The sequence below is a fragment of the Gymnoscopelus microlampas genome, assembly GCF_963454915.1.
Source record: "Gymnoscopelus microlampas genome assembly, chromosome: 15".
Taxonomy (NCBI): Eukaryota; Metazoa; Chordata; class Actinopteri; order Myctophiformes; family Myctophidae; genus Gymnoscopelus; species Gymnoscopelus microlampas.
The window spans coordinates 15,208,566-15,352,744 of record NC_139952.1 but is presented as its reverse complement, the minus strand read 5'-3'; the positions used below and the strand labels follow the sequence as shown (position 1 = coordinate 15,352,744).

The window sequence follows — 144,179 nt, the reverse complement described above, 5'->3', positions numbered from 1 at the left end:
GGCAGTGTGAAATAATATAATAATAATAATAATATGTACATACGGGCATGGAAATATCTACACATGTATCATCTCCTTTTCCCCCTTTATCTTTGGATTAACTCGTTTTTATCAGTCACCATTCTGTTAGCATCCTCGTTTAATTCGGTGCTTTCTCTCTTTTTTGCTATTTTAATGTGTGAATTTCTATGCAACACTTAGTAATTTTTCAAAAAGTGCAATATAAAGTTTTTATTATTTACATGCAATAGCTTACACACACATAAGAAAACAAACAAAATAAATACAAATAGGCACTTATTTAAACACACCTTTTCGCATCGGAAAGGTGTAAACATCCTCTCTCCATTTCCCTTCTCTGTCAGGCAGGAGATTTGTGTGATGCGATAAAAATATTTATGTGGTGCATGGAAGTTATTTGTAATGGGAAAAAATGGCATATTATTGGTCATGCATGATGCCTTGATTTATCCACTGCACATAGTAAAATCCTGAGTGTTAACTTATATTTCCACTTCCATGGTTTTTATACTTAGTTTTTTATACTCTGAATGTGTACAAACGTAACCAAATGGACACTTACGGGTCCATTTGGCACATTTATACAGTCTCATAGTTAAAACTAGATAAAGTGCTCCTCGGAGCACAGGTCTCCGCCAGGTCAGATACGTTATTGTGGCCTCCTGGTGGCGCTATAATAGGCCAATGTGAAAAAGGTGCCATTTATTCTTAGGTCGTTCACGGCAATCGGACACTGCATTCATGATTTGAAGCATTTTGTTCCAAAAATGTGTTTTGCTAAATTAGACCTGCTGGTGGCGCTATAACAGGCCAATGTGAAAAGGGTGGCATTTCTTCCTCGGCCTAGTGGGAATGTGCGTGTGAAATTTCACGGAAATCGCACGCTGCGTTCATGGTTTGAGGCAGTTTGTTCAAAACGGACCAATCCTGCAAACTTTGGATGGCAACCTTAACCAATAAGGATGGAATATGGGAAATCGGACAGATCAGGGTTGATCACATGACTATAGAGATACTGTGTACCGATTTACATGACGTTTGGTTAAAAACTGTAGGAATAATGTGAAAAAATGGGTTTTGCACAAATCGGCCTCCTGGTGGCGCTATAACAGGCCCATGTGAAAAATTTGAGGCAGAGGTTCTGAATTGGCATCCAGGGAGTGTGTGTGCACAGTTTCGCAGCGACCGGGCCAACGGTGCCGGAGATTTGGTGGTAACACACGGACACACGGACGGACGGACACACGGACGGACACACGGACGGAGGGTAAAACATACTCTCTCGCCATGCCTTACGGCCTGGCGGAGACAATAACTAATTTTACAAATGCCACAAGTCTATATGCCTGATTTATGCTTTGTCGTACGATGGTGTTACGTGTCAGAATTAGCAGATCTACAAGCTTGTGAGCTTGTAGATCAGCAATTGACACGCTAGCGTGGTGTAGAGGCTGCACCATCATACAATGAAGTTTAAATCAGGCTTCAGTCCCCCTCTATCCATTCCCCTCCCTCTCTGACAGACACCCTCCCTTCCTCTCTGTCCCTCCCTCCCTCTGACCAGGATAGATTCACTCAGTGGACGAATTACAGCCGTGTATCTATTAGTGCCGTCCAGGTGCTCTGGCCTATTGAGCGATCAGCACTAAAAAGATCTGCGAAACACGCTTTCCGTGTCAGCCCCATAGATTTAGACAAAACCCCTTTATGAATAAAAAAACAGTACAAAGAAAATGACTGTATAATTTAGATTTTACACCATGCAGACCAGGACTGCAGTCATTACATTTTTTGCAGGAGTCTTTTTTTTTACACTCTACTGTACGGTAAAATCCTCCTGTTAAAGGTGCTGTAAGTGATTTGATTTGGTTACGAGAACAAGCTTTTTGTTAAAGAGTTAACGTTCTATATTTTTATATGAAACACTGCTATAGAGTGATTGTTCAGTGACAGGGGTCTCCCTGTCTCTTTAGTCACCAATTTCAACCATTCAGGAGAGAAAACCCATTTATCAGCTTCAATTTTATAGTGTTCCAATCTCATTTTGTCTGCTCAGTGTTGTGTATCATCACTTCCAACTTCACTTGTTTATCCTCCTGTATCCTGTATGGGAAATTAGTTTAGAACTTAAAACTCCTCCTTTACTCGGCTGGGAATGTTTACATGAAACAAAAGGCAAAAACAGTCTCTTGTTTTGTTTTAGTGAAGTTTCATAAAACCTCAACTTTCTCTTGCCACCAACACTCGCGTGAGGGAATAGTTTTTCCCACACGCATCGATCAATAATTTACAACGCTTCATCTTCAGAGACATGTGCATGGGTCCTCTGAAGGCTGTGTGCATGATTACATCTGTGAGAACCAATTTTACCAAAACACACATAACAGACTGCCTTGACCTACATCAAAACAGGTACACATTATAACTAATCTATCTCCCTCACTGACACACACACACACATGTCACACACGGCACAAGAATACATTTATAACTTGTATAACTTCCTTTCTACTTTTCAAAGACGCACACATATACCCAGACACTAAGACATGCTCAAATACAGCAGGGGTTCTGGTCCTTCATTACTCAGTAATGAGTTCAGACCACCTCAGTAACCGCAGAGCTATTTTGAGGGCAGAATGTTCCTTGAATCATCTGCCAGCGAGCCAATCTGTCCCCCTGCTCATCACACTCTCTCTCCGTTCTAATCATCACTTTCCCTCCCTCCGCTCATCACTCCATCTTACATACTTTCCAGAGTGGAAAAGTCTGGTGATGGTCAGCGCATGGCAGTTTCAGAGAGAGTGAGAGCCCCCCCCCCCCCCTTTCTCACGACAACGATGACAAGGGGGCCATCTGAGTGTGTGTGTGTGTGTGTACGTGTGTGTGTGTGTGTGTGTGTGTGTGTGTGTGTGTGTGTGTGTGTGTGTGTGTGTGTGTGTGTGTGTGTGTGTGTGTGTGTGTGTGTGTGTGTGTGTGTGTGTGTGTGTGTGTGTGTGTGTGTGTGTGTGTGACAGAGACAGAGACAGAAACAGAGACAGAGACAGAGATAGAGACAGAGACAGAGACAAAGCATGGTGTGGCCAGATTATTCCAGGTCACAGTTGTTTGATGCTGTGCAGTCAAAGGGCCCCATCTATAGGTCAGCCACCAAACTACATGTTACCTCAAGGGGTCAAAAATGTCAAAGAGGAACTAATACATTATTCAGAATGATAGCTGCAAACATTGTAGGGAATTTACATCTTAAGCAGGTTGGGCTGCACGTCTGCCAAGAAGGAATCAGGGTTTTGTTGTTGTTGCCCTGTGCAACCTGCCAGGAAACCTTTACATAGACCTGAAGCATGAATCTACATAGCGGAATTTCAATATCACCTTCTCCAGGCTGGATATTACATTATATTATTGTACTGCTCTATACTGAATACTGGTCAAATCTAATGTATGAAAACATACTGTATGTCATAGTTCATGGTAAATAATAAAAATGGTCTGGGCTGTTGGGGATGTTGTGTCTACCAGTGAGTGCATTAGCATTGGTAATGGTTGATAATGGGTGAAAACGTAACAAAATGTAGAAAACTTGGAATGGTCTCTAAACTTGCACTGTACATACAAACACACAACCAACACAGACATTCCTAACTTCTTCATCCATTTATGACAGTAGGAACATTACAATGAATTATTACCACTTCAATCAGATACGGCTATGCCAAAGTGATGACTTATTGTAGTTGTCCATTAAGTGGCAGAGCTCTTTGTGTATCTGAAGTGATTGCTACCATCATAAGTAACGTCACCCCACTCCCAGAGCTGTTCTTGAAAATCCTTCTATCGACCAATTATACTCTGTCCTAAGAGAGTAAATGACTAACTCCAGTGAGCCATACGCTTGATTGACCTACATTCTCAATGATCATTTTAGTAATAAACACAATCTCAACTTCCAGGACTAAAGCTCGCGAAGAGTTCAGTATAAAATAGAATAAAATAAGGTATTTCTACAATTTGAAAAATCTGAAACTTAACCTGAAACCTAATCTAATACTCAATCTGAAAACAAATCTGAATGACATGATTGATAGGCCAATATCAAAACAAACCGTGGGACTCGATTGATCATAGTCAACGTAAGGGCTTGGTTGACAAAAATGCAACATACTTTGCAAGTTGCAACTGAATCCTGATGAAGGTCTATGGACCGGAAAATATAGTCTTTCAAATAAAGTTTGTTGCAAGTACAGTAAGACGACAGTGTGTGCGGGAGTCCTCTTCTTCTCAAGCATAGAGATATTGAATGAATACATTTAGAAAATGCTGATTACTTTAAAAATCAATCATCACTCATCAGGTTGCAGTTAGAGTAAAGAGGCTTTGACATGCTCTAGTATATTCAGGAGTGAAGCTCACAAATCTTGTCATGCAACTACTTCACAAACAACTTTTGGCCTGAGAATGACTGGCATTGCCTGCCTCCCCAGCCTTTGCAGTTTCCCCGAACCGACTGTAAATTGCTCTTTTTCATGGCTACCTATCAGTAAGCCATTAGACTCCCAGACAGATGGGGGGGGGGGGGGCTGACATAGACAGAGGGAGGGAGCGAGACATACAGAGAGACTAACAAAGAGCAAGAGGAAAGATTGTAATGAACGAAAGACAGAGAGAGATTTTGGAAGTGAGATGAGAGAAAGAGAAGAACAGAGAGAGGGAGATGGTATAGCTTTTAGAAAGAGAGAGATAAATACAGTGTGTCGCTGGACATCTGCCTGCAGGTTTTTTTTACGTGGTTTGAATAGGATGCAACTACTACAATCATGTCAGAGCACAATGTCTAAGATATAGCTACAGGGTGACTTCACTGCCTGATCTAAAGAGGCACTGGAGGGCAACAACACGAAAGAGAATGAGAGAGAATGAAAAACAACAATGGGGCCTTCAGAAGACAGGGACAAAAGAGCTTTCCCCCTGCTGCTCCGTTCTTGAGACACGACTAATAAATCACCTACATGCCATCAATCACCAGGCATCAAGTGCGCGAGACACGCGATCGATCCAGATGCCTTCGCACCTTGGGAAAAACATGAAATAGACAGCGAGACATGGTCCCTTTCACCTACATACGCAGACACATGTGTGTGGAGGGGCACACACACACACACACACACACACACACACACACACACACACACGCACACACACACACACACACACACACACACATACACACACAGGATGGAGAGAGAGAGAAAGAACTAGAAAATGTGCTCCTCGGAGCATAAGTCTCCGCCAGGTCAGGTAGGTTATTGTGGCCTCCTGGTGGTGCTATAATAGGCCAATGTGAAAAGGGTGCCATTTCTTCTTAGGCCTTTCAATCAGACACTGCATTCATGATTTTTGTTCCAAAAATGTGTTTTGCTAAATCAGACCTGCTGGTGGCGCTATAACAGGCCAATGTGAAAAGAGGGGCATTTCTTCCTCTGCCTAGTGGGAATCTGCGTGCAAAATTTCACGGAAATTGCACACTGCGTTCATGTTTTGAGGCATTTTGTTCAAAACTGACCAATCCTGCAAACTTTGGAAGCCACTGTTAGCCAATTAGGATGGAATATGAAATATCGGACAGATCCATCATAATCACATGACTATGGAGATACTGTGTACCGATTTGCGTGATTTTTGGACAGAATCTGAAGGAATAATATCCAAAAATGTGTTTTACATAAGTCAGCCTCCTGGTGGCGCTGTAAACAGCAGATGTGAAAAATGCAGGGCAGATGTTTTTCCTTGGCCTCTAGGGAGTATGCGTGCAAAGTTTCACGCAGATCGGTGCAGTTATAGTTAAAAATGCAAATCGGCCTGTTATAGCGCCACCATGAGGCTGATTTTAACATTTTCAAGTGGCATTTCTTCCTCAGTCTAGTGGGAATGTGTGTGTGCAATTTTACAGAAATTGCAAGCTGGGTTCATGATTTGAGGCATTTTGTTACAAAGGGACCAATCCTGCAAACTTTGCGAGCCAACCTTAGCCAAGCAGGATGGAATATGGAAAATCAGACAGAACCGTATTGATCACATGACTATAGAGATACTGTGTACAGATTTTCGTGATTTTTGGATAAAATCTGTCGGAGTAATATAGAAACAATGGTTTTGCACAAATCGGCCTCCTGGTGGCGCTATGACAGGCCTGTGTGAAAAATGTGGGGCAGAGGTTCTGAATTGGCATCCAGGGAGTGTGTGTGCACGCAGCGACCGGGCCAACAGTGCCGGAGATTAGCTGCTAACGGACGGACAGGACACACACACGGACGGACGGACGGACGGACAGGGGGCAAAACATACTCTCTCGCCATGCCTTTCGGCCTGGCGGAGACAATAATAGAGTGAGAGAGAGTGAAAGAGAGAGTGAAAAAGAGATAGAGAGAGAGTGAGAGGAACGTGGCAGTAACACCCTAGCAACCACCTCTTCACCAAAGTGCCATGTTGGAGGCCACATCATCATCGCCACCCGGTTGGTTACTTGAGTTAAAGTACTGGAGTACTTGCTTTTAAAAATACTAAAGTGTTTTTATTCACCAATAGTGTTTTGAATTTGTTGATGACATGTATTATTGAGTTATTTTTATGCTATGTTGATGAATTGAATACATACAGTAGGACCACAATGGAAACAAGTCCCCAGCCTTAATGTCTGACTGTACCACGTGCTTTTACATTTTTGACTAATACAGTATTCAATCAATCAATAATTTCTCATTCTCAACATATTGCTGTATTGTTTTCACAGCGCATTTACAGAACCTCATAACTCTGCAACCACCTAGTAAATGCACTGACTTGCTTGTAGAACCAATATGCTACATAAAAAGGAAGTTGCCTGGATTTCAAGAACATGATCCAAAAACAAGCCTCAAAAACAGTACTGTGAGTAAACCTCCTAAAATAGTTGTTGGCAAGAGTATTATTCCACACTGTCAGCAATCTGCTTTTTGGTTGGTGTCACATTTCTCAAGTATACAGTATGTGATTACTGTAAAATATGTCATTTGTAAACATCAGTGACAGCTTCTTGGTACACACTAATATAAAAATGTCTCTGTACACCATGGAACTACTTTTTTTTGTCTCTCAACTCAGTAGGCACACATTTCACCATGCAAAGTCACAAACATGTACACACCAAACATGATAACTCATCCACAAACATGCACCAACATACAGACTCACATAAGTTTTGGACGTCATACAAGACGTCCAAAACGTTGCTAGGAAAAATCCCCAAGGATTGCATCCGAATGTTTTCTTCCTTTTTTCAATATCATTGTTAAATTGGTCCTCCCTATTAATGTAATGACTTCTGCAATTAGACAATTCTTCTGACATCAGAATGATCCCGTACTAGGGGTTCTGCTGTGTTCTGTTTGCCTTGGCCAGCCCAAAAAGGAACAATTAAGGCACTTCTGAGGGTTGGCAGCTTTTGCTGTAGTTTGTGTGCCCATGCCATGTGTGTGGGCATCGTTAGTGAATGAACATAATGTTTGTATTTTTATCTAAGCCTGTGTGTGCGTGTGTGTGTGCGTGCGCGTGTGCGTGTGCGTGTGCGTGTGTGTGTGTGTGTGTGTGTGTGTGTGTGTGTGTGTGTGTGTGTGCGTGCGTGCGTGCGTGTCTGCATGTGAGAGAGAGAGGGAGAGAAAGGTAGAGTGATACTTCCTATGTCTGTTATATCAACTCCGTTTTTCTTTTCTGTGTGAGTTCTGATATATCACTGCCTTCTTACACGCTAAACATTTTCTGGTGTCTCACTAGATTCACAACCAATTACCATCTCAATCACGAGACATACTGTAGGCTCAACACATGTGATTCAAACCAGCCTAATGGAAGCACAGTTATAGCTCACACATGTACTGTATATTAAGTATATTGGCCAGAGGTAAAATAGACAAACAGCATCTACTTTGGAACTAGATAGAACTGGAGGAAGTTATGAAGGTACAACCCAGAAGGGCGTGTAAGAGAGAGCGACAGGAAAATGAGGTGTGTGTGTGCTCCCTCAATTTACTGCCCAGCCTTGAGAACATTCAGTCATGCTACAAAGTCAAATCCAAACTGATTTATGGTGTATTTCAGCGGACGGAAAATTATGGCCACTGCTTAGCATGCACTGGTTGCAGGTCTACAGCATACCACACACACACACACACACACTAACACACACACACACACACACACACACACACACACACACACACACACACACACACACACACACACACACACACACACACACACACACACACACACACACACACACACACACACACACACACACACACACACACACACACATACGTCTTCCAATCTGTACTTTGCACTCTTTGTGAGGTTCTGTCTTTCATCCTAACCCTAACCCAAACAGCAGTCTCCCCATCTCACACTTAAAGATAACACAATGGAAAGAGGTTGAGAATACTTTCTCAGCCACACATCTGTTAAGAAAAATCTATGTTATGTTTGTTGTTGGCATTAAGGGCTCATCTGCTGTAGCCTGGCTAACATGCCTCCATTGTACAGTTAGCTCGACCCCCTAGGCGTGGGCAGGTTCTGTTCATTGTGCATTATTCGCTTAACCACAGAGCGTGGCTTGATTGGTTTTCATATTTGAAACAGCCCTCGTCTGCCATTCAATTAGCTACTGTACACTCCCGCAGGAGATACTAAGAAAACAAACAGGAGGCTCATAACACTGGTTTTGAGCTTGACTGTGATTTATTTTTATTACCTCACTTTACCGCTGCACCTTTATAAACACATATGAATCTGCTGCTATTTTTAACCTTATGTACATACCTGCTACTATATATGCCATATGAGATTCAAAATGGGGATATCCAATACAACATCAAAGAAGGCTTCACTAGAGTCAGTCTTAATACAAGACAATGCTTTAGCTAAGCTACATTTGTTGTCTTCTTCATGTTGGGCCTGCCTATAGTGGTGGCAACTGACAAGCCAGAATACAAGCCCTCTTCCTTCAGTTGTCCCTACCCACCATGCAGCTCCTCTGTGGATGTGAGGCTGGTGTTCCTCTTCAACTGGTCTACGTAGGTCAGCCTTCTTCTCCCCCCCGAGGCACTGAATGTCAATATGAGGAAAACCAAGGTGCTTGCATATTACCACCTACCCCACGCACTATCCACACCAGAAGCTCAAGACCATGACTGACTTCTAATATCTCCGTTCCTACGTCAACTCCAGTGAGAAGGACAACAGATGGGCCGGAAGGGGATTGGTGTGGTTAGCGCTCCACCACATAAAGAAAGTGTGAACAACAGACTCAAAAGGTCACTCAAAAGGACTGATTCAACGATCGATTCAGTCCTACTCTAAAGAAGTCACTAGAGTGCTCTTATATATTTGCTATGCTGCTCCGAAATGTGAGTCATGCTGTAGGCTGGTCCATATTTTATTACTTCATTTTGAACTCTATACCTGACTGCTTCTCTGACTGGATAATAAAGATTTATATGAATGGTGTCCTCTGACCACGTTGTCTGTTTATTCCCCTCTCTTAATCAAACCCTTCTCTCTCTCTCTACCCCCTGCATGCATCCCATGGCTGCAGTTGAATGATGACAAGTGAACTCTCCAAGGACAGATAGCTTGTTACAGACAGACCAGTGCATTCACACTGGGAGGAGACGAAGCGGTTGCGGGGGGAGGGATGAAGTGGGGAGGCTTACAAGAGGCATGAACCCAATCACATGCAGCACTGCTTCTCTTTGTCCTCCTCCTACTTCTTCCTCCTGTTTGTATTTCTCATGTTGTTTCCACCCCTTCTTACTCTGTATCCTTCATTCCTTTCCTTGCTCCTCTCCTCTCTCTTAAAAATACTGCTGACTTTTATGGGTTTTTTAAGAGGTATCCCCTTTCCTCCTTTCATTCCTCCCCTGTTTCCCACTCTTCCTCTGAGCCACCTTGAGTACGAGCACAGCCTTTTTTTAGAGTCTCCTCCTTAGAGCATCGTCACCAGGGAGGGCTCCGGGAGGTGAAGACAACCTCCAGGTAGAGATGGGTAAAGAGAGCGAACTACAAAGCGGAGGAGAAGGAGCCAGAGCTTCAGTGGAGCCACATCCCACAATGTCACTCCATCTGAGGTCCCTCCATGGAGCCGGGGTGTTTTGGATGTGGTGGGACGCCCCACGGACAGAGAGAGAGGGACAGGCAGCACTCTGATTAATGATACAGAAGCCAAGGTATTCATCACTGGCCCACATAAGGCTGTTGGTTGGGTGTGCTGCCTCAGGATAATTTCTTGCTATACTGCCCATTATTATTCCTTAACAATCAGTTCCCAGTATTATTAATCACATTTTTGAATCTGAATTAATCATATTAGATGAAATTACATTGAAAATGTATTCACAATCACCTGGTAAAAAAAATGCAGAAATGTCTTCCGCTGATGAATCAACAGCTGAGGTTGAAAAAAGGGAAGGGGAACAGAGGAAGCACAGAGGTGCAGAAAGATGCACATTTAGACAAAGAAGTACTAAGAAATCAGATAAGCAACAAGGGGTCCTTGTCTTATTACTTTTTGTTTTTATATGAGGATTCTCCAGATGTGTTACACTTCCCAGAAGAACAAGACACGCAACCTACACCCAATCTGCAGCTAAGTTTTGACAGGCTGACAGGTGCCATACCAGCCCATAGGATTCACTAGTGCAGCAACAAAGATCGTCGTCCGGCTTCCCTCCCCCAAACACGACCAATTGTGTGTTAGTTATAGACCTCGGCGTGCGTGTGTGCGTGCGTGCGACAGTGAACACAAGGATCCGCGATGCGATTCCCAACGCTGCAGTCGTCACTACCTGTAGGCAGTGTCTGCTCGCTGGTGTCTGACTCACTCTCTTGGCCTCTTCCGCAAGACGCTGGTCAGGACACTGGTTAAGAGGGCAGCACTCATTTCCTCGACCGACTACATCCCACTTCTGGCACCCATGTAATGGGCGATGGATTTCTTACTCTTTTTATTGTAACAAAATCGCCACCCGTGTCTCCAACCAACTCAATTAAAAGCTCAGAAGGGGAGTTGTATTAGGACTGTAATTATCCCTCTCACTCAAGGTGACTTCCAAAACAACACATAAAATAAACTGCAACTGAACATAACCCAAGGACAATAAACACTTAAATCCGCACACACCCCTACGCATTCTCAAAGCAAACAACTTTTGTAACACAGGCATGCTGGGAAGTCCCTCATCCTTCCAGCGCATACCCTAAAACACTACAATATGGACATAGAAGTCGGATAGGATGTCCTGTACAAGCGGAACTCCATTATGCTTATATATGGGCGTATCGGTCCGAAGGACAACCGCCTATCCGACCGACTCAATGATGGGCACCGCACTCCCTCGGGTCGTTGATGATGTGCTTTGAAGTCGGTCGGTCGGTCGGACGGTTCCCTAGATACGTGAACTAGTCGTACACACAAGCGGACAAACAGACAGATTTCACGCATTTATATTAGGAAATAGGAATGTTATAATTATTATTATTATAGATTACCTACAGCAATGCTATAAAAACAGGTCCTAATCTATAAGCATCTACAATAGTATGATGCCTTTAATGGTAGAAACATGAACTCATTATGTAATCCATGAGCTGTTAGGGAATGTAAATTAATGTAAATGGGGTTTATTTTAACTTACAAGTGGAATTCATTGAGTCTGACCAACTGCCTGATTAAGCCTACAAGATACAACACTACTTTGATGTCAGACACACACACACACACACACACACACACACACACACACACACACACACACACACACACACACACACACACACACACACACACACACACACACACACACACACACACACACACACACACACACACACACACATACTCTTTCTTAGGCCTGATTGAGAGCAGACCTACTGTATGCATCTCACAAAGGGGTTCATGGCTGATCAAGATGGAAATCTATTGGAGTAAAGGGTTCAAAAATCCACACACCCACTGTCAAACATAGTCAATAATAAAATACAGAAATGCAAATGACCACCGTTTCAAATCGGACAGAGGTCAAAGTCACAGTATCAAGTCAAAGTTTGTTTAGCCCTATGCTTAGCCTATACATAGCATATGGATGGTGCAAATGTGGCATCTCTCTTGCAATTGTGTCACAACTGACAACATTCAATACTTAGTTATGTCAGTATTCACATAATGTATACTGTAAAGTAACACACTCCAAATAGCGTAATACAAATGTAATTTATTTAATTACGGTTCTGGATGTTTGAAAAGGTCACTCGACACCATGCCACAGTAAAGCAAAAAGAGAACCATGCATCTGAGTGATTTGAAGCAAAAGTGTATTAAAGTGGAATCATGTCATGCATCAATTATAATATTTACTCTGTTGCATTTCATAGTCATCCAAAGTATAAATATAAATATGGAAAGTGTTTATAAACAGAAAACAATTATAGATCTCCGCCATGCTGGATTGCCTACCCATTTTTTTTTTCAAATGGAGTGTTTTTTCTTGCTTGGCCTACTGGGACTCGGGAGTGTGCGTGCGGTGCCTTCACAGACACGCAAACAAATGGACAAACAAACAAACAGACATACAGGGGCGAAGACATAATCTCTGGCCTTCGGCAGTCCTGCCTGGCGGGGATAATAATAATAAGTAAAAAGAATATGAGGCTAGAATTTCATACAGCAAGAAAAGGGACGGAGGCAGTTGAGAAGCTGATTTGGCAGTGTGTAATGGTTGAGATAAAGTGGCGACAATAAGTGATTTTTACTATTGCCATTTCCTATGACCTCTCACACATTTAACGTGGCGTACTGCCATAATAGAAAGCCTTTTAAGACCTACGCAAGAGGACCAGCAAAGGAGAAATGGATTTAAAAGAGATTCCACCAGTTCATATATCAGTCGTTCTTTCCTTATGCTTTAATTCTGCCCATTATGTTCAATCGGCCGCTTTAATAATGAAATAGGTGGTTTTCCTTTTGTTGCTAATCTATCTTATTTGCTATGCAGCTACTTAAGGCCATTTCACCAGAGCTCATATTAGAATACTGGGCCCAGTGGGCATTAATATTGGATGAAATGGGAATATCATAAAACGAGCTCCCTCGCCGGAGGCAAACGACTCTCATTGCCTTTCTCTTGCGCTCTGCGGCAATATATATGAAGGAATATTAATTACTGTCAAAGCGTTATGGTTATTATTAGGCCTTGTCATTATACAGACTCCAGGGCACTACGTGGTGGGATGCTAAACAGGTAGAAGACACTTATGGAATGGAAGAAAACGAAGAGGAATTAAGAGCAGAGAAAGAGAAAACAAAAACAAGCCTAGCTTGTAGATCTGCTATTTTCAAAATCATTTTAATGGTTGTTGTTGCTTTTTTTGTGGTTAAGTGCATGGTTCAATGAGTGAGTGGTTAACTGCTTGCTAGTCCACGTCAGTCATTTTCCCAGTCACTCTATCCAACACTCGCTCGCTCTCTACATTCACTGGCACAGAGGATCAGGGGGCTTTAGTTGATAAATACCTTGGACCAAGGGCTCACCAGCCACTGATTCGCAGCACTTTACCGTGTCACTTTGTGGCCGAGGCCTCATTAAAAAAGCATTAGCCTCCCCTTGGTCCCATGATGGAGGCCATGTCTGGCTCAGCGGCCGCCGCGGGGATCTATTTAAAAGTGGTGTCAGGCATGGACAAGGAAGGGGTGGGCGGGTGGAGGGTGAGAGGAGCGAGCGATTGAGTGAGATAAGAAAGTGTGAAAGGAAAAGAACGTGGGTATGTCAGCCAAAGGTAAAAACGGAAAGATCCGGTCTCATGAGAGAGAGAGAGAGAGAGAGAGAGAGAGAGAGAGAGAGAGACCTGGCCACGTCACACAAAAGACAAAGTTAGATAGGGGAGTGTGTGTGTGTGTGTGTGTGTGTGTGTGTGTGTGTGTGTGTGTGTGTGTGTGTGTGTGTGTGTGTCGGGGGGAGGTGGGGGGTCATAGGATGTGAGGAACAGGCAGAGATAACCAGCTCCAGTTGAGCGGTCATGTCTGTTCCCTCATGGTTTGAGGTGCTATCAGACTTTAATTGATACCCAGCAATTAAAGCCGCACTGCCAACCCTGAGGGGGGGTCAGGAGAGGTGGAGTCAGGGGGAGCGCTGGGGGGGGGGTTGGTGTCAAGGGGTGGCGTTAGGGAGCATAAAAACACCAGAGTAAGCGCTTACTGCAGATCATTAGTAAGTTAGTCTGTAGAAAAGTTGGGGGTGAGATGAGGTGGTTATGGAGGAAGACTGCGTAGACTTGAGCGTAATGTTGTTTTTTGTAAAAAAAATGATATTTTTGAACAAAACAAATGTTTGAAATTAACATTTATTTCGTGAACTTTTAGAGAAACATTATTTGGATGTTTAGTTCTTCAGCAGCTTTTGGAATACACTGGAGACTGTTACAGACAGTACTGGTCCAGCTATGCAAGGTCTTCAGTGAGCACCTGCTTCTGTGAATTGAAATATATATGGTGCTTGGGTTGCTGGACTGATGACAGATTAAATAATAATAATGTTGGGTAAGTCGAATGCAATGTTGAATGAAAAGCCCACAAGCCAAGCAGTTGCCTCCTGGTCTGCTGTATGGAGGGTGACTAATCTACTGCTGTAAATATCATTTATATTCATATTCATATTCATAGCGATTCGATTATAGGTTATTCTTTCGATCAACTGAATAATCCAGTAGTGTAGGTTTTTTTGCAGGGGGAGTTTTTTGACCTTGTGGAGCATCCTTTACATAAATGCGACTGGCCGAATATGTGTGGGGGGGGGCTTATGAATTCAAGAACAGCTCAACACAACCACGCAAATTATAACCGGGTCTATTCCCTTTACACCACTCCCTGTCCTAGCCAACATAACAGCCCTCAACATATCCAGCGAGTCACCTCCTCAAAGGATGTTTTAAAATGTCAAAGTCAAGACTTCCCCCACCTACCAATGGAGAGGGGCAAACAATGAAACACATCATTGAAGCTTGCCCTCTCCAAAGACTAAAAGGAGGATTAGTCACCCTCCTTGCAGCAGACCAGGTCTGCTTGGCTCGACGACTTAGCATTTGCAAAATTAGAATTAGCAGTGTTGCCAGATTGGATTGACAATGTGTAGCCCAGCCACAGTCTAAAAAACGCTCAATCTACCAAACAACAGCTCAAAATGTATACTGCCATAAAATCGATTCACTATGACTTTTGTGACGACCACAAGTAAAGTAGGACGCAATTGGTAAGCAAGGAACTTATCTCTCCCTGTCTCATACACACACACACACACACACACACACACACACACACACACACACACACACACACACACACACACACACACACACACACAGTCTGCAGGCACACTGATAGATGCAGAAAAGCATCCCGAGCGCCGCACAGTGGCTGCTCACTGCTCCTAATGATTAAAGGATAATTACATCTTACATTACATCAAAATATCTCTTAAATTAGTAGATGAGCTGACATTAAATAACACGCAACACACAAAAATAGACAATAAACACATAAGTGTGGTTATCATGGTAGAAAGGTTCTGGGGAAAAGTAACGTTGCTGTCTCAGTGTCTCTCTCTCTCTTCACATACGCACGCACGCACGCACGCACGCACGCACGCACGCAGGACAGGTGGTCTTAGCAGCTGTGTGTTTGTTTATGTGGGGTCATCCCTATGTTCCCCGGGTTCTATGTTCCCCCACTAAGGTTAGGGTTAGGGTTAGGTTTAGGTTTTATGTATGTCTGTGTACAGGTAGGCTAATGAACACACATAACTGAAGGAAATATGTCTTCGATATACCGTATGAGCTGACATAAAATAATTGTTTAGACAATACTCAAAATGGCCATGTAAACCTTACCTTTACGTAGAATTTCTACTTGAAAACATCTTTCTTGAACTGACTCTGGCTAATAAATCAATGACTCAAATCTCCCCAACACCTGACTGGGAGGTGTTATAAGTTGCACATGACTAACGATTTCTGGTCAAGCAATCAATAAGGCTTGTGCTTTTTTGAGTGGCATTTCACACAGCCCAAGGAGCTTGTTCACTGATAAAGTCAGTGGTTTCATCCAGATAGAGGGAATAAGGGGAATTTGTGGCAGTGGGGCATAGTCTAGTGAGAGGGGGAAAGCAGGGGTGGCTCTGTGCTAACTCTCAGGTGCACCTGCAGCAAGTCAGGTAATTAAGTCAAGGTAATTTAAGGGCAGAGGGGTGGTTAAGTGACCTAATCGTGTTGCACTTTCCGTTGCAGTAAGACTGGGTCCTGACACCAGTGTATTGATTGCACACATCTAGGAGCAAGAGAAAATTATATTGGCCATGTCTGTCTTATTGTCACTCAGTGACAGAGTTAATCATTTTCAGTTTTGGTGGACCCTCTGTTTATTTTACAGCAATATAGCTACTTTTCAGCCATCCTCCTCCTAGTACTCCTCATTCAGGGCTTTGTGACAAGGTCGTCACAGATCTATATTAGGCTATTCTAACTTGAGTGCTAACTTGAGTGTTGGAATGTAGCTATCAGTCCAACCTGCTCGAATCTGGCTAGAGAGAGAGAGAGAGAGCATGTCTAATAGATTCTGCATATGAGATAGAGATGGCCTTTTGCACAGTACTCAATGTGCAGGATTGCTTATAACTTCAGAGAAACCGATGCTCCCGATAAACAATAAACAATTATGAAAGGGAATACTACACAGCACATTACTTTGAAACATCAATCTGCAGACTTTAGAACAGCAAAACAACAGAAAGGTAAACCATAATATAAGCACATCTCTACAGCTAACATTACAGAAATTAGTTGACTTAAAGAGGCAGAAACTGCTAGGTGTACAGTCACATAATTAGAAACCAAGAGGCCATAAAGCAGGGCTTTAATTTGTAAACTATGGATCTGCAACCAAAATGGGGCACAAGCCTGTTTCCCATGAGGTCCCTGCGTGACAACAACAGTGACATGTTTTAATGAGCCCTGGGTCCCGCAGCAACAACAAATTCAATCATCAAGCTCTCTCACTATAAATTTAAAGACTGAACAAAAAAAAGTTTAAGATCCCCTGGCACATATTAGTCTTGTTTTGGTGAAATCTGTCTTTAATTTATTGCTTCTAAACTTTGGACGGTAAAAAGAACAGAATGGGAGCTTGAACCATCTGGAGGAAGTTGCTGAAATAGCCTGACGGTAATGAGATGGTGAGAGCACCTAGATTTTGCTGACGTCCATAGAACTCCCCTAACCAATTAATAATAAAATTCCCCCTATATCCCTTCTTTGTCTCATCTCCCCTCTTTCTTTTTTTCAGATGAAACTGTAGTTAATTTTTGCTCTGAGGCCGTCGGGTTCCCATGAGGGAGAAACTACGCCCGGACAAAAGGTTAGAGAGAGTTGAAAGGCCATGAACCCCAACCTTATTCATTCACTACTGATTTATTACCCATGTTTGCATACGCCAAAACAGCCAAGGGATGTACAGTATGTGGAGAATTGGGAAAGGTGAAAAATACCATGACATTAGGATCAGCTTTGTGGTTTGTTTATCTTGTGTGTTCAAGCTGTCTGTCTATCCACCCGTCTGTCTGTCTGTCTGTCTGTCTGTCTGTCTGTCTGTCTGTCTGTCTGTCTGTGGACTGTAGGAGTCCCTATATGCCCGACATCAGCACTAAGAAAAAATATATTGCCTACATATAGTTATAGTGTTTCATCAGCTGAAGGATTGACGAGCAGAAAGGATGGGAGAGTTGAATCATTCTGACACAGGGTCAGTGAATGTGGTGTGTGTGTGTGTGTGTGTGTGTGTGTGTGTGTGTGTGTGTGTGTGTGTGTGTGTGTGTGTGTGTGTGTGTGTGTGTGTGTGTGTGTGTGTGTGTGTGTGTGTGTGTGTGTGTGTGTGTGTGTGTGTGTGTGGTTCATTTAGTATGGGCATTTGTAAGGACACACAGGAATGGCCGAAAGGGGTTATGACACAAGGGTTGAGAAGAGGTCATACAGTACAGTGAACGGTAGGTTTGACAAATGGATAGTGAACCAGGTTAGGTCGAAGGTCACCTGCACCGGGCAGTGTAACCTCCGACCAGCTCTTGGTCAGATTTATGACCTTCCACTCTCAATTGCTTTATAGAAATAGACTGAAGATGGATTTGAACAGTGCAGAGGTGACCGGTGCCATCTGGAAGTCAATCAAGGGCTGCAGAACCTATAGGGCCGGTGTGGCCCTAGTCCTACCGGAATTTAAATTGTTTTTGTATTTCATTTTCTTTTCTTAGTTTGCCTGCAAATATCATTAATATAACCTATTAGTAATCATGTGTCATAAGCCACTTAAACCTTAAACTTAAACTAGGTCCTCAATTATGACATAATCGTGTCGCATTGTGACACGTTGTGAGCTTGTAGATCGGCTATATTCACCAAATGTTCACCCCCCAGAATAGGGACGCTAGGGTTCAAGTGGTTAAATCAAGTAGTAGCCAAAAGATTATGTCTAAACACACACACGCCTAGCCCAATCGGAATGCATCTCCCCCCTCCCTCCCCCCTTCTGTATACATTAACGTTAAGGTCATCATCAAGTTAATTCAGTGTTTGCAAACATGAAACGTAATGTTGCTATCAATAGCAAAAGCTGTGGCAGAACTGGCCATGGGGAGTCATGAGGAATGCCGTTTTAATCAGATGGACATTGGAGTGGCCAGTGACTTGTAAAATCTGCTGCTTGGCGGTGCAAAGGAAGAGCCTGTTGCTTTACCTCGAAAAACCATGGAGACCAACTGAATGCATGTGAATTTGATTCCTATCGCTTACACACACAACTCACTATGTTTCCTGGCATGTGATGCATCGTGGATGACATAAAAAAACTCCTTCTAGCGGCCGGGGCAAAGACTGCTTCATATCTCTACTGTACTTCACCGTGCCGGTGCCAACGACCACTGCAGAGACGTCTGTTTCATCCCTGCGCCAGATCAAGAACTATCTGCGATCCAGAATGACCCAGTAGAGGTTAAACTACCTGATGTATGGCTACTGCCACAAAGAAAACCTGGCACAGATGGACATTACATCAATTGTAGCAGTTTGCTCAAAGCAATGGGGCTTTCTTTGGAAACTTTTAAGTGGTGTGCCAATAGTGCACATATTTTTATGTATGTATTGTTCTTTGTGAAGGAAAGGGAAATTGTTGGACATGCCCCATGGGGCGATTGATGGGTCCTGTGGAAAGTGTGTGTGGGATTCAAGAGGGAGACAGAAATGAAAGTGATGCTGTACTATATGTTCTACTGTATGTTGGTCTGTGATTAATTGTCTCGATAAAGTTATACAAATTATTATCAACTCCCATGGTCTTAACAATACAAATACAGATACACATTATAAAATTACCTGGACTAAAAGAGCTGTAATCATAACCCAAACAATAGATAAAACAGAAAAAGGAAGGCGATTATTATTACCAACAAACAAAAATCTTGTCCCTAAAACTTCACATCCCGTTATGTGCAGCCTGGCTTCAACGATATATAGTGGCTGCTGATTAGAGACGTACCTGACTATGTAGCCTGATGGGGATTGATAGCTTCACTAGCATCATTCTGTGTCACTGTAGGGGTGGTCTGGAAGGAGGAATCCATGTGTATTGATGGTACACACAAGAACACCTGAGAGAAAGAAAGAGAAGACAGTCCTAGATAAGTGAGGTGACACAATGAACACACAGTGAAAAATAGCTGCTTCACAGTCAAAACCTCAGTGCAGTTTAAATTGATTCATCACACTGATAGCATTTATGTGATTTACTGAACAAACTCAACTTTCTCTGATGTTAACAGACCAATCATGTTCATTTTTAACAAGACTAAAGATGGAAAAGAGACTTGGCTTCTGTGATTTCTGGAGCCCCAAGCATGTCCACAGCTACGATTACACAAATTACACACTCATTAATTCAACTTACAGCATGTGTCCATTTTATATAAGTATTAACTAAATTGATTGACAGGGGTAATCTTTTCTATTTTAAAAACACTTAAACCGCACAATTAGTTTTTTGGAGAAAAGAATGGTGCCGCATTGAAAATAAAAAAATAAGATCCATCTGCTGCTTGTCAACATTGATTTGTTTCCTTATTTTCTAGAATCTAAGCTCATAATCCACTCCCTACCCATCTTTACAAACAGGGCACTAACAATGGTTATTTTTGTAGCCAGAACTGCAATCGGGGATAAGGCATCCATTATCCCCCCACTCTGCAAATACCTTCATGTGGCTCCCTTTCCCACTCCTCACTTTCCCTCCGTCACCCCCCTTTCTCTCTCTCTCTCTCTCTCTCTCTCTCTCTCTCTCTCTCTCTCTCTCTCTCTCTCTCTCTCTCTCTCTCTCTCTCTCTCTCTCTCTCTCTCTCTCTCTCTCTCTCTCTCTCTCTCTCTCTCTCTCTCTCTCTCTCTCTCTCTGCCCCCCACACCCCCAACCATCCTGTAAAGCCTATAAATCACATGGTGATAGATTGGCTCCAGTGGGAATGTCTCACCCCAAGGCTCGGAGCAAGGGTAGTTCACCACATACGCCTCCTTCTTTGTTCTGAAACCAAGCCACTGCGGGATATTTACATGAAGGGCAGATTCTAGTCATTGTGGCCTGAAGCAGTGGAACTGAGACGTATATTTGTGAAAATATTCCAAGGACAGAAAATAAAAAGGCGACAATAACAGACATTTTCATGGGAACAAATTGCAGGTTATTGTCGGATTAAAGACTTCTGGTGTAACTGAACAACAGCAATTGTTCCTATTTATAAAGTGGCTTTGTGAGTGTGTTGCAATCCGACTGACAAGTCAAATTGTGTGTTTGATTCATAGCAACAACGAGACCTGAAAAACTAAAGACCTAAATGTTTGAGGAGGAAATACTACTGTACAAGCCGAGACATTCATTCAACACTTGCGCTTAACTCCTGTTTCACACGGATAAATTGGACACTTAGATTCAAATGACCTTCATCCCAATACATTGCCTTGTCAGGCTCTCATACCAGTGAGCCACCATGGAGAGCTCATGAAAAAGACGTGCTGTGAGGAGCATCTCGCCATCCATCACACCTCACAGGCAACACAGAGGTGGTTGTCACTTGATTCTAAAATCTAGATGCTTGTTTATTTATCTTTCCCCAAGAATGCCAAACCCACTAAGGTCACCCCACATCATTCCCATTTGAATAAAGCTCTCATTTGCCCCAAGTTACTCGACTTGGGTCCTTAGCTCCAGGCGTATTTCAGGGCAAAGTTAAATATTTATGCAATACACAGCCAGGGTTCACAGTCAAAACAGCAGGCGTATGACATTAAACAGTCTTTGTGATGACTCAGTTGTAACACCTTAAAGTTAATGGCTAGACACAGGTAGCTATAAACTATGAGCCATTCCAGTAAGTAAACTATATGTACTGCTACATTTCCCTGCAATGCTAGTTCTTACATGTTGGTTGAATCATCAAGTCATTTATTTTTCATATTCTTTTCTGTCAGTGAAAGTTTTAAAAATCAATGTGGCATCAAAAAGGCACGAAAAAATCCATATCTGCATGTGGTGTTCATGTTTGTTTCACTTAAGTTGTAGTCACATCTCTGTGTGCACATAACAACTATTGTTTTGTAGTATTGCAGTTCCATAACATTAAAAGAGTAAAGACATTAAAGCACAAAATACCCCCAAGACAAGGAAGGAGTCGCCTTACACACAGGGCACATCCGTATTTTGGGCTGTTTTTACTTCTAGTACTACTGCAACTATACTATATGTATATTTATTTTACATTTTTTACTGTTATGACAAAATAAAAGCACATATGAAAACACTATCCTTAGAAGTGGACCATCATCACAAAATGGGAACTGGTTCTAAATTGACCAGTCAGGGTAGAGAAAAGTTAATAAATACACAAGAAGCAAGGTTAAAACGTACACCTCCATACTGGCTATTCAATTACATCTTAAAATTTTATTTGAGGATTAAAAATGTATTTAACCTTGTGAGAAAGTGAGGTATGTCTCTTCCCTGGGTCGGCTATTATATTTTATGGTTGCACCTTGACTCATAAGTGTGGACGTGCTGCTGTCTCACCTTGGTTAATTTTTTGACACTCAACAGTCAGCAGTGTTAAGCCTAATTTATGCTCCGTCACACAACGTGTCGCGCGCCGAAAACAACAGACCTAGTACAAGCCTCCGTGTCGCGGGTGTGAAGGGTTGTGGGCTTGTAGCCTCGTGCAGCTAAGTATGAATCGGGCTTCACAAGTATGTATCTGACATGAAACAGAAATATTTCACTTATTGCATACATGTGGCACTTATTGATGTGCCAACACTCACTACTTGTGCAGACATATACATGGGTATTGATTGAATATCACTACTGCTGTGGAGTAAAGTGTCAAATCAATGCACAAAAGACTTGCCACCACATGGATACCCCCCCCTTCACATTCTCATGTGGTCCAAGTAATTAGTGTCAGCACACTTGAATGCTCCCTGAAATTACTTTTTTGTGCATTATTAGCAGTTATGTGATAATATGACAATGATTTATTTCTCAACTTGATGTTTGTTCTTTCTCAACCAGTGCAATGTTTTAAAGCAGTTAGCTACTCCTGTACGTGTCACCTCAACTTTCACTTTCAACAAGGTCAGGGAAAAGTTATTCTCACCCTCACTTTCCTCCAAATCACACAGCTCTGTGATTCCATAGCTGTCAATCCCAACCAGAAATGCCAATACCAATCTGTCTATCTCTCTCTAGCTCTCTGAGTCCTCTCTCTCACACACGCAGATTCTCTCTCTCTCTCTCTCTCTCTCTCTCTCTCTCTCTCTCTCTCTCTCTCTCTCTCTCTCTCTCTCTCTCTCTCTCTCTCTCTCTCTCTCTCTCTCTCTCTCTCTCTCTCTCTCTCTCTCTCTCTCTCTCTCTCTCTCTCTTACGCGAAGGGAGAGATGCATGCAACAAGCCGGCAGATGGTGTGAGAGATAGAGATGATCCTATGGGACCAACAGGGCTGTTAGAGGCAGACCGAATCTCGGACCAGAAGCCCCAGCTTCTCCAGATTCAAGCTGGTCAGCCGTCTGTGGCTTGGGCAAAAAGAATTGCCTCAGTCACAGATAATATACTATAAACTGAACCCTGGACGCACTAATTAATAGGATACAAAGAGGTAGTGTTTAAAGCCCTCCATGATATGTTTTCTGACACAACCAACAGACAAACAGAGACAAACAGATAGCAGAGCTGGGCCCAATAAATCTGATACTCAGGAACAACGGACAATCTGATATTCGTTTTGCAGGTAGGGAGTCGGATATCTGTGTTAACCACTTTGAATCTGGCTCCCCTATTTTGGGCATGTTATTAACATTTAGTAACACAAATAAAATAAACAATTTAAGTATATATGTAGGTCGTAGGGCTTAAGTGGTTAAATAACAAGCTCCACTAAGTGTGATTAACTCGGGTTTACAGTAGGCTTGTCTCTAGTGCTAGGCATCGAAACCGATATTATATATATATATATAATGGAGAAGCATATTTTATATTATAATATCAACGAATTGACACCAGAATTGACACCAAAAGAATCAAGCAGATTTTTCATAAGTGACTAAATCGGTTAGATTGATTGACCACTTAACTCTGTATTTGTTTTACTACAGAAATAGTGAAAATAGCTGATCTGTAAGACAAGTACAACACGTTGCATCGCGGCACGTTGAATAAATATCTTGAATAAATGTATGAATATACATAAAAAAATCAAATCACAACAGCGTGGCTCCAATAAGGATTTTGAACTTCATGCGGCCACTGGCGAGCCTGTGACATCAGTCATTTATGACGTAGGCTATGATATGTCTGAGGTATGAGGTACAGTATGACTCAAAATTTGGGCAAGTCTTCGGACTCTGAGTGAATAATCTCTTCAGAGCAGCCAACTGGTCATTCCCACAGATTTGTATGAAGATCTGCCCATCCATTTTGTGCACAGATAGATGGACACATGGACAGGACCGATTACAATAAACTGTCAAATCCTGAGCATGTGGGCAGGATAACAAGGCAAGCACAAGCATTATGGTCTGCCATTGCAGATCACGCTCACAAACACATACAGTATCAGCTACTGAACAGGCTAGCAGCAGTGGGTTCAAGGAATACTCTCTAAGTCTAAATAGTAATAACGTCAGTGCTCATTTAATTCTGAGACGGTACAAATGCAACCAAATGTACCCATAAGGGTCCATTTGGTTGCATTTGTACAATCTCTGCATTACAACTGGATAAATGTATTGTGGCTTCACTGCTGCAAATTGCATGGTGGTCAAATGTGCATAGCCTAAGGTGGAGAGTGCACATGAAGGATTTACCAACTCTTTGCACGTCTTGAGGCAGCCAATCTGGCACGGGGGTCTCAAGGTTGACAGCTCTGTGATGCATGACAGTGGAACACGGCTTTCCAACGGCGTTCAGTTGGTGTCACTTACACCGAGGTCAGTTCCCCTGTACACACTTCTCCACTGGTTCTCTGTATTGAGTGCACAAAAACAAACACAGATGCAATGAAGGAGTGATACTGTGCAACCACCTGCGTGTGTGTGTGTGTGTGTGTGTGTGTGTGTGTGTGTGTGTGTGTGTGTGTGTGTGTGTGTGTGTGTGTGTGTGTGTGTGTGTGTGTGTGTGTGTGTGTGTGTGTGTGTGTGTGTGTGTGTGTGTGTGTCTTTGTTGTTAAATATTAATGGGACCTCAATAGTCAATTGCAGATGAACCTTTTATTCACAATTTGCAAACTATCTGCTAACTGCCCACAAAACCGCATATAACGGCCAGCCAAATACTGGGCTTTTAACCCATTCTTGTTTTTATGCCATTTCCCCTCAAACAATGAATTATATAGCCCAGTCCTTTAAAGTTGCTGTTAATCTCCACTGTTGGTCTTTGGGAGAGTGTAAACAATCGCGTCTCCTCCGATACACATGGACTCACCAGCTGCTTATTTTCACTTGACAGTGAGAAGTTTCACCTGGATGTAACACGTGCAGAGGAACATCTCTCCCAGTTCCACTCCCTGCTGAACAGGTGCCCCAATCGACCGTGAAGGTATTCACTAGTGCAGCGATAAAGAACACAATCCCCTGCTCGATTCCCACCTCAGAACAGGGCGGGTTAGTGCATGCGTGTGTGCATGCGTGTGTGCGTGCCTGTGTGTGTGTGTGTGTAGGAATGTTAGCATTTATTTCTGTTTAACTATGTGTTAATTGCAACATATGCCCATTGCCCACAGTTTAGCAGTCTTACAGTACATAAGTGCGTTTGTAAGTAGGCGGATGAGCTGGAGTGGAAGTCTGTTGTTTAGAATGTTTACCACAATTTCTTCTGAAAAAACTATAAAATAATAAGCGTACAATAAAAAAAATTAAAAGCACAACCTATGAGGCACACATTGTATCTACATGGGAGTCTTGGGAAAGGGATGCCATTCAGTTAAAGCCCATTTCTGATTAAAATGACATACAACACAACAACATACCCCACGCACCTATGACACATGTGCGTCAAGAGAGGGGCAGAGGGAGAGGGAGAAAAGATACTGCGTCGTTGTACTATTATTAACACATGCCTCGTGGCGGAGATTTGCACTCCACGGAGCGCACATTTCTATTTTGAAAAATATGACTTAAAAAAATAAAACATTGGATTTATAGTTTTCATGTGATGTCACAAACCTATGGGAACGCACATCTCGAGGGAAAAACAAAGCCTAGTAGCCTACTATCCACCAGCAACAATAGGAGATGCAGTCCCAGCGTGCTGCAGGTTTTGAGGCAGGCTCACACTTCATATCACGCCCCTCTGTATCTAATAAAAAGAGAGCCTGCAAATGAAGACAAATTGATCCCCTAAAATGTTTCATCATGCAATTTCGCAGCAGTGAAGCCAAGAGAAACAGGTGTTACTCTCAAACGATCCAAGAGGCTGTGTGCGTGTGTGAGCAGCAAAAGGGCCTATGTGACGAGTTGAGAATGATTGTGTGTGCGTGCGCGTGTGTGCATATAAGAGAGAGAAATGCTCATGTCTCATATAGCTCCATTATAATTAATGCTATTCATTGTGTTGTTGTGGTTTAACATGACCACCTCAATGTCTTATGTCCTAGTAACGCACTTCTAATGCCCAATTGTCTGACAGTGTCAGTGCCATAAGAATGAAGAAGAATCAAAACAGTAATGTTAGCCTCCCTCATGGCTAACAATCATTACCAAAGCTATACTGTCTGGGCCAGGCAGGGTTACCACACCCTCTAGTGTAGACAACCTAGTCTTTGAGCAAGAATTACTGCGTGTGACAGTTGAAATCAATAATATATTATATACCGTATATCTAACACGATTACAGCTATAAAAATGAAACAACATTTCTAAACCCACAACTGCATTGATGTGGTAAAATGTCATACTCAGTTCCAAGGCCAACAGCTGTTATTAGCATAACAGTTGGCAGCTAGTCTGCCATGCTCCCATGCAGGACCCACAAAACACAAAGGACTTTATCAAGTTGGCTAACTAAGGAAAAGAATAATAAATGCATACAATAATTGTTTCGGGAAGTGTAACTTTTTTAATTAAACAAAAGTTATTTTTGATATAGCCTAATCTTTCACTGGTACGTTTTTCACAAAACCATTAATTCCAAAAGGCCAAAAATCATAAAAGCAGCATCTGATCTACCCCACATTTGAATCACACAGGAGCCTTTAAACAACACAGAGCTAAAAGATTTTTAGGGCGGCACCACAAATGCAAATTCACAAGTTTTCTAGTTGTAAATGTGTGATCAGGGCTGGGGCACCTCAGTCCATACAAGAGGCCTACTACTACTACTACTACTACTACTACTACTACTACTACTACTACTACTACTACTAACATTACTACTACTGCATATTCTTGATGTTTTTGTTGTTTGTTTCTTTGCTTTGCTACATTGATATGTATGTTTGATTGCTATTCAGATTTCTAGTTGTAAATGTGTGATCAGGGATCATAAATACTAGAATTTCTACATTAACTGATAGTTTTGGCATCTGCGCCACTATTAATTAAGCAGTAGGTATACAAATCTTTGCAATACTAGCTTTACTACTTTTTTCTGAGCCTACCTACATAATCTAAATAGAAAATACAAGTGCAGTACCAGTAATTTGCAGACAGTACCCTTTATCATTCAGGCTCCCAGTACCCATTAGTATTTGGAGGCCAATCTAAGATGTTAGACATGTATGACATCAGTATATGACATCAGTTATCTCCATATTTGGCCAGATGACAGATACATGGCAAAAAGTGCCGAACTACAAGCTCACAACGCATCGTGTTGCGCACTTGTAGATTGTAGATTTTCGGTGCGCGACACTTTTGTGCAAATAGTATAAATCAGGGGTTATGGTTACATAATGACTTTTGACATGTCTTTTAGTTGAGTTTTAGTACCGCTGTCTACCATGGGAAACAGTCAACCTTGTCAGCTATGCTCCCATTGTGAGTGTGAGACATTCAAAGTGATTAGCTAATTTAAAATGGTTCAGTTAATATATATTGTCACACCTGTCGACAGCGACAGCATGGAAAAACACTGTAGTAATGCTTTATATGTATCCGTCATGCACATTCATGTTTAATGTCCTATTCTATTTCATGTTTAAGAATATTATAACTATGTTCTACGCATGATTTATTCCAGTTCAATCTCTGATATTCCATCTGACATACAAGCTATCACAAGTGAAAAGACACAGTAGAAAGAAAAAAAAAGACTATGGGAAGGTTACAGCGAGGCATTTGAGCGTAAAGTGAGATTTTCCATGGAAAATCTGAAACCTGGACCCTTTGTCTCTTCTCTGGTCTCCTAATGAATTGGTTTTAGCCTGTTTTGGAGCAAATTACCCTTCCCTCTCCTCCTAATTTTCCAATTTGCTGTGTCATTTATATCTAATTGAGGACTGCACTGGGCTGTATTACTCTCACAAATAGGGTGATATACTTTATTGAAGGTCTGCTTTATACAGAGGGGCTGGTTAACCAAACATCAATTGTGGTCTATACAAAAGCTGAGGATTTCTCTTGGAGGTTGGGGAGGATTGCAGAGGAGCTCTAATTATTTCTCAAAGGCAATCCTGGCCACGGCTCATTTTGGTCACTTTCCTTTTTTTATTCTTTGATGGACGTAATGAAGGGGGTGAAAATTCACTTTATTTCATCCCAACCGAGCCACCCTCCAAGTGTTTGCATCTCATATTCATCCAACCAAATAAGAAAAGCTTGATTTCAGTCTACCCAGCCAGGCCAGGTATGTCATACCGTAGGTAGGTATGAATAAAGTCAGCAAGTCAGTTGTATCAGTGTCCTCAACGTCAAACCTCACAGCACACGAGCAGCATTTCTCCCTGTTAGGAAGTGCAACTTTGTGTCATTGACTCGCGCAGTGAAGTAAATAAAATAATTTCCATCTGGCGGACATATTTTATTTTCTGCCCCAAAAGTGTATTATACAGAGAAGGTGGGGCCCTGAGACGTTCCCCACTACGGAGAATAGTCCTTTAACAACACAAAACAGCCTTCATTTCGGTGTGTAGGGGAATAGTTTCCTTTATTTTCACTACAGTTGGAGACCTCCCACGGTAATGGAAGTTTCGGTCCATGGGAAAAGCACCGCTCCAATCAGAGCGTTAGAGAGAACTCGCTATACCAGACTTACCTTCTAACAAAGGCCCTACAGCTCTCTCCCCTGGCTGTTGTCTGTTGCCAGCCCAAAAATAAAACTAGATACATCCCAACCTGCCCTTTATACCAGGTGGATCCTACCAAGAACAAATTACCTGTAATTGGTAGTCAATTAACTCAAACAAAGCTACACTATGGCCCCTGAGTTATTTACACAATTATATAAGGAATTTACCAACAAATTCAAATACATTCCCAGGTGCCGATTAAATCAGAGTACTCTTAAACACCCCTCCTCTAAAGTACTTGGCACCTCCAGGATTTCCAGTACTGCAGAGAAGAGACAGGTGACAAACAATCAACTAATTTACACAGTTTCACATCAATAGAAAAGCTTAAAACCATTGAAGAGTCTTTATCAATGCACAGGTGTCCAGATGATGTTATGGAAACATGCAACACTAATACGACCACAGTCACTTCCAAATTGGCCGATGATCTTGTTACTGACAGTTACATTGCATAGTGAAATCAAATATGCTGTTGCAGGTTATATGGGTGTGGAACCACCAGATCATAAAACTAGTGCTTTGTGCTTACCAGTTACTCTTTAGTGCTCGTGTGTGTGTGTGTGTGTGTGTGTGTGTGTGTGTGTGTGTGTGTGTGTGTGTGTGTGTGTGTGTGTGTGCGTGTGCGTGTGCGTGTGCGTGTGCGTGTGCGTGCGCGTGCGCGTGCGCGTGCGCGTGCGTGTGCGTGTGCGTGTGCGTGTGTGCCAAAATGTATATGCACGCTGCCACTGCCAGTAGGCCACAGAAGTACCTTCACTAATTGTTCTTTTTTTCCCCATGAAGCAAACAGCAGATGTTCCTCCACCTTGTTCATCGTTAAGGTTGCCTAGGTGACAGAGAGGCCACCCATCAAAATGCCATCAGGACCCTAACAGACACCAGACAAACATACGTGTCCAGAATGCCTAATTTTGGGGCCCTGCCACTTTTCTTTACTTTCAATCATGTCCTCTGGTCTATCCATCACTGAAACACCTCAGTAGATCCAACAAAGCCTTTGGTGGCATGTTTTTCTCAGTGTTGACAATGCACCTCAGCACACAGAACATCATATAAGTCACGACCCTCGGTTGGCTTGGGTCAAATTGAATGAGAGACAGTGGCAGACGGAGGTATGTGTGAATAAATCGATTAGAGGAGCACTTGACGGATGGGGTTTATAGGGGAGCGCGACACACCAGAGAATTAATTTGGCTAGGCGAAAATGCCTCCGTCAGGTTCATTCATCTTGGCAGAAAATTTGGCAATTTCCCCGGGTCTGGAAGCTCAATTAAGTAATGTTTCCAACAGTTTGGGGAGGCAAAAGCCATGTTGAGGGATACACTGCCTTCGCATGTCAGACACATGTGTTAATTATGACCGATTTTAGGAATACAACATGAGAGGGGGGTGGGGGTATAGAGAGGGGGGAGGAGGGATTAAGGCGGAGAAAGTTGAGCTACGGAGATAAAGGATGGCTGGGGCGGAGTCTGAGAGTGGAAAGATGAGTACAGTAGGTGTGAGGGTGGGGACAGGACACTCGAACACAATCATTATTTTAAAAACACCCCTTGTGTAAAAGATAAACCAGCATATCATTGTGCAATACTTGGCCACATTCCATGGTCACCTGCTACATGTCTAAGCCAGTCTGTGTTCTGTGTCTCACCCACCCACTGCCTGGGGTTCCAGTCCCTCATCCATAACGTCTGCACAGATGATTTATGTAGCGGGGTCGCTCTGTGACCTCAAAATCCACCCAATCCATACCGCACCTGTCACTGCACCATTGCTTGCTCGCTTACTGAAAACCAAGCCATCCGTGCAAAATGGCAATTTTCCACCCACCTAGAGAACAAAAAAAGAGGATGCAATCCATTCGGCGGCAAACTAAGGGAAATACGATGATAAGTAGAACAGGTGTGCGAGGGCTCAGTGTTTGCACTAACGAGGGAGTTGAACTGCACGCACCGCTGACCACAACATCTGTCGAGCTTGGGATGCAGAGTTGGGCTTTACCTCTGGTATGCAGTTTGCACAGCAAGAATCGGTAGATGATGGAGCACTTAATAGGGATACAAATGGAATGAACCAGGTCTGAGGTGGAGCACTAGCGCCCATATGTTGGATACACAGTAAAATCTTCAGGGTTAATTTAACCCAAATGTAGCCAAATGGACCCGTAAGAGTCCATTTGGTTACATTTGTACACTCTCAGACTTAATGGATATTTGCAGGATTGAGGATTTTACTGTGTAGCAGTAGTGCCCATATGTTGGATAGGTGTCATGTGATGCAGGGGGGTCCGGTGGGAAAATGAAAGAGCCATGCGTGTCTACCTGTGCCTAAGGTGATGCCCAGAATGACCCCTACCCGTTCCCAGGAGGAAACACACAAACGAGCTCATCACGCTTAACGAAGCCTAATGAGCCCTTAATTGGCAGCATTATGATGTCCCTGAAGGTCAGAGTGCAGGCTCTCATGCCAGCTGTGGAACGGTTTGGCACTTCCTGCCAACTTATAATGTCACATGACTCACCTCCGTCTCACTGGGAAAACAAAGTCACAGAAGGACATGGGGAACTTGAATAAGTAAAAACCATATACTTCGTCATTTGTTTAGCACAAAAAAAAGCAGTTCTACAAGCTCACAACACGTTGCACCGCAAGCTTTTAGATCTGAAATAATTAATAAATAAAGTAATAATAATTATTATTATTGTCGTTGAATTGTCGTCATCTATAATGATGGTTATGGGTGAATTCAGGCTGTGGTCATGTCAGTGGCCTAAGTGAATGAATGTAAATGAATTGAATACACAGGACCACAATGGAAACAAGCCCATAGGATTTTTTGTGTTATCCTTTTAGCATTATTGTATAATTGTACCTTTGTACTATTTTGCAAACTGTTAAAAAAGTATTCAATCAATCAAAACAAAGTTTGTTCTTATAAAAAATAGGTTTGAGCTGAGGTAACAAATAATAATAAAACTGCCATAAAGAAATACCTGCGATGACTGAAAAGCTTTGATGGCAAACAGCCACATGCCTAGAAATATATTCCCCCCCTAAAGCCTGGCCACAGCAGATTGAACAATAACACAAAAGTACATTGTGTTCTTGTTTCACTCTAGTCAGAATCGATTGATTTCTTTGATAAGAGCTTAACCAGCCATCACGGTGCACTTTCAATTCAGTGCAGTTCATTATTGTGCGGAGCTGGGCAGCCTGTGCCCTGTGACAGCAAAGGTTGCACAAACTATGACACATAGAGTGAGTTATATACGTATTTGAAGTAGCATTACAGTGATTACAAAGTTGCCAATGACCCAGTCTTTATGAAGTCCAAGTAGTTATGATAGTCCAGGGGCCAATACTGATATTTTCACAAAATGGTACCAAGCAAGGTGACCATATTATTTTTTCTTCTTCTTCCTCTACATGCCTCTAGTTTATATTTTGATACAGTAGGCCTACCCCTGCCAATCTTGACAGTTAACCAGCCATCACGGTGCACTTCATTCAGTGCAGTTCATTATTGTGGGGAGCTGGCAGCAAAGGTTGCCCAAACTATGCTGAACTTCTATAATGATATGCTGCCATCTACTGGCTGGAATGACACATAGAGTGACTCGAAGTAGCATTACAGTCATTACAAAGTTACCAATAAACCAGTCTGTATGAAGTCCAATAGTTATGATAGTCCATGGGCCAATACTGATATTTTCATAAAATGGTACCAAGCAAGGTGACCATACTTTTTTTTCCCCTTCTTCTTACATGCCTCTAGTTTATATTTTGATATGATACCCCTGCCAATCTTGACAATTTGACAATCACTGTCACTTAGTCTAACAAACCTACCCCCATATGAATGTGTAGACCTATATCAATTATATGAGTTCTAGACAATACTTTTTGGAAACAAATTGTCTTACAAGCACTTGATTCTAAGGTAATTTTCCCAGTAAAACCTCTGCTTGCAAGTTGCCAATAGTTTTTCATTGTGCATATTTAAAAAGATTATTTGCATATTTGAACACATTACTGGAAATAATCATATAATAAACCAAAGGTTAGGGTTATAAAACATTGTATATGTTGGGAAATGGTTGAGGTTTGTGGCCTACTGGCAGTGTGCAAAAGAAATGTGGTGTCTAATGATCCAGCAGTTTGTGAGATTAACTCTGATGACTGACAGACACCCAGACACTCAGACCCTCCCTCTTATAAACTGATGATTTCTGTATATATCATGTATTATTCTATTCGTCTATGACAGTCTTGGTCCAAGGCTAGGGCAATATGGTAGGCAGTGGCACAGTTACTCACTACTAAGCCTATCGCTCTTTCCTTCAGTAGCTTAGCACAGCCAAGGGTGAACACTTGGTGTATATTTGTCAAAATAAAGTTTATTTTGACAAATGTAATATGTGCAGTATCTGCTGTTACACACTGACACACACACACACGCACACGCACGCGCACGCGCACACACACACACACACACACACACACACACACACACACACACAAGCCTACATTGTTAACCATGCAGCTCAAATGCCAATTTCAATGTCATTTGATTAAAATAGTCAAGTTCACATCGTCTTCTGTTGTCTCCATGCAGCACACTTCACAAACAAACACACACTCACACACGCACAACACACACACACACACACACACACACACACACACACACACACACACACACACACACACACACACACACACACACACACACACACATATACATACATACATACATACATACATACATACACATGCGCGCGCGCGCGCACACACACACACACACACACACTCCAAGCCGCGTTTTGAGCGGCAAATAAGCCCGCATAATCAAAAATACGTCATAAAATCCGATTCCTTTATCAAGACGAACATAAATATAGTTATAGTATGTCCCTCCCTATAACTTTCCTTCAAAATCAACTACGTGACTCGCCACCTGGACCAACCTGTTCGTCAAGTATGGAGCTAAAAGATTAAGCCTAGAATCAAATAAAAAATACAAATATGACTGCCTTCTACATTACAGGTTAATGGAAATATAGGCTAGGCTACTTGAAGAAAACTAAAATCTTAAACTCACCCCTTGGCGCAAGTTGGCGCTGAAAAACACTCCTGGTCCACTCGCTCCGACGTTTCCAATACTAAACCCGAACCAAACCCGCACCCTAACCCTAACCGCACGCGGATGCCACATAGTCGGAGAAAAGGTCTGTCGGATTAACGCATGCCTCCCGTGACCGTCTCAAGGTTGAATTCACAGGCACACAGCTGGAGATGATTCTTTTTAAAAGTGGCGCGAACCTGACTGAGGAGTTCTCTGGTCCTCAGAGTAGGCCTCAGGGTACTGTATTGCTCCGCCTCAAGTAGGCCTACATATCAGGTAGAGTCCCTCCCTCCGCTGGAGGAAATAGTCCCTTATTTCTTGTTTACCACAGTTAAGTGTCTAGTAATTTGAACATATATGATTGTATTGTATTTTTAGTGTGTAGATTCATTGATTGATTGATTTTTTTTATTGACAACAAGCATATGCACAAAACAAATACTCAAATAGTTACTGCATGCTATTTTGATTTTTTTTTTTGCTAAGATTGTCCTTACTTTTTATTTCCACCACTGCCAGGAATTTGTAGGCCTTTCCATAATTCTCAAAAAAAAAAAAAAAAAAAAAGACATCTCAAAATCTGTGTGCCCTCAATCAAATTAACTGGCCTTAATTGACTGTCTATTAATCAATTGATTGGTTGATTGATGTACTTTATTTAGACAGACAGATATACACACTACTATACAGAACCAGCTTACAGGTTACTGGTATGAAGAGTGAAAAATATGTACAAGAGAAGAAAAAAAGGGGGAGGGGGAGGGTGGGGTAGGTTAAGACTTAGACAGGGGCCATTTTCGAATTGCAGCCTCCTGAAGGTGTATCTTTAGGGCAGATTTGAAAGTGAGTAGGGTTTTACACTCCGTTACTCCTTTTGGTATGGGCATTCCACATTTTTGATGAATAGCATGAGAACGAGTTCATTCCCTTTGTTGAGCCAAATCTGGGTTGAACATGATTCGTGGAGCTGCCTCTGGTGTTATGATCGTGGACTTCATTAACGTTTTGGAAGTATTTTGACAAATACAGGGGGATCCCAATGTTGTGGTGTATCTTGAAGACCAGGCCCATAGCAAGTTGCTGTACTCTGTCCTCAACCCTAAGCCATCCAATCCTAGCAAAATGAGCAGGGGTTAGATGGGTTTTGTGATTGAGGCCAAGAAGTAGCCTTACTAGTTTGTGAATAAACACAAACTGAAGTGATCTTTGAGGTTTATTTATAGTCAGATGTTCTTCTCTTTCTCTACTTAAAGGGATAGTTCACCCAAAAAAGTACTTTTTTCTATCGATTAGTCACCCCATGGAGACGCATTCCTAAGCAAATAATTTGATGACCAACGGACCGGTAGGCAGCGGTTCCGGTAGGAGACACAAAGGAGACTCTTTGTGTCTCCTACCGGAACCGCTGCTGGTCTTCAAATATTTGTCTTAGGAATGCGACAAAAACAAAGAAATATCCATGAATTCAAGTCTCCATGGGGTGACTAATCAATAGAACAATTGGGTGTGAAATATCCCTTTAAAGTTTAAACATAAACTTTTTAATGTGTTATACTGTATTTTCCATAGCAGTTATGTATACTAAGCTGTTGGTATTTATACTGGTATCCGATGATTTTAATTTTATTTATTTTTCTGCAGCAAGTGCACAGAGAGATGAGAGACATGCAAGGATTGCACATTTTGTCCAAAAGGATAACACAAAAAGCCTGAAGGCTTATTTCCATTGTGGTCTTATTTATTTGTTGTTGTGACAAGGGGAGAAATAAACTACATTTAAAAAAACGATCAAATACATAGAATTCAGTTTAAAATCAGGACCATGTGTTGTTAAGAAAACTCTTTAAGGAGGACTTAAAGATAGTAATAGTCCCAATTGAGTTAAGTGACTGCAGGCAACCTAATCCACGTGATAGCTGCGGAATATTAAAAAAAGAGTCCTTTCCAATACGGCTATTAATTCTGCATGGAACAAAGTTTGTGGAGCTACCTTTAGTGGAGTAGCTATGAACATCACAAACCCTAGAAAAGTAATTGCATAAATATTTGGGTGCCACATTGTTTACAATCCTGGGGACCATACACAATTTCATAAACAAAACTCTCTCCTCCACTGTCGGTGAGTGAATGTAATGCGGTGAATGTAATGCACATTAAAGCGCTATGGATAAAGGCACCATTTACTGTAGGCTATATAGTGCCTTGTGGGAGAGTGGTGAATGGTGAGTGTACGGGTGTCACAAATGTATCATGCCCATATAGAGAGAATAACATTGGGTCATCTTAGAATCCTCTCATATAAGAATTGTGGTCCAAAAATAAATACATTGTCCCAGCGCTATTGTCAGGGAGGTGGCTCTGTATCGTTTACGATAGACAGTCACTCATATTTGATACAGTCGAATCATATTTGATACAGTCGAAGATTTCATTAATTCGGCATTAGCGTTTTATCGCCGTCAGTTGATGCTTCATATCCATATGAGTCAAACCACCGTGCTCATTTGTTTATTATTGGAACACAGTTCTTATATGAGAAGATATTAAACACGTCTATGGGAATTCAGAATGGGGGGGGGGGGGACCTGTGACCCAGGTAGGATGCGTAAATTACGTCAGACTTAGGTGCTCTATATGACTTTAAAGACCACAAAAGAAGATTTTCAGGCCTCCTTATTTAAAGTTTTTAATAAGCGCCAACGGTGTTGTGGAGGTCTTAACATATTTGTTTTAGAAAGGGCACTTTGGGCATCAGGGGCAAAGGGGCAGTTGCTCAGGCCCACTCAGCCTCCCCCTGACTCCCCCTGTCTGTATGTCTGTCGGTCTGTCTGATTTTAAGATCTTCTTGATGGACTGGACCACCTCTGACGTGGTGGCCTGCCCCCCGATGTCTGCTGTGTGTAACCTGGTTTCATTCATGGTGGTGAGGACTGCATTTCGGATCACATTGGCATGGTCATAAAGCTTGAGGTGGTCCAGCATCATGCAGCTGGCCAACAGCATGGCAGTGGGATTTGCAATGTTTTTGTTTGCAATACTCTTCCCAGTGCTCCTTGTGGCCGTTTCAAAGACAGCGTAGTCTTGTCCGTAGTTGGCCGCCGGCACCAACCCAGGCCCTCCCACTAAACCGGCACACACATTGCTGACCACGTTCCCATACAGATTGGGCATCACCATAACATCAAACTGCTCTGGCTTGGACACCAGCTGCATGGTGGTGTTGTCCACTATCATGTCGTCAAAGGTGATGTCTGGGTAACCTTTAGCCACCTTCCTGCAGCACTCCAGGAACAAACCATCACCTCGCTTCATGATGTTGGCCTTGTGGACGGCAGTGACCTTGCGGCGACCCTTCTCCTTGGCCAATCGGAAAGCGTAGTCAGCAATCCTGAGGGAGTTAGTCCGGGTGATGATCTTAAGACTCTCCACTACCCCTGGTACAATCTCATGCTCCAGATTACTGTACTCTCCCTCTGTGTTTTCCCTGATGATCATGATGTCAATGTTCTTGTGGCGAGTCTGGACGCCAGGGAGGGACTGGCAGTGCATCACGTAGGCATACAAGTCCAGTCTGGTGCGAAGGAGATTATTCCTGGATTTCACTGAATGTGGCATGATATGATTTGTATCCAAGTTTCCTTTAAGAGCAACTCCATTACGGCGGATGGCATCAATGGCATCATTAATGTCATCCTCAGGTGTCGAGGAAGAGTTGACATTCACCACCTCAAAGTCTACTGGAACATGGATGAACTGGAAAACGTCACTGATGTGATTAAACAACTCTGGCCCAATTCCATCCCCAGGGATGAGTGTGACTGTATGTCTGCCTCCATGTTTAACCAGAGGGGTAATATTTTCTCTAGCGTCTGTCGCCTTCCCTCTGTGATTCACGAAGGTTGTTCCCAATACTTTAACCGTACTTCCCAGTGATCCACTCCAAAGAGGCTTAATTACTTTGGACAACGAGAGCGTAATATTGAACACAGCCATCATGATCTGAAAGCAGGATGAGAAATACATCTATTTATAAATCCAGAAATCTCTGTCCGTGCATGCATCTCTGTCCATGTTATGCCCATACATGGAGATCCCCAAACTCTCCAAAGCCGATTGGTTGAAACACTTACCCATATATGGAGATCCACAAACTCTCTCAAGGTGACATGTTGAAAGATCTGCCCATATATGGAGATTCCCAAACTCTCCCAAGTTGGTGTGTCATCACTATGCCTTAGTATTGACAATAGACTGGCCTCTAAGTACCCTAATAACTGTACTAGAGGAATGAATCTTCAATGGCCTCACAATTTCATTAGATTATGATTCACCTGTTTGTTTATGTTTTGATTTGTGATTCTACGATGCAAAAGTCAAGCATCACGATGCATCTCAATTTTCACTGCAAATGACTGCTTTTTCATCAGTTAATACAATCAGTCAGATACATAATATGAACATGTTATTTTGAAAGTGCGAACGTGATGTGCTTTTAACCATTCCTTTCAACATTAATGTCTTAAAATTGTATTTTTTTAAATAACTAAAAGGTATGGCTTAGCCAACCCATTAAATCCTGAAAAACAAAACCTCTAAGATTATGCCCATATATGGAGCCCCTGCCATCAGCGCAAATCGGTGTCATGCCCATATACGGAGACTGATGATGTTAGGCCACGTTTTTATGTTGTATGTATATGACGTCACATGCCCATATATGTAGATCCCTGATGACCGAACAGACAGCGAGGGAGGAACAGGGGGAGGGAAAGGGAACCGGAACCTCAATTCTGGGGAAGCTGATAATGCAGCGGCAGCAGCGCAAAGCATCTTCTTGATTTGCTGTGAGTGTGTAAATAAGACAGAGGGTTTATCATTAAGCAAGTAACATGTGTTATGTTCTGAAGTCGATTCCCACTTTTAAAAATTCCATCGGGAGCTTCAACACAAGTGTGCAGACCTTGTGTTATGTTTAAAACACTATGTTATGTAATACATTGCACCTTGTCTCTGAAGTTGCATTTCCCCCAGTCCAGCCAATGACCTAAACAGGGTTTGACATCTGACATTTGTCAAAGACATGATTAGTGTAATTTGTATATGAATGATACCTTTATGGCCATATTAAAATGTTAATTTACAGGTTAAAACTGTAGTTTCACAAGCAAAAAAACAAACAAACATGAGAATGGACAATAAACCATATTCATAAAGAATGTGTGTAAATATTTCATGTATGAATTGTAGCCTAGTCATACAGCCACCTTATACATTTTCTAAGGTAGCCAAGTTAAGTCTTGATGTTACAATTGTTGCTACAAGAGAAACTAGCCCAGTGGAGATGGTTGGATTTCAACCAAAATATTTTTCAAACATGGATTAGGCATGTAGGCCTACCTGCAACTGCAACAAGAACATCACCAAGTCAAGAGGCGTTTGTCACAGAAGTTGTACACAAAGGGTCAGTATCATAGTCAGGCTGCTCAATTAAAAACAATACACAATTTAAATCTGTGCACACTTATTTAACTGCAATTATACAACTGGACCAGTCCTCAGGATGATTACAATTTCAATTTAGGCATTTAGCAGACGCTCCAATGCGATTTACAGTAAGCAAGGAAAATACAAGGTAATACATCAAATGCATAGAAAGTGATCTAGGATCATAGGTAAACAAAGAACCTATCCTCAATCTAAACCGTATAATATCAAAAGAAAATCTATAATCTGCACATTAAGACTACACACATTAAAGGATGGTAGGTCTACAATAAATCACCTGGCATCTGTCTGCATAACATGCTATCTAAGTTACATTTAGCCTTTGCATAAACCTGCAAGGTCGTCAAGGCTAGATTATAGAGCACTGTGCCTTAGTTTTTACACACTTAAACTGTAAGTCATTTGCTGCTCTATTCACTTGTGCAATTACCACTGTGGTAATAACTATCATTCCTTTCTTATTGTATTGTTGCTTTTATTGTGGTTTGAAACACACAAGACTTTAATAGTATATAGCCTAAGAACTATGACCTTTAGGTAGTTAGTTGCAGAGGCTCACACATGCCATTCCCTTTAAAGACACTAGATGGAAGTGTTAATTCACCTAATGTCTACTATATTCCCCTTTAGGATGAAGGAGAATGATTTCTGGCAGTGCTGATGAAAAAAGATTCATCACCCCAACACCAGACATGTTGACTGTATGGCCAAGTTCATGGTCTTGGGCTGAGTCTGTGCATCTGACGATGGGTTCGCAGATTGGTGCATCTGCAACATCGATCAGCCTGAACACTGTATTGTACAGATTTGAGGTCATTTCATTAGCACACTATTAAACCAGTGGCGGAGCGTCCGGGGAGGCAAGGGAGGCGGCCGCCTCCCGGCCCGCGACCCTGGAGGGCCCGGCCGCCGGGCCCTCCAGGGTAGCGGCCCCGACCCGGTCGCCGCGACCGGGCCGGGGCCGCGACCTCTCCGCGGCGCCTCTCCGCCTCTCATTTAATTAAAGCATTATTATCATCATTAAAATAATATTGAAATGTTATGTTGCGTGTTGTTGGTTTATTTTCACTCACAGTGATGCAAATATACAAAATTATCTTATCTTATATCTCCAAATGTATTTTGGTTAAAATCGTCATCAACATCTGCCAAAAAAGACGCATTGACACCCGTGACCTATACGTCATCATCAGTCACTTGTCAACACAAGCCAGGACAGGTAGCCTTCTTCAGCATTGTTTACAACGGCCTAATCATGAGCGGAAATGCATATAAACACAAAAGTGGTAATAGAAAGCGCAAGGAAAAGGAAAAAAGGGAACAAGCAAATGCTAAACTTCCCAAATTAGATAGCTACCATTTTCGACCACCTACTCCTCGTCCACCTGAGCCTGAACCCGACAACATCATTGCATCTGGCCCGATACCAGCATCTGGGTCAGGGGAACACAGGAGCCAGATTAACAGGTATGATGACCAGACTGTCGGTGTCACTCACTGTCTACAAGAAACGTAGTTATTAAATTGTTTATGGTTCTTATAGTAGCCGCTGACTGAGCCCTAAATAAGAGTCCTTCTCTCTGTCTCTTAGTGACGATGAATCTGATGATGATAGGGACTCAGCAGCTGCTAGCTGCTCCTTAGGAGAGGATGACCAGCAGCTCCCCCTCCCCTCACCCACACCCACACTGCAAGTGGAAGAAGTGGACACTGGGAGTGAAAGCAGCAGATCTTCTCCTCATGCCATGGGTGAAATTGAGACCATGGATGATGACAGCACTCCACTGGAGTGCTTTCCGACTGATCGGGCCAATTTCTGTGAAAATGTTGAGGATGCCAACACCAAAAGATATATCCTTAAAATGGGCCCATGCAAACCCAGGGGTCCATTCCCCACCGATACGGACAGTCGTTCTTTTTCGAATAGTTATTACACCTGCACCAGTAAAGTTGGGATGAAATTGCCACGCAGTTGGTTGTGCTATTCCCCAAAATTAGACCACTGTTACTGTGAGCCTTGCTGGCTTTTTGCCAAGCGAAATGCACCCCAGTATAATAATGCATGGGTAAATGGAATAAACGCCTGGAAGAATCTCTCCAACAAAATTGAGAAGCATGAACCTTCTCAAATACATATTCATGCATGTGTGACAGGGTCAAAGCAGGGGGGTGAAACCAAATTGTAACATTTTTTATTGATGATGAAAAACCTGTATTACGCACTTAAAAACATCATTCTCTTAACTATATTTCTGCACTGCATGTTTTATGGTTGACAATGTATTTCCCCCCGGTCCCCGAGCCACTTGACATTGGACTCCCCTATAGGCTGTGTGACATTGGCCTTGTGACAGCGGACGGCCAATGTCCCCAGGTCACGCTGGTGGCAGAGCGAATGAGGGCGGAGTAGGGTGTGGCCCACCTTATTCAAAAGTGAGCGCGAGCCACTTGGACAGCAGAGAGACAGGCATACAGGGCAGTGTGGAAGTGACAGCCAGAAGGGACGGTTGTGCACAGGAGGAGCAGACATACCACGGAGCAGAGGTGGGGAATACAGTGATCGCGGCACGTACCAAGCCACCAGCAGCGGACGGTGAGCAGACGGCGCAGTAGCAGCAGAGACGGGGAGGACAGACAGACGAACCAAGGAACGGAGGAGAGGTCCAGTGGCGATAACGTTGCGCGCTTCACACCCTCAAAGCCAGACGTACAGTCTGGCGGGCGAGTAAGTGTCCTTCTATGCAACGTTACCTTTATAAACCCACGGTCCTAAACCTCATATGTGAAATATACCTGAACAGATGAACTGGTTCTAGTTTCTATGATTGCAGGCAATACGCACGAAGACAAGAAGAGACAGTGATTCCTGGCCTAAACCCCCGCTCCAGTTAAACCCCATATAAGGACATTCCCACCTTTTGCATTGAACCGTGATGAGTATATGACATATAGCAATTGAATTGGCACTTGGCACTTTACTGCTTCAGTAATAGTTGGCACTTTAACGCTAAATTCATTATTTATTTGCTATAGTTTGCACAAGCCCTGTCTGTTTTTAGTGTTTGGTGATTGTCTGTATTCCTGTATTTTAGTTAGTTAGTGGGCGCATTAGGAGGTTGAGGTTTTAGAATTAGTGTTATATTTTGTTTATGCTTTTCAATATTTTATGGCTTATAGACGCCACTGTATTAGCTTAATAAAATAGATTACCTTTTTATACAAACCTGTTTCCGTCCAGCTTTCTCCAAGGGATATGTGTTGAAGTGTTGTTCTCATTTAAAAGTATTGTACTTACCTGGGTAAACTCGAACCTGTGAATAGCCTAAGAAAGAGTGTTACAGAGGACCCTACCTCTTAAATAAAAAGGTGGCGTAGTCTTGCAGTACCTAACAAACAGTATTATTCTCACAGTAATTACGCACCCCGCACTTTACCGTGCAACTGATATTTTATTGTTGTGAGTTTAATGTGTATTGTTATTTATTTATTATTGAGACAAAGTAAAGAGTGTCAGCATTCTAAAAAGAAGTGGCAAGTTACATGTGACAACCTGGCCACCGTCACATATTTGGCGTAGCGCGGCAGGACTGGGTAGAGAACAACACAAAATCCCTAAGAGAAACTGTATTGAAATTTTGCTGTTTTGCTGCTTTTTGTTTTGTTTTGTTTGGTTGAATCAAGAAAGTAATGATGATGATGCCAGTGTATCCAGGGGCACCGTGGCTACCTAAGTTTTCGGGCATAGAAGGTGAGGAGAAATACAGGGAATGGAGAGAACAGATTAAAGGATTATTGGGCACTCAGGATTTAACAGAGGAGAAAAAAGTTGCTTTTGTAGTACAGACCCTTACTGAGGAAGCTAAGCGACAAATTAGTGTAATTGACAAGGAAGATCGCAATACAGTGGCCAAAGTCTTTAAATGTTTAGACACGTTGTATAAAACATCTGTTTCTGCTTCCCAAGCTCGTGCCTTGTTCTATGGCTGTGCGCAACGCGCAGGCGAAAGTGTGCAGGCTTATATTTTGAGGCTTAGAGAGTTGTTCTGCGGGCTGCGGCGGCTCGACCCAGACACCGCTCCCTCCGATGCCATTCTGCGAGAGCAGTTACTTGTAGGACTGTCTGAAGGCCCTCTGGGTCAAGCCTTAAGAATATATGCCCGTCGAAACCCCACAGAAGACTTCGCCGCCCTAAAAAATGAGGCCTTCCTACTAGACACTGAACATAGAAGAGAAGGGACTGCTGAAATCTTGTGCCATGCTGTTAAACCTGTCTCTATCCCAACACCCTCACAGGAATCTGAATGGAGAGAGAAACTGAAACAGGAGATTATGGAAGACGTCAAATCGCAAATGCAGGGGTTTACGCAGGAGCTCATGAAAGAGATCAGACCGCTCCTTCGACCCAACACCACCGATACACGACCTCACGGTTCGCCTCCATCTGAACGACGCCGGGAGCCGTACCAACGCAACGAGTGGGATGAGGGAGGTAGGCCGATCTGTAGGAGCTGTAGGCAGTCTGGGCACATTGCTCGCTTTTGTAAATCTGACCCCAATCATTTAAACTAGTACGCCCTGTCGCCGAGGTCCGGGAGACAGGGGTGCAGCGCGCACTCGCCAGATCAAGGGCTAATGAAGTGTTTATTGGGGACTGTCCGACTATTGGGATCACTATGGGAGGAGTCCACTTAAGGGGGTTACTGGATACTGGGTCACAAGTCACATTAATGCAGCAAAGCTTATTTGAGGAAAAATTCTCACACCTAACGTTGGGAAATGGGCCCCTTGTTTTTAAATTACGCGCCGCTAATGGTCTTGACTTACCGTACACTGGCTATGCCATATTGGACCTAGAGCTGGAGGGAATGAAGATCCCAGGGAGAGGAGTTGTAATCGTGAAAGATGAACATTGTACTCAACCGCTGATTATTGGGATGAATGTCGTGAACGCTGTATGGCATGCCCTCTTTAAATGGCCTGGGAGGCCTGTGTTTCCATGTCAGCAGGGAAGGACGCTGTGGAAGGACGCATTCGCCACCTGTAGGAGGGTGGAGGCAGTGACGAACGAAGATGGGTCCATCGGTTATGTGTGGCCGGTCGGCCGGCGGAAGATTCGAATCCCCGCGCAGAGTGAAGTGATGATCTGGGGCCGCGCTTGGAGAGGACCAAATGGAGCGGACTACGAGGCCTTGATGGAAGCCTTGCCGGATGGAAAAGATTTGGGAGTGGCCCGTGCCCTCGTCACGGTGCGCCACGGACGTGTTCCCATACGAGTGTGCAACCCACACGCATATAGTCTGGTCCTGGACCGCCACCAGAAGCTGGGGAGGCTGTACCCGGTGGAAGAAGCGGATGTCCGAGGCGGCAGGGACCTGAGCCTGTCCCTGGGGACCGACGGAGAGGTGGAAGTGGCCGTAATCAGTGTGGAAGATGATGGACCACTGAAGACCCTGCCCGAAGAGATGGAAGTGTTGACGGAGCGTGATGACCTGCCGGAGGCGCAGAAGAGAGAGTTACACGAGATGTTGTGTCGGTGGAAGAAGGTGTTCGCCATCCATGACGAGGATTTCGGACGGACGGACGTCGTGCAACACCAGATACCGACCGGAGACGCGGCACCCATACGAGAGCGACACCGGCCGTTGCCGCCCTCCATGTACCGGGAGATGAAGACCCTCCTGAATGAGATGCTGGAGAAGGGAGTCATCAAGGAGAGTTGCAGTCCGTGGGCGGCACCTATCGTACTGGTCAAGAAGAAAGATGGCAGCTGGAGGTTCTGCGTCGACTACAGGAAACTTAACGCCGTGACGCACAAGGACGCCTTCCCCCTACCCAGGATAGAAGAGACGCTCACCAGCCTGACGAAGGCGCAATGGTTCTCCACGTTAGACCTGGCCAGCGGGTATTGGCAAGTAGGAATGGATCCCCGGGACCGGGAGAAGACCGCCTTTACGACCCCGCTGGGCCTGTTCGAGTTTCAACGCATGCCGTTCGGGCTTTGTAATGCGCCCGCGACGTTCCAGAGGCTGATGCAGCAGTGTCTGAGTGGTCAGGTGACAGAATCCTTGCTGGTATATCTTGATGACATTATAGTATATTCACCTGACTTCTCCTCTCATCTACAGCACCTCGAGCTCGTCTTCCAACGCCTGTGGAGACATGGACTGAAGCTGCGGTTAGACAAATGCAAACTTCTGCGGAGGGAAGTGCAATTTCTGGGCCATGTCGTGGACAAAGAGGGAGTGCGGCCCGATCCGGAGAAAGTGGTGGCAGTGCGGGACTGGACACCACCCTCAACGGTCCGCGAGGTCCGCGCGTTTCTAGGTCTAGCGGGTTACTATAGGCGTTTCGTGTCCTCTTTTGCTGCTATAGCACGACCCTTAAACAACTTATTGATAGGAATCCCAAATGACGTAAAATCCCACCAGTGTAAAGTCGAGTGGACTTCGGAGTGCCAGCGGGCGTTTGATGCGTTAAAGAGTGCCCTCACACAAGCCCCGGTGTTAGCGTATGCGGATTATACACAGCCTTTTGTGGTTTACACTGATGCGAGTGGCCGTGGGTTGGGAGCGGTTCTAGCCCAGGTCCAAGACGGTCACGAACGTGTAATAGCTTATGCAAGCCGCAGTCTCCACCCGACCGAGCAGAATGACGCAAATTATAGCTCGTTCAAATTGGAGCTTTTGGCCCTTAAATGGGCCGTGACCGAGAAGTTTAAAGATTATCTCACTGGCGCTCGATTCACAATATTCACGGACAATAACCCTGTTGCGCATCTCCAAACGGCTAGATTGGGAGCTGTGGAACAACGGTGGGCTGCTCAACTTGCGTCGTTTACTTTCGACATCAAGTATCGACCGGGCAAAAACAACGCCAACGCTGATGCCCTATCGCGGTTCCCAGTGCAGCCTGTAGATGTGGCGGCTGTACAATCGACGCCAGCAGCCCGGGAGGATGAGTGGAGAGAGACGCAGGATCGGGATCCAGATGTGCAGGTGGTGAAGAGGTGCGTGGAACGGGGGAGAGCCCCTAATATGGTGGAGAGGAAGAATTGGACTCGGGGAGCGCGGCAACTGTTACGCCAGTGGAACAAACTGATTATACGAAATCATGTGTTATATAGGAAGGTGACCGATCCTTATACCAAAGAACAATACTCACAGATCATTTGTCCAGGTTCACGCAGAGAGGAGGTATGGAGAGGAATCCACACGGCCGCGGCGCATGCTGGGTTGGAGAGGACCTTGGCCCAGCTGCGACGTCGGTTCTATTGGCCAGGCATGGAGGGAGCGGTGCGTCAGTTACAACAGGGTTGTGTCGCCTGCAGCCTGCAGAGGAACAGGTCAGAGCCTCGGGCCCCCTTACAACCCTTTGAAGTCTCATATCCACTAGAAGTAATAGCCATTGATTTCCTCACATTAGGTAGGCCTGCTGATGCGTGGCAAAACATTCTGGTAGCTACTGACTTATTCACCCGTTATAGTTGGGCTATTGCCACCCGAGACCAGACTGCGCACACCACTGTCCGTGCGTTATGGACGCATATTATCCAGCCGTTCGGCTGTCCGGCCCGGTTCCACTCAGATCGAGGCCCCAACTTCGAGTCCGAGTTAATGCACCATTTATGTCAGACTTATGGTATTGCAAAAAGTCGCACCACTCCGTACCACCCGGCTGGGAACGGTGGAGTGGAACGATTTAATCAGACATTACTGAACATGTTGCGATCACTAGACACTGATAAACAAGGAAGATGGAATGAGCACTTACCCGAGTTAGTTCATGCTTATAACAACACGATCCATAGTGCTACGGGTTATGCCCCCGCCTACTTAATGTTTGGCCGACATTTGAGGCGCCCTATAGATGTCCAGTTAGGAGTGCAGTCAGCGCAAGAGCGCATGGGAGTGGGTGGCTGGGTACAGGACCACCAACAGAGAATGGCGACAGCTTATAGGACCGCAGGGGAGAGGATGGGAGAAACGGCCAAGAGGAGCAAGCAGGTTTATGACCGTAGGGCCGGTATTACACCCCTATTACCAGGAGAGAGAGTGTGGATTCGAAATAGGAAGAGAGATGGCCAGGGGAAATTGAGTACGTGGTGGGACCCCGAGCCTTACGCAGTGATGGAACAGGTGGGAGCTACGGGGTTGGTGTACCGAGTCAGACCCGAGAAGGGGGGGCGAGAAAAGACCATACATAGAAATGCGTTGAAAGTGTGTGTAGCCCCCAGGTCGCCCCACGAGGACCCCCCAGCTGTAGTGCAGCCCGAGCAGGTAGAAGCAACCACGCCGCAGTATTATGGGTTTCTCTCCGTCCCGAGAGCACCAGATGAGCCACGGCGCTCGGGAAGAGCAAATATAGGCCAGCCACCCCAGAGGTATGGACATGATTAGGGACAGTTGCAGGGACTGGCAACGGAAAAGTGGGGGGGGATGTGACAGGGTCAAAGCAGGGGGGTGAAACCAAATTGTAACATTTTTTATTGATGATGAAAAACCTGTATTACGCACTTAAAAACATCATTCTCTTAACTATATTTCTGCACTGCATGTTTTATGGTTGACAATGTATTTCCCCCCGGTCCCCGAGCCACTTGACATTGGACTCCCCTATAGGCTGTGTGACATTGGCCTTGTGACAGCGGACGGCCAATGTCCCCAGGTCACGCTGGTGGCAGAGCGAATGAGGGCGGAGTAGGGTGTGGCCCACCTTATTCAAAAGTGAGCGCGAGCCACTTGGACAGCAGAGAGACAGGCATACAGGGCAGTGTGGAAGTGACAGCCAGAAGGGACGGTTGTGCACAGGAGGAGCAGACATACCACGGAGCAGAGGTGGGGAATACAGTGATCGCGGCACGTACCAAGCCACCAGCAGCGGACGGTGAGCAGACGGCGCAGTAGCAGCAGAGACGGGGAGGACAGACAGACGAACCAAGGAACGGAGGAGAGGTCCAGTGGCGATAACGTTGCGCGCTTCACACCCTCAAAGCCAGACGTACAGTCTGGCGGGCGAGTAAGTGTCCTTCTATGCAACGTTACCTTTATGAACCCACGGTCCTAAACCTCATATGTGAAATATACCTGAACAGATGAACTGGTTCTAGTTTCTATGATTGCAGGCAATACGCACGAAGACAAGAAGAGACAGTGATTCCTGGCCTAAACCCCCGCTCCAGTTAAACCCCATATAAGGACATTCCCACCTTTTGCATTGAACCGTGATGAGTATATGACATATAGCAATTGAATTGGCACTTGGCACTTTACTGCTTCAGTAATAGTTGGCACTTTAACGCTAAATTCATTATTTATTTGCTATAGTTTGCACAAGCCCTGTCTGTTTTTAGTGTTTGGTGATTGTCTGTATTCCTGTATTTTAGTTAGTTAGTGGGCGCATTAGGAGGTTGAGGTTTTAGAATTAGTGTTATATTTTGTTTATGCTTTTCAATATTTTATGGCTTATAGACGCCACTGTATTAGCTTAATAAAATAGATTACCTTTTTATACAAACCTGTTTCCGTCCAGCTTTCTCCAAGGGATATGTGTTGAAGTGTTGTTCTCATTTAAAAGTATTGTACTTACCTGGGTAAACTCGAACCTGTGAATAGCCTAAGAAAGAGTGTTACAGAGGACCCTACCTCTTAAATAAAAAGGTGGCGTAGTCTTGCAGTACCTAACAAACAGTATTATTCTCACAGTAATTACGCACCCCGCACTTTACCGTGCAACTGATATTTTATTGTTGTGAGTTTAATGTGTATTGTTATTTATTTATTATTGAGACAAAGTAAAGAGTGTCAGCATTCTAAAAAGAAGTGGCAAGTTACATGTGACAACCTGGCCACCGTCACACATGCGTAACATACGAGCAATGGAAATGCAACAGTACAATAGATGCTGACATGGAGAGGTCTGTGCGTAATGCAGCCCTGTTTTGGAGACAGGTCTTAGAGCGCATTGTAAATGTAACCCTCACTCTTGCTTCATGCAACTTGGCATTCAGGGGGCATAGGGAAGCTATAGGTCAGGGAAATGCTGGAAACGTTTTGTCAATAATTGAATTATTGTCTCTCTATGACCCTGTTTTGAAAGAGCTAATCAACCGACCACAAGGGTCAGTGAAGTACCTAAGTCACCAGATCCAAGATGAGATCATTTACATATTGTCTCAACATGTGAAGGCTGACATAATTGGTGAAATAAATGAAGCCCCATTTTATTCGGTTATCATGGACACAACACAAGATGTCTCCAAGATAGACCAGTTGAGTCAGGTTTACCGGTACGTGACCGTTGTTAGAAATGACATGGATGTAGCTACAGATATACAGATCAATGAAGTGTTTTTGGGGTTTGAAGTGACTGTAGGCTCATCAGCTGCAGAGCTTGAGAGCAAAATCCTTGGCTCTATAGAGAAAAACAGATTAAGTCTGTCTCAATGCCGTGGACAGGGATATGATGGGGCTGCTAATATGAGTGGTGTGTATTCAGGCGTACAAGCAAGAATAGCAGAGAAAGAACCACTTGCCCGGTATGTTCATTGCGCTGCTCACAATCTCAATTTAGCACTCAATGACTCTGTTAAAAACGTCCCTGGAGTAAGACAGTTCTACGACACTGTAGAGGCGTTATACAACTTTTTCGGTCACAGTATAAAGAGATGGGCTTTGCTCAGTGAGCTGATGACGCCAGAGAGCAGAAAAATAACAGTGAAACGTTTATGTCCAACTCGCTGGTCCTCTCGCCATGATGCGCTTGTTGCGTTAAGGCACAGGTATGGAGACATTGTAAAAGCCCTTTTGAAAATAAACCTCACCAGTGACAAAAAAGATGAGCGCGATGACGCAAGTGCACTAAAGAATGCAATCAGTAAATTTTCGTTTATATTTTTGATCAACATGCAGAGCAAGATTTTGGAATGTATAAACGCTGCCTCACAGTTAATGCAAGCGAAACACACGGATATCCTCAAAGCATCTACTCTGCTGCAGAACGCCATCAGTGTTCTGAAGGAGTACAGGGAGCAATTTGATGAGGCCAAATCCACAACTCTTGCTCTAGCAACTAAATGGGGCAGTACAACAAAGTTCGAAACAACCAGGGCGAGAAAAGTTAAACGTTTCTTTGATGAACTTTCTGAAGACAGTCGCCTTACTGACGCAGAAAGCAACTTTCGGATAAACGTTTTCAATGCCTGTCTTGATATCATCATACAGCAACTTTCCCAGAGATTCACCAGCTTACATGTAACTGCAAATATATTCGAGGCAATTCACCCCAACACACTTTTGGAAGCTCGGGATGAGGATTTATACCAAGCTGCCCGACGGCTTAGTGAGCACTACAGTCGCGACATAGCCCTCAGCTTCCCTGGCCAGCTGCTTTCTTTTAGAACGTGTTTCAGAGACCAGATACCTAAACAAAAGTCTGTTGTGGATTTAGCTAAAATGCTCATTGTAAATCACCCAGCAGTGACCTCTACATTCAGTGAGGTTTGCACAGCCTTCATATTATTTCTGACTATTCCTGTCACTGTAGCAACCGCCGAGCGCTCATTCTCCAAATTGAAACTGATTAAAAACTACTTGAGAAGCACAATGGGACAGGAGAGACTCACTGGACTGGCCGTGTTGTCAATAGAGAGTGAACGGTCAAAGAAACTGGACATACAAAAGATAGTCGATGAGTTTGCAGAGCGCAAGGCTCGTCGAGTTGCCTTCAAATAGTGGTGAGTGCCAGTGGACCTAGAAGGCGTGAAATTGCATTCTGGTTGTAGGCTATTGAGCTCATGGGCCATTTTTTTCTAAGCAGTTCACCATTCTAATATTTGTTTTATTTAATAGGCCTATTTATATTATTTTAACTACAGTGAGTGTTGTTCATTCATTAGTCCTTTTTTGAAGTGGGTTCCAAAAATGTCGCTGTCCATGACAGTGGTGGTGCTGAACTCTTACAAAATGCTGTCTGTGAATCTTATGTAACAATGTAAGAATGCTTGTAAGCGCGCATTTGCGGGAATGTTTGTTGTAAAGCGATTCAATAAAACTGAATTGAAATGTAACGTCAAGCTTTAATTTATTATGTAAAATGAATGTACATTTTTGGAAATTGTATTTTATTATAATTCATTTTTTGATAATAAATCGGTAAAATCAGGCAAAAATAAGAAATAAGAATTAAACAACATAACCCTAACCTAAGTGATGTTTAAGTGTTAAATAGCTATATAGCTCATGATCCCATAGTAATCATTAACATTAGTGTTTGTTCATTAACAAGTCTCCTCATCTCTCCAGCTCTTAAGTAAACAGAAAATACTTTACAGGATAAACAAGTGAAATGATTATGAGTACACAGTTTTCATACATTTTGTATTTTATACATAAAAAAACAACATTTGGAACAGGTTTTAATGCATCTTTCTGTGTGTGTCCATGTGCACTACCAGAACATAGAGCTTTAATTTAACAGAACACTTTTTTAAAACCAAAGAATATCACATCCAACTCCAAGGATAAAGATGCATGTAATTCTTGAACTGCAGTATTTATATATACACACAAACACGCGCATGTCATTCGCTGCTCTATTCACTTGTGCAATTATCACTGTGGTAATAACTATCATTCCTTTCTTATTGTATTGATGCTTTTATTATGGTTTGAAACACACAAGACTTTAATAGTATATAGCCTAATAAAGAACTATGACCTTTAGGTCGTTAGTTGCAGAGGCTCACCTCTGGACAATGACTATAACATAAATGATCTAAAAAGATCTTAAAATCAAAAGAATGAAAAATCCAATAAACCCAAAAGCAATGCAATAGCATTTGTATATACATATTTGATAAAAGTAAAAAGATAAAAATGATAAATGATAAAAGTATGAAATGATCATCTAAACGCCAAACGATCATTGTGATGGTCCACACAGCACTGCAAGCCGACTCTGTGAGAATAAAAACAACAATGAAAATATGTTTCCCAGCATAATGCATATAGATACAAAAAACAAAGCCCTTCCATTTTTTTTTTTTTACAATTTCACCCCATAACGTTTTGACAGAAATTAAATGGAATACGGGTTCCATACCTGTAGCTGCTGAATACTCCTTAGAGCATTTTCATCCAGTGAAGAGAAATCCACTGAGTCCATCTGACTCGCCAGCAGCTGAATGCTCTACAGTAGTTCAACACAACACACACAGTTAATTCAGTATCGTACATGGCAATGCCCAATTAATACTTGGTTGTGTCGTGTACCAAAAATAGCCGATCTACGAGCTCACAGTGTAGATCAGCTATTTTCGGTATAATATGAATCAGGATTAAGACAGGTCACAAACAACAACCTACTTGCAACTCTGTGCATATTATAATAAGCATGCATGCACACAGACGATCTCAGACTGATAAGCAGACGTAAAAAATAAAAACTTGACCATATCACCCAAGAATTATACACATATTTTAATACATGCATAACATGGCCTCCTGTGTTTTATGAAAAAAACATTACACATTTTTTTCTTCAATTAATCTCAACTACCTAGCATGCTTAGATGGTAGGCATCGTAGACCTACCATGGCGTCCGTCATTGCTAAATGTGGATGCCAGGGTAGGCATCCTTGTTAAATAAACAAACAAGTGGAATCCAGAACCCTGGGCAAAGCCTGCTAATGGCTATGTATTGTGTTATATTAAGTAAATTAGGCTAAAGTCAATACCTCTCCATTGCCAATAGGGACGCTGATGACAACATCCTCACTGGTGGAAGCCATGGGAGAGCCGTTGACAGAAATGCTGTAGACCCTTTCTTTGTGACGGGCAACTCTGACTGCAGGGGTCTTGGGAAGCCTGAGGGCAAGAAATGTATCCACATCAGGGGTTTCAATAAGTCTGTTATTTGCTTGAAAGAAAAGGCACAAATATTCCCCATGGTACCTGAAAAGTAAATTGAACCACACTGGCTGCTGTTACATGGACAGTTGTATTCGGAATGAATACACTTCTATTCGGAATGAATGAATGAATGGATGAATTCATTCCGAATAGATTTGCTCATGTAAACACCCCAATTGGAATAGAATATTCCATTCCAGTCTGAACCGAATGCATTTTCATTCGGAATAGGAGGGGTGGTATAGACCGTTCGAATCGGGTTAAATCAATCGGAATTGACCATGTAAACACTTTATTCCAAACGCTCCTGTCTGTTTGGAATACATGCATTCCTTTGCGAATGTCCGTGCTTAGTAGGGCTGTCAGAATTGTCCAAAAATGACCTATCAAATCTCTAATTCGGCCACGGTTGGTGCTGAGAAGCGCTCGCTCCTGCGGGGTAAAATTATTGATTCTAATAGCGTCATTTAATAAGCCTGTAATGGTTAATCCCAGACTTGTCCAGGAGAACGGACGCTCCGAGGATTGCTGGCCTAGGCTACACTTATATGGATCTTTTTCTAAACAGGTATTTTAGTCCTCAGTTTTTAAAAAGAATCCCTGGCCACATGACAAAGATCTTTAAAAAAAAAATATCCCTGTCCACACGTAAACGCAGAAACGCATTGATCAGCATGCAAGTTTCAATTTTAAATCAGATTTTATTTTATTATTTTTATTTATTTTATATATGAGGGGCCAAATACATATACATTTTTAATCGTGTTAAGGCCCAATACTGCAATAGCTGCATTATTTTAATAGCATACGTGAACAAAAATAAATGAAAACATTATTAGGGCGCAACTGCAGCGAAAACAGACGAGTCTTCATCAATTCATTACATGGGCAGCCGGAACGGTCGTCCCAAAACACCCCGCCCCACGCACCTTTTGAGCGGGCCATCCACGGCTGCTCCATGGTGGCTGGATTTTGACCCGGGGCGATTGTGTTTTAGGGCGACAGACCCGTCATATTATACCTCTATGGACAGACCCCGTGTGCGCACCGCGCGCTACTCGCGCAGAAAGAGGGTTTTCGTCACAGTGAATGAGTTACAGCATGTTTCAAAGCTTTTTCATAATAATACAAGAAAACGTGACACTCGGCATAATGAGTAGCTTATACTTTCTACTTAAGTATATTTTGATGCCAATACTTTTGTACTTTTGCCATAAATGAGCGTGCCTTGTTTCATAGACTGTAGTGTTGCTCTCTCTCTCTCTCTCTCTCTCTCTATTATTATAATGACCATGAGCGGTCCGGTGTTTAAGTATTATTATTTATGATTATAATGACCATGTGCGAATGCGCGATGACATCATCGTACGGTACCTACATGAGAAATGTGACAAATACTATAGGCTAGCCTACGTTTTACCGTGTCTGGTACCAATACAAAAAAATAAACTGGTCTGAACTCGTAGATCTGCTACTTTTGCATTAAAACGGCGATGACAAAGGAACACAGGCTTGCACCGCATACAACGCTGCCTGGTACGACCGATAGACCTCCGCCGCGGAGGCACAAGGGGGCTATTGCCTCCTCCCATGCCCACCAGGGGAAGCTCTGCTCCGGGTAGTGGCCCCTGGTCCATGCCCGGGCGTAGGCGGGAACCACTTTGCGCATGTCAAAAGCTATATTCTGAATGAATGCTTTGGTCATGTAAACGAGGAATACTTTTATTCAGGTCCCATGTAAACAGGTGAGTGGATCAGATTCCTCTATTCGGAATGAATTCATTCTGAATGAATACATGATGGTCCATGTAACTGTGGCCTATGTGAATTTAATCAGTTGGCCCGTTTCAAATTAGTCAGCAGCATTAACCAACAATGAGTTTCAAGTAGTAATGCAGGGTTGAGTATGAAGTAACTAAAAGCATATAATGAGATGTAAACAAAGCCATCAAGAAAAAACATTCTTAATGCATCAAAGCTAAGAACAAATAAAATATTTTGTTAGCCTGATTATCTGACAGAAGCTTCAATATGACATTTTTGATTGATTGAATACTTTATTAGTCAGATTACTAATAGTTAAACCCTGCCCCGGTGCTCAAAGGACAATCACTTATTCAACCGGGATAAAATGCAGATTCAAAACACAATGACAGACCAGAGAAGCAGTCCACTCACTGAGTGGGCGGAGTCTATAACCTGGAGCCAGGCTACAATTTAGTATGAGTTGTAATTATTGAGACATTTTGCATAAAAACAAGATAACTTTTTTAAAGATAACCCTCTAAACTTCAATTAAATCTTACCTAGGGTCAAATCGTGGAGTGATCAGAGGAGTACCTCCTACTAACAAAGAAGAGTCCAGCATGCTCCTGGCAGGTGTCACCAAGGGCTTCCTGTTGGATCTGAACACAGACTCTTGTTAGCGTTGCAAATAAACAGAAAGGCTTTTGATTATAGACTTGCCATTGGTGGTAAATGCAAAAAAAGACCCAAGATAAAGTTAGAAAATGGACAACACGCCCCTGTTTACTTAATGAGTGTCACAAAATCTCAAAACTGTGCATTTATGTGGTAAAATCATGGATTTTTGCAGACACATCCAACAGCTCATTAAATAATTCTGGCTTTGACTTTGTTGTCTCACCAAGCACTTCTCTCCCTACCTGTTTGTCAGGTGTAACTACGACATTAGCTGCAAAATATAGCTTTTTTACATGCGTGGATCACATAAGATTAACAAGATGTTCCACAATCCCGTCACTATACATTTCCTTGTTGGGATGCATTCAACTTCAACACGATAAATTTCAGCAATTCAATTCGATGTGATGTACATTATTATTAGAGGTGCTCCGATCGATCGACCGATTTTCACTTCTAATGACTCGAACGGTGATCGGCAATTTACCCGATCTGAAGAAACCGATCTTTTATGACCGAACTGCACCATTTAAGTGGTATAAAGGTCAATGTATATACAAATATATAGTTTAACCCATTTAGACCCGAGGCAGATTTTAAAAACGCCTTCTAAATCCTGACCTAAGTTTTCTGAAAAACTTAGGTCTTAAACAAACAAATATTTATTCAAAAATTACAAAACTTTTTGTTTACTATATACTGTACATAGCAAAAACGTCTTCAAAGGTATAGTTACATATAGGGGTTCCCGCCCTAAATGGGATATCACTTTGCATCTTTGTGACAGGCCAAGACATGCTCCAATCAATGGTATACATACATTGTGGGAGACATTTTTACACCTGAGGAATCGATATTACTTCTCTAGACGCTAGGCAAGGAGTTAATATTGATACATCATAAGACAGAAAAGGCAACAATATCACGGTACAGCCAATTTCCCCCCTAACTGTCATATAATTGTGGTTTGAAATCGTACATATATTATTAATCCCAATATCCATAATCGTGTTGGTATATGGTATATCTGCTTGACCAGGCGGACAAGCAGATAAAGCAGGCGGAGAAGCAGATACATTCAAAATGTCACACTCAATACATTAGAAATATACATATCCATCTTACTTTCTAACGGCGGCTGCAGCTTTTTTAGATGTGGTTCGGGGCGGCTTCTTTACAGTTCTTCCCTGAATCCCAAAACACACAAACCGTTAAATCAACCACTGTCCCTGGCTACAGGGAGCTGCACATCTACTTCATGTCTAAAGTATATGCCATACATTTAAAAAAAAATAGACAGACAGACAGACAGACAGACAGACAGATAGACAGACAGATAGATAGATAGATAGATGTGTGTTTTGCTGTGACTGGGCTTGTGGAAAGCAGTAACCACCTTCTTCGCTTTCACTGTTGGATTGTTCTCCTCATCCTCTGAGCTCGACTTTTTCTTGGATGCTGCTGGAAGAAGACAAAGTCCAACACGATTATGGATATTAGGATTAATAAGATTGGTGTGATTTATTGACGGACATTTTACATTTACAAAAATGCGTACACATGAACATGGTATATTTGTACATAGCCATCAAAAGGATAAAAACACAAAAAAAGCTTGACAGCTTACTTATGTGTGTGTAAACAGAGTGGCACATACCCTGTCTGTGTGTGCTGTATGAATAATATCAGCAATATTACCAGTAAAAGCTGCAGTAATAGTCTTAGGACAGATGGGTGGATGAGGCAAACAACTGTCCTGCACTTACTTTTCTTGACTGTTGGAGGGATGTCATGGACATCAGCCAGGACAGTATCAACCTTGGCAGCCACATCTCCCTGTAAACAGACAGGAGAGAAGATCGACATGAAAATCACTGAATGTACCATGGCATAGGTGGTTGTAAACTGGATCTGGTGATATGCTGATTAAAAACACCTGTTCTCACCTTTATATCCACTTCTTCATTCTTTGCTTTCTCTGACCCTAAGAGAGAGGCAGATACCAAATATGAAAGCTTGTTTACTGGGGGTGTCGCAATTCTGAATCAGATTTGATTTCACACTTCAATATTAAAAACAAGGGTATGTTTCTAATCTCTAATACCCCTCTGTACTTTTCCCCACCTGCCCGTTCCACTCTTGTGTTGGCTGCAGCACTCCAAAAGAACAAGAACTTTGTTCTGTGTCAACAGGGCTTGACGACGCGGAACAAAGCTCTTTAGAACAAACTCATGTTATACTTCCCAACGTCTCAGCTCTGAATGCCAGACCTCCAGTATAATCTGTCTAGCAAACACAGCAGCTCGCTCTGTTGTTTGAACCACTGAAGAATTGTGTACAGTGCTGGAACCGGTGGTTTTACCACCTGGATCTCACTCCGACACGCTGTGACAAATTGATCATGGAGGTTTTACCATTTCTATTGTGTCTATGGCCACTCCATCCTATACTCCTCAGCCATACTATATTCTAAAAATATTGCTGCTTTCGCTGCTGGCAGAAATCACAAATCGGGCCTGGGCAGAATGCAAAAACAATACAAAATAAATCACGGCCACCTTGAACTTCTCCTGACCAATCACTATCAATGTTGTTCAGCTAGGGAAGTGTGGCTACTTTGGAAATGCTTGAGGTGCAAGAACTACCAAATAACACATTGTACGGCACTACTGAAGTTCTTATGCCGTAATTTTGTTCTTATTGACCTATCCTAGCCGAAAATAGTTTGTGTTCAGTTGGAGTATGCTGCAGGCTTTAGCTGGGAAGAACAAAATGACAACATGGCTAGAGAACATCTCTGATGAAAGCAGTGCCTGACCATATGATCTAATGCACCCGGGAATTTAACTGACTAAACCAAAAACGTCAATGCTGAAAACAGCTCTACTACTCACATTGCGTATATATATACACAATACTATAACAATATGCAGACTAATCTTCTTTACCATTCTGAAAATGTAGACTACACAGTTGTCACTGTGTTAAAAAAGCCAATAATGAGTAGTTATGTACATTTATCTTAACTGGTTTATTAGAGTTTGATAAAGATTTTAACTTTTGAAATATTGTAGTGTGTGTTGTTTTTTGCATTTACAACATACAACAATATCTCGAAATCAAAAAGTCAAATTGAATAATGGATTTGGATCATGACACTCATACTACTAAGGGAGGAGGGAGGGGTGGGGGGTGGGGGGGGAGGTATGTCACTTGTTACCACCGTTTGACTCCCTGCCTGCATTCTATAGTTACAGCCTGGGCAGATATGCTGGAAAAAAATGTCAAAAGGGTTTGTTTTGTTCCAGGCGAGCTTGTGCGTACTTACTGTAATATTCCAACCAGTTCATTTGTCTTATTTGCTTAGGAAGTTTGATGAGAGCCATGTCGTAGGCGTTCTGGGATTTTCTCAACAGATCATTTTTCTTCACTTTCAGCCTTTCAACAATAGCATTCACTGTAGAAACAAAAACAATAACTGTTAGGAATTCATTATATTTCAGATTCCGGGAATTTATAGATAGATAAATGTTACACAATACATTGATTGGTATTTGGTAACAGGACATCTGGGCACCTCAATGTGAATGGGCTATTTTGGCCAAAATCTTAAAAAATACAATATTTGCACATTTTTTTAAAGTAAAGTAAAAGTATACATGATTAAAACATGCTTAAACATTCGACAATTAAGATCTAATATTTCTGCAATTTATACAAACCCTGTATATACAGTCATTTTAGGGCATAAACAAGAAGTTGAAAGATACAATTAAGTCTGATAATGATGTACCGTGCATGTTCACATCATGTATACTTTACTTTATTTATTGTTTAACATTTTGGAAAAACAGCCAATTTTACATCGAGGTGGCCATATGTCACTAGTGCCCACCTATCCTGTATTCCAGTGGTTCTCTCTCTCTTTTCAGGCAGCAACCCCCCAAAATAGTCATATTTTGAACTGGGGACCCCCCAACCTGACAAGCACTTGGAATGTAGGAGTTGAGGCATTGAATTTAGTTTGACTCGGTTCCACAGATAACTATTGTGAAAATAGCCAATATACAAGCTCACAACGCCTCGCAGCGCTTGTAGATCTTCACAATATTTGCCTCTTTCTGATATTGACCCCCCCCCCCCCCCCCCCCCCATCACATGGGGACCCAACCCACAGGTTAATAACCACTGATGTATGTATCCCATTGATTGTAATGTACCGTAGTGCTAGTCATGTCATTATTTCTAACGTTTGAGCAACAGAATGAGCTTCATCATGTTACCTTCGCCGTCGAAGTCTTGAAGAAAAGCCTCCACCTTCTTCATCTTGACGTCGTCTTTTACCTTTTGTTGTTTCGTGGTCTTCTTCCTGGGAGCCATGGCTGTGTACTGTGTATGGAATGGCTGCTGACAAGACAATTATTATTATTATTATTACTATTATTGTTAATTGTATTGTACATTAAATAACGCTTGGCACTCCCACTCACTGCTGTTCAGTTAAAAGTTACACAGCTAACGTGGCAAGCTAACGCTATAAGAGGGGAAATGGGTACATTTGCTAAGCTAGCTGACCGCCTTCTACTTTTTCGATCAACATGATCATTCCATCATATCTGCATTAATAATACACTGTATTCTACATACAATGGGAATGTACAAAACGTTATAAATAACCTGAACCTGTGTGTTACCTATTAGTGTGTGTTTTGCCTCGTCTCGTCGTGCTGCTGTCCTTCTACTTCTCAGGGTTTAACCGACGGCCTCAACAACACAAGAAGAACTGAATTTCGAATCTCGGTAGAGGGAGGAGCCAACCTGACCGATCAGCCAATCAGGGCCTTTTAGTGTTGCCAGATCTTGCGAGAGAAACAAGCAACCAGGTCTATGAAAACAAGCCCAAAGGAAGAGACAAGATTTTTTAGAAATTATTATTTTCTAAAAAATCTTGAGGAAAAGAAGTGTAAAATTTGAAATATTTTTAAAACATTTTAACAACACTCTGGCACAAAACATTTTCAGATGGGGGTCCGTGGACAAATACATATTCATTTGGGGGTCCTCGACACGAAAATGGTTGAGAATGAGATTGAGAACCACTGGTTTAAACACCAGGAAACAAGCCCCAAATAAGCAACTACACTTTAGAAACAAGCCCCCAAAAATCGAAAAACTAACCAATCTTTACAAGCAACTTTACAGAAAAACAAGCCCAAAATTGCTTATAATCCGGTCTATGCTTATAATAAGCGGACGTGGCAACACTAGGAACTTTGTTGAACTGCGCAAGGGCTGACTTTATTTCGACCAATCATAGCACAGAACGACCGTGTTTACATCAGGAGACCGGAAGGCAGTGCACAGCATCATGGCAGCAATGTGATGTTGTAACATTGAAGAGACCTGATTATTTGGGAATACAACGTATTTACCCCCCTTTTTTGTTGAGAAGGAAGACGTTATAGTAACAACTGAAAGACGTTTCGTAATACCGTCATTTTATTCTGTCCATATGACTTAGTCTGATGGCATTTGCTTGTGGAAACTGTTGTGGAAGTTGAAATGTCAAAGCTACTGTCACTTCACCATACATTGAGGACATGCTTTCAGTGTCTGGAAAGCAAGCAGAAAGCATGGAACACTGTGTTGTCTGAATGCAGCCCTCTGGTTGTGTCATTGGGAAACCTAGCAGAGCAGTTTAAAGCTCTGTCCCATGTCCAGCTGTCCAGCACTGTCCAGCTCAACTCCTTCCCTGATCTGCAAGAGCGATTACACTTCAAGCTGGTCGAGGCGACGGAAATAGTCTTGGACAAGCTCAATGAGAAAATGTGAGTTTTGTATTTGATCCACAGACTTGAACGCATATAGGTCCTTATTTGCAAGATTCAACCGTTATATTACCCTCAGTGGTGTAAAGTAACTAAGTACATTTACTCAAGTACTGTACTTAAGTACAATTTTGAGGTATCTTTTACTTTACTGGAGTATTTCCAATTCTCTGTACTTTTACTTCTACTCCACTACATCTCAGAGGCAAATATTATACTTGTACTCCACTAGAATTATTTGAAAACTTACAAAAACAATTACTACTTACTTTGTAGATTTGGATTATTATTACAATACATACATTAACCATATTTAAACTTGGCTATTTGAAAATAGCCGATCTACAAGCTCACAATGCCTTGCATCAAAGATCTTTTAATACATTTTATACATTTGAAAACTTGTGAAATGGGACATTCTGCATAATGAGTACTTTTGCTTTTGTACTTTAACTATATTTTGATACCAATATTTTCGTACTTTTACTCAAGTACATTTTGAATACCGGTCTTTTACTTGTAACAGAGTATTTCTAAATTGTGGTATTGATTCTTTCACTTAAGTAAAAAAATGTAGTACTTTTTCCACCACTGATTATTGTGCATTATATGTCCTCATCTTCTAAATTCAACCGTTATATTACCCTTCAACTTAAAATCATCGTTATAACAGAATTACTACTGCTATTCTCTCTCTCTCTCTCTCTCTCTCTCTCTCTCTCTCTCTCTCTCTCTCTCTCTCTCTCTCTCTCTCTCTCTCTCTCTCACACACTCAGGGCTTCTCTCCAGTCTGTGAAGGATGCCATCAGTAACCAGGTATATGGAGTCTTCCAGTTGTATGAGGAGAACACAGACCATCTGGACCTATCCACCTGCACCCAGAGATCTGCCACTAGCCCATCAGTAGCTGACATGATGGAGTGGCTGCAGGATGCCGAGCGATACTATCGGCAACAGTATCCTTTCTGTTTATGCCCAGATTGGTGTTTTTGGTATAATGATTGATTTCAATTGTGAGGTTGAATTTATTACCCAGTCTCTGGATTTTTAAACCTGGCTGGGAAGTGGTCCCTTCCGAGGACAAAATAGTTTATTGTTTCAGTTCGATTTAGTGTTGCTACCGGTAAATAATAGACTTAAAAGCCAACAAGTCCTCATACTCCATCAAGTCTGTCAGATCTGACGTTCTAAAGCCCCCTTCATGGTTTCTCAGAACTATAGATGCGTAGTACATAGATGCAATAAATGGGTGATGCTGGTTGTCAACCACAGGCAGGGTCAAAGGTGTTTGGGTATACATAAGCTTTCAGTAGAATTTGAATCCCTGTTGAAAGTAACACGAAGAGAAAGAATGAATTATTATTTTTATCCTCAACCATATGTTCAGATTTCTGAGCAGGAAGACTCTACTTCTGACCCTAAGCCCTGATGACCTTTCTCTTCTGGAATCTGCCCCTAAGAGATGGGAGTCCTTACAGTCACCCAGTGGAGATGAGATGATCACCGGTGAGACCTCATCATACAGTGTTGTTGTTATGCAGATTAAAGCTGGGCGATATGGGCTAAATCAAATATCACATTTATTTTACCAGATGACCATGATATTGTGGCCATAATAACCTTTTAACATCTTAACATCATTTTAAGATTTATGTATTACTTCTTTAACAAAATAGAGATGTATTTTGCAGGAAGAATCTCTGAAAAAAAAACATTTCATTTTGAATAACTTGGTGTTTAAACACTCGTGCATGTTTTCCATCTTGTATGAAGATTAAGATTAAATGTGAACTAATTACTATTGTGTCTTGTTTCAGATGTACTCTACAAAGCGTCCCTTTTTATGGAGTCACAGTGAAGAAAGCAAAAGAGACGTTGGGGTGAATCACCTCCGCCTTGTGAATCTAATTGCCTTTCTATGAAGTGGTTCAACAGTACAGGAGCAGAAAACCTGATAAAGAAGGATAAACAGATCTGGACCTACTGTATATGTTGGATGTATGTGTATTATTTGTATGTAATGAATCCTTTAAAGAAGTCGCACCACTTGGTCAAGTAAAATGTGAGCCCATTGTTGAATACAAAACCATTTTGCCCCAACACTGTGGAAATGAAAGACAAAAATGAACAATCACTTTCCTACACAACAATGATTTTATGAACCCATTACATAGATCATTTTTATTCCACTGGAAGATTTATTATCTTTTTGAATACAGCTCAAACATAATGGGCTACCGTATGTTTTGAGGAAATGCAATAACATGTAAGAAACAGAATCTGTCAAAACCATTAAAACACTCTAGATATTCATTTTATTCTTAAATAGTTTTGATTCATGCCATTTCAACCAAGTTTAGTGTTGCAAATGTGACAGGCAATGGCATTGCCATACGAAAAGAACTGTGTATGAAATCACTACAATCTTCAACACAAGCAAACATAACAGTGATACATGTAAAATGTTTGTTGACCTACTGACCTATAATATCACAATGATCTTTCCTCATCTTGCACAAAATAGGCCGGAAATAATTTCTTTATCACAGTGCAAGTAATTGCCGAATAATGAAATATTGTATAAAGGCTGTGATGTACTGGAGACAAGTCAGAAAAATATTAGAGGTAAATCTACAAAAAGAATAAGCAAATTGTTGATAAATAAATATTTCCAATTAATTCATAGGCCACTTAAATTCACAAGGTTTAAACTGCAGACAGGTAAATGCTGAGAAGAATTGCAATTTAATAGTCCAACTCAATTTAACTGCCCATCCCACTCATCTTTAGTGTTCTTTCATCTTTGTTTTTGCTTTGTTCTTCTACAGCTATCTTTCATGCTTCCGCAGCTTCAAACTTCCTTTCCTCTCTACACGTATTCCTTCATGGGCAGACTGTTGGATGTAATGGGCTTTGGGGGATCTTGTTGCGGTGAATTAGCAAAGCTTCGGCCGATGTACCCTCTTCGGTACCCTGCACCCCTTTCCATGTGCGGGCAGGTGCTGCTTAGCACAGCTCCACTGATCATAAGGATAACCGCGGCTGCCCAGCCCAAATAGATCGCTTGACCGAGCTCTCGTTTGTGCATTAGGGGCACATTAGGGTTGTAGAAGTCCTGGACCACTGTATTAGCGGTCCAGGAAACCGGCACCAGAACACACAGGCCTGTCAGAATGAACAGAACGCCACCGGAGAGCGCGATGCCAGCCTTCGCCCGGCGGTCATCCCCGGCACAGGTGGTGCACTTCATGCCACAGCAGGACACGGTGCAGGAGAGCCAGCCCAGGAAAATGGCCACGCACATGAGGGCGCGGGCAGCCTGGAGGTCGGGAGGCAAGGCCAGCATGGAGTCATAGGTCTTACACTGCATATGGCCAGTGGTCTGGTAGATGCAGTTCATCCAGATGCCTTCCCATTTGATTTCAGAGGTGAGGATGTTGCTGCCGATGAAGGCGGAGACCTTCCACTGGGGTAGTGCCGTCACCGTGATTGCCATGATCCAGCCAGTGACTGCACAGGTAAAGCTAATCAGCTGCATGCCAGTGTTCACCATGATAACTATTGCACTTTTCCCCCCTAAAATAAATGTTCTCAAGATGAATAGTCTGTGTGAAACAGTATGTGGTTACTTTTCTGGCTTTGTTTTCATCAAATCATACAACTGTTCATTTGATACGCAAGATAAAATCCTACACACTAAACATGCCACAGAACGTTTTCTTTGCTCTGTCAAACTGCAGTGTCCACAAGGTTCTATTATTTGACCTGTTCTAGGCTACCAGCTTCTTAAGATCCTGGCCTTAATGTCTCAGCGCAGGTCACTCTCTGCTGTCAACATCCACTATCTGTCTCAAAGTTTCTTTGTTTTTCTGTTCAACATATTTTTCAAATTTAACAGACTTTCCATTCCATATCATTCATAATTTCATACCAAGTCTCCTTTCATTGTTTTCAGGTAGTAACCTCTTTCTTCTCCTCCTCATGTATCATCCGTCTTTTCCAAATGCCCAGAAGCTCACACACTTTCTCCTTCTCACCCTTTCTGAGTTTGAGATGATGAATTATTGACTAGGCAATACCTGTGCAGCCACCTGTGGCAACCCACCAATACTGGATTGATCAGCTATGACAAATGGCACCACTGAGGCCTTGTGGGATGGTTTGTGGGTTGAATGAATCTCATCCAACTTTTCTTTTAGGCAGCATTTATAATTGGTCCTGTGCTTTGAACCCAACTCGAACCAAGCCGGATCTGGGTTGATTGTGGGTGTCAGTTTCTATTACTCTCCTGGTTCGGTGTGGTGTAGCCTTACCTAGATCAGTTAGACTGATAGAACCTGATACTTTGACTCTGTGCCACTCTGATACAGCGGATGGATGTATACGGTCACGGCAAGAGTAAAATATTGATTCTAGATTAGACAAAATGCAAAACTACTGTGTCTACCTTTCATTGAAAATGAACCATACAATCCTCATTTTAGCCCTCCAGGTGTAAAGATTAGAGGTCCACAGGCGATGAAAAAACATGAACACAGATGTTTTAGTCAGCCATGAAAACAGTCAATGAATGGAAGCACAACCAATAAAAGGACGTAATTCCAGTTGCAAATCTGTACACGTCCCCCAAAAAAAGATCCAACTTCAGTCACAGCTCCACCTGTGTGCAGAATTACTTGATTTCAGCAGACACAATGCTAGTCGGTGTCCATGTCTCAGAAAGCTCAGTCTTCCAGGGAGAAAGAAAGCGAACAGACTTCATCATCAGGCATGGCCGCTGCCAGTTGAAGTGGCTTCTTGCTAGAATAAGCACAATGGAGGTCCAAGCCTTGACAAGGCCACTTCAGACTCAATGTAAGGCACAGCCGTCGTCCGCCCTGCCCCTCTCTGAACTCAGCAAAGCCCAATTGGGTCAATCCAGCCCAAGTTGGGGTATAGATGGCAAACAGAGCCACTTAGTCTGACTAATAGGTAGACAGAGCATCAGGTTGGTCCCTCCCATCTTCAGAAACCCTGTTTACACTGACCCTTTGAGAGCTGCACTGCCTGGAAAGAGAGATAGAGGGGGGGAGAGAGTGAAAGAGCGATAGAACAAAGGATGGAAGGACAGCGCTATAGAGAAAGAGCGGTGTCTGTAGGTGGATCATAACACAAAGACAATCTGGGGGCCTCTACAATGGGGCTTACATGCACTGCCTCATTCCATGCAGCGCACACACACTCTAAATGAGTTTTACAAAAATCTGCTTTCACGCACCCCTTTTTGTCTGGCACTGTGGTGAAAGGCAGAAACAGCTTACAAGGGGAGCAAAAGTGGAGTTTTTTTGTTTTGTTTTGTTACAATGGACCAGGTCACAATGTTGAAAACCACAGGAGAAATACACAACTCACAGGTACAAAGTCATGCCCAATGTTCAACTGAGGGCAAGTGCCATATAGACAGTGAGGAAATTATGAGTTCCTGAAGTTATGTAATGACATGTTTATTTTAATTTGACTTCAGATAAATCTGAATCTGAAATCATAACACGAAATAAAGACAATAGTAATAAAGAAAATAGTAAATAAAGTAGGCCAGTACAGTACTGTATCGTATGTGTTATTATTTTGGATTATGGATTATGGATCTGAGATCAATTCTTTAAATGTATTTCAGAAATTTCCATCTAATCTGAAAAGTGACCCTCCATCTCTTGAACCATGGCGTGTGTGTGAGTATGTGTTGATGAATTAAATATTGTGGCAACAAGATCTGTGGTTCAGGTTTCTTTTCTTGTGTAGCCTCCTCTCTCCTTGGCAACGGTGGTCATGACAACAGGCTGGGACACAGGAAATGCGAGAGGAGCAGAAATGATACACAAAGGGGGAATGAGGAGAGAGCGTGACACATACCAATGATGCCATTCCAGTCTGAATGCGGGAAGAGACTGGTGTAATCTATATACAGTATTTCATTTAAGTGAGCACAGTGACTGAGCACAAGATTGTGCACTAGACAGGATTGTTGTGAAAATCGTATACTGTTAACATGCAGCCCTGATATTGATAGATTTGTTTGACAGTAGTATTTTATACATGCACTTTTAGTGTCCATGGGAGATTAAATTGCGTCGGGCATGGGTGAAAGCACAATACACATTAATTAATGAATTCATTGTGAATTAAAAAAAACACATACACAATGCAATGCAATCCACTAGCTACATGACCTCCTTTGGTCACTGTGATATAGTTCTTACATTTCTGGATTATTTAGAGGCACATTTGAAAATGTTTGTTACTGGGAAAGTTACAATCCAGTATTAGCTTTGAACTAGAACAGTAAAGATATTTCAATGGCATTGTTATGGCATAAACAGTTAACTGGTATAACTTGAAAAGGCTCAACACTGTAGAACATAATGGTTAATGCTGAATATGCTGAACATAAAAAAAACTCAAAAAATCATGGCTGTCAGTGCTTAGGTTTTGCTTACTGATTCTAAGAACTTCTACAGATTCTTTCAACTGTTCACTGTATCCCTTTCTGTCAAATTGTTTATATTAATATTTTCTTGTCTTTTTGTATACCCCAGTCTTGGACAGGGTTCACTTGAAAAAAAATGTTTTAACCCAGTAAGTAAAGTAAAGTCAGTAAATACATCAAGATACCGGTATCTACTTAAAATGTGACACATCTCTATAAAAAATACAATCTTCCCCCGACCAACAAGTCAAAACTAAAATCTTCTAAGACTGTGGTCAACACAATGAAGAAATGGACCAGAGAAGCCATGGTCAAGCTGCAGGCTTGCTTTGACTGTACAGGAGTTTGTCTTTAAACTTGTAGCTGCTGATAGTGTGACTAGGGGTGCAAACAGTCAATCTAATTAATTTATTTAATCGATTATAAAAAAGAATAAAATGTTAATCAAATACTGGATTTTGGTGGGACATTTACTTATTTTTTTACAAAATGAAAGGACAATTCCTTTCATTATAGGCGACACAAGTAAAAAATAAATAAATAAAAAAGTGAAAATTGCGGGCCGTCATCGCCAATGACCTGAATGTGTTGTGTAACCACCCTGCTGGGAAGCGCCGGGCCAGATAGTGTTTCACCCTCCTGTCTGAAAGTGTTTGTTGACCCACCGTCTCCTGTCTCCACACTGTTCTTCAACAGGTCACTGTTATGTGAAGTTCCCTCCTGCTATTTTACCTGTTCCCCCCAAAAACCTGGATCACATATTTTAATGACTACAGGCCAGTCCTTCGAGACATCACAGAACCACCTCCTGGACTACCTGCAGTTCGCTTACGGGGCCGTAGACAATGAGATTAAACTACATCCATCAAGACCTTAACAGCCCTGACATTTGTAACAATCTTGTTTTGGGACTTTAGCCCGGCATTCAACACCTTCATCCTGGAACTGCTTCACTCAAACCTCTGCCTATGCCTGCCTCCACCTGTCAGTGGGTCATCAACTTCCTGACTGACAGGCAGGAGGTAACATGCGAGGTTAAGGGAAGTCACAATCAGTTCCCTGACAATCAGCACTGGTACCCCCTGTGGATGTGTGCTCTCCCTACTGCTCTTCTTGCATGATTTACTTCACTCCCAAGAACCCACCGTTAAGCTACTGAAGTTCGCAGACAAGTTAATGGTCTCATCCGGGACAGTGATAAGACTGCGTACAAACAGGAAGTTGAATGGCTTGTCCTCTTGTGTTAACACACAGTAGTCTATATATAATACATCACCTGAGTCACATGTATTCTTTGAGACACACATCCGGGTTTATGACCAATAAGCACCTTTGTTTGGCCCGTTTTTGGGACAGCTGACGTTTTTTTGGGCTGAACAAAGGCATCACGTGACATTGATCCCCTTCCCCTATTCGCTTCGCTCATACTAGGACGTGACGTATGTGTAGGCAGAAGAATACACTTAAACACAGATGAAGGCCAGAGGGCCAAAAACATTTTGTCTTTGTGATATGGTTTAAAATGAAAAACACTAAGAAAGTATCCTTGCCTCTAGTGCAGCCAGAACAACCTGGAGCAGAACACGCTCAAAACAGCAAATGATTATGGTAGACTTCAGGGGGAGCCTACACACCCTGTTGTTAAAAAAGAAGAAACAGAAAAAAAGGCCTAAGCCCTAGGAGAAGACGTACTTCCTGTGCCAGCTGAGGAAGTTGAAACACAGGAGCTGTTGGTTCAATTCTGGGTCTGATTGGCTCTGCAGTCTGATTGGCTCTGCTGGCAAGCAGGACATGAACGGGCTACGTACAACACACCATCAGGATTTAAGAAAAGATTATCGTTAACAGTTTCTTTCCACACGCCATCCACTAACGAATAGTCAACCCTGCACATGCGATAAAGGTCTGTCATCATTGTGTAATAATTCTAGATTATAATATAAAAGATAAGGGACCAACGTTTGGGGGTATTTTTGCCACAGTACATTGCCGCATATTTGAAATAAGTTAGTTGCTGCTGTATGTATGCACAAATGATAATCAGTGACAAGCAGAACAAGAATAGTGTCCCAAGTCAGAATCCAGTGAACCCATTTTCCTTTGGCAGAGTATGCCACCTAGTGACAAAAATGAGCTAGTTCCTTAGAGGCCACCAATCTTAATCTCAATTAAATACAGTGTCCTCTGTATCTCATACCATCATGAAAAACAACACCCACAGATCAATGAAGAGAACACACATCTGCTTTGATAGAGGCATGAAATACCAATTTATTACTTTGCACATTAACACAAGTAATTCCCTGCAGGCTAAAAAAAAAAAGGTATTTAAACATCACATAATAGCAATAACAGCGAGTGATTAGGCACCCTTGTAGGAAGGACAGAGTAAGACCTGCCCCTCCCCAACAGGTTAGAAAGGGTTCCTTCACAGAATTAGAATGTTCCAATTCTATGGTTCTATTGCTATTAGACAATCACACACAGCTCAGAGAACACTAGCAGGAAAAAATAAAATAAAAACAGCAGAGCTAGAACACACGCCGAATAAGGAAACAAAACAAAAAAAAAGAAAACAAATTACACAATACACAATGTCAAATTACAAATCTGTTTTAAGATATAATAATATATATCAAAGTCAGAAGAAGTAAAAAATAAATCATGCTCTCTTTCAATAGGGGCACGGAAAGAATTCTGGATCGTTTTTTAAAAAGGTTAAAAAGAGGTAATCCTGTCCCGTAGATGCCATGGGTTTTCACCAAACCACCTCACAAAGAGGAAGTGCGCTTGCAAGGGGCCTGCGGAGGTGCCATGGAGACAGGAGAGCCCCCCGAGAGGCGTGGCCAGGGGCACAAACCAGGAAGTAGGAGACAAAATGTATGCTCCCTACACTAGCCTGGGCAGAAGAGAGGGGTTAGGTCTTTAACGGGTCCACGTTTGAAGAAAGTACCTCGTTTGAATTTGGACGCGACGCAAAGACCAGACCCCCTCACCTCAGATAACAGCTTGTGCCTCCCAATTTACTGACATTTGTGTAGGAATCTTTAAAATACATCTCGGAGAGACTGGACAAATATTGCTAGGCTAAAACAGTCTCACTAAATTAATAAACATTTACCCAAAAAAAGTTTATATTTTTTCTCTCTCTCATAATAAATATGATTCTAAAGAGGTTTTTTTAAAAGGACAATACTCTGGCATGCAGGCGAGCAAAGTCTGTTTTATTACTTTAAAAAAGTTTTTCTAAAGAGCTAATCCACCAAATGCACATTCCCACTGATTGATACAAGCAACAACAAAATAAAAGTACAGACACAAAACCGCAATAGCAAGAGCAGACCAACAGCCACAATTAGAAGAATTATAGCTTAGATTTTTTCCTCATTTGCTCGACTAAATTTGCATTAATATTGCTTTGCAATGTTATGTTCAGAATTGGTATTCATCACAGATACTATCCTTTATCAACTTAATGTGAACATCCTGGAGTCTTAACCATCATTCTACCCAGGGACATTTTGTGAGGATTTTTAAAACAAATGCTTCTGACTGATATTCAAACTGATTTAAAAACAGATGCCCCCTTTAAAACAAAGACAGAAACTTATTGCATGCAATGCTTGGACAACACCCTCTCCAGGCCCACAAGCCCCTCCCCCTCCATATTTCCCACTTCTCTCCCCTTGGCCAGCACCCACGCCCACGACAGGCAGGCGCTCAAACTCATTCATAGCAAACCTGCTGCTTTACGGGTGGTTTATTACAAAAGGGTTTATTACTGAGCTGTCCCCCCTGACGAGGCGTGCGTGACAACTATTCGGAAGCTTCCCCAAGCCCTACTGCATTATCTCATGATCCTATCACAATCCAAGGGGGCACCACTTGCACAACGGTCAATATAACACTTATTGCTAAAGCTAAGATGATGGTCTGTGACAGTAACTCGTTAGGTGTCAGTGAAGAAGGGGTCCAAGGGCAGTGCTTATGCTTATCGTCAACTTAGTCTAATCTGGTGTAAAAAAAAAAAAAGAAAGTAAAGAAAATGCAATACAATTGCAATAAAAAAATAAACAAACACCCCAAGTAGTAGAGACTTTGATAAATTGGTATACTGGTTAAAATACACACAAACAGTAATAGAAACGATGTATTTTTGAAAGTCTGAAAATTTTACTCATTGCAAACCCCCTTTGAACAAATTCCTTCAGTCCCACTTTATTCTGATTACAGTCCCTGATTGTCTCCAACTGTCTGACCAGACCAAGGCCCTGATGCCGTCTGATGTACTCAGGGGCAAATCTGTTTTACCAGTCAGGGTCTTGGTGAAGTCACCTTCTTTACAGGAAAAAAAACATATTTTGACCTTTCTAATCTCAGAAACTACTAAGGGGCGCATAAACAAATCTGTCCCAGGGCCTACATTCTCTCACTATTGGCCAGAATGCTACAAAGTTTCCCAACCCAAAGCTCTACCCCTTAAAAACCGTGGCTCAACAACTCTTGCCTATTCCTGAAGTCACACTGGTTACTACACAAATGGCTTTGCCGTCGGCCTTAAAATTCATCACAATAGTAATAACATTAACAACAATAACGACAACAACATCAATGATAAACTAGTAATTCTAAACAACAGTTTTAAGATAGCCACAAAACATCTTATATTAAACTCTTACAAATCTGCTTTGTTGATTCTTATGTATAAATGCATAAAGGTAAGAGATCGAGAGTGCCCTCTGTTGCTTGCCTAGCGTCCCGGGTCAGTGCAATGAATTGGCCAGTATTAGCAAAGGAGACCAAAAAAAAAAAAACTACTCTCATTTTTCCGGCCCATAAAATTAAGGCGGCTAGCGCCTTGTGTAAAAAAGTCAAAACAGAATTTAAAAAAAAATCCATGCTACTACCAACAGTGTCATAACCTTTCAGATCATCAGGTCCAGAGATTAAAACAAAAAACAAAATAAAAAACAGAACCCACTCTTTCACACAGACAGCACAGGCTGATACACCTGTACTGTCTGTGCTTAATGCATTCAGCCATTCAACAGGTCCCAATGCCGAGCCAGAATCACAGGTTAGACCACGGTCACTACTGCTACACATCAGACCTGGAGGTTCAGTTACTATTTGAGATTGATTTCAGTGGCTTTTATGGGATCTGGCAATCTTGCGAGACACAAGGGAACCAATCGGATTGCTCCCAAAAGTGCAAATCCCGCCTCATCTTGCACTCCAGACAGGCTGAAGCACAAGTTCAAAGTGAATTCAATTAGTAACTGACCCAGAGCTGCTACACCCACCAACCTCTGTGAGGCCTGTATAATTCATCTGTTTCAAAGTTGCTTTTATAGATGTAACTATTTATATGTTATATATGTATTGTACGTGTGAATATAAAAACATCAAATCTGAGGCATTTACAGCAGTTATCTCCTTGATTTCCCTTTACAATTCAGTGGCCTGCCATGAAAAATACACACACACCCACACACACACACACACACACACGCACACAAACAGCAGTACATGTATATACAGAAACGCACATGCTCGCACAATCGTTTACTCTTGGTTAAAATGGGAGGGGAGTAGTAATGGGCATGGATACCCAGGTCACCTCGTTTGTAAAAGACCGTAAAGGAGAGAAAAGTTAAAACACACACTCATAAAAAGGAAAAATATATATATATCATTCTCAAAAGGTTAACTCCCCCTCCACCTCTTTTCATGCAGAGTCCCACCCCCCACCACCCGAAAACCCAAGACCTTGTGACAGATTTCGCCCAAAGGGGCTTTGAGGTAAAAGTAGATAAGAGTCCTGCTTAGCTGGGAGAGCTGAAGAGCTGGTCTGACACAATTGGCGTCAGTCCACTCCCTTGCTCAGTGTGTCTTACAAAAACAAGAATAAAAGGACATTCAAAATTGGAGAAAAAACAAAACCAAACTCAAAATAATGGCTCAATTCATGGTATGTGTGTATGGTTTGTTTTTCCTTTGCGCACTGAAAATCCGAGAGGTTTCTCAGTGCCGGATTGCTGGTTAGAAAGGCGGCTTGATCAGGAACATGACCATGGAACAAGACTTGCCAGATGGTGGGAAACGGCAGAATCCTCTGGCATCGAGCCGCTTTGGTGCAGATTAAGAAAATGTTTGAAGAAGAGAGAGACGGAGAGAGGGACAGACAAAAAGACAGACAGAGAGGATACCGTAGAAGAGGAGAGACTGGCAAATAGAAATGGAGGAAGGGAAGAAAGCCTGATGGCTGGCTGGCTCAGGCGAAGTACATGGTGTGCTGGGTGTCATAATGAATCTGAACTGCCTTGGCCAGCGCCAGGGGATCACGGCCGTTACTCTGGCCCGATACGTGGCTGCCTTCCGCACTATGAGAAAAACAGACACACAGGAAGATATTACAGAATTTCACCTTTTTGTGTCAGATTAAAGCTACCGTTGTCAGTGACTTTATCATGCATATGGTGTCTAGGCATGCGAAATAATGAGTAAATAATAATAGGATATTGTTATTGGGATAACGATCTGGTGATTGTGATCACGTTAGAATTTCTTTATTTTTATTTACACCCTAAACTGTCTTGATAAGCGATGCTATAATAAATGAAAGACCAGGCCTAATACACAATATAAGCTTGTATGCTATCATCAATCCAACTATCCAAACAACTTCTCTTTAGTAGCAGACCAAGGTCCTTGTATGAACCACATCTCAGTTCCCTCTGTACCTGTCATGGTCCTTGTCCACCAGGTGGTATCGAGCACGGAACGCCACTAGCCTGGCGTAGTAGGCTGGTGCTGGGATGGATACTGAGCGTGTGCAGCGGACGTAGGTGTGGCATAGCTGGTAGGTGAGCAGCTGCAGCTCGTCAGCCGTGAAACAGTTGTCGTCCCAAAGGACGTGGTAGTGAGAGGGACGGCTGGTGCCCTGGAGGGGGGAGGGGGGGGGGGGGACAACGAACAACAGTGAATAAATGAAGATTGTGTACTGTCTATCGTGCTTTATTATTATTATCAATCTTTTTTGTTTCTGCACAGTGACCTTAACCATCCTTGTAAAGTCAGACCACTTCACTCATTGTGGTCTGGCAAGGCTCAACAGAGATTTGCGTAGGTTATGGGTGTCATCAAAGCAAGCAATTCTGCAGGTGATTGGATCAGAGATTAACATGTCAGAGCTGCTAACAGTCATGACATACAACCAGCGGAGACAGTTTATAAATCAAACTCTTGCCGAACCCAGTCAGGAGAAGAGAAAAAAAACATCTGGTCCCTCGACAAAGGCCTTTAATCTATTTTAAGGCAAGTTATACAACAGCTTGTGATTCAACAACAGGCATTCAGAGCTGTACCACTACCAATAATAACCATAATACGCCAACGCGTAAATCACAGGTAAAAGTATCACAATGTGATACCTTGTGGACCAGTTGCTTACAGTGTCAATGGGAATAATTTAACATGGGAAAAATGCAAGGAGGTACTTCTTTGGCCGACTGACAGTGTGCACAATGTATTTGGCATTGATTGGTCCAGCGATCCAGCTGTGAAAACAAGAGTTACCAACTGTGCAGTGCTCTTGTATAAAAAAAAGAGGTTGTGCTTTATCGTTTTTATTAGTACGGCTGTTCAGGATGACTGCACAGCGGAGCCAGTCACCACAATAAAGCATGACCTCAAGGGTCTGATCGCTTAATTCTATGGCAGCATTGACGCTAACCTCCTCAAGGGCAGTCATTGTCGTTTAAAGTTCAGAGCTGCTTGTTGTCATCACTCTCCCCGTAATTCATTGATCGGTCTGGCTTCCAGCTGCCTGGCTCAATCGATTCTCAGTGGATGTTTTCAGACTAAAATCTCAGAGCAAATAACCGAGCTTGGAAGATTTAGGATGCCGATTTGAGCCCGACCCTTTATTGAAGAAACGTCTGAGTGGCCTTTGACACAAGTTGACTTCTGTTGCTGTTCTTCTGAATGTGCTGAAAATATGTTGCGTTTCTACTAAAACCTGCCTCCAAACCGAATATCATTGTGTGTGAGTGAAAAATTAAATGAATTATACTCAGTCAAGCTGAGTACAACCTAAATTTTACACATTGTACACATTATTAGAATTCTGATGTAGATTACATCGTGAATTATGTTTAATGATATTTTAAATTGGATTTTCTTTTTACCAGACAACTTTTCTATAAGTGACACACTATAATCTACAGTAGAACTGAGTAGAACAGTGTGCGCGCTCTGGCCCTCACCTGGATCCCTGCATGGCTGCACAGGTAAAAGTCAAACTCAGAGGGGTGTGTGATGGTGCTGTCCACCGTGGTGCCTGCCGGGACATTACCGCTCTTCCCAACCTGCAGGGGGAAATCAATCAGACATGATCATTGGATGTGCTGGAAGTCGTTTTATTTCTTATTTTTGAATAAACTTTTTGTACATATTGAATTCACATGTCACAATTTCTGACTTCTACCTGTTTAAAAAGATGAAAGTAAATACATTGACACACACTAGAAAAGGCATGCAAAAGTGGTCTTATCAGTGGTCTTATGAATTAATGCCTACTGACCCTTTCAGCCTTGTCAGAGCAGAATAGACGTGTGTGGTGCCGTTTCTGCACCACGATGTAGGTGATACCAGGCCTGTAGTCCTCCTCCAGGCTAATACACGCCTTCCTGATGGCAATCAGCTCTGGCCATGCAACCTGGGCGCAAATATACACACAATTCGATAAGAGACCAATTTAGACCTTATGATGAATACTTGTTGAAGTGTGAGCTCTGGTGAACTACAAACTATATTTCAATATGTTCAGATAATTACTTGCATCATTACAGCACTAATCGCTAATCCTGAAAGCAACAGCTTTTAATGCCATAACAGTATAAATGTGACAATAGGGGTGAATGACCAGATAAACAGAAGAATTTAAAAATAAAACAATAAATTTAATCCGTGCTAAGCCATCATGTGCTTGAAAATGTTGGACAGACAGGCCAACCAACAAACATACAGGGTTATACAAGCTGCGTTATTGCAGCTAAAAATAATAATACAATATATAATAATAGTCGTATGGATGTTTCACCTGTTTCATCTGTCCCTCGGACACTCCACCGCGGTAGTAGATGATGCGCGTAGGCTTAAAACGAGTGGACTTGTAGAACTGTATGAGCAGCTCCCGCACCATGTTGGTCAAATCCTGGATGACCTCCTGGCTGAAAAGTTGCTCCTATGGAAACACAGTAAGAGACAAGAGCATGAGGAAGCCAGATGCGCTCACCCTGGCTCAATGAACACAAAGACTGAAGCAGGTGTACAGGATGGAACATTTAACTGCTCATCTTCAGTTGAAAATGGACATTTGTGTGCAGAAATGGACACTTGTAATACTGTTATCTTGGAATTTGATTGTGTGCGCCGGTTCCTTTGCTTCTTATATCAAGTCATCATTTCTTATTTCTGTATTTCAAGGTCGTTCTTTGTGTGTGTTTTTTCCTGTGTGTGTGTTTTTAGTTTTATTTTGTTGATAGGAATGGTTATTTGTGCTATAATGTGTGAATATTCTGTCATGAAACCATCTGTGTGAAACTGCAAAAAAAAGAGCATGAGAATAACAGTTGAATGCACTGAAATGTCCGACAAAGCTGGGAAATTAGATCCATTTAACGGTACCCATTCAATCGGGGAACGCATCTGTGTCATTTTAAGATTTCTTTGGCTGTTCAAAAATAGCGCGGCTATGAGCTTGTAGATCTGCTATTTTTGAAGAATCTGTGTGTGAAAATGTGTGCACATCTTTGAATATATATTTTTTAAAGAGAACATTTTTAAATATTTCGTTCCAGGGACCCACAAGCAAAGATTTGAGTTACAAATGTTCGCTTTAAAAATATATATTAAAAGTTTTGCACAAAGATTTTTCCCAAAAAAATGCAGATCTACAAGCTTATAGCGTGGCCCTCCCTCGTAGCCACACCATGAGCTTGTATTTATGCTATTCTTCTATAACCCAAAGTATAAAATAATGGTTAAAGTGGTTAACATCTAAAATGACACAGATGCAGACAGTTCCCTGTCTTAATGGGTTAAGAGTGTTGCACATCGAAAACAGCAGATCTATAAGCTCACAACACGTTGCAGTGTGGCATGTTGTGGGCGTTGAGGGCATCGCAGTATGGCACATAATACATTAAGAAGCTATCTCCAGCTCTCAGGTGTCGCTTGAAATTTTTAATAGACAGACAGGGCTTATATGAGCTGCAAGGTCGCAGCAAAAGAAAAAAAGAAGTGCTTGCTAGTTTTTTTAAAAAGTGTTAGAGAGCAGGGTCATCCAATCCATTGGTACTGGTGATAAACAACCCCACTCAAAGGCGATAAGCTTTGATTTCAGGTGAATAACTTATTCCGCATGGCAATGGGATCTATATAGCACATTCAAAACCTTTGAGATACTCAAAACTACTCTCTCTCTCTACTTAAGGGGGCAAAAAAATGTAACCACATGAACCCTAGCGTCTGTATTTTGGCCATGTCATAATAGGCGAACCTTCCGCGCAAATAAGTGAACATTCTGTGAAAATAGCAGATCTACAAGCTTGCTGATTGCTCTGTGAAGCCTGTATAATTCATCTGTTTCAAAGTTTTGCTTTTATGATGTAACTATTTATATGTTATATATGTATTTGCAAAGAGATATAGAGGTTAAGTACTGTGCAGTGCCAGTTACCTGGGTTAAATCAGTGCCAGTTACCTGGGATAAATCCTGTCTTGAGGTCTGGACCCGCACAGTGGCACAGTAACGGCTGGGATGGCCGTCCATGCTGCCCACCACCGCAGCGATGGATGGCTTCTTACCGTCACCTTTTCAAACAAACAAATGCAAGAATGTATAATAAACGTAGATGTGCGTCGGTTAAAGTGGTACATTTATGGAATAGCTTAGATGATGAACTAAAAAAGTGTAGCTCAATAAAGACAATTCTAAAAATGTACAGATCTAACATAATAGATTTAAATATAGAACATTAGTATGACATGAAATTCTAGTATTTGGTATTGTGGCAATATGTAGTGATTGTTAATAAGTATTACATATTATCAAGGTATAGGATTATATTATATGTTATTATGCAAATTATTATCATATTGTGGTATATTGCCATGGTAGTAGGCAGACTATATACTAGTACATACTATACCATATACCATATACTGTCTGTGCACAGCGCATAAGCGCTGTGCACAGACAGTATCAGGGGTATGGATAGTGACTTTGTGCTTGGTACCTGCAACACTTCCAACACACACGCGCGCACGTGCCATCGCCGCAGTGCGGAGCCACAGAGAACACACACAAACACCTGTTCATAAACCGTTCCAACACACACACACACACGTGCGAGACCCGTCGAACACACACACGCCCGACGTGTTACGAACACACGGTCGTGCGACCCGTCGCAAACATGCGCGCGCGAGCACAGCCGCCCCCCGTCGCAAACACACACGGCCGTCGCTCGCACGACCCGTCGCGAACACACAAGCGGCCAGAGCCGTCCCCTGTCGCGAACCCACAAACACAGACACACACGACCCGTCGCGAACACACACACGGACAGATCCCATAGGTTGGAGGGCTGTAACCATGACGACAGTCCCATCAGCAAAACGCAAATAAACATCTTAAATTGTGACGAAGGGAAAAAGGGGCTTCCTTACGGTGTGCATGATAAGGATCAATGGCCATGTGCAAGTGCAGAGCAATTGCTTAAGCCACTGAGGAGAACCAAGCAAGTTTGACTGACTGACTGACTGACATTTCTATAATTATATGTAGGAGGATGACATAAAATATACTTGACTGATATCATATACGAAATAACGAGAAGGTTGGTTTCAGTTTTTTTTTTTTTGTAAATTGAAGTTATTTCTTTGTGTTGATTGTTTTGTTGTATTTTCTTACCTATGATAGTTATTCAAAGGTTAAAAGGGTAGGCACAATAAGCTACGGCTTCAGCCTACACCTTTTTGGTCTGTTTTCAATGACAACAAATGAAGGCATTGTATTCATTTGCTTTTGATGACTAAAATAAAAACTCCTACTACTACCTGCGGGAGGGTGTGTGACGTCCGCTCCCAGGAAGATGACTGGCTGCTGGAACACAGAGGGCCTGGGGGGAGGGGAAGAGACAGAGTGGATGGATGAGAAGAAGTATAGAGAAATAAATAAATACAAATTAATAGAGGAGGAGGCAATGACTCATTGCATCACAGGCCTGTCATTCTTGTTGCATATTAACATATCTAAGAGCACCAACTCTAACTGCAGCATTCCATGTTGCCTTGCACATAGGTTCAGTGTGTATTTACTATTTGTTGCTGTTCGCACCACGTCTACTCAATTTTATACAGAATGCAGTGTGCTGTTCATTTGTCGACACAATCTTATGTATCCAACTATTGAATTGCATTAAATTCCACCAAACTCAATATCCAACACCTCCTGTTATGTGGCAATAAAGACTATAATCCGATATAGTATATATATAATATGATTTGCCCTGCTACTGAAGACATAGCGGATTATTAGATTTTTCAATCGAATCTAATTTCAAAAGCTGACCTTTGATGAGGCACCAGGACGTTGTTGATGCCCCCCAGTTTGGCGTTGATCTTGAGGCAGAGGTTGGAGAGTGTCTGAGGGGACGTCTTGACCACATTTTTCACCTGGACACACTGGGTGGCCATGCCCAGCAGGGTGTCTCCTACCCGTTTCACTTCAGCTAAAGAGAGGAAGGAAGTAGGGGTGCAACAGTTAATCAAACTAATAAATGTAATCGATTGTAAAAAGTAAACCAACCATACTGAAAATAGCAGATCTACAAGCTCACAAGGCGTCGTGATGCAGCCCGTTGTGAGCATGTAAATTGACTATTTTTGCGTGACACCATTGGACAACAAATTACAAAATAGTGGTTCAGACTAATCAATTGAGTTAATTATAAAAAAATCTATTCAATTTGCTTGCATTGTATATGCGATGTAATAGGAATGAATAATTTATCTTTTTTTTACCATAGACTGGTGTTTTCCCAGGAAGAATGACCACGATGAGCTGCAGGCCAACGTAGGACATCTTGAGGTGTTTGAACATGGGCTCCACGCTGTCAGCCCCCTGGGCATATTTACAGAAGCACGGCTGGCCCTGGATGGGCATTCCAGCATCCTTGGAGATCTTGCGCAGCTGGTCGGTGAAACTCCTGTTGTAAAACATTGCACAAGAAATTAGCAGTATGTATTGAAAGGTCAACATTGCTCAATGTAAAGGGTGGCAAAGGAGTCTGGAAACCGAGGAAGTCTGTCCCAACCGTGGTACTTTTACACAAATTAGGTCACATTAAAGCCCATTTCCCATTCGACAAAAAACACACCAACATCATCTAGTTTTTTTAGTGGGAAAGGTTACAATTGGCATTCATTCCCGGGACACATTACTCTGCAATAATTATGGGTATTTATTAGCTCCAGCAGGCAGAGATGGAGACATGACACCTGGGTCGACGTGCAATTTTTACCCTTTTCCAGTGTGATTCTATGAGAGAGCTTTGCCTGTTTCAAGGGGATGAGGAAATAAGGAGACCAAGGGCTCTGCGTTGCAAATATTTCACTCAAGCACAGTAACGATTATAACCTACCATGATATTTCCAATCCATAAATAATAGAGAATTCATTCAAAAGTCAAAATGTTTAGTTATCAGAATCCTCTTTTTAATAGAGGATTCTGATTATAATAGGGTTATTATAGAGTCCATTATAAGCTATCCCAGCCCTTCCATAATTGCCCGCAATCCCAGAATTGTTTTAGTCATCGGTTTGGATTGTGTATTGCCTCTGGAAAGCATGCGCCGCCCGAAAGAGAGGGAGATAGAGAGACGCAGAGAGGTAGTGTGTGAGAGAGAATGACCAAGCTACTTGCATGCACTTCACTGGCGCATGTGTGATGCTGAACTTGACAAACTAGGGGGAAAAAACAGAAAGGCATACTAGCAATCACCTATTTATTTAAAGTAAAGATAACATTACATTTCTGTATCGTGACGCATTTCCTAGTGATTCAGGGGCTGGGTGTGTCTCAGCCAATCACAGCAATGGGGTCGAGTTAAACTGCACCGGAGCTTCCAAACTCCAGACAGCACGCAGATTAATGTCTTGTATCCAGCTATTAGCATTGATTTGGGGAATTGAGGACTACAGTACCATGACCTGCCTGGATGTCACGTCGGTCCACCAAGTAAAAAGATCTCAAACAAGGCAGTGCTGAAAGTTTCTGTTGCTCTTCTCACCTCAAATGTTTTCAGAAACATAATTTAGTGTACCGTTTAACTTTAAAACAAGATGGTTTGTAATGTGCAGCAACCATGTTTGTTTCATTCAACATAAGCAGCACCACCCTCTACTGTCTAGCATAATGAATCATAGCCGTGTTGGGAGAATCAAGAGGGCTTTATTTGTCGCTCTCTCATACAGCTGCAATATTGGGAGATGTATTGACAGGTGCATATCATGATTATGGTTATTAGTTTAAATTGGTTTGTACCTGATGATGCAATCACACATTACTTTTTGGTTTCACAGAAGTAATTAAGATTGGACTTTTGATATACATATGCACAAAACAAAATGTGGATGTACCCATGCTCTAAAATATATATTTTGAAATATATTGTTCATTTCAGCTCCTCTTTTAAAAAAACGTGCATATATGCACACATAGTTTAGGGGAAAGGGTTATTAGACTTACTTCAGCAGATCTTCTCGGCACTGTTTCTGTGGAGCGAAGCAGGCCACGGCCCAGACTTTGATCTCAATGCCAGCGTAGAACTGCTTCCCTCTCATGTCCCACACGCCCTGGTTGGGCGTGGCCACCGTCTTGTTCTGCGGAGAGAGTCCCTACACTCTTAGTCAACCCCCCGGTTGGATGTGTAGATACAACAGATAGCATTACACCCCTGCCCATACACACGCTATATTCCCTTCATACATTGCTATCGTACATAATGCATCACATTATTGAACTTGTTGAAGGGAAAAATATTCAGGCCTTTAGTAGATAGGACGTATTGGAAGAGCATTTTTGTTTACCGGTTAACTGAAGCATCCACTGAAAATGCTTTTTAGGGTCAAATATATTGGGCCTCATGTCCTGAATGTTCCCATCTATATATGTATAAATATATATATATATAAATAGTTTTACAATGGTTAGAATTAGATTCTATGGACTGTGGAATTAAAAAAAACACAATAAGACAAAATAGACAGATGGCAGTTCAAAGCAAAAAAATCATACTAGTGCTGTCAGAACAAAATTCTGGAGTCGAATGTAATTCAAATATAAAAACAATAATCTTCAAATGTTGTAATTGCCATTCGAATGTTGTTTACATTTTTTCCTCCATAAATGTACTGAGTAACGAATCTAATGAAGACTAATTTCCTGACCTACCGATGTGAAAACAAATGCTTTCATCACGCCACGCGTGATCAACAATAAAAGTTTGAGTGCACATGTCACAGGTAGATTGGCATTCCAGGTAGATTGGAAGTGGAGCGCTTGTTTTTAGGCTCCGGACGGGGGCTGCGATGCGAGGGCGACGACTACGACGACTACGACGACTACGACAACATACTTGCCTCAGTGGCGCACTTCGATAATCATTGGACTCCCCATCCACTATCACTGTGAGTCTGGGTTTGACTCCCGCTTGGGACATTACTTTTTCAAACAACCGCGGACTTCTTTTTTTCGCCGATAAAGTATAGTTTTGGACCATGACGGAGGCGCGCCAACTCAGCAGACCTTGAGGCCAAGGAGGCGTGCCCGAGCGCCTCCAGGCGCGAGTGCCCGCGCCGACCGGCCGATGGTCTGCTAGTCGACTAAGCGCCGTCCGAGTTATGTACCGATAGGCATTGAATCGTAAATGATGTTGTGGGGACTGCGTTTGCCCCTCTATGGTTTGCCCCAACTGCCACTCGCTGCACTAACATAGCCCGCCAGCCCCGCCTCCTCAGGCTCGCCCCCTTGTGCATCAACTGCATGGAATAAGGCTGTTCGCGGGTGTGTGCACGCGCGTGCATGTGGGCGCATGCGTGTGTGCGTGCTCGTTTGTGCGTGTGTGCATGCGTGCATGTGTGGTGTGGGACTCATGTCTGTCTGGCTTGCATTGCCCTCTGGCGTTGGTTCTACAGAATTGCCTGGGGGGGCGGACGGGCGGTGAAAATAAGCGCTTCTTTTCCAATCTACCTGGAATGCCAATCTACCTGTAACACATACACTGCACACATTAATTTATGAACGTCGTCGCTGCCACCCAATGCGTCTGTGTTGTGCACGCTCGGCTGTGCGCCTCTATGCGTGTCTGGTCACACTGAGACTGACGGACCACGTTGGTTCAGCACAGCAGGCAAGACTCCTCCCTTTCCAACCATAAACTTCACTTGAAAGTTAAGTTTTAGAAACGTTCATAATTATGACAACAGCAAAGGTTTTTATGTAACATATTTTACTCTGTCGCTACAACGTGGACCTGTGGCTATCAGCACTGGATGGAGAGTCCATTCACGTTAGGAAACGTGATGGCTGCGGAACAGTGGATGCATCTCGCGATAATAGTACAGTAACATCCATGTAAAAGTAGCTACTACACACCCACGCAAGTGAGAAAGTGGGTAAAGCACTGGTGCTTACAAGGCGACACAAACCATAAGGAGTTTCTATATCATCAGCCATTTTATGAAAATTATCAGCGCCAATGTGGACTGTGCTCAGAGGTTCCGACACACAAAAGCTTAAAACCAGTGAAAATGAAGAGGCATTTCCACTGGCCAAGTTCCTCAACGAGGTGAGTGTTTTCCTCTGATGCGTGGTAAGAAGTTGTAGCCTAACTCTCCTCTTATCAAAAACCCTGAAAATGAACCTAAATTAAAGCCATAAGTCTTAACTAAAATAGTTGGTTTCACTATTTTGTTTAGCCTGTTACTATAACATTTGTATGTGTGCACGCGGGTGTTTATTATTGTATAATTATACATTATTTTATATAACTATGTATTATATCAAATACTCAAATATATTCGACTATTAAAAACAATAAAGCATTGAAATTCGAATGGGATTATAGAGGAAAACTGACAGCACTAAATCATACAGTTCTACGGTGATGAAAGTGCATTTGTACTGATAACAAATACTGAGAAAAGCCATCAGTCTACATTTCAGTGGGAGGTGATCAGACATCAGAATGGGACATTTCCCAGCAGGCATTGGGCCAAATGAACCCCAAAGAAACTCCTGAAGCTGCTGTAATGGCTAAATGAATATACATGCACTAATTCAAACGACTCATCCAACAAACGTGTTTTGATTCCAATCAGGGAATCACATCAACTAATGCATGCGTGGCTAAAATGTTCAAATGAATTTACATATAATTATAAATTTGGTCTAACCTGAGCTCTGTCAACCTGGACCTGGAACACCTTGCCCCCATGTCCCAGCATTCATCCTGTGATGGGCCCTGCCCCCGTGCATCCCTCCCAAGTGTCCCACCCCCCAGAGTGCAACCCCATGCCCAGTACTCACCCTGCCACAGTCTCTCCCAGTGTCTGTGCTCACCCGGCCCCCATACTGAAGCATGGGTGCTGGGAGAACACGGCCCGTCACCTCCGTCATGTCATTGTGCACGACAATGCCAAACTCCTTCAGGTAAGGGTCCGGGCCCCCAACCATACTGTTGCTCTTGACCTGGGGGGGGGGGGGGGGGGGGGGGAGAAAGAGAGAGAAATGTAACTAATTGATTTTCAGTTCAAATTGCAACGCAATTCCCAAATGCTTTTCTACTCGCAGTTCACACTCCCACCGAACGAGGGAGCCATCACTCACCAGTCTACTGATTTCTTCTTGTCTGTCGGGGGCAGAGCGAGCTGTCGCTTTGATCATGGTGGACGTCTGGTTGTCTGTCAGTTTCTTGATACAGCGCTGGCCTGCAACTATGTTACAGACCTGCAGAGTGTAACATTACATGTTGTTAGGATGCGTATGGTAAAATATATATGTGATCCAATGCAACTAATTGGTCCTCCCACAGCTGTGCACTTTACAGGAGTGTAATCAAAAATGATTTAAATAGAGCCAGAATCTTCAAATGTGTGGCAGTGGCAGGAACTTCAATGGGCAGTTCATGTCCGAAAACCCTTGAATGTCATTGAATTAAAGCAATTCTGCAAATAAGGGTGGGCCAAACTTCCTCCACAGCGATGTCTTAAACAAGTTGTAGTCGTTGCTAAAGTTGGCACAAACCAGTTATTACATTTAGAGGGGCAATTTATTTTTCACATGGGTGATATACATTTTCAATAATCTTTTTCCTTCAATAAATCAAATAATCATTTCAGTTTATTCAGGTTGTCAATTGTCTTTGAAGATCTGAAATAACTAAGCGAATAAAGAAAAGTGTCATTGGGGCAAATACATTTTCCTGCCACAGTAGGTGGAGTAAATCCACCATTATTCATTTGTTGGCTGTAGTATAAACTAAATATGAATAAATATGAATTAGAGCCATGCATTACTTTTCCAAAGAAATTGTATTTTGCGCTGAGAACGTTTCTATACTATGCAAAGCAATACAGTATCTCATGGTGTAGCTCGGATCCCCTTTCATATGAAATTTCAATGACCAGTCAAATGTAAGTAGACAATATAAAAAACAGCCATCTGTGTTAGAGATGAATCTGAGTCTTATGTCAAGAAAACCCTGAATAAAAAACAAATAAATAATACTACGCATACCATACTGTATGTGGGCGCGTGTTTGCGTGTGTGTTTATGAGTCAAAGAGCCCTCCTCTCACCTCCAGAGGAAGGTAGGTGTGCTTCTGTTCTTGCCCTACTTGAAGACAGGGCAGGTGTGGATACTTAAGCTGCAGGTTGTACTTCTGCTTAAAATACTGAGCTACAGTGCACTCCATGGCTTGGCCATTCTCTAGCTGCAAAGGGAACCTGTTAATTAAATGGTACATGGGGATTAAAGAAATAGACAATAAATCATGCTAGTAAATCGAGACCATAGAAACTAACTATATAATATAGTTGACATTGCAACAAAAATGAGTTATTGTTATAAATATGTTGTTTATTGGGCACTACAAATCCTGTATAAATTAAAAAATGTCTGCACTTCTCAAAATCACCTGCACAGTATAGTACAGGACAGAAAGCATTGGATTTGACCCGTGGTGTGCAGCCTGCTTTGCGTCTCCAATAAACAGTGCTGTTAATGGAGTCACAGAAAGAGAGTGGGAGAGAGGATTGCTGAAACAAGAATTTATGTGGGCAGTGTTAAAGAGCAATGATGCTGTCTTTGTTCAACGGCATAAAAAAAATAATATAGATGAGTTTTGTTAGCTAGATAACTTGCAACATTATTGTTTCTCGTGTCTTATGTTTAATTACTATGTCCAACTTACTACTACGTATATTATTTTGGGTGAGAATCTTGTATAAGCCTTCTATGGGTTTTCTTTAACACCTGCACGTATTTTTTTAATAATTGTTAACCTATGTACTGCTTTTATTGTGCAAATTAAAAAAAATGAAAACATCACCACTGCCTTTGGATTTATTCTGAATTTACAAAACAAGCCTGCCTTTCATCGATTTCAGTTCCGCAACTTTATTGCTAAGCCGTCTCAGAGCTCTGTCTAAGTACAAAACGTACGTATCTACCCCAGAGTAGTAGCTAAAAAAGCTCAAGATACCTTTACGAGGAGAAAAAAGGACAAAAAAGGGTGTCATAATGTCCTGTACATACTGTGCGGATGATGTGGATAAGTGCCATTAAACTCTAGTCTACAGTAATGTGAAGGGAGAGAAATGTTACATTCACTAGGTCTACATTTCATGGACAACGCTGCCATTTGGGTATGCATGTAGAGGGAAGCTCTTACGTTTGGTGGCTGGCAGGGCGTCGTGTGACATTGCACACACGATACTTCCTCTTCATCTGGCCGCAGTGTGTGACTTCAACTTTCAGACCTGTTCTCACACACAAACAAGATTTTTTTTGGTCGTTTTCCTTCACCCATCACAAGCCATCATATGGCTTGTGATAGGTGAAGGATATGGTCAAAATTAATGTAGAAACCTGATGTCACAGCATGGCGGTGAGTGTGAAAATGTCAATGTATCCTTTTGAGGATAAAACCAATTTCAAGAAAAATGCCAGCAGACCACATGAGGTGTCTGATGAGAATTGTCATTTGCTACTTTGAGCAAGACTGGCTTGGCTCTCTAGGGTTAGAGAGGGAAGCCTGCTGTGTGGCCAATTCAAAAATAACTTAGGAAGTTTACCAAGAAATTGTGTAATGTCTCGTTTGGTACACAATGAGTCGCATATCAGATTTCACCAATTATGTATTGTACAGAGAGCCATCATAACATTTTCTATCCTAAGCCTCAGGTGGAAACATGCACCACCGTTGGTGTGCTTTAAGACCTACATGTATCGAGTGGATGCAGTGCAATTGTGTGCAAGTGTGTAATGCAGAAGCACAAAATAAATATTGAGATTGCTTTGAAGGCCCACACCCACCACTAAACTGGGAGTTGGGCCCACCTCTTATTTCCTTGGTGAATTTGACACGCTGAGAGTCTGTAAGCGGTTTAGTTTGCTCGTTGATGTTCTGGATGTCTAGGACCTCGCACATGAATTCTATCACAGGTTGGGCACGGTAGAATGCTGTGGCCGACACTGTAGGAAACACAAAAATCAATCAAGCATGCAGGAAAATAACTCTAGTCATCATGATTGACATTTTTGGCTGCATCTGTTAAGTATGTCCATTGCAAGTTATTTGTTCCTCCTTGAAAATCAATATGACTGAAAAGGTTTTAAGGTGTCTAAACTCTAAACAGTGAGGATATTTTCGTTCTCTGCAAGAAATCAATTAGTAATTAAAATAATTTAAAATTCACATATGATCACAGAAAGCAGTCCACACTGCAGGATGGGAGAAACGCTCAATCGAATTATTCATTGTATTAGGCTTGGATGGAGGAAACTGTGGGGGAAGTGACATGGTTTACACAAGTATATTGAACAAGGAGAGGTCACATTACATTGAGGTACGGCATCTAAAGAGCCCATACTCGTTTCTGACTGGGCAATATGGGCTAAGACAGTCCACAGTCAACTGTGCTCTTTATATACCTAATTACAATTACATAGTGCCGATTATTTGACAAAGGTTGCAATAATTACAAATAATTTGTTTATTTATATCATATGCTTGTCCACACAGCTCCCATTGACTTCAATGGATACCATCAAACTATCGGTTCCAGTCTTGCCTCACAGTGCCCACGAGGTGTTCTCTGTGACCTCTCCTCTTTCAATATACTCCTTGGGCATACATCTCATTGTCATCACATAAAAATCAGTCAGACTGCCATCGATTACCAGTATGCAAACACATGAATGGAGTCCTTCTTGCAGGGCACAGCAGACAGAAACTGCATGATGGGACAGGATGTAACCATCATACATTTGATGGAATATCATTTGCATCAATAGCAGTGCACACCCACATTACCCTAAAGGCCTTACCATCGATGTTAAGCATCATGTTCCACATGGCAGGTCGGACGGACTGATGGAAGCCAAACCACACCTCTCTGCCTCCTCCCAGAGGGTGGTAGTAGCCCTCTGGAGGGGAGAAAAATGAACGCCCCACTGGAGTGTACCTGGACACACCAAACACAATGGCTGGTTAAGGAACTGAATAAAACATCCCTAACCCAAGTCTATCTGAATCTAATCTGAAAGTCTAGTGGGAACATTTTAATACATTTGTTTGCAAAATAGACTAGCTTATAATATAAAATAAGCCGTATTTGTATTTTTTTTTATTATTCTTATTTTATTGCAGATCCTCAGAGAAGAATTCCAAATGCCAAAGAAAGACTGAGAAAGAAAAGAGATTCAAACTAATAAATAGGCATGGCATATGTATCCATCAATACATCCAATGGCATATGTTATTATTGCTAGCCCTGTGCATAGAACAGGAAAGGAGACATTCATGAATAAGGTGTGAAAAGGCCCATTAGATAATGGAAAGTGGTAGGCACCTCATGGAAGGAAGGTGCCGCGTGATAACATCCAGTGCTTGAACAGAATCCTCAGGGACCTCACTAACGTGACCCGACAGGGCTTCCAGCAGCATCTGAAGGCTCACCACAGATACCCACTGAAGAGACACCTTGAACGTCTGGTCTTTTCCCTCACCAGGCAGGGTCACCTCTAGATCCACCTACCGGTTTATAAATCAGAGGAGAAAGGGCAGATGGAGAGGGCAGGGGAGAGGATAGTGAAAGAGAAGACACAAAACCATAAGGAATAGGCGTAGGCAGTGAGGCATTATACGTACTGTAAATGATAGGGGAGGTGGCAGTCTATTTGAAACTAAAACTCAATGTCCCCGTTACCTCTAGGTGAAACTGAAGACAAAAACAATTTACTTGCCTACCATTCTCTTAATGAAATTGACCACCATAATTCAATTTTGAATGAGAACTCGATTTTGGTGTTGTGGGCCATATTCAAACGGCTGCCACTTTGCTCGTATGTCGTACTCAAGGGGGGGGGGTTTCACATCCACCAAGTAAGAGTGGTAAGAATAAAGGTCCTTACACACTGGGAGCTTTAATTTTGTGCGACTAATTCACATATTTTAAACTGCTGTTAGTGTCATGAGTACATCGACACAGAACCTGATTACACAGCAATAAAGCGAATTCATTTATTTTCGAATGAGGTTGATTACTCACTTCGAATATAATCATCTTGTGAAATAACGTAACAAGATCATTGTTTCAACAACATATAATTGTATACTTTGTATTTTGTATTGTTTTATTTTATTGTTACAAATTTGTATGTTTATGACAAAAAAATAATTTGTTACAAATTTGTATGTTTACAACTAAATAAAAAAACTGTTAAACATAAAATCATCAACCTGAATGAATGAGTCATCACCAAATTAACAGTTTGATGTGAAATATTTGCATTTTTTAACTGTTTATTCGGCACACTCCTGGTGTGTGCATTTATGTACAAACCAGGCAATAAACACAAATATTTTGTTGATCCAGAGAGGTGACCATGTGTCTGGGCGCAGGAGTTTAATCAGGACCTACCCTGTCTCTCCCTATGGGTAATGGATGGGCCGTGTACATGTTCCTCTTCCCGTCATAGCCAGGCTGTCGGTCTCCAAAGATCTGCATCTTGAAGTGCCGCACCATGGTGTCCACCACTTCCCTGTCAAGATGACGAACACAGAAGTCAAGACACACAAACCATAATGACACAGTACAGGCCTAAATGTTATGTCCAATATTAGAACTTGTACAGGGGATGCTCCATATGTCTCTGCAGCAAAAGCTTTTCAAATATACACCGTTCTTTGTAACCTCATACACACAATGTGACTGGATCAGTGATGTTACAGAAATAAAGTGTAGCTACATACGCGTTTGTCCCTTTTCCCCTTAAATTTAGCCTAAATCATAAGCTCAGTTAAAAATGGTTGCATGGTTAACTACAATATTAGGCTAGGGAAAATAAACAAACAGTGTGACATGCAACCCGAGTTAAAATGTACAAACTAGCTCCATTTTAAACAATCAGCTACTACTATAGCAATACATAGTCTTTTTTTTTGTACTCCCTTCTCCCCAATTTAGTCATTATGCCCATTAATTCATCCCCACACACATTCCGGTGTGTTGCCACTGGCTCACCTGCCAGTGAGGAGCCCCTACCGAGAGGACATAGAGCCTCCGTCCTACTCCTCCCGCCCCAACACTCCCTGTTGACAGGTGCTGCCCCAGCTTGTAGGCAGTGTCAAATATTATCCTCCCTACCCGGCTTTCCTCTAGCCTGGTAAACCCTCCCTCCAGAAATCTAATTTCTATTTGATTCCAGGAGTGAGTCTGGCCTGATCGCCCATTCTGCAATATTGGCTGTGGGCTGGGGTTGGGCGGGAGTAATACCGTTGACTGACAACCCCTTCAGCCAATGATCCGTTTTTCCCCTTCAGCAGTTCATTTTTACCACCTCCAGACTATGTGACGCAACGGGACTTTTGAGACGGCCATGCCCAAAATAGGTTGCCTTATTGGGATACATGCGTGTCACTCCCCGCCCCTGCCGGTTCTCTAAATTTATATTTTTAAATAGGCTCCGTCATGATTAATTGACCACATATATGAAGTCAAACAACTAAATTCTATCCAAACGATATCTTAATAGTAAATTCCGTGCCTCAAAAAAGAAGTTTGAGACCGTTTTAAAAACGAAAGTAAGAAGTGAAGGCACTCGGACAACAACAATGGCTGCCGTTCGTCTTTTGTCGGCTGCACTCAGGCTGCACTCGGCTTCATTCGGGCTCACTCGAACTCGCCACCTGATTGGCCAACTGTCGCTGTCAATCACAGAACGATGTGCGACGACGCTGATAGGCTCGTCAGTTTGGCGTACACAGCCAATATTGCAGAATGGGCGATAAGGCCAGACTCACTCCTGAAATCAAATGGAAATGAGATTTCCAGAGGGAGGGTTTACCAGGCTAGCTTTCCTCCCCCAAACACCCCGCACCGGAATCAAACCCCCAGACTCCGTGGTGGTGGGCAGGTACTTTTACCACTGCACCATACACCACCAAAGAGCACCCCAGCAATGCAAGCTCTTAACAGCACTCTCTCCAACGTTACCCAGATAGAAGTGCAGCAAGAGACCAAGTGACAGCATTATACGTCTTTAATCGGTGGAATGGAGTTATTGAGGATGTCTGCTTCAACAAATAAATGACATGCATACATGACCTGCCTTGTATCTTTATTCCTGAGCGACGTGGGTCGAGCAAACTACAATATGTCACGTCAGGAGACGGACGGCCCAGCTTGAGAAATTAATGCAGTGAATGACCTCTCTGCAGGTATAAAATACGAGTTCACAAACTTTTATACGCAGTCATTTTCCTTCCTATGTGGAAATCTGGCCTCTAATGATTTTCATAGTCTTTTTTCTTCTTCATATACACTCTGGATAGACCCAGTGGACAGACCCTTTCACACCCTAATACACACGTTCATAGGTAAAGCTATTTCAGCAGGTTCACACTGCTTAAGAACAAAATGGTTCTCATTGCTGATACATGCAACCCCGGTCCTTTACAGTTATGAACACCTCCGTTTATAGGAAACGAAATATTTCTCAACTTAGCACTAGACTGAGCCCCCATCTAACATGTTTACAGTCTTGATGTGTCCCAATCTGATCTGCCGATTTAGATTGTCATAGCCAGGACAGGACAGCTTGGTGTGTCAAGGCATTTTCTCTCTTCTCCTGACATGCCCAGAGATGTTACCTACTGTACAACCTACTGTAAATGCCCCTATGCACCAGCTCACATGCTGCTCACATCCGGCTTGTATCCAGATATAATTTCACAGCGTTACATTACGCATTAGAATGCATCACACACACACTGGTATCAGATCTCTCTTTCATGTCTGTAATCTGTAAAATGCAGATTGTTGCACTTAAAACCTTCCATACCCATGAAAGATTACATTGGTATTGACCGTTCGTGAGGACCAAAAAACAAAACCAGGAGGGAAAAAAAGGTGATATTGGTCCGAGAAAATCTTTATTGAAGCATCACTACTTCTAGGTTATTACAAGTTAAAATTTTGAAAATGTTCTGCTTGTCTACCTTCAGAGGTACTCTAATAAAATATCTTCAAAGTGTGTTGCATCTAATGTTTTTTTAGCACTATCCCTTGCAATCCACTAAACAGGACACATTTTTTATCTTTATACCAATCATATCCCACAGCTCCACTCAGCTGAGTGCTGCCCACAGAGGAGCGCAGAGGGGAGAGCAGTTAGGGGTTAAGTGTCTTGCTCAGGGACACTTTGACACATTGCTGAGCGCTGGAATCGTACCTGGGACCTGCGAGGTCCTAGGCGGGCTCACTAACCATTCAGCTATGGCTTTGATTGATTGATGTACTTTATTTAGTAAGACATGAGAACAACAGCACATGAAGTACAAGTTCACAATACAAGGTCTACTAAACTGGAAGGCTGTGTTGAAAAAAGCCTTATATCCGGTATAAATGTAATGCCTTTCAGACACTCCTGTCGGTGTATTTACCTGTTGACCCTCCGGGGACGTTTCTCAGGCTTGATGTCGATATCATAGTGATAGACATCAATCTTGGGAATCTGCACCTGGAAGTGGTTGGCCAAAAGGCGAATGGGTTTCCCCACTGTGCCGAGTCCCGGACGCCGTGGTGGCTGGAACAGAGAGGGAGGGGTAGGAACCTGGGGAGGGCCTGGAGTAGAGAGAAAACATATTTAGAATCACAAATATGTACATCATGCAATAGAACAACCCAAGTTACAATTATCTATAGTATTTTCCCACCCAAAACTTTACCAGCAGCATGAAGGAGCTAAGTTCTAAGGACAGAGTGATATCAGAGCTTGGGATTAATTTAGCTTGTAAACCATGGGGGGGGGTGTATGTATATGTGTGTGTGTATGTGTGTGTATGTGTGTATGTATGTGTGTGTATGTGTGTATGTGTGTATGTGTGTATGTATGTATGTATGTATGTATGTATGTATGTATGTATATGTATATATATATATATATATATATATATATATATATATATATATATATATATATATATATATATATATATATATATATATATATATATATATATATATATATATATATATATATATATCAATGAATGGTTTAACTTAGTCTTAGATCATGGAACTCATAATTCTGTATATACAATGTTTCATTATATATATATATATACTTTCAATGTATTTTTATCACCATTTTAGTACCACTCCATCTTATTTTTGTAAAATACTAAACAAATAAATGAACACTTTGATTGATCCATGTCTCTGGCCCATGAACTAGATAGGTCAACAAGGGGCTCCCTCAACAATGACCCTCAATTACCCTGCAGCCCCTCCCAGCCGCACCCAGACACATAGGGCATCCACCCTACACAGCCCAGACAAAGACCAAACTCCTCTCAGACAGACAGCAGCAGGGCCATATGGGGGGGGGGGGACAAGCCATGAGGCTGGGATTTACCGTTAACACACCACACACACAGGCACCATCCCACACATATGCATACGCAGACCACCTCACACAGCTACCTATGTCGTTACATACCATCCCCCACCCGGACACTCAGCTGGTGCTTCAGTCATGCACATGCATTGCAAGAGCGAACGTCTAACCAAGCAGAGGTTAGCATAGGATACTGGCAACAGTGAAGATACGTCAGATGCATCAAGCGCTAATTTGGCGTTTCATCTCGTCATTTAAACATGAAAGCCATCACCTGAGCAAGGTATATCATAAGAGTCCATGTATGTGCAGATCAATAAAATTGTGTAGTGTAAAAGAAAGAGCATGTATGTATTTCTAGTCTAAATTCAAAAGCACGCTAGCAGATCTAAGTGGGAAGCAAAAACAAAGATTCCAAAAATTCTGAACAGGAGAGTACGTGATGTAGCCTTGGAACTCCTGGTAGTCAAAAGTGTAGCATGGAAACGAGGGTTGGGTGGCAGGGGAGGGGATGCAGAGTCGCTTAATGCTTTTGTCAACTGACAGCTAGGGGGCTGTGGGGGGTCTTGAACTCCATGCACCAACACGCTCCAGTTAGCAAGTGAAGCGCGAGAGCAAGGACAATAATTGGGACCCTCCCCATAGTTTCCTAAAAACACGCTCCTCAACATGCCCTCATCCACCCTGGGCCCCAATAGAGAACCCCTTACTCCCTCCCTCCCTCCCTCCCTTCTCCTTTTCTGTAGAAAGAAGCCCATTTGCTTTCTAATATTAATATTCTTTGGGTTTTTTGTTTTGTTTTTGCGTACAATACACTATGAAAGACAAATCAATTTCCAGTGATCTTTCTTTTCTTTTTCTGCAGGTTCCACCTGTTGGCAGTTGGGCTACCGAGGATGTATTGACAATTAGCATGACATTGTCCTAGGACAATGGTGGCTGTTTTTCTTTTCAACCAAGAAAGGTATACAATTTGAATGTACATAGTGAACATTTTTTAGGTTACATGGCTTATAACATTTTTCATTCAGCAAATAAATAAAAAGCTACAAAGACCGAATTGTAGGATTCCATCTGACACTTCCTTTTAGACAAATTAAGGTAAAAGCAGACCTCCTATTTCTATTTTAATTGTATTTTTCTGTTTTGTTTTTCACATTGTTACTATGTATAGAATGTATATCTATGTAATGTCTATTTGCTTTGTTTTTATTTGATTGCCATACTGATGTTATGTTTAAATAATTGAAAATGATTTGATGGTAAATGAGTAAATAAGGTTTACTGTTTCTTACTCAGTGGTGGCTGCAAATGTATGAGCCAATATGCTCGGAAGAACTGAGGTTCGGTTCACCAATGAAGCATTTGAGTACATTTCTTGTTGTTGCCTTTTCTTTAAATTATCAAATAAAGTCTACCAGGCCTGGCAAGTCTGCCTCTCCAGCTAAAGCCCCTGCTAAATTATGCCAAATAGAGAAGCAACAAGCAGCTCAGGGTGGAAACTGAAAGTATAGTATGTGTGTGTGTGTGTGGGGGGGGGGGGGGGGGGGTAGGCATGTTGGTGGATACTGCAGGTAGGCTACTTTTGGCATAAATTGGGCATTTTCATGTCAGGTTCTATAACAGGAATGTTGACGTGTAAAGTGTACACTTTCGCATGTATTCACTGACTACAGGACGGACTGTGGATTACGCGAGCCATGCACGTGGAGCACGGTTAGGCCAGGGTCTTCCTCTTCCGGTTTCACCAAAAACAGTGCTGTCCCTATATATAGACACCAGCTGCCACGCTGCAAGGGTGGCGGGTATGAGTGAGCAGGGCTCTCTCCGGACAGATTTTACACTGGTGGCAGTGCTGCCACTAGGTTTTCAGTTAGTGGCAGTGGCACAGAATTTGGCCTCACAGAAAAGTGGATTTCTTTGGAGGTATTTCACATAAAATCAAAGTATGTACAAAAAATGTTGTTAAAACAGTAATAAGGTACAACAATTATTTTGTATTAACATAATGTAAAACAAACATAAAAGTGCCCCTATTTAAAGTGCATACTGTACTGGCTGTGCCTGTAGTTTATCTACATGGAATCAGTTTCTGCTGACTCTGGTGTTAACTTAAGGAGGTGGTGGGGTATTTTTCTTAATGAAAAACATGTTGATATGCTTCCTTATTCTTAATGTATGAGAGCTGAGCAGCAATGATGACTTACAATCGAACAGTCTAGGTTGCTACTTTGCACAGAAGAAAGTACTCTGGAGCCCTGACTTAAAGTGCATAACTGTACATGTTGGGTGTGCATGTGTGTCACTGCACAGAATGCTAGGACCTGTACCTTCTCAACAACCAAACACGTCTTTTCCTCCTAGTTTGCCCCATAATGACGGGGAACCCAAAGAAAGGGAAACTAAACACAACCGCTCTGTGTGTGTGTGTGTGTGTGTGTGTGTGTGTGTGTGTGTGTGTGTGTGTGTGTGTGTGTGTGTGTGTGTGTGTGTGTGTGTGTGTGTGTGTGTGTGTGTGTGTGTGTGTGTGTTTTCTACATTTAGCAGCAAGTAAATTTAGCAACAGTATATCAATTTAACCACTTAAACCCCAATACCTATATACTTTGTTGATCAGGGCCCCCCAAGGGTCTGTACTTAGCCCCCTACTTTTTTCCCTTTACACCAAATCTGATTGGAGAAAATAATAGTAGATCTACTAGTACAAGCTGGGGTTAGCCCATGACATGCCCAGAAATGCCCAGAATAGGGATGCTAGGGTTCATGTGGTTAAAACCGTCTTCACACTTCAACCCGTTTAGAACAGATGTGGAAACCCAGATTAAAGCCATCCACTTCTATAATTGCAGCAGAAACCTTCCTCAAGTAGTTTCACAAAACAGTAGAAAACATAATCTCTCACACATGAGATTTCAGCTCTATAACATAACAAAGCAAGTGTCTTGACTCTTAATTGACACTTATTCCTCATGCTAATTGATATTCCATTAACATTTTGGAATACATTAGCCTAGTATCCAACAATAAATTCTGTACGGGGAACATAGTGAAGCTGTTGTCGGCTATATTTTTAAGTATCATCACTAAAGAGGCATTGCACCAGGCAGTAGAAAATGCAAACAGCGTTTGGAGAATACTAATTGAATGAGCCCAGAGTGTTGTGTGTCAGTTGAATTGCTATACTGTGTATCAAGGTAAATAACCAAGCAAGCATGATTTGGAGACCTTCTTGCAGACTATTTTCCCTTAAACCTAACAAAATAATAGAACGTAACAATACAGTAATACACTGCCCCCCCCCCTCCTTCATAATGCAAGTCCTTAAGAGAGGGGTTGAGTTAGGTCATCTCATCTGTGACATGCATCAGCTACACACACAGTAAGTGAACTTCATGATGAATGGCAGACATACTGGACGGAAACAAGTGTCTATAAAGACTCATCTTTCAGCTTGGGTCCATCCATCCCCTAACTACATTAAATGAGCATTGCAATATTCACTGTGCACACACTGTAAATTGAATATGAACTTCTTTTTTGTTCTTTCTTTTTTTGGGGGGAGGGGGAGTATTTATCTTTTTTTTTTGGGGTACTCAAGCGAGTCAGAATATCAATTTGATTCACACAGAGAATCTATATCCGTATTATGTAGGCTAAGAACTGGTCATATCAGTGTGTACGCAAGTCCAGACTGACACACAGGCTTAACCTGAGCAAGAGGATGATGAGTCAGAGCCTACAAGGAGTGAGCACGGAACAGCGTGCGTGCACACCCACACACACCTGCAAATCACCTGGATTAGGACACTACACAATGACATGAGAGACAGAAAAGGGTCTGCTGCCAAAGGTGTACCTGACATTCACAAGACGGTAGTATCTAGTTGTACGTTTAGCAATGTGTAACCAAAACAAATCACATTCACGTGCATTTGTATTTTGTTTTTGGAACAGGGAATTCAGATTATGTCCATCTCGAATCTCGATCTGTCAATAAAAGTGGTCATAATTCTGTGTGGTTCTTTGGGGTCAAGCCTAAATAATTCCAAGTTCCAACCACTGAAGCTGGGTCACTGAGTACACATTTGGGAAGACATTCTCTACAACTAAACCATGGGAGGTCCTATTGTTTAACAATAACATGACAAGACATCCAGCTGCTGTGTGTATCCTTGCAAACACTGATGTCAAATCCTTTCTCTATAAAAGGTAGGAAACCAACTCTTCCCCATCTGCTGGCCAGGGTGACAGATGGATTCCAGAAACATCTAGCATTAACCAATTTAAACATAATTGCTTAATTGGCTTTAATGACAATGTACCTTCTGAAGTGGCTGGTGTAGATTGATTTTACCAGTAAATATCACACCAGTAATTCTGAGAGATGGGTGAGTGAGTGAGTGCATGTTTCAAGGTACAGGAACGTTAGAGAATCTCCCTAATTATGTTTGTTGTAATGGTTCAATAGTAGTAGTGAATTGTAGTTCACACACCTGGGGGGCGAGGGATATGCATCCCCCACAAATGCTTCAGCCCAATGCAATAGATTTCATGTTGCTTAATTGGCTTTTTTAAATAGGTGATTCAAAGGCAGTTCCTCTTCCATATGGTTAATTGTCAGGATTCCTCTATTTAGGTTATGGTTGGCCATGCTTAGACACTGCAAGTAAACAAAAATAAAACGTCTCTAGTTCTCTACTGTCCATGTTACAGATGATCTATACATAGGGTTATCTCCGCATTATCTCAGTTTCTCACACATGCATCCTACTACATATTCTACTGGACACCCCAAGAAGAAAAAGGAATAATGATAAACCTTTTGATGATGAATTAAAATGCTGAATGAGTGTATAGTGTGCAGTATGGCTTTCCCCATCCTATCATATAGTGTCTACTGAATCACTGCAAAGACAATGTGCCTTTTTATATCGCATTAATCACTATAATTTAAACAATATTATTATGCTGGCCAGCAAATCATATCGACAAAAAACGCCACCCATTGTAAATTATTTACTGAACACACTAGTGTGTGTGCACAGGATTTCTTCACAAGGAGGCAACGCTGGCGCGTAAACCAATGACAGCTAAATATAAAATAATGAATTACAGCAGACTGTGATGGTCTGTCATGCCAGGGTATCCATGTCTTGTTAAACGTGGTATTTTCGATCGTTTTCATTTCGACTCTTCGTCTTTCTTTGGCGGACACACACACACACACACACACACACACACACACACACACACACACACAATGCACGGGGGCGGCACGGTTTCTAATGACAATCGTTTCCAATTATGCTTTAAAATACACGACCTCTCATTCAAGGAAATGTCTTATAATTGACAGGTGTATAATTTGACTGCGTCGTGTTGTGCTTACATCAAAGCACTCTGTAGCCTAATCCGTTTCTTATAAAAACACAAATAAACAGATATCAACGTAAACACACACGACGCGGAAGGAAGGAGGAAGGTCCTAGTTAAATCCCCCACACCACACACACACACACACACACATACACACACACACACACACACACGCACACAATGCCAGAGCTACCACACGAGCCCGTACTACGTGCTTCAGATCAATACACTGTGGGGCAGACATTCCTTTCATTTGTAACACATTCCACTATAATCTCGTTGGACTCTCGGTGTGTACGGTGTATGAACAACGTGTCAACAACACAAGGCTGGGCCGCATCTATAAAGCTCTATCGTATCGGTTGTTGTTTTTTCTCTCTTTACCCCAATGCTTTCCTGGCGTCGGAGAGGCAGTGATGCCAGGTTGTGCGAGGGGAATAAGCGACCAGGTTTTGATTGAACTTTTTTTTTTGTCTATGAAAACGAGCCCAAAAGAAGCCCTTTAGACATATACGTTGGCTATTTGAAAATAGCAGATCTACAAGCTCACAACGAGCTTGTAGACCTGCTATTGTCAAAACATTTTTAATAAAGTGGCATATTTTTTTTAACATTTTATCAACACAAATCTATCCCACTCCCACCCCCTGGCATAAACTATTTTCAGATGGGGCTCCCCAGATAAATACATATCAATTTAGGGAGGGTCCTTGCCTTGAAAATGTTTGAGAAACACTGGTTCAAACAACACTAGAAACAAGCCCAAAAAAACAACCCGCAAACTACCAATATTTACAAGCAACTTCACAGAAAAATAACCCCAAAGTCGCTTATAATAAGCGGACATGGCAACACTGGTCGGAGGCCTCGCTGCAAACCACGGCCCCCAGTGAAGCAATGCACGCACACACACATATATACACACACACACACTAGACGTTTAGTTCTTTCTCTTACCGGGTCCGAGCGCTTCCATGGCCGAGGGCTCTCTCTCCGTCTCTGTCCCGGCCTGGCGGCTCCGTACCGGTACAGAAATTGGGGGCGGTATCGCGAAGCTTAAAGTGGCTAAATTAAGAAATTGGAATATAAGATGCGTAGCTGTGTGTGTGTGAGCAGCGAGCAGGATGCGTTGTCTCGTTCTGACTGATTTCCACCAGTACTGAGGATCAGTGTTACCAGATTCTGCGAGAGAAATAAGCAACCAGGTCTATGAAAACAAGCCCAAAAGAAGTGACTAGGCTACGGCTATTTTCAAATAGCCGACCTACAAGCTCACAACGCGTCGCGATAGATAGCTTTTTTTTTTAAAGGGGGCGGGGTCTGTAGGGGGGAAAAAATAGGTAATTTTGGAACATTTTATAAACATTTTTAACAACACAAATATTGTATTGAGCTAATTGAGGGGGTTCCCTGGCTGGCACAAAATATTTTCAGATGGGGGGTTCTGTGGACAAATACATACATTCATTTAGGGGTCCTTGACATGAAATTGTTTAAGAAACGCTGGTTTAAACACCCCAGATTTGGCACAAACAAGGGAATGAACTCTTTCTCATGCTATACAACAAAAAGGTGGAATGCCCTACCCAAAGGAGTGTAAAACCCTACTCACTTTCAAAACTGCCCTAAAGAATCACCCTCAGGAGGCTACAATTCCAAAGTGGCCCCTGTCAAAGTCCTAATACCACCCCCCCTCCCCCTCCCCTCCTCCTAAAACTGTCTATTGTACATTTCTTGTTTTTCATACCAGTAACATGTAAGCTGATTGTATGACGTTCTGCAGTATGTGTATGTCTTAAATGTCATCATATTTTGAGTGCGCGGGGATCTAATTTTAAATAAGCCAAGTTCTTTTATGAGCGATCCAGTTTAGAGGACCTTGTATTTTGATTTGTACTTCCATGTACTGGTACCATGTCTTTCTAAATAAAGTATTCAATCAATGAATCAAACCCGCAGCTACCAATATTTACAAGCGACTTGACAGAAAAACAAGCCAAAAGTCGCTTATTATAAGCGGACATGGCAACCCTGCTGAGGATTTGAAAAGTGAGCATGCGCCGCCGGGGAGGGGGAGGCGCTGTCGAGCCTCCTGTGCGCTTGCGCAATCAATTTGCTTTTTCCCAGAAATGACTATATTGAAAATTTGTATTGAAGTACACACACACACACACACACACACACACACACACACACACACACACACACACACACACACACACACACACACACACACACACACACACACACACACACACACACACACACACACACACACACACACACACACACACACACACACACACACACACACACACACACACACACACACACACACACACACACACACACACACACACACACACACACACACACACACACACACACACACACACACACACACACACACACACACACACACACACACACACACACACACACACACACACACACACACACACACACACACACACACACACACACACACACACACACACACACACACAGCGGTGGCCTAGTGGTTAGAGGGGCGGCCTTGATACCGGAAGGTCCCTAGTTCGATTCTTCAATTCATCACATCAATCATGAATCACCGCTGAATAGCCCTTGAGCAAGGCTTCCATGCAGGGTCTGGCTGTAAATAAGTTCCGCACTTAGTCCAACACCCTGGGTAAACAACAAACTTTGCTTTACACACACACACACACACACACACACACACACGATTGATTGATTGATGTACTTTATTTAGTAAGACATGAGAACAACAGTACATGGAAGTACAACTTCACAATACAAGGTCTACTCAACTGGAAGTCTCATAAAGAGCTTGTTTAAAATGAGATACCCATGCACACAAATCATGATGACATAAAAGAGACAGACAGATATACACACTACTATACAGAACGTCATACAATCAGCTTACAGGTTACTGGTATGAAAAAAATAAAAGATAAAAAACATAGGAAGGGTTCGGGGAGGGGGGGGGTTAGGTTAGGACTTAGACAGGGGCCATTTTCCTGAAGGTGTTTCTTTAGGGTAGTTTTGAAAGTGAGTAGGGTTTTACACTCCTTTACTCCTTCTGGTAGGGCATTCCACATTTTTGTTGAATAGCATGAAAACGAGTTAATTCCCTTTGTATTAACTTGTTGAGCCAAATCTGGGTTGAACACGATTCGTGGAGCTGCCTCTGGTGTTATGATCGTGGACTTCGTTTACGTTTTGGAAGTAATTTGACAAGTACAGGGGGATCCCAATGTTGTGGCGTATCTTGTAGACCAGGCCCATTGTAAATTGCTGTAGGCCTACTCTGTACATGCAGTCAGGTCAGGCACGGGCACACTCACACTCTCTATCTTAGATTTATAGTAATTCAAATAAAATGAAATCTATAGCTGCTTTTTAGCGTTTTTCAGCTTTGTGTTATATAGCACTTGGCTCCCTATGTCAAATCATTGTGGAGTTCTTCACACATCAGATCTTCAACTCAGGCATGTGACACACACTCACACAAGTTACACTGCTAGAAATGTAAATACATAGTTCTTAACATTCTGTCTTTCCCCCAAAATGTAGGCCTACATTTGAATTACATTATTATTTTTCAGTTGTGGAAGGGTGCACTGTAAAAATGATTCTTTGATCATTTAGAATTTAAAGTCTTTAGAGCTAAAAGCATTGTGGACATTTTTTTGGGGCGGTGTAGCCGCCTCCTATAAGTGAGTTTTGGACACCGACCAATCCTGCACCGTGATTGGCCAATAGTCTACAACGCATTGTATACCCCCTAACCCTTCCATTGTTAATGCAAATCGATACTTTTGCAAAGTCAGCCAATCACATTACAGCTAGTGTCATCACCACTAACTGTAATGTGATTGGCTGACTTTGCAAATTCAGGACTGTGATTGGCTAGCGAAACACATGACACATGTGCAGCCCTATGAATAGCAGTATGGACTTTGTAAAAAGTCATTTATCCTTTTTTTTTAAGTGAGTCATGTTGTGACCACACACCGCCCACTTCACACTGGGTGTGATTTTTTATTTATGCCTAATCTATTATTAATCTATAATTCACCAAATCTCTGTCTCTGTCTCTGTCTCTGTCTCTCTGTGTGTGTGTGTGTGTGTGTGTGTGTGTGTGTGTGTGTGTGTGTGTGTGTGTGTGTGCGCGCGCGTGTCTCCGTCTCCGTCTGTGTGCGTGCGTGCGTGCGTGCGTGCGTGCGTGCGTGCGTGCGTGCGTGCGTGCGTCTCATATGACCCCAAGGTGTGGTGCCAAATGACAATTCGGACAGACTAAATAACCAAAAGGCCACGAATCTCTGCATCTGTCAGCCGCCCGCGAGTTTGAGGAGAACGCACACATTTTCTTTGTGTTCGGGAGCATATTTGTGCCGCTTAGCCAGTATAGCCTAATGTCCCTGATTGCAGTGATTGGCCATTGGTTTAACTGACTAATTGGCTGTGCTTTGCATAACATTTGTGTCACATAGCCAATATTTTATGACTTAAGACTCCAAAGGGCTCAGCCCAATCATGCCATTGACTTCCATTTCTTATATAATGCCGTTCACGTCGTGAACGATTCAAGTCAGGATTACGTGGTCATCATACATAGGCTACATGTTATGTTGACCCGAAGCTATGCTGTACCACCTTCTGTTCTCGCTCACCTTCTTTGAATCTGATAAAGATGATGACCTCATTACAGCCATTCACACATACTCCATATTATGGCTAGTGCCTACTTTCTTTTTCATCATGCCATATTTGTGCAACTGGTTGGCAGAGGCATACATCCGTGATGCAATATACGAACAAAGTGTATGTCTCACCGAACCGAAGACCACCATCACGTGGTCTCCCCTCCATAGGTTGTCTGTTGAGGATCTGGATAGGTCCTCTGGCTCTGGAGTGGATCTTGTCCATGTGTTTGTGTTCGGGAGCATATTTGTGCCGCTTAGCCAGTATAGTAAATGGTAAAATGGTAAATGGTGCATTTATATAGCGCTTCTATCCGAAGCGCTTTACATTGATAGTGCCATTAACCCATTCACACACACATTCATACACCGATGGCGGAGGAAACCATGCAAGGCACCAACCTGCTCATCGGGAGCAATTAGGGGTTCAGCATCTTGCTCAAGGACACTTCGACACTAACTCTAGGGGAACGCCCCAGCCCGGGATCGAACTGGGAACCTTGCGGTTTTCCAGCTCACACTACCCGGCCACTCTACCCCTGAGCCACTGCCGCCTAATGTCCCTGATTGGCCATTGGTTTAACTGACTAATTGGCTGTGCTTTGCATAACATTTGTGTCACATAGCCAATATGAGGAAAAGTTACTCTATCTTAGACTTATCTATGACATATTTATGACTTAAGACTCCAAATCGGGGCAAGGGCTCAGCCCAATCATGCCATTGACTTCCATTTCTTATATAATGCCGTTCACGTCGTGAACGATGCAAGTCAGGATTACGTGGTCATCATACATGTTATGTTGACCTGAACCTATGCTGTACCTTCTGTTCTCACCCACCTTCTTTGAATCTGATAAAGATGATGCCCTCATTACAGCCATTCACACATACTTCCATATTATGGCTAGTGCCTACTTTCTTTTTCATCATGCCATATTTGTGCAACTGGTTGGCAGAGGCATACATCCGTGATGCAATATTTGTAGAATATACTTTTTGAACCTTTTTATTTGAACAAAGTGTATGTCTAAAGATCTCTTCGGTACCACGCCCCAAAAAATTGATTTATACTGTCGCCAAACATGGGTAACATGAATACAAATAAAATGTCAGTGGACCAAATGCATTTAATCCTTAAGTGTAAGATGTAATGTGTAAGACTCAATTGTTTTTGTTTTGTTTTTGCCAGACTCAAATATCTCAAAATGGTGAAATATTGTGTAAAAAAAAATCTTGGATAAAAGTTCAATATCGTAACACAAAAACGATTGTCAATGGATAGATGGGGTCTGACACTGGCGTTGCTTCCCTGTGGACATCATATTGATGACGTTAGTCTTGCCCAAATATGGAATCCGAGCCCTTCACTTACATTATAAAATATAAGTAAAAGTTAAATATTCTATCATATCCTACTGGCAGAGTGAACAAGAAAAGCTGGCGCTGATCGCTCCAGTGTTTTTAGCGGCGCTAGCCGCTCTATACCGTAGCCCTCTATACCTGGCTTTTGCGTCAACGTTCTGATTGGTCAGACACGTCAACAAAGTGATTGGTCAAGCTTCACGTGACACGTGGCTATAAACACATTATAAACACTTATTGATGACAAAATGTATCAAGGGCGCCGCTACCTTCACACAGGTGTGATTTTTTAACAGGAAGTTGTCCTAGCTGGTCATCATTCGAGGAGCGATGCTCATTGACATCAACTCCTGGAACAACAGTTTACAGGCATAGGGCATCCGAACAAGAGAAATCTGGGTTTTGTTGCGACACCCTCTACATTCATAGGTGTGTGTCCTGGTGTTGGCGATGGCAATCAGCCCACACAGGTTACAGACATGAACCTGGTATGGATCTGAAGCTTCAAACAGACGTTCTCTGAGGAACTGAGCAGCACCGTGTGCGATCTGACAGTCACGCTCCATCTCACCGAACCGAAGACCACCATCACGTGATCTCCCCTCCATAGGTTGTCTGTTGAGGATCTGGATGGGTCCTCTGGCTCTGGAGTGGATCTTGTCCTCCACCATGTGTTTGAGACGTTGATAGTATGTGAGACCAATGAAAATCTGAGACGTCAGTTTACGACCAGTAAAGCCATTGTATAAAACCTCATTTCCTCTCAGGTGATATCCATACTCTGACAGCAGGTTGGAAACTTTCTGGACATTAACAGCATCGTTAAATGGAGTGGCATCGCCAATCTCCCCTTTATTAGCAGACACCTTTCCCTGCAGACACTCGATTAAATGTCCAACCGTCATACGAGATGGGATGGCATGGGGATTTATGATGATGTCAGGAGTGATTCCTTCACATGTAAAAGGCATGTCCTCCTGTCTATACTGTATTCCACAAGTTCCCTTTTGTCCGTGTCGACTGGCAAACTTGTCTCCAATCTGAGGAATTCGAACAGATCGAACCCTGATCTTGCAGAACTTGTATCCCTGCTGGTTGAGAGTGACCATGACCTGATCTACGATGCCAGTCTCACTGGTTCTGAGGAAAGTGCTACAGTCTCTCTTGGTGTAGCGGCAGTTGGTGCTTTCCAGCTCATCATCGTTCTCTGGCAGAGTGACTGTTTTCCCAATGATCACATCGTCTCCTGAGACTCTGACCCCCGGAGCTATCAACCCATCATCATCTAGCTTTTCGTAGATGGCATGTCTCATTCCCTGACATGTATCCTTGGTGGGTTTCTCAATGTTCTCATCCTGATCAAAGCCTTTCTTTGACTCCTGCTCCTTGTAGCACCGATAGAACACAGACCTAAAGAACCCTCGGTCAACAGCTGAACGGTTCATAATAATGGAGTCTTCCTGGTTGTAACCAGTGTATGAAGCGATGGCAACAACAGAATTTATACCAGCAGGCAGTTCTCTGAAGCGGAGGTACTCCATGGATCTGGTGGTGACCAGGGGCTTTTGCGGGTAATACAGCACATGCGCTAAAGTGTCCATACGGACATGGAAGTTAGTGATGTAAACCCCCATTGCCTGTTTTCCCATAGCTGACTGGTACGTGTTCCTGGGAGACTGGTTATGGTCAGGGAAGGGTATAATTGAAGCACAGACTCCTAGGATCATGGATGGGTGGATCTCACAGTGGGTGTACGTGGAGCAGTAGCTTACTGCTCCACTGGACTGGAGGTCATTAGGGGTCATTGCTAACATCACAGTCTCTTCCTCCAGCGTATCAATGTACTCCACAACACCACTGTCCACCAGATCCTGCCAACTGTAGTTGTTGTTGTCTCTCTCTTTCAGTTTTTCTATGTGATGCGTCTTCAGCAACAGTTTCTGTTTTTCAACAATCAGCAGGGGACGACAGATCCTCCCTGCATCTGTATAGATCCTGATCTCCCTTTCTCTGATATCTCTTATCATAGACACCTCAGACACAATGATGTCCCCTTTTGTCCTTCTCAGATTTCTCAGCTCATTCATCAACTGTTCTGGGTCTTTATGGATTCCAACCCAACATCCATTCACAAAGATCTTAGTTGCATCAGCGATAGCAGAAGGTGAGATTGCTTCTAGGTTCTCCATGCTCCACGTATCTAAGAACTCTAAGATAGGAGAGGGCTGAGAGCCTACCGAGATGTAGGCCATGAGAGCTAGGTTCTTCACCAGACCTACAGCATGGCCCTCAGGTGTCTCAGCTGGACACACCATTCCCCACTTAGTGTTGTGGAGCTGGCGTGGTCTGGCCAGTTTTCCGTCTCTGCCGATAGGAGAGTTGACTCTACGGAGGTGGGAGAGGGTGGAAGCAAAGGTCAGCCGGTTCAGCACCTGGGACACTCCAGCTCTAGCTTGGTGAGCTTTCTTGACATCTCCCCAGTTGCCAGTAGCCAGAGAATACTTCAAACCATCAGAGATGATTCTGGTTTTGATGGCCAGCTCCAGGTTGAAGTCTCTTCCTCTGTCAATGAACTTCTGGGCATACATCCTGATTTCCTTCAACAGGTTATTAAACATCCCTCTAAAGAGGAAAGCCAATAGAGGTCCAGCCAGATCTAACCTCTTGTTGCCATAATGATCTCTTTCGTCCAGTTCTCTTCTACCAAGAGCAGCCAGTAAGAGTCTGTGTACCATGTACCCTAGGAAATAAGCTTTCTTGGTCTCACATAATTCACTGACTCCAACATGAGGCAGGATTTCCTTCTGTAGAACCTCTTTGGCGTATTTAATCCTCCTCTCCTTTGTAACACCAGGCTTGGCTCCTCTCGACCCTATGAAGTTCAGAGCCACTTCCTGTGACTGGATTACAAAGGCCTCATCCAGAGAGGGTTTCACCATTTCCATCATTTCTGGGTCGTCAAAGTCATAGATTATGTGTTCCAGGATGTCTCTGTCCGAAACAAAGCCCAGAGCTCGGAACACGATGATGATGGGAACCTCCTGTCTGATGTAAGGCAGAGTTGATACAATCTTCTGGCCTATACTATTATACTGCTTCTGTCTTGCTCTGGCCATCATGCTAACCCAGATGGAGCTTGTGGGTCTGGAGGAGTTCTCCAGACAGGAGCGACATTCTGCAGTATAGGCATATTTACTGTCCTTCTTAGCAAACACATACACAGTGTTGGTAGCCATCTTCTCCTGGGCAATCAGGACCTTCTCTGAACCGTTAATAATGAAGTAACCTCCAGGATCTAATGGACACTCATTCAGCTCACAGAGGTCGCGGTCCTTTAAGTCCTTCAGTAGGCAGTAGGTGGAGCGAAGCATTATGGGTATTTTACCAATGAAGGTCTGCTGGTGTTGCGTTTGAATCTGTTCTTCACCTTTTTTAATGATGGTTTTAGTTATGTCTACATACAGTGGGGCAGAGTATGTGAGATTGCGTAGTCGTGCTTCATTGGGCATCATGGGAGATGCAGTCCCGTCCTTCTCCCAGTGAGTAGGTTTGGACAAATATATCTGTTCAAACTTCAACAGGTAGCTCGGCGGTTCCTCCACCTCTCCAGAGGTGTGTTGGGCCTCCGCCTGCAGGATGACGGGCGGTGCATCTTCTACGATCCTCGGAACCGACATCTGAATGAACTCATCAAATGAATCCAGCTGCTGACTCACTAAACCTTTCTCATCAAAATAGGAGCTGATGACAATCCAGCAGGCCTCCTGCCACAGATCTGGGTTAATGTCATCATTCATGTCTGTCTTGTCAAGTCTATTGTTCTATTGTTCTATTGATCTATAGTGCCCCTAATGTATCATTTAGTAGTCCTCAGAAGAAATGGACATCTAAAATCAGTTCCAACAACTTATATAGGCCATATATGGCCAATCTCTGGTCTGGCATCACACATTACACAAACCATTACCAACAAAGCCGATTTACACAGGCAGATCCTGAATTTGCTACTCGGGAACGATTTGCGTCGGGAACAACGCAATATGGGAATGTATGGCCCACCCGCTTATGCAATACCCGTTGTGCCTGTTGCCTATACCCGTTGTACCCGTCTGTCTGTCTGTCTGTCTGTCTGTCTGTCTGTCTGTCTGTCTGTCTGTCTGTCTGTGTCCCTTTTATGCCCAAATATGGAGATCCCTGATATCATCAGTATATATCCATATATAGGTATGCCCATATATGGATATGAGCATATATGGGCATAGCGGTCAGATCATTGGTTCTGGACAACCGGATCTCCTATGGGCGTATTGGTTGAATCAGTAGTTCTGGACAACTGCCTATCCGACTGGCTCGACGCGGGCACCGCATTACCTCGGATAATGTGCCACACACGTACCAAGTTTGAAATCGGGTGGTCATATGGTTCCCGAGATATGTGAACTACAGACAGACGTATATAGACATACAGACAATAGGGATGGCCATTTGGACCTTTTTTGGTAAACGTTTGGACTGTGGGCAGTAAACTGAGGTCAAGCGTCTATGGATGACGTCATATCAATAAATGAAGTTGCAGTCCTCTATGTGTGGGCAGTTATAGGGCCTAAAACATGTATTGTAACATACATTAGGTCTATATTTTATTCTTTATTATTATTAGTATTGTAAAATATTGTAGGAACAATTAGATTATATTTAAGTGATATATTCCATTAAAGGTAGGGTAATTGATATTTTTGGGTTAAAACAAAAAGTATTTTGTTAAAAGGTTTAAGCACTATATTCTGATAGTAATCATTGCTATAGAGTGTTTGTTCAGTAACAGGAGTCTCCCTGTCTCTCCAGCTCTTTAATAAACTGAAAATACATTTTCCGATAGGTGTCAAAATCTCAGCCAATCAGGAGAAAGTACCCATTTTAAAGCTTCATTTTTATAGTGTTCCAGTATCCAGTTCCAATTTTGCCTGCTCATTTCTTAGTGTCATCACTTCCAATTTCACTTGTTTAATCTATATCCTGATTGAGTTCTCTATCCTGATTGGATAAAATTGGAAATGAAACTGAAACGAACATGCATTTTCTGTTTTATAAAGAGCTGGAGAGACAAGGAGACTCCTTTTACTGAACAAACACTCTATAGCAATGAGTACTATCAGAATAAAGAGCTATTTAACACTTATTTTAACCAAAGAAAATCACTTACCCTACCTTTAAACACTATTAATATTTTATTTATTTTAAATGACTTAATTTTGTACATTTCAGTTATTTAGTCCTAAACGGTTAGTGACACACATTTAATCCATCCCTAACAGAGATTTTGTACATTCATTGTAAGAGATGCCCATGGTTTGTTGGCCAAAAGTAGTTGGGAGGCCAACTACTTTTTGAGTATGTAGGGAGGGCAATAGCACACTTTCTCCAGTGGAAGGGCATGAAGAGGACACGTGTTTTCTCCACTGGAAGGGCATAGAGCAAGGGTTCCCAAACATAGGCCACGACCCCCAAAAATAATCATATTTGAACCCTGACAAGCACTTGGCAGTTGGCACTATAGGCATTACATTTAGTTTGACTCGGTACCACAGATAAATATTGTGAAAATGGCTGAACAACATGCTCACCACGACTGCACATGAGCTTGTAGATCGGGCTACAATGTTTGCCACTTTCTTATACGTAAAATTTGGCCAATTTGGTATTAAAAAGGTCTCAGAGGTCATTAAATTGTAACTTTAGAAATGTGCAGATACCCTGTATACACTTATACTGTATACTGTTTGTTTACTGTTGAGTGCAAAAAAAATTGCATATTATAATCATCTGGTGACCCCCAAGTAACGAGTCAGGTTACCCCCAGTTTGGGAACTACTGTACTGAAGGAGACCTTCGAAGGTCACCCTGGAGGGCATTTCATCATGTTTTATCCACTCGAATGGCACCTATAGAGCACTTCAACATGTTAATAATGATTATAATAATAATAATAAAAATAATAATAATGGAATAATAATAATTTATAATGCACTTTACATTTGTGAAAAAGTGCTACAATAGTCAATGTTGTGTTGCACATTATCATGCTTTCTTATACACTGGGCCTAGAGGGCACTTTATTTTATTTGTATTTTTTCGAACATAGACAAAACGTTTACAAATAAAGTACTTTCAGTTGGAAATTAGTCTAGTATTGCGATACATCTGTATTGATCTATATGGCTATTGACTCGGCTGTATTGTTTTATATAACATTGACATTGCATTGTTTTGTATATTGTTTGTGAATGGGCGTGTGTCTGTAAATTATTAATTATATATTGGATAATTGTTCTTACAAACCTTTTTATTTTATGTTATTGTTGTATTATTTGTTTCTTTTTTTTACTTGCACAAGTAAAAAAAACAAAAAAAAGATTATTTCTTTCTTTCTTTCTTCTTTAACAGCGTCTGTTTTTCTGTAAACATGTGTGAGATGGGCGGGAAGCCTTATGGCTTGTATCCCTATGCTTATATCCTATCAAACCCAGCCGCCCGCCCCGCCGCTTAACCAGGCGTTCCAGGTTTGGTAAAACGAGCACCATGTGGGGGCGGGGTTTACATGTTGTTCAACCAACCAGTGGGAAAGTGAAACGTCAACAGAATGATTGACACTCGGAGAGGAAACGCTCCAACAACACGGTTGACATGTCCGCTTATTATAAGCAACATTGGTCTTGTTTTTCTTGTAAAGATAATATTGGTAGTTGCGGGTTGCGGTGTTTTTTGGGCTTGTTAAAGTGTACTTGCTTATTTAGGCTTGCTTCCAAAATTTTCAATTAATATTTAAACCAGTGGTTCTCAAATATTTTCATGAAAATGTTTTGTGCCAGGGAGCATTTGTGTTGTTAGAATGTTTCAAAACTATTCCAAATATTCCACATTTTATTGCAAGGGTTTTTGAAGATAGCAGATCGACAAGCTCACAACGCATTGAGAGCTTGTAGATCTGCTATTTTCAAAGAGCCGATGCAAAGTGCTCATGTGGCCTAAATTGCTTCTTTTGGGCTTGTTTTCATAGACCTGGTTGCTTCTTTCTCTCACAAAACCTGGCAACGCTGCGCTCCACCAGCTGTCACGGCGCGCGAAAGCTCAAAAATCTTATTCAGTGTAGAGATCAGGCGGGAGGAAGGAGAGCCGCTCAGATTATGTAATCCATCTTTCAAATGCGACCTAACAACATAATATAAGATTTACTGCACAGGGCATGTGTTTGTCTTTGTCTGGTTATGATCGATGAAACGTTGTCTTCTCGTTTAGACGAAGGTTTCCTGTTTCCTCTCCAAACAGTTTAACGCGTAACTAGCGAACCAAGATGAGCCTGATCGTCCAGTCTCAACAACAACAGGTGAGGAAATGCTTGTTAATCTACTCTAAATTATCTATTTGACGAACGCATGTACCTTTTTTCACTCTGTCACAGTCAAAACGTTTTGCATCATCGACACTTAGAAGGTTTCAACCCCGTTTGTTCACAAGGTTATGTAGCATCATGCCAGGCTGAGTTGGACGGTGGCCTGGTCACTTTGTGGAAATAGTCATTTTTCACTTTGGGAAAACGTTTTTAAGTATAGTAATCAGTTGGTGGCAAAATGAAGCCCTTTGCTCTAGTGGATTGCTTACGAGAAGTTATTAACTAAGGCGGAAACACAGAAGACTGTAAGCAAGCTACTGCTGGCTAACTTCTGTCTGTGCTCCTCCATAGTTTTCATTGTTTGGTTTTTCAAGGCGCCACAAATTCGCAGCCGTTTGGTCGTTTTGCGACTACTAGGTATCACAGACTTTAATGCAACGATTATTTGTTTCATTAATGACTTAATGTACTAGTATAGAGTTGATTAACCCGGTTATTTGTCGTTAAACTTAAATGCTACTATATTACTTTGAGCTGGATCTTATTAAGACAGACCTTACAATATCATACAGCGCACAAATTATGAACATAGGCTCATTTGTATAGATTATTGGGTTGTAGTAGTGGTAGTGGTAGTAGTAGTAAAACATACATTACATAACACATGTTGGCTACTGAAAGCTAGTTCTTGCTAGGGACTCCCAAATGATGAGAGGCCTAGTATGTTATGATGAGCCTGGATCAAATGGAAATGGTCTCATTTAACAGTTTGTTGCTCGGTCTGGAAAAGTTTTTTAGCACAATAGTTGTGAACTCAGAAGTAGACAATATGTAGTACCAATGTTATGTTCATGAGTGACATTTGCTGTGTGTGCATGGAGGTTGAACTGTCTCTTCTTCGACCAGGGAGAAGGGCTCCCAGCAGTGGTCCAGACAACAGCAGGGAGTGATTCAGACAGCGGAATGGGCTCTCCTTCAGAGGAGATGGTGGTCATGGAGACAACCAACAGTAAAGAGGACCATCCAGGTGAATTACCACAACAATGAAAAGTTGTCTAAACCCAAAACAAGCTTGGCCAAGTTAAATATTTAGAAGAGTATAAAATGAGAAACAAAATGATTTGAGGTACTTTTGTGTCCGACTGACGGAGTGCATACAAAATTGTATTTCATATTGGTCCAGTGTTTTGCAAGATTAGCTCTGGACACACACAGACCGATCCTCTTATAGACGGCTAGACTCCTGCAGAGAGACTAACCCTAAAACACAATAGTGGGTTCTTGGATAATTAGTGTTTCTAATGCCTTGATTTCTTTCCAGACACTGATGATGACGAAGAAGACATCATGGTTCACAGGAAACCTCGTTGTCTGAAGGCTCTCCAGGACAGCGACGAGGAAGAGGAGGCCACTGAGGGGACCGGCACGGCCATGCCCGACGCCCTGGTCTTATCTGCGTCCAGTGCGGAGGAGATGGAGACGGGAGTGTTGGAAGCCGAGGAAGAGGGGCAGCAGCTGAAGAAGAAGAAAGGAGCACAGAAGAGCAGGAAGATAGTCCGCGCTCCTGTTGACAGCGAGGAGAGCGAGCCAGAGAGGGGGGAAGAGGTTGAGAAAGAGGAGGTGAAAGGGGAAGTGAAACCAAAAAAGAGGGAGAGGAGCCAGAGGCACAAAGAGAAAAGGGAGAGGAGTAGCAAAGCAGTGGAGAAACTTAGGAAGAAGAAGGACGAGCGATTCACTGAGATGAGTGAGGTTTGTAAAGATCCTGCTTCTGGTCAGATCGGCCTGTTCCACCTTTTAGACTGTGTAATGTTTCAAATGTATTTACCAAATGGCCAATTAAACACTGATCTGTCGTTACAAGTTATTAAAATGCACTCAATCAGGCTTTCTGTGTGTGTGTAGTATGACATTTTAGACATTTATATTTTGCAGGACGCACCTCATCCCCGGGCTCTGAACGACAGTGGCTGTCTCCTAGGTGACACAGACCTGTTTGACACTGGCCTAGGGGAGGAGGATGAGGAGGAATCTCTGGATGCCATCAGAGCAGCCGTCAAGCAGAAGGCCAAAAAACACAAGGTACAAATAAAAGGAGCCAGGCTGGAGATCATCTATGTTGCATGCCAATGTTCAGTGTTCAATGTTGCAGTGGTGAGATGTTTACCATAGAAATATCAGATAAATCGTCTGCATTTTATAGCTCCTTTTATCCAAAGCACTTTACAATGTGTGTTGCATAACTAGCATTCATACACTGACAGCGAAGGCAACCATGCCATACTACTCATCTGGAGCAGTTCGGGTTGAGTTGTTTTTCTCAATTATTATTAGACAGGGAGGAGCTTGGGCTCGAACCAGGAACATTCCAGTTCCCAGGTGGCCTCTCTACTTTCTGAACCACTGCCACCACTAGTTGATCAATGTTTTGATGCAGTGAGAATCCCTGCTGACGACCACCAGAAGAGGTGCTTAAGCACTGAATATCCCCCTATGCGCAGTTCGAGTATGTATACCAACAATGTCACTTGTGATCCCTGAATGACCCTAAAGAGAATATATCTCCAGTGTCATCAATCAATAATTTCCTTTTCATCTTCTCGTACGCAAGATGCTTTTGGTAGCATTATCCAAGACGCATTGCAAAACAGCTCGTAAAGCTTCTGAAAATGAAATTATAGTTAGGTGACAGTGTCGGTCAGAGCAGCAAACCTTTGCCATCCAGGAACTGTGACGACTCTTATGGGGGGTGGTTGTTTATTGTTAGATTTACATGGATGCTGTGGCGTCCTTTTGACCGGTAAGGTGTTTTTCACTTCCCTCTCTGGACAGAAGGTATGTGAGAAAAACTGTGGTTGTGACGTCTGGTTGAGACTAGTTCCAAGATTCAAAGAGGTTTTATTTGTCACTCAAGTATGAGCAGTGAAATGTTTCTGTGACATACTCCACAGACGGCGCTAACAATGTAACAAAGAAGATATAATAACTGGGGTGTGATTTAGAATAAAGTAAACGACTAAGGCATGAAATATTTAGAGAATCCATTTGTTTATTAGCATTTGCTCTTCCTCCAGGAGCCTTACATGAATGAGGAGCAGGAAGAGGACGGTGATGAGCCGGCAGAGAGACCTCAGCGACCTCAGGTATGCACTGCACATTTGACTTTTACTGTCCACAAGATTGAACGGTGAAATACTATACATTTATCATAAAATGCTTCCAACCTGGCTTGGCAACTCTTGACAGCTGTTAGCCTGTTCTTATTTACTGTCCTCCATTAACATCGACTCATGGATTGTTCTGCGATGTACTTAGGAGAGAAAGGCAGCCCGGGCCAGTAAAGAAGCCATGATGCAGCTCCACAGTGAATCTCAGAGGCTGGTCAGAGGTCAGTTTTCAGAGCATCTTTATCAGATTTGTTTGACGATGCTTTCCTTTTGATATTTAAACCAATGGATTTCAGTTTTTACAATTGGAGTTCATTGTTAACCTAATTTCAGAAATGATATCCTTTACATCTCTTATGGTTCTGTATGGATGAAGTGTATGTATGACACGTGCCTATTACTGTGCTTCTTGACAGAGTCTACGCTTGGCCTGCCATACCACATCCCTAAACCCAAAACCCTTGATGAGTTTTTTAAGAAGAGAACCAGGCCAGAGGGCTCTGCCATGGCGCTGCTGAAGTAAATAAGCAGTATTTGCACAGAGATAATGGTTCGAAATGATAACGGCAACCTCATGCTAATTCCTTGTTCATTCACTTCTGCCAGATCAGCCAAGTATCAGGCCAGGATACCGGAGGCCACTCCAGCTCCTCCACCTCCTGCCAACCCACCCAGTGAGCCACAGCAACCACCTGTAGAGCAGGACTCCGCTGCTCCCTCTTTGGATCTATCGTCCACCCATATCCAGACCCCACCCCAGCCAGCCGCCACCTCTTCCCCACAGCAGGAAATCGTCAACCAGGCTGGAGAACAGCCTGCGAACCTGGATGCCGAACATGAATCGGGCCCAATGCTTTATCTGTCTGAGAGTCTCCAGGAGTCTATGACAGCAGACGGGGCAGAAGTCAAAGCTTCTTCAGGCTGTGAGGAGGTGATGGCTATTTCTCTACCTGGACTGACCCAAATGGGGACTGTGAACGACACTCAAGCAGAGGTTGGAAGTAGAACCAGTGCTTTAGATCAGCCTCTTCCTCCCCATTCAGTCACTGTTGATCCAACAAGTGCAAAGCCTGCAGCACAGGGCCCTGCCAAGACTAAGAAGGACAAACTGGCTATGCTAAGAGAGCTGGGGCTGGACCCGCCACCTGTTGCCAAACTGTCTGCTGATGACGGAGACTTTGTTCACTTGGAGCTCAACCCTGGTAAGTCAGTCTCTTTGAACACAGTTGGCTAGTAATAGCCTAAAGGAAGTCAACGATGACATTATTGAATCACTTGCCTCCTGAGCACAAACTCACTTTCTATTTTTAGGAATTAAAATGATTGCTTAGTAACCACACCCAGGGGGAAATGGTATATACAGATACATTACTTTTCAGCCTTACAAGGTTGGCCTCAATGAAGAAAATTGTCCTTGGTCTGTAATTAAGTGATGTTTCCTTCTTTCTCCCAGGAGTGGAAGCCCTGAAGGAACGGTACCTTCGCCACTTGCAGCCTGTGAAAAGACCCCAGAGAGAGCGCACAATGCAGCTGAGCATCATCCGGAAAGACAGCACCCCTTCTGGACAGGACGAGTTGCGTGAAGAGTCTGTTACCGTCACCGTCAAAGAGGGGTCGGACGAGCCCGCTGCTACCAAGCCTGGTACGGGATCGCACACGCGTCACATGCACGTATTGTACGTAAAATCACCCAGCTGACTGTAACCTTCCCGTGGTCGTCTTCTTTGTCAGGAGTGAATCTGCTGAGTCTGAAGCAGCGTCTGCAGCAGGCCATGGCCCTGCGGAGGCTGGAGGAAAGAGCTCGTAAGGCCGAACTACATCGCTTAGACAACGAAGACTGTGGTGAGGAAGAGGAGGAAGAAGAGATGACCGATGAGTCTGAGGGAGAGGAGGTAAGATGGCTAGTTTGTTACAGTATGTCGCCCCTCTATAGGTGTGGGGGACCATAGACACATTCCAAGAGTATGTCTTTTGTTACATTATCAGCATCCCATTGCACTCACTCAGAACACATGTCCCCTTCTCCCCACTTTCCCCAGTGTGTGGATGACCTGCTAGGAGGTGACGATGGTGAGGATGTTGAGGAAGGAGATGAGCAAGATGAAGATGAGGGTGGAGACGAGGAAGGAGGCAGTGAAGTCCAGAGTATCAGGAGCCCATCTCCTGTTGGGATGAAGGGACGCTGTCCTCCACCCAACCTCAACACTGATGGAACACTCTTGCTTTTCGCTGGCAGCTCCTGCTCTCGCACCGGGTATGTGGTTGTGTGTGGGTTTTGAGGAGTGTATGTTTGTGGGGGTTTTTTTGGTCAAGAAATTAATGTGTAGACATCTCATCTTCTTTTAGTTGTTTTGACACAAGAGCAGAATACTGTGCTAAAGCAGAGATGTATCTAAAAGAATAACGAAGCTCTTGTTGCAACTTGATGTTGTTTTGGTTTCTGCTCCCAGTGATGGTGTGAGAAGAACTTGTGCCTCGGGCGAGGACAGCGAGACAAAGACGGGTGAGTAATCTTTTTGATAATAATCTTTTTGATAATAACTTTCATAAAGTTTAAGTTGCATCATCAATGCAGTAATGGAATGTAATTGTTCACAGAAAATTAAAATGGTACTAATAACTAGCACCAGTTTGATTTAACCATATTAACACTGGCGTAACACAAGCTTGTAGATGGGCTATTTTTGCTATTTGTTGTGCGATTAAATCATTTGGTCCCCACTTGTTGTTCAATGAAATAATAATTTGGTCCCAAGTCCCCACACCGTATTTTTGTCACTGTATATTTGCACATTATTAGGAGCAGTGAGTGCTATTAGTACAACACTCAGGGAGCAGTTGGGGATTAAGTGTCTTGCTGAGGGACACCGGGCACCTTCTGTTAATCTACCGACTCAGCTATGGCCGCCCCCACCACATACATGCAGTCTATAGAGTTTATGTTGTTAAAGAGCTTCATTGCCCCACACGCCTACTTTACTTAAGTTTCTAGTTACACTTATGGAGTCAAACTTCATACAATTTTATTTTTCTCTCATAGAGGAGGAAGACTCTCTGTCCCTGATGAAGGACAACAGTCACAACGGTAGCTTTGAGCTCCTGGGCTCCATGATCCCATCCTACCAGCCTGTCAGTCACCAGCGCTCCACAGGAAGAGGTGCTTTCAATGCCAACGTGTTCCGCTCCCCCTCACCCCACTTCTTCAGACCCAGCTTCCTCGGTTCAGCCTCTAAGGTGAGATTCAGCACATATGTGTGTACAGTGATAATTTAAACAAACCCTAATTAAAGTGATGCAATGCTTTTAATATAAATGGATATACATCCAATTAGAAGTACATGAGTGTATTAAATTGATCTGTTTCTCTCTCTCTCTCTCTCTCTCTCTCTGTGTCCATCAGAGTTCAGGTAAGCTGTCTGAAGCCTCTCTATCTCTACCAGTGGAGGACTCTCAGGACCTTTATGCCCCACCTTCGCCTGGCGCAGACTCTGGCCCCCTAGGTGGTGCAGCGCCGGGCCCAAGCCATGGAGGGTTCTCCCAGGGCCGCTTCTCCCTGGAATATGACACCCAGTCCCAGCTACTGGACGCAGACGGCTTCCTCAATGTGGGGCCTCGTACTGGAGCGCCCCGCTCGCACAAGAGGCAGTTGGTTCTGGACAATATGGACGAGAACGCCATGGATGGCAACATGGGGGGCCTGTTGGGCCTGTGCTCGGGCAGCTTCGGGACGGGTAATGTGTCAGCGGAGGCGGCAGGGAGGACGGAGGAGGATGAGCTGCTGGGGCTGTGCTCAGGAGCGTTCCCCTCCACACAGGCTGGAGGGACACAGGGCGAGAGGAAGAACGAGAGGAAACTCCACTCCACACAGGAGGATGAGCTGCTGGGGCTGTGCTCGGGAGCGTTCCCCACCACACAGGCTGGAGAGACGGAGGACGAGAGGAAGGATGACAGCACAGACACGCAGAGCATGGACCAGCTGCTTGGGCTCTGCTCGGGAAAGTTCCCTAGTCCAGGTATGCTGGCTAGAACCCCTGCGTCTTGTGTTCTTTGCAAAACATTTTCAAAGTCATTTTCATTTACAAAAATGTAGGAGCACTCAAACTCAATAATATTGATATAACACAATTTTACATTTTTCTACCTTATATATTGCATAATAACAGTGCAACATTTAGGGGTGTGTGTGCACGTTATTTACATTTTGACTCCACCCTCTGTCCTTTAGATGCATCTCCCTCACGGCCAGTTTCAAGTACGGCTCAGAAGGCTTCAACAGTTAACAGGTAAAAAGTGTTCCAACTAAACTAGATGATAGATAAATATATATCATCTATACCGTATCATATATTTAAAATCCATAATATACTTTGTGTGTGAAGACCTCTCACTTAGACTGGCATGAGAGATGCTATATTAAGAATATCCCTAGAAGCTAACTTATCACTTATTTGATGCCACCTATGAGCACCCCAGATATACCTCAAGAATGTGAATTAAGTTTTAACGATGAAAAACAACCGTGTCAGTAGGAAGAAACCTGAGGAGGAAGAGCAGGAAGAAGAGGATGATTGTGAATTCAGAATTCTGTCAGACTTGGACAGCGAGAGTGACCAGGTAAGCCCTTTTGAGCGGTGTGTACGTGCATCTATGTCTTGTTTTGTCTTTGCGATCTAAGTGACATACAACGTGTGTGTGTGTGTGTGTGTTTGTTTGTTTGTAGGAGAATGAAGATGAAAAAGAAGACGAGGAGTCAGAAGATGGAGAGGAACAGGATGATGAGGACGGGGTTGAGGATGAAGAGATGGAGGCTGTCTTTGACCCTCGCCCTGTTAAGAAAAAGAAGAAGAAGAAGATGTAAGTGGAGGACAGTTAATGGTTAACTTGTGTTTCTTTTGCTTAGGTTTTACATAGATACCCAAACATAACTTTTGAATGTTGCGAGTTCTTCAGCCCAAAGTTAGATTTTAGTGATACATTTTAATGAGGAAATTCCCTAAAAGTAGAAGCCTTAAATTCAGTTGCACCCCCTCTCTCTTTGCATCTCCAGGCGGCTGACTGATTACTTGGACTCAGAGGCTGAGCTGTCCGGCAGTGGCAGTGACGATGAGGATGACGAAGGAGGAAGTGAATATGAGGAAGATGAGCTGCTGGATGAGCTTCCGTCAAATGAAGAGCTGCAGGACCAAGTTAACAAGATCCACATGTAAGTAGCAGCTGATGTCATACCGTATTTGTTGAAAATAGTGTTTTAAATGACACACTAACACTTTCACAAGATTTATCTAGAAAGGTGCGCTCAGTATAGCGCAAATCACTGCCAGGAGGGATGCCCTACATCCCTCCATCTCGCTGTCTCTGGGGATCTGATGACAAGGTTTTGGAGTTGGTGGGGCAATGACTGGAACCCAGTGCAACCAGAGTAGACAGGCTATAAGGAGACAAAGCTTTGGACACTGAACACACAAGTGTGGCATGTTGTCATCACTAGGACAAACATGACGGTGCAATGTTATAGCCTAGAGGCCGGTTCTAGTCCAGACAGCATATCAGACCACCATAGACAAAAAGCTGTTAGAGCTGTCTTTAGACTTGGCAAATGTAATGAGCTTTGTGATTTTAACTTGCAATTCTTCAAACATAAGACGGTAAACAGTACCGATATGTAGTGTGAGAACACGATTGGTGTCCTGAAAAGGAATCCACACAAAAATGGAATATTCATACACATGCAGATGAAAACCCTTGTAGAGTTGCACGCTGTACAAGACGACGTGAAGAGAAGAGGGCTGGGTGCTTGTAAGCCCTTAATTAAAAGCTGTAAGATCTGCAAATAACAAATTCACTTCTGCCATCATCCATACAACAGGAAACAGGTGATGGATGATGATAAACGTCAGCTGAGACTATACCAGGAGCGGTTCCTGGCCGACGGGGACCTGCACTCCGATGGTCCTGGAAGAGCCCGCCGCTTCCGCTGGAAGAATATGGGTACATAGACCTTGTTTGCATGACAATAAAGCCCTTCCTTGGTTTAACCCATTAAGACCTGAGGCTGATTCTACAAATGCCCTCTAAACCAGTATTTCTCAAACTTGGTATCTCTGCTATTTTTTAATAGCCAACGCTAAAATATAAAATGACACGGATGCTTTTAATGGGTTAAACGATGCTGTCTAAAACTGACAAACTGACTTTTTGTTTCTTTGGCAGGAGACGATGGCTTTGAGATGGGTGGGATGGGAGAGGGTGAGGAAGATGAGGAGGAGGAAGGGGATGTGGACCCGTCTGAGGTGCAGAGGAGGAAGGAGAGAATGGAGAGGGAGCAGTGGTTCAGAGAACAGGTAAGGCTGTGTTTGAGTTAAATACGTATGTAGGCCATGCACACACAATGGTATTGTATACTCAGGAATCCCGCCAGAGCTTTTGAAATAAAATGGCAGATTTAACATTTAAAATAAGCGTGTGATTGACCTGTAAAATGTTTTGTTTTTTAATTAAGGATGTTTAGTTTTCACTGTTGCTACACTTAAAATAGAAAATAAGTATGAACCCATGGTAATATTGGTAATATTGTATCGCAATTAAAATATTTGGCATAACTATTGAGGAAATTTTGCCCGTATTTTGCAGTCCCAGTGTGCAAAGCCAGGCATGTGGCATGCCCCAAATTTGACTTTCACTTTTGTCGAGTACTTTGTCCACCACTGCCTAGCTACGCTAAGTTTGTTTTGGAGGACATCAAATGCCGAAATACCAGAAAAAAGAATGGCGGAAAATAATTGTTTACGTTGTTGTCAGGTGGTGTTGAGTTGTCATTCCTGTGTTTGTGTGTCCACTGTCCCAGTCGGAACAGAAAGCCAAGAAAGGGGAGGACCTGGACGCAGACGATGAGAACCTCGGAGAGGACGACAGCCAGTTTATGAAGCTAGCCAAGAAACTAACTGCCAAGACTCTGCAGAGGAAAGGTCAGCCTGGTATACCATCTTGTGTTTTTCAGATGCACTGTCTTTAAGTATCCCACACAAATCCTCTAAACACTAGTGTGCTCCAGTGCACGTCAAAGCTAGCTTTTACTAACGGTGTGCACAGAATTATTCTGCGCTGTTTCGGCAAACTTGTCACTGACTGAACTGCACCGTTTTGAATGAGAAATGGATTACTTCCTATGACGTGAATCAATGGCAAAATATGTTTGGGTTTGAGAGCCTACTGGAAGCAAAAGAGTGATGCCTGTTTGGATGCACGTGAATCAACTGTGAGTGTCAACAAAAGGAAACGCTACCCAAAGAGGTGGAGCCAGCCAATTTGTCACAGTACATTGCAAGTCCTAAAAAAACAGACCTAGAGTGTGGACACACTGTTAACTATCCTGTTGGCTACAGTAATGTTTGACAAATTTGATAACCTGGTAGCTAGATAATTGTGCAGTTGGCTTTTATTGTTTTGCTGGATCTTGTTTATTCGATACACTTATTTGTTTTAGCTATTGCTCATTTGATTTTCCTATTTTGTCTCATCTGTTTATGAAAGTAGGTAGCTGATGTATTGCACTTTTACCTTAGCGCTAGGTATACTCTTAGTTGCTTGTTTTAGAAGAGAATGCACTTAAACCTTCTGGTGATTAGTAGTTTCGTTCCCTCCCAAATCTCAAGAATGCAGCCATACTGCACTGCCCCCAACCCCCCCAGGTCCCTGGCCGTCTATTAATTACACTCAGCTGGACATTGTATACATTTGGGGAACACCGTGGCCCTCATTTATCAATGGAACGTACAAACCAGCTTAAATTTGAGCCCAGGAATCATCTTACGCCCACGTCCACGTGGGATTTATCACGGAATCGTATACAGCTAATCCTAGCGTACAAATCGTCTAAACTTTGATAAATCTGACAGCTGAAACAGCCCCGATTTTACGATATGAAGAACCGGAATACGAAAACAACATCAAACAACACAATGTGGAAACGGCAGTCTTTGACAGTGGGATTACCATATATTCTGTAAAGGTACAATCTTTGTCAAGTAGGTTAGCGGCCTACATGAATGACGCCAATCACATTGTCAGGAATGGAATATTAATTTAACCCATTACCAACGTGCGCAGTGTGCGTTGGAGTTACACTAAAATGAAGCAATCATGTATTCCCTGTGAGTCACAGGCTGCTGTGACGCCACGTTAATGAGAGATAGCCTGACACGGCAGTCATAATCTGAACGTTTATGGAGTGATTGATGAATGAATGCATAAACATTAATGGATGAAGGCTGGTGTGTGCTGGGATGGTTATATCTCCGATCTCCCATGGCCCAACTCCACAGCGTGATCACTTGCTCTGGGCACAGGTTTGGAGCGTCTATCCTTAACCCAGGTTGCACATCACTCCAGAGGACGTAGCTTCTGTATATGCATTTGGAGACCTCACTGTCCATGAAAAGATTACAGCGGCGCCAGTCACGAGTCTCCCGACTCCCGAAAATGCTCTCGCATAAATGCTCGTATAGCCTAGGTCTGAGCCAGATCGTCAATCTTATCTGAATGACTTTTGAAGCACTTGTTTAAATGGGTGAATGAACGGATTAAGATAGACTAAATGGACTCTGGGCTCCAATGTCCTTTTCATTTCTCCCACACAGAACCACCTGTGGCATCACAGCCAGAGATGAAGGCACCAAGTGTAAATCCATTCCAGAGACCCTCACAACCAATAATGGTAAGTCATTGTCAAATGGGTGTGTTCATGTATACCACTCTAAAGAAAGTAATGTTGTCAAAGCTTTTCTCTGCTTGTTTTGTGATTTGTTAATCCCTCTTTTTTTCGTTATCAATTGTTTTTATTTATCGTATCAGCAATATATCAGCAATACAATTATGCCAGTACACATAGATGTATCATGAATAAAAATGATGTGTTAATCCCTCTTAACTTCCCAGGTGAGGAGGGGTTCACTACTGAATCAGCCTCGTGCTGTCCTCCAGAAGCTGGCGTCCATCTCAGAGGGGAACCCCCTAGCACCACGAAACAGCCGCGGGTTCCTCTTCCAAACACTGTCTCCTGAGAAGGAGGCGAAAACCTCAGACGCTCCTAAGAAACAGGTGGGTGAGGTTATGTTTCACATAGGTACAATGGCCACTAAACACAGCATTGTGTTTGTACCACAAACAAACGCTGTTGGAAAAACCCAGTTGTGGCTTTCAAGGGCTACATTTTAGATGCAAATGTATACTTCCTCTAACGGCATTATCAGCTGACCAAATACACGTATTTTCAACTGAAAACTTTCATATCAACACGTAGTTGTTTTTTTGTTTTAGTTTTTCAGTTGAAAATATGTAATTTCTGTTGGCTGACAGTAGCTCGATGGAAGTAGAGTACAAGGCTAAATTAGACTAAAGCGAGTAGCCATAAGTTGAAGTCAGGCAGATCTATAGAAAGGTGTACATGTAGTGAGTCACAGGATGCACAGCTCAGATGTATTTGAGTGTTTGAAAAAAAGAAGCACATAGCATGGCAAAACTTAGATGCTTTTGATTTATTAATTTGAACATTTCTCTAGGAAGCCATGTCATGCTTTCTTCAGATTCAGAACACATTTTGTTTATTACAAAACAGTGAGAGCTTGCAATGTTTTCATGTGTCCGCATGGTATAATAGATGATTAGATATGAGTACATATATCTAAACTAAGGTTTACTGTTGTCAGAGGTGGTGTCATTTTAATATTGTGTCACTAGGTGGAGCCAAAGCCCATATTACTCATACTTAAGGCCATACAGAGTGAAGATGTAAGGGTTGAGCAGTGTAAACTGGGGGTGTCACATGTCAAAGAGCACTATTTTTTACTTGTTTTCCAAACTTCCCGTTATGAAACAACTGTGTGTAATAAATGTATAGAAATTCGCAGATTATGGTACTTTCCGTATAGAGTCAACTGTAGAAATGTGTCCCTGTGTCTGAATGTCATTGTAACTTTCCTCTTCTACCCTGGATTTGAACTGGTTTTCTGTGCAAGTGCTGATATTTTTACCATTGAGCTAATAGAGCCAGCCTGGTTGCTCAGGGGATAAATCGAATCTTGACCATCAGGTCAAAATTTGTGTCAGATCCTGTGTCAGTGTCTATGTGAGGCATGACCTTTGACACGATCTAAATGTCTCAATAGAAGAGCATGGAGACAAAATACAACCGCCCCAATTGTATAAGTTATATTTTATTAACACACTCTACCATACAGATTGGACAATATTACATTTCATTTAAAAAAAAGTTACATAGTGCCGCTTTAAGTTCTTCTTAGACAGAGTGTCATTCTAAATATTTTTGTTAGTCACTGTCGTCATCCTTTTTGGGTTTCAAAGCATCCTTCACTTGTCTTAACAATTTGAAACCAAATTGCTGTGATATACAGCTCTGTATGTGAGGGTCATTGCACAAACCTTTTTTCTGTCTGTAAAAGCAGTCAGTCAACAAGGTTTTGTCCTCTTTGATTGTTCCGGTTTACTTACTTGCTTTCTTAGATTACGGTAATCTCAGACTGTGTTTGAACCCTAGGTGAAGAAGAGGGCTCCAGTTGATGCTATGAACCCTGCTGCTAAGAGACCATGCAGGCTAAACAACCCCATAGGAAAGACCTCTCAAGGCCCCCTGCGGAGTATATTCAGCTTCCTGGAGAACTGAGAAGGTGACTTGACAATGCAAGACGGAGACATTTGTTGATAATCACTAATATGTGCAGAAACAATTCATACCTGACTCCACTCCAGCCTGATGGACCCACGGTCGCTTGATTTCTCAGAAAGTCCTGTTTTGTCCAAAGTTTAACCTATTTATTACAATTCCAGTTAAACATATACACAGGATATTGTTGCAGCCATCTTTGTGTGTTGGTTTTTGGTCACTCACACAAACTTGATATGCTTAATAATGGACAAACCTACGGACGCCCAATAATTTACCCTTTGATGCTCTTTGCCTGACAGACGGACTGAAGAGACATCCCATCCATCTGACTCAATCAGTAATGCCTATTACAGCCATTCTCTCATGTCCTATTACTTGATTTGACTACTTTGTGTATGTCCTTTGAAAATTCATGTACATACCGTATTGGAAGCCATTTTCAACACGAATGAATTGTGTATTTCTTGTCATTCTGATTACATCTTAGACTTCCGAGTTTTGTTCTGGCAATTGTGAGAAACATTTGCGAGAGAAATATTTCAGAATTCTGATATATGAAGTCGGAATTGCAAGGGAAACAAACCTAAAAATTCAGTCTTAATTTTATTTAGTGACTGAAATTGGCTTCTGTTTTATTTTTATTTTTATAGTTTTAAATGTTTTTGTTTTTTGGGAAATAGATTTTTGTGTGTGTGTGCCATTGGTTTTAATTATTTTACATTGTAAATAAAAGTGTATTTTAATACGTTCAAATTCTTCTTAATTCAGAGTGTGAATGAAGGTAGTGGGAAGTGGCGTATTGATTATCATTCCATTAAAGGAAGATTGTAGCTTATTTCTCAGGGGTAGTTATATTTTATATAAGACTTATTTTCCACCAGAGGGCATGAAATGCCCCTTTTTGGCCTCAGCATTGTGACAATTGTAATCACATGAGATAATGTGTCAACTGTCAAAGGTAGATTTATTAAATATCTCATAATGAAAAAGAACACAAAGCTACAGTATAAGTAGGTGGTGATATGGGTGGTGTATGGATGAGTGGTGCTACTCATGGTGTAGGTCCGTGTTGTGGGAGGTTTAGTGGTTGTATGGTATTCCAGTGGTTTGGTGTGAAGGCAACTAACCATATTCACCTGGTGGCCATTTAGCACTTCATACTCCCCTAGGTGGGGCCCAAAGTATGATGTAAAAGAAAAATGGCCTCTGTGAGAATATAGTCAGTAAAACCAACTAAACTGTGGTTTCCTCAAGAGCCCCTTCCACCCAAGCCTGCCTGGGTGCAGTTCACTGTGTAGCCTCTCAACACTGCCACCAATGCCCTGCATCCCAGCTTTTTCAATAGGCAAGGAAAGGCAATGTTATTTGTATAGCACATTTCAACAACCAGGCAATTCAATGCGCTTTACACAGAACGTCAAGCAAAGGAAACACAATTATGCAATGACATTAGGATGCATAAAAAAAGTAAAAATAATAGTTGCAAATACAGTGCAGAATAGAAAGGAAAATGTAACTAACTCAATCAAAGGCAGCGGCAAACTGAAAGGACTTTAGTTTGTTCCAGATATGTCCCCAATAAGCTGGGATGCCATACAATAAGCCTCCTTGTATTAACTTCTAGATGGCGCATCACATGAGGTAAAGTGGAAGTCATATAGGATGAAAACTGAGTGCATTTGACTTTTTTTTTTTTTTGCTGCCCATATCCATATTTCATATAGTATACATGCCTGAATTGTGCTTTTAAATTGGTATGGATGGCAGGTGAATATTAGGATTACATTTGTTATTGACGTCTGTACACTTACTCTTTTAACTTTTTTTTCCTTCTCCCCTGGGTTAAAGCATAATTGCAGTTTAGCGACTAATGAATTGATAAGTGGCTAATGATAGCCCCTCGTTACAGGGGGACTTCTAACGAGAACTTTCATCTCTCTCCATCTCATTAGTAGCCACGGTGATTAGGAGCTCAGGTCCCCGGGTTAGCAGGGGTACAGGAGGCCCCATTACACATCATTAGGGCCAGGGCCGAAAGGGTCTGCAGTGAACCCCATGGTGGAGCCTGGCTTGAGCTGGATCCTGTAGCTACATTGCCCAGAGGCAGGAAAGCAGACCAGCTTAATCCTGACATTGTTTATTCAATCAGAACATTTTAAAAGTCTCTGCTCCCTTTTCCCCCTCTTGTACACTCTTCCTCCTTTATTCACATACACATTAACACACGCATGCACAGACAGACTTACACCCTTAATCTAAATTCAATTCAAAAACTTTACTTAACCCCAAGGGGCAATTATGAGGTCAGGGCAGTAAACTAATTCCCCCTAAACTCTGTTCACTCTTACTGCTTGAAAGAGAGAAGAGGAAGATTACATTTCTTTTTTGAAAATAAATATCTAGAGGACAAAGATCTGACTTTACACAGATTATTGGAGGCAGGGGGTTGAGGGTGGAATAACTGAACAGAAACATGAGCTTTAACACCCAAGGGTGTATGTGTGTGGGTGAGCATATAAATGTGTGCTTTTGTGTATTTATACATACATCCATAAAAATAAAGTATGGCGTGTGCATGTGTGTTTTCTGCATACGTATTGCCGTGCATGCACACAAGGGCATGATGGCATATTGTTTTGCAAAACTACCCACGGTGGGTGATGGTGTGTTATTTTGGCATATCTTGGCTAATGATTTGACAGTGCTGGAGTCTGAGTGCAGTATAAGCTGTGGCTTGAGGTCCACTTGGGGGCTGATTTGCGGTACAGTATCTGCCGCTATGCGTCCCAGCGCTGGACTCTGACAGTAATAGCCAACGGGTCTCAGCTGCCCTCAGCCACTGTCACCACGGCGTCTGGTGTTGGAGCAGATGTGGAGGGAACTGGGTCAGAGCCACCGCGGGCTGTGTACAAGTCTAACAAGGGCGTACTATTCACAAGGTAAGTCATGCTCTTTGTGTGTGTGTGTATGTGTGTGTGTGTGTGTGTGTGTGTGTGTGTGTGTGTGTGTGTGTGTGTGTGTGTGTGTGTGTGTGTGTGTGTGCGCGCGCGTGCGCGCATGCGTGCGTGCGTGCGTGCGTGTGTGTGAGAGAGAGAGAAAGAGAGAGATGTTAAAAAGTCATCATTGCAAAGATCTCTAACCGCCATGGGGGGGACTTGCCAATGACCCTGAGCCTTGAACTTTAAGTCTTTCAGTCTGTCTCACTTTCCATCTCTATCTGTTCTTCTCTCCCTCTCTGTCTTAGTATCATATCTTTCTCTCCATCTCTCAGTGAATCTGTATGTTCTGTTCGGGGGAATTCTAGGCCTCCTTTCTCTCTCTCTCTCTCTCTCACTCTATCAATTGGATCAGTGTGTCCTCTGCAGTTCTTTTTTTGTTTTTTCTCTAACGCAGTGTTTTTTAGTGAGAAGAGGAACGAACAGAGTGAGAGAGAGATGATTTTGCATGTGACGAGGCCTTGGGCGGCCGGTTGTGTTTGATGTATTTTTTATGTGCTTAGGCTACTATTGAACGATGGAGCGGAGGGGGGAGGGGGGAGGGGGGGAGGGGGGGAGGGGGGGCGAGCATGCAGCACTTGAATGGGGATGTTGTTGAGGGGGGGGGTGGATGAGGAGGAGGAGGAGGATTGCCGATGAAGGGTAGAGGGGTGCTGCTTTTCTGCCGCCAGCGACGACGTGTCAGGGAGATGAGAGGTGGGGTGGGGTGGGGGACACACTCTCTCCACCCCATAGGGAGGCTCTCTGATGTAGCCTCCCTATGTGCCGCACACCTCCAACCCAAAAACACTTACACACACATACACAACCTCTCTCTCTCTCTCTCTCTCTCTCTCTCTCTCTCTCTCTCTCTCTCTCTCTCTCCACACACATACAAGAGACCAGGCATCAGAAGTGTGAGGCAGACAGGCGTTCACAAAAAAATGTCAGTCAGTCAGTCAGACAGACAGACAGACAGACAGACAGACAGACAGACAGACAGACAGACTGTACATGAGGTTCGGGAGCAAATCACAGTGAAAGTCTTTCCCTGGCAGTCAGACGTGTTGCACTGAGATGGTAGCCTACTCTGTAAAATCCTGAGTGTACAAAGTATAACCAAATGGACCTATTAACGCAAAGGATTTCACTGTGTACTGTGGCTATAGGGCCCACTGGGAACATTGCTGTCACAGTTTGGATCCCTTCAACTCGTGTATGTTTTTTTCATAGACGTAGTAGCCCTTTTGTAGCCTAATGTCAGACCGGGGTGACATTTTAGAACAAGAGACCTAATATGCCATCTTATTTTCGGTCTCTATTGAATACGTCATCCTAAATTGCAGGTAAAACATGAGTCTTCCCTTTGTGCACTCCTACTCAATAAAATAATCAGTGTTCATTTGTCCATTTGTAACTATTGAGTGTGTACGCATGTAACCAAATGCACCCATTTGTACACTCTCAGAGTTAAATTGACACTGAGGATTTTTCTGTGCACTGGTCATGTTCACATCCCTTTAGATTTCCCTTTATACTGTCCCAGCCCAGTTTAGGAAGTGTGAGTCATTGGACTATTCTCCCAGAGCAACAATGGGCAGTGGTGTAAAGTAACTTTGTACATTTACTCAAGTAATGTACTGAAGTACAATGTTGAGGTATGTTTTACTTTACTGGAGTATTTCCAATGTTCAGTACTTTTACTTCTGCTCCACAGTAGCCTACATCTCAGAGGCAAATATTATACTTTTACTCCACTACAATTATTTGAAAAATGTAGTTACTTTGTAGATGTTGATTATTATTACAAAACATTTACCCACTACATTTTGGCCATTTGAAAATAGCAGATCACAGTGTGAGCTTGTAGATCAGCTATTTTCAAAAGATTTTCATACATTTGAAAACGTGTGAAACTGGACATTCTGCATAATAAGTTATTTTCTTTGAGTACATTTTGATACCAATACTTTTGTACTTTTACTCTTGTACATTTTGAATTCCGGACTTTTACTCGTAACAGAGTATTTCCACATTGCAGTATTGATACTTTTACTTAAGTAAATACTGTGAGTACTTTTTCCACCACTGACAATGAGGGAGGATGAGGAGGGAGGATGAGGAGGGAGGGAGGGAGGGAGGGAGGGGGGCAGGACGGAGGGAGGATAAACACCACTATAGGAGGGTCGAACAGGAGGAGGGGAAAAAACAGGGAGGGCGCTGGATCCAGCTTCTCAGCGGCAACACTGACTGCAACGGTAAGACCACAAAAAAAGAAAGAAAGAAAGGAAGAAAAAGCTGATTCACAAGTGTCTTTGTCAATCATTAGATTCATACATAGGGTCTTATGAATAGAGGAACTGTTAAGGTACAGAGAGGAGAGGAGAGGAGAGGGAGAGCACTAGCAGTGATATGGGGTGAGCGCCACTAGGATGGACGGACACAACTATTACGTAACGCGCAATGGAGATTTTGTTTTCACCTTTATGATTTCACATATCATGTCGCGTCTTCATTTCACCTTCGCTGTTTTCTGATGTTTTTTCCTAAATGATGTGTTTTCTTTTTTACTTGCGATGGCTGTTGCTGTTTAGCAATATTAATATGCAACGGTCGAACGCCGTTCTCGCTTTCTTTGCGTGTTTGCTAACATGCAGGCGTCACTCGTAAAAAAGAAGATAGGCTATTCATGATCGTTTAAATTTAAAACATCATCCCAATAGGGATTCTATTATGTTCTCTGATCGTCCCTTCGTGGCGTTACAGTAAAATGGTGCATTGGAAAGAAATAGCCTATACGGCATGTCGAATATAACAGCAGCATTTTCTAAGCATTATGCACAACTTGTCTAAATAATGGTCTACCATATGATTATGGTATTGGTTTAGTGCGTGCGTTATAGGCCTATTAACAATGAATATGTCGATATGGATAGCGATTTACTTTAGCCTATAGGTTTTCAATCATCACAGCAACACATCTGTCTGTTTGCGCGCGCGTCGGTCGCTGTCCTTCAGCACTGCGTGCACGTGCACGTATAGGGGACAGCCATGCACTGCGCAAGAAGGGGAAGGAGATGAGTGACAGTACCCCGGAGTCAGGATTAGAGAAATTTCCATTCTAAGGAGACATGTAAATATTTGATGTTAATAGAAGTGGAGTGTGCAGACCAGCCTGTAGTTATAGACATTATGAACAAGAAATGGTGAGACTGAGAACCGGGGGTCCTTAGGTTAGATTTATTTCAAACATGTTTATACAGTATAATCATGGCAAATGTATCCGATTATAGACTAGTGAATGAGGCAAAGCCAGGTTGAAATACATTCACTTCAATTCAGTTCAGTTCAATTCAACACACTTACATTTTATTCAGTTTATAACTTTACTCATCTGCAGTTTTATTTTGGGCATACATAAAAAACAGATAGCATTCAGACATTCTGCGCTGACAGATAAGTACAATCAAGAGAGTTGTTTGGGACTATGTTGGACTGACTGATGATGATGGATTGTCTTCACACCGATTGACCTTGATCTTGCTGATCTTGTCTCTCTGTTTAATATTATTGTGGATCTGTGATTTCTTTATAGTTATATAAAGTTACAGTTTTTTGGGGGTAAACAAACAAGATGAAAAAGGTTAGGATTTTCACCAATCCTTTGTTCTTATACCCATAATAATTTACCCCACATTTTAATTTAAACTCACTGATAATTATTACGTTATTGCTTTTATGTTTACTACCATGTGTTTTCACTATTACAACCATTATTGTCTTTAATACTTGTCATTTGTCAATGGCCTCATTGTAGAGAATGTTATAGTTTTTGTTCCAATTCTTCTAAAATATTTTTTTTCCGGTTCATTTCATTGCAGTGTTAACATTTTGTCTTCATGTCCTTGTCCTTGCAGTGAGTCTCAGTCGAGATCAGTGATGCTTCATCATCAGGACCGGCCCATGATTGCCTATGAAGGGCAGGGAGGTGCCGGCAGCTCTGCCTCCTTGCTACAAAACAGGAAGTGCGATAAGGACGGCAACTTCAATTTCCTGCCGGGAAAAGATGACGATGGTGTCACAGCAACCAGGAACGGAGGAGGTGACGAGAACCGAAACCAGGTGCGTCCGCGCACCCTCGGCCCATTGGGTCTTGACCCATCGATCCCGTCATCCTCTTCTGGGTTTCACCACGGACTAGGACCCCTGTCTCCCCTATCCCGCCTCCCCTGCTGGAGTCCTCTGGAACCCCTGCAAGAGGTTGAGAGCGGAGACGATGGATACGGCCGGGTGCCACCCGACGGAGCGGAGGAACGTAAGATGACAGAGGAAGAGATGAGACGCGGGATGATGCTGACCAGCAATGACAAGAAGGAGAGAGAGACCAGGCAGGGGCCACCACAGGAGAGAAGAGGGAGAGTGGAGTTCAGAGGAGGAGAGGAACAAGAGGAAGAGGAGGGGTTGGACGATGACTCTGAATGGGGAGACAGCGACTCTGAGTTTGAGTTCAGCCTGCGGTCCACTGGCAGCCTCTCGTCCCTCAACATGGAGAGTGGAGGGGAAGGGGTGCTGATGGGTGGCTGGGATCGTGTCGGCGTCGGAGAGCCCAGACCTGACCACCACAGTGGTGCCAGCGACACAAGCACCTTCACCTCCATGAATACTGACCCAACCAGGAAGTGGGATGGTGGAAACAAGGGACCAACCAGCAGAAGAAACAGCTTTGGCCGTGAAATCTTCACTGGAACTGGACTAGGGACCAGCCCCCTGGAGGAGGACATAGAAGAAGAGAATGAGGAGGACCAGTCGTCGGACTCAGATGGCGAGCTGCCGGAGCTGATGGACGCCGTTTGGACCCTGCGGGACCGCGAGCGCTTCAAGGCCCAGGAAATGGAGAAGCACCAGGTGCAGCTGACCATGTACCGGCGGCTGGCGCTGATCCGTTGGGTCCGCACCCTGCAGGGCCGAGTCCAGGAACAGCAGAACCGCCTGCAGTCCAGCTTTGACGTAATCCTCACGCACAGGAAGGAGCTGCTGCGCATGGGCGCCGCGGCCGCGGTGACGTCTGCCCCACCCACCGCCACTGTGGGCCAGTCATAGAAAGAGGAGAGCAGTTTGAAACAGGAAGGGGTCTAAATACCAGGCCTGAACAGGCCTGTTGGAGGAGTTGAACTCAAAGGCGCTTAGTGCAATCAAGATGCTTATACTTGCAATACTTTCCCCCTGAAAATAAGACGTTCTCCAATAGCTTTCCCTCTGAGATTTGGAGGTTTTACACTGACATGGTGGTGTTGTTGGTACAATGTCAAATCCAGAGTGTTAATTTAATTCTTAGAGTGTACAAATAGAACCAAATGGACCCTTATAAGTCCGTTTGGTTCCATCTGTACACTCTCAGAGTTACAAATTAAATGAACACTGCAGATTGTAATGCCATGTTACTTACATGTTCCTTTATTGGTGACTGACCCATTGCTTATCCTAATGTATTGAAGTAATCTCCATCTGAGCAGGACTTAATTCACCTACCTTCACCAAATAATGTATTAAAATGTATGACATAGGATGTATTATGATCAAAGCAATTATATGAAAAGTTTAATAAGAGTTTAATATATTTATACAAAGGTTATGTTAAGGCTTATGATAGTCTCTGATTAGCCAATACCCAATAGAAAGACATTAGAACCAATTAAATGTTTAGATATGGCTTGTATGTGAAAAGTATGCCTACATATATGTGATATTTGTCATTGAAGTGAACGGTTAATAAAACTAAAATCTGAAACTTTCATGTGTGCTTTTTGTTTATATTGTCCATGACTCCAATTATTTTGTTTACAAGTTTTCAGCTAATTTCATGAACAGGTTTCTCAGGTCATCTGTATTAATTATATGATTTGAAGATATGAAGGTATATGGATGATGGCACAGTAAAATACTGTTATCTATTTGTAACACCTATTTGTAGTCTACTGCACTCAGAGTTAAAATTAGCACTCAGAATGATATAGTGTTGTAGTGCAGATGATAATGCCTTGTTAACCCCAACAAAATGGAATCTGTCATTTCATTTCTCATCACGTTGATTTCAAGAAGGGGTTTATCAAGGCTCTCCCGATAGGGCCAACAAAGGGTAGTTATAATCTTAGATTAGTTGAAAACATGTATTTTAGCCCCTGGCAAATGACCTTTCTGTTAACAAATGCTTCTTTGTCAGCTGAACAAAGTTGGTTTGTATATCTGCTCATCACACGGGTGTGTGTGTGTGGTGTGTGTGTGTGTGTGTGTGTGTGTGTGTGCGTGTGCGTGTGCGTGTGTGTGTGTGTGTGTGTGTGTGTGTGTGTGTGTGTGTGTGTGTGTGTGTGTGTGTGTGTGTGTGTGTGTGTGTTCGTGTGTTCTGCAGGCAGTGTGATAGCCGTGTGTGGGGAACAAGCACCAATCTTTATGGCCATGGTTACTGTCGATGTGTCGTCGCCGCGGGCATTCCAAGATCGTCTCGCCTCTTTCTCTCAATTCCCCATCACCTCCTCTCTCGTGTGTGTGTGTGTGTGTGTGTGTGTGTGTGTGTGTGTGTGTGTGTGTGTGTGTGTGTGTGTGTGTGTGTGTGTGTGTGTAGGTGTGTGAGTGAGTGTTCACAGAGATACCAGCCATTTTGCCACCCTATAATCTCCAGTATGAGTCGAGTTTGGTCGCACGGCGGCCCCGTCGTGCAGTCCCTCGGGGAATCAGTCTGCGCCCTGGGGCCCTAGCGCAGTGTTGCCAGATTTTGTTTTTGAGAGAAACAGGCAGCCAGGTCTATGAAAGCAAGCCAAAAAGAAGCAACTACTACAGGCCACATCAGCACTTTAAACCATTGGCTATTTGAAAATAGCTGATCTATAAGCTCGTTGTGAGCTTGTAGATCTTCTATTTAAAAAAAAAAAAGTTGAATATTTTTTGAAACATTTTAACACAAATCTTGTATGGAGGTCACCTGGCATAAATTAGATGGGGGGTCCTTGACATGAACATGTTTGAAAACCACCACTTTATACATAACATTTGAAAACAAGCCCAAATAAGAAGCTACACTTTAGAAACAATAATAAGCAACTTTACAGAAAAAGAAGCCCAAAGACGCTTATAATAAGCAGACCTGGCAACACGGGCCCTCGTGTCCCATCCGGGCGGTGAGCAGACGTCAGTCCAGTTGCGGCTCGAAGGAGCCAAACCCCGGGGCAGGTTTGGGGATAATCCTCGGCTATATGCCTCCAAACTCTGGTTTATGTTTTATAAGCTTATCGCTTCCCCTGACGCAGGCATCACAGTGAACCTCTGAGACAATTTACATATTGATCCGTTGTTCATTGGCTTTAGTGATGTGTATTGGAGGCTTCAAAAAAGGATACAGGAGGGATAACAACACGTTTACCCCGGTTATTGTAGCTGTGGAACCAACAACCACCTCTAAAATGGTGCACAAAGGGACACCGTGAAAGAACACAACATGCCTTTGATGTTCATTTAGCAAATCTCCCATGTTTTCAGGGCAGTTGTCAGTTGGGTAACGTGACAAATGCGTCAATGCAAGGTCGACCTATTAAGGGACCCAAGATCCAAGCAGGGTGGTTTTGTGTGATGCTCTTGTGTTGGGACAAAGTTGTTTGCGTGTGACACTGTATGTTATGTAGCCCTGCTGCACGCATAGCTTGGTTTCAGTGTCAATGTAGGATAGGAGCACGAGAAACAGAGTTGCACGAGGTAACGTGTGACATGGGGCCCTGTTGGGCGTGAGCCGCGGCAACAGTGAAAATCAGTGGTGTAAGAAGTAGGCCTACTCAGATATTTTACTTAAGAAAAAGTAGCAATACCACAATATAAAAATACTCTGTTACAAGTAAAAGGCCTGTGTTCAGAATGTTACTTGAGCAAAAGTACAAAAGTATTGGTATTGAAATATTAGTCGCGATTGGAAATACTCCAGTAAGTAAGAATACCTCAAGATTATTCTTAAGTAGGCTACTACTTTAGTAAATGTAGGCCTACTTATTGATCGATTGAATACTTTATTTAGAAGAAAAAAGCACGTGAAAGTACAGTTTAAATTCAAGGTCAATAGCCCATGAAAGCCTAATGGCTTGTTTCAAATGGGGTCCTCATGTACTCAATTCATTCATCACCAGTCTTAGTTACTTTACACCACTGCCGAAAATCAGTGCGCCCCAGGAAAGTGCATGTGGTGACGCCAATATATCTTTCGTCACGTAAAATGGCTAATTCAGGTGGGTCCGTTAAATGAAGAGAACGCTACAAAATGATTGTATTGTAGGCCTATTGGGCATTTTAACCTTAAGTCTCACAGTATGAGACAGGGATGCAAGGTGCGTACAGTATCCCGTGTACATTTTACAGTCCCACTGGAACTTATAGGTATAGCTACAGCCTCTAATGACGATTAGAGGCTTTGCCTATGACAGTTTATTTGCCTTCGGAAGCTTTGACTTCAGGACTAGGCTAATGCTTAAATTATATTGCACTGTCATGGATAAAGGCTACAGTATTTGGGGTAAAACAAAAAGAGACAAAAACACCGACAGTCAACAAACGCAGTAGTAGAGTGGCCATTGGAGAGTCAGAATACATTTTGTCACATGATTCATGAGACGTCCAGTAGAGGGAGACAATTCATTGTGAGGAATCCGCTGTTCCACTTCAATGTAGGCCTACGCAAGAGGGCAGCAGTGTGTGTGATGATGATGGCTCCAAAAGTGTGCTAGAGATAAAGCTGAAAGCTGGTCCTATCCTATGTCTGTGCTTCTGTTTTCGAATAGGACATATCAGGCTACTGATATCTTGTATTCTCTCTCTCTCTCTCTCTCTCTCTCTCTCTCTCTCTCTCTCTCCCCCTTCTTTCCTCTGCCTGATGTAGTGTGACAGTGCAGTAGCCTGCAGCACTCTGTTGGCGTGGAAACAATCAGCTTTGACAGAAAGGGGGTGGTGGTGGTGGTGGTGGTGGGGATGGGGGTGGGGGAGGGGGTGAGGGGATGGGGTGGGCTGGGGAAGAGAGGCTGCGGCCTGAGGCCTGTGTATGATGAACTGGGTAGAACGACCTGTCACCAGAAAGAAAAAGAAAAAACAGTCAGATAGATAGATAGATAGATAGATAGATAGATAGATAGATAGATAGATAGATAGATAGATAGATAGATAGATAGATAGATAGATAGATAGATAGATAGATAGATAGATAGATAGATGTTACAAATATAAGAGGACTTTCTCTATTGTTTATTGAAATTAACAATTGTAGCTATTAATCAAAAGATCTCTATCTCTCTCTCTCTCTCTCTCTCTCTCTCTCTCTCTCTCTCTCTCTCTCTCTCTCTCTCTCTCTCTCTCTCTCTCTCTCTCTCTCTCTCTGTGTGTGTGTGTGTGTGTGTGTGTGTGTGTGTGTGTGTGTGTGTGTGTGTCAAGGTGCACCTAACTATTCTCACAAAGGTTTGCATTGAAACAATTGTCTGTCATTTTATTTAGTTGACATTGCTTTTGCCATGCGATAATTTATATGCCCAGTTGTTTGTGTGTCACTGTTATTGCTGTACTAAATTGGCTTTACTGGATTAAAATAACCTTTACTTGTAAACCAGTCATTGCCATTATCATTATTGTCCTCATCACCATCCAGGGGGACCTGCACATTTGCAGTAGGCCACGAAATATAATATGCCTAATATGTTGTAACTGAGCCTATACCTGTTGACTATATTAACAGAAACCAACCCCAGTGGGATGGACAGGCCTATATGACCCATGTGTCATCATCTTGACTCATTGACCAGGCCTATTGACTATAGGGCCTAATTCAATTAAATCTATCAGAGGGCTTCTTCTCAAGGCACTGCGTGTTGTCAAACTTGGGTGCTTTGAGTTATAATTAATCAAGTGCATGGGGGAGCTACAGAAGCCTGTTGGTGGGGTGCTTAAGGGACTTGGGGGTTCAGCTGCCTCGGCTGTTTTAACCAGCTAATAAATATGAAAACAGCAGGTTAAAACTTTGTATTCGCTCTCTTGTCTGAAAGGATTATACCCTTCTATAGAGTCCCGTGTAAATCCCCCAAACCTCATAATGCCCAATGTTGTCCCATAAAACCGTGTGGAACAATGGGCGAAGAAAAGAGGGCTTTTTCACGCATAAGGGGTTTTCTCAAGAGCACATTGTAGGGAAGCCCCGGCCGGGACACGCCCATAGATTATCTGCGGCTGGGAGGGAGCGGCAGGTGCGTGTGCCAGGCACGGGGGTCGTGAGCTCGGTGACCGCAGGGGGCTGACTATGTCGAATGCGTGCAGCTGCCGGCAGGAATTTTTTCAGATTGTGTCACTTCCATTTAACTTGCTCTTTTCTCTCTCTACCCCCAGTGATGGAAAGAAGTAGGCTACTCAGATTGTTTTACTTAAGTAAAAGTATCAATATCACAATGTAGAAATAGCCTGCTCCAGTTCTACAAGTTAAAATCCGATGTTCAAAATGTACTTGAGCTACAAAAGTTAAAGTATTGGTATCAGACGAAAAGTACCAAAAGTTGAATGTAGCCTTCTCATTATGCAGAATTTCACAAGTTTTCAAATGTATAAAAATATTTTGAAAATAGCAGATCTACAAGCTGACAATACCTGGAATCGGGAAGCATTGTGAGCTTGTAGATTGGCTATTTTAAAATGGCCGAAATGTTGCTGAAGTGGTTAATATGTATGTGTTGTAATAATGAAAATCTACAAAGTAACTAGTACATTTTACTTGAGTAGATGTACTTAGATACTTTACAACACTGTCTACCCCCACCATTGAAACGGAGTGAACTTACTTTATACCCAGGTCACCCCCGACGTTCTCTCCCCGTTTTAGAGACTAAAGGAGCCGCTAAACGGACCCATGTCACCAAAAAGCGATCAGGGGGGTGTAAGGCCCCCCCTCCCCGTTTTATACTGCCGTGAAATTGAGCATTAAACCGATAAGCAAGCAGTGCACATTTCTCCAAGAGTGTCATAGGGTTAAAATGAGAGCAAGGAAACTTGAAAGAAAACTCAAGTCTATTTCTATCCGAGATTTTCTCTGAGTTGATTCATCATTCAAATGGACAAAATCGTCTCTTTCTAAAGTAAAATAAAATAACAAAAAGTATATAAATAGTAAATAATGTTTTCAATTTTAATTGTAGCCCTACTAGGCTTTTTATGTCACCTGTTACGAGTACACGATACGAGTACACGATACACTGTCTCAAACTGCACATCATTGCTATAATATTTGTCAACTGAGATAAGAGCCCCATTTTGACCTAAGCAGGCTAGGCTGCATGCCAAAAATTAGTTTGCATCACCTTGATCTCTAATCACAACCATTCCAACTATGTCCCATTCCAAAGCTGGGCCCTAGGCTATGTGTGGGTCCAGCATAATCCCCCAAATGCAGTCTCCCTTATTCCACTGGGGTTTTGCTCAAGTGGTATGTCAGAGAAAGACACAACACTGCTTTTCCACAGTATAGGCAAAACGGATTAATGTCCTCTCTATTATGAATAATAAGAATGAATAACAAACAGCCGCCTGTTTATTCCACACACTTAACAAAAGACAATGTGTCCTTATGGTTACTGTGTTTATTGAGCTGCAATAGCCAACAGCCATAGAAATAATTCTAGTCCATTTGACATTTTCACCTATAATCACAATACAACAAATCTAAGAGGAAAGTAATACGTTCAAATGTGGGGTTTATACATAAATTAAATGTTAGGTTTGTGTGACAAAAATTAAACGTCATCATAAATTCATACCAATGTCCATAAGAAACATGTATGTATGTATGTATGTATGTATGTATGTATGTATGTATGTATGTATGTATGTATGTATGTATGTATGTATGTATGTATGTATGTATGTATGTATGTATGTATGTATGTATGTATGTATGTATGTATGTGTGTGTGTGTATATATATATATATATATAGTTTGAAAATAAAATCTGCCTAAAAATCATACAGAATTGTATTCTTCCGACGGTGATTATACTATTTTCTAATGAACATTAACAAGATGACTGACTTTTAATTTAAATACTGTGAATATCTCTTGGAACGCCACAGGTCATAACTGTTGACAAACCTTTCATTTATATGACATTAACATGTAATATGTTTTGTGGTCTTAATTAATTCTTTATCACACCATTCCATTTTGTTCAGTCTGTTTCAACACACACACACACACACACACACACACACACACACACACACACACACACACACACACACACACACACACACACACACACACACACACACACACACACACACACACACACACACACACACACACACACACACACACACACACACAATTCAGTATCCATGGCAGCTAAAATGGACAGCTGTGTGGAACCAGAATATCAAAATGAAATATGAAGTAGAAGTGTGATAAATTGGTAGATAATCATCTTTTCATTAAACTTTCATCCCCAGTAACTTAAATATTCAAGAGCCCAATTACAGAACTTGCATCTCCCTTTCTCTCTCTTCCTCTCTCCCTCTCGCTGCAAGAGCAGTCAGGGAGAGGGTGAGTATACGTGGCTTAAGGGTTGAATGAAAGGGTCATTACAGAGCGGTCACTCGAGAGAGAGATGACCAATCCCTCATTGGCTACAGGGAGAGAGCACAGACAGACAGTTGGAGCAGCTGGCCTGCTGCATCTCTGTCTGGGCAGAAGGCTTGACAAGTACCGTAGGTGTCCAAAACACAGACAAAACGTATGGTATATGAAAGGACAGACACCAGGTCTGATGTATGGACCCCTTAAAAACTGAGAGAAAGAGAGAGAGAGAGACAGAATGACAGACAGAGAGAGACAGAGTATAGATTTTCCAGCCAGATAGTGGAGAGGCATCACGATGAGTGCCACAAACAGGGTGCATGACTCTCTTGTCTGCCTCTGTTCCTATATGTGTGTGCGTGTGTACGCGCGCGTGTGTGTGTGTGTGTGTGTGTGTGTGTGTGTGTGTGTGTGTGTGT

At 42.5% G+C, this 144,179-nt stretch overlaps 8 protein-coding genes across 21 annotated transcripts; 3 read left to right on the top strand and 5 right to left on the bottom strand.

Annotated features, from left to right (window-relative positions):
* Positions 1 to 36,831: 36,831 nt before the first annotated feature.
* Positions 36,832 to 38,073, bottom strand: LOC311061667 (isocitrate dehydrogenase [NAD] subunit gamma, mitochondrial-like; the record flags this gene model as incomplete). The annotated part of the gene is made up of 1 exon (XM_084080357.1): positions 36,832 to 38,073. One exon carries the CDS (start codon positions 38,071 to 38,073, stop codon positions 36,832 to 36,834), a length of 1,242 nt encoding a protein of 413 aa, XP_083936483.1.
* A 13,772-nt stretch (positions 38,074 to 51,845) lies between these two features.
* On the bottom strand, positions 51,846 to 60,717 carry cdca8 (cell division cycle associated 8). 3 transcript variants are annotated; one of them, XM_084079994.1, is made up of 11 exons: positions 60,612 to 60,717; positions 60,201 to 60,321; positions 59,246 to 59,374; positions 57,864 to 57,901; positions 57,684 to 57,753; positions 57,314 to 57,375; positions 57,043 to 57,104; positions 55,800 to 55,898; positions 53,319 to 53,448; positions 52,684 to 52,770; positions 51,846 to 52,539 (listed from the first exon to the last, which is right to left on the bottom strand). In XM_084079994.1, exons 2-11 carry the CDS (start codon positions 60,295 to 60,297, stop codon positions 52,504 to 52,506), a joined length of 810 nt encoding a protein of 269 aa, XP_083936120.1. In that variant the 5' UTR covers positions 60,298 to 60,321; positions 60,612 to 60,717; the 3' UTR covers positions 51,846 to 52,503. The 3 variants fall into 3 exon arrangements, with proteins under 3 accessions (XP_083936120.1, XP_083936119.1, XP_083936118.1); XM_084079993.1 differs by having other exon boundaries at positions 51,848 to 52,539; positions 57,314 to 57,378; positions 60,201 to 60,324; positions 60,612 to 60,687; XM_084079992.1 differs by having other exon boundaries at positions 51,849 to 52,539; positions 57,314 to 57,378.
* A 556-nt stretch (positions 60,718 to 61,273) lies between these two features.
* On the top strand, positions 61,274 to 64,037 carry airim (AFG2 interacting ribosome maturation factor). The gene is made up of 4 exons (XM_084080138.1): positions 61,274 to 61,745; positions 62,522 to 62,701; positions 63,133 to 63,251; positions 63,563 to 64,037. The coding sequence occupies exons 1-4, from the start codon at positions 61,480 to 61,482 to the stop codon at positions 63,601 to 63,603; spliced, it is 606 nt and encodes a 201-aa protein (XP_083936264.1). The 5' UTR covers positions 61,274 to 61,479; the 3' UTR covers positions 63,604 to 64,037.
* A 577-nt stretch (positions 64,038 to 64,614) lies between these two features.
* cldn35 (claudin 35) lies at positions 64,615 to 65,298 on the bottom strand (the record flags this gene model as incomplete). Its single annotated transcript, XM_084079961.1, has 1 exon — positions 64,615 to 65,298. One exon carries the CDS (start codon positions 65,296 to 65,298, stop codon positions 64,615 to 64,617), a length of 684 nt encoding a protein of 227 aa, XP_083936087.1.
* Positions 65,299 to 70,454: 5,156 nt separating this feature from the next.
* On the bottom strand, positions 70,455 to 101,978 carry ago4 (argonaute RISC component 4). 9 transcript variants are annotated; one of them, XM_084081230.1, is made up of 20 exons: positions 101,802 to 101,978; positions 94,513 to 94,693; positions 91,490 to 91,610; positions 90,419 to 90,600; positions 89,895 to 90,031; positions 88,905 to 89,039; positions 88,237 to 88,324; positions 87,142 to 87,289; positions 86,172 to 86,291; positions 85,872 to 86,033; positions 83,031 to 83,179; positions 81,304 to 81,488; positions 80,852 to 81,011; positions 80,335 to 80,399; positions 78,956 to 79,089; positions 77,315 to 77,458; positions 76,796 to 76,930; positions 76,479 to 76,580; positions 74,955 to 75,154; positions 70,455 to 74,594 (listed from the first exon to the last, which is right to left on the bottom strand). In XM_084081230.1, exons 1-20 carry the CDS (start codon positions 101,818 to 101,820, stop codon positions 74,486 to 74,488), a joined length of 2,676 nt encoding a protein of 891 aa, XP_083937356.1. In that variant the 5' UTR covers positions 101,821 to 101,978; the 3' UTR covers positions 70,455 to 74,485. The 9 variants fall into 9 exon arrangements, with proteins under 9 accessions (XP_083937356.1, XP_083937348.1, XP_083937351.1 ...); XM_084081222.1 differs by having other exon boundaries at positions 88,881 to 89,039; positions 101,802 to 101,960; XM_084081225.1 differs by having other exon boundaries at positions 78,980 to 79,089; positions 88,881 to 89,039; positions 101,802 to 101,960.
* A 5,245-nt stretch (positions 101,979 to 107,223) lies between these two features.
* On the bottom strand, positions 107,224 to 110,715 carry LOC311061666 (DNA-directed RNA polymerase II subunit RPB2-like; the record flags this gene model as incomplete). Its single annotated transcript, XM_084080356.1, has 1 exon — positions 107,224 to 110,715. The coding sequence occupies one exon, from the start codon at positions 110,713 to 110,715 to the stop codon at positions 107,224 to 107,226; it is 3,492 nt and encodes a 1,163-aa protein (XP_083936482.1).
* A 3,357-nt stretch (positions 110,716 to 114,072) lies between these two features.
* Positions 114,073 to 128,900, top strand: clspn (claspin). 2 transcript variants are annotated; one of them, XM_084079882.1, is made up of 25 exons: positions 114,073 to 114,104; positions 114,215 to 114,302; positions 115,215 to 115,335; positions 115,630 to 116,057; positions 116,241 to 116,387; positions 117,380 to 117,448; positions 117,621 to 117,693; positions 117,889 to 117,991; positions 118,079 to 118,674; positions 118,926 to 119,114; positions 119,204 to 119,364; positions 119,512 to 119,726; positions 119,923 to 119,975; positions 120,513 to 120,706; positions 120,873 to 121,485; positions 121,698 to 121,755; positions 121,999 to 122,086; positions 122,193 to 122,326; positions 122,520 to 122,675; positions 123,339 to 123,460; positions 123,683 to 123,813; positions 124,317 to 124,437; positions 126,109 to 126,185; positions 126,407 to 126,568; positions 128,025 to 128,900. In XM_084079882.1, the coding sequence occupies exons 2-25, from the start codon at positions 114,270 to 114,272 to the stop codon at positions 128,148 to 128,150; spliced, it is 4,170 nt and encodes a 1,389-aa protein (XP_083936008.1). In that variant the 5' UTR covers positions 114,073 to 114,104; positions 114,215 to 114,269; the 3' UTR covers positions 128,151 to 128,900. The 2 variants fall into 2 exon arrangements, with proteins under 2 accessions (XP_083936008.1, XP_083936009.1); XM_084079883.1 differs by having other exon boundaries at positions 114,079 to 114,302; positions 122,002 to 122,086.
* Positions 128,901 to 133,308: 4,408 nt separating this feature from the next.
* Positions 133,309 to 136,907, top strand: c19h1orf216 (chromosome 19 C1orf216 homolog). 3 transcript variants are annotated; one of them, XM_084080783.1, is made up of 2 exons: positions 133,309 to 133,386; positions 135,046 to 136,907. In XM_084080783.1, the coding sequence occupies exon 2, from the start codon at positions 135,068 to 135,070 to the stop codon at positions 136,226 to 136,228; it is 1,161 nt and encodes a 386-aa protein (XP_083936909.1). In that variant the 5' UTR covers positions 133,309 to 133,386; positions 135,046 to 135,067; the 3' UTR covers positions 136,229 to 136,907. The 3 variants fall into 3 exon arrangements, with proteins under 3 accessions (XP_083936909.1, XP_083936908.1, XP_083936910.1); XM_084080782.1 differs by lacking the exon at positions 133,309 to 133,386 and adding an exon at positions 133,409 to 133,545; XM_084080784.1 differs by lacking the exon at positions 133,309 to 133,386 and having other exon boundaries at positions 135,146 to 135,230; positions 135,389 to 136,907.
* Positions 136,908 to 144,179: the final 7,272 nt, after the last annotated feature.

Excerpts from the sequence above, each read along its gene's own strand:
- cdca8 (XM_084079992.1), bottom strand. The coding sequence starts at position 60,297 with ATGGCTCCCAGGAAGAAGACCACGAAACAACAAAAGGTAAAAGACGAC. Across the intron at positions 57,379-57,683 it reads CCCTCCAACAGTCAAGAAAA|CAGCATCCAAGAAAAAGTCG; the intron begins GTAAGTGCAGGA and ends GTCTTCTTCCAG. Across the intron at positions 57,105-57,313 it reads CAACAGTGAAAGCGAAGAAG|GGAAGAACTGTAAAGAAGCC; the intron begins GTGGTTACTGCT and ends TTTGGGATTCAG.
- airim (XM_084080138.1), top strand. The coding sequence starts at position 61,480 with ATGTCAAAGCTACTGTCACTTCACCATACATTGAGGACATGCTTTCAG. Across the intron at positions 61,746-62,521 it reads GACAAGCTCAATGAGAAAAT|GGCTTCTCTCCAGTCTGTGA; the intron begins GTGAGTTTTGTA and ends TCACACACTCAG. Across the intron at positions 62,702-63,132 it reads GAGCGATACTATCGGCAACA|ATTTCTGAGCAGGAAGACTC; the intron begins GTATCCTTTCTG and ends CCATATGTTCAG.
- ago4 (XM_084081222.1), bottom strand. Across the intron at positions 83,180-85,871 it reads CTGGGAGAGACTGTGGCAGG|GGACTCTCTCCGCAGAACAA; the intron begins GTGAGTACTGGG and ends CTAAGAGTGTAG. Across the intron at positions 76,931-77,314 it reads CCGAGGGACAGATGAAACAG|GTTGCATGGCCAGAGCTGAT; the intron begins GTGAAACATCCA and ends ATTTGCGCCCAG.
- clspn (XM_084079882.1), top strand. The coding sequence starts at position 114,270 with ATGAGCCTGATCGTCCAGTCTCAACAACAACAG. Across the intron at positions 116,058-116,240 it reads GATTCACTGAGATGAGTGAG|GACGCACCTCATCCCCGGGC; the intron begins GTTTGTAAAGAT and ends TATATTTTGCAG. Across the intron at positions 119,115-119,203 it reads GCCCGCTGCTACCAAGCCTG|GAGTGAATCTGCTGAGTCTG; the intron begins GTACGGGATCGC and ends CTTCTTTGTCAG.